Source organism: Myxocyprinus asiaticus, chromosome 25, assembly GCF_019703515.2.
Source record: "Myxocyprinus asiaticus isolate MX2 ecotype Aquarium Trade chromosome 25, UBuf_Myxa_2, whole genome shotgun sequence".
NCBI lineage: Eukaryota > Metazoa > Chordata > Actinopteri > Cypriniformes > Catostomidae > Myxocyprinus > Myxocyprinus asiaticus.
Window position 1 is genome coordinate 42944609 of NC_059368.1, and position 134836 is coordinate 43079444.

Consider the following 134836-nt stretch of genomic DNA (forward strand, 5'->3'; position numbering starts at 1 on the left):
TCATATATTACCAGTTCTCCAAGGGTATGCAAACTTTTGAGCACAACTGTATACGTCTATGACACGCTGTTTGAGGCGTGCAGTCTCGTGGAACACGCGCATCTAAAAGTTTCTCACTCTTTCTTTGTTTCTGTCTTCTGAATTAATTAATTTATTTATTTAATTTTTTTGCAAGAACAGTATCATCTATGAGTACTGCATATGACCTCGGACATCTCAGCTCAGGAGGTGCTTTGAGTTCAGTTCGCTTTATTTCCACAGAGCAGTTTATTGTGACCACAACTCTTCAGCCTATACATCTGTGATTAAAACATAAAATAATACAAAAACACGTTCACCTCGAACGTTTTTTTTAATTTTTTTTTTACATTACATATGTTAGCCAACAGGTGGTTGCAAAAGATCATTTTTGTGTGTAAAATGAGCCAGTTAGGTGACGTGAAGTGAATCCGTGTCAGCCAGTGTTTATATACAGCGCTTGTATTATTACACTACTAAAGCTAGGAAATAGCTTTAAACCGCTTTAAACGAACAACTTCAGCATTAAGGCTTATTACAGCTGAGAGACACAACAGACTGATCGATTACAGAACTCAAGGCACTTGCATGCTCAGAACTGACAAATCAGCAACATTGTTCAATATGAAATTGTTCATTCAGACAACTCTTTTAGGCTAGTTGGGACAACATTTGGGGGAATATTGTTGGGCTAACATGTGTTTTTATGTAGATGCAAAGTAATTTACATTTCATAGTATCTGGGACCATAAACTGGATAGAATTTAATTAAAACATTTTTACATTGCACTTTTGATTTCCAAATCCTATATCTGTTGTTTTTATCATTTCGAACTTAAACATATTTCTGTGAAATGTTTTGCTTGAATAGTGTGCTTGTGCTATTTTTCTTTCAGATGACACTTGATTTCATATTTTGTTGCCTAATATAATGACATTTGCCATAAATGTGCTGTAAGTTTCCAGGCTACATTGGACTTGTTTACCCTTACATAATGATTGTTAATAACTTATTAAAGTTATTATGTAAGACTTTACAATAAAGTTCTAACATTAAGTATGCAATAGATTAACATTACTCATGTACATACGCATGATTTAACATTGAACAATATGTTTGTTTTACAACATTTGTAATTCTTGGTTAATGTTATAAAGGCTTGTTGGGCTATATTATTGTTCATTGTTACTTTGTTAATTCATAGTTCATAAAACAAAGTTAAAGTGTAGAACTTTTAATAATATATACTAGTCTACAAATTAACATGAACCAAGATGAATGCTGTAAAAATATTGTAATGCATTAACTAATGGTAACATACAGAAACTTACTGTAAAGGGTTACTATGTGTTCCTCTTCCATTCGTTGAAGATGTGACGTCTTTAGATAAACTTTAGATAAAGATAAACAACCCTTTTCTTGCGAAACACCCTCGGTTTCCTGACCCCGCCTCCAGAGTCCATGCTAAAGGCGCGCTGAAGGCTTCGGATGCGCTCTTAGTACTGAAGAGAGAAGGATGCGGCGGCCCAACGCGTTTTTCTTGCTATGGATCCAGGTATGCAGCGCGGAGTTTGAGCTCACTTTACTCCACACTAATGATGTCCACGCACGGGTGGAAGAGACCAACAAAGACTCGGGCAAATGCACTAAAAGCCCGTGTTTCGCTGGAGTGTCGCGGAGATTCACAAAAATCCAAGAAGTTCGTAGCAAGGAGAAAAACGTCCTGCTGCTGGACGCGGGCGATCAGTTTCAGGGCACCGTCTGGTTTAACTTCTACAAGGGTGCAGAAGCGGCGTATTTCATGAATAAACTCGGATACGATGCAATGGTAAGAATATTGGGTCCAAATGGATAGGCCTACATTCTTCACGAAAAACAACATTTACATTGAAATAATTGGTTTGCATCGAGCTGCTTCGGAACGCGTTTATTGCGTTCAAAAACATATAGAATGTGACGGAATTGAAGTTAAACGTTGCTTTAAAGAGTTTTTAGCTTAACGCAACGCTTTAGATGCGTTTTTCATGGAAAACAAAGTAAATACATGTTAGCCTAGTTGTTGTTTTTTTTACCTTTTGGCACTATTTAGGCTAATCATTCACTTGAATAGAAATTAAAGAATTAAAAGTAGAATGCACGTACATGTATATTTATAGGAATGTTTTCTGGTTGATTCAGTCGAGATAGATTTTGTCTTACTGTACTGGCAGAGTTTTTATAGTCAAAACAAGTGAAAAAAATCTACCAGTGCTGAAGAAGTAATCCAAAGTATTTAGAATACGTTACTGACCTTGAGTAATCTAACGGAATACGTTACAAATTACATTTTACAGCATGTATTCTGTAATCTGTAGTGGAATACATTTCAAAAGTAACCCCCCCCCCCCCCCCCCAACTTTTGTATATAGATATATAAATGAAACCAGTTAATTTACAGCATATGGCACATTTTAAGGTTATCTAACAAAACATTTTTTTTTAAAGTTGAACTATTTTAACTTGAGGGAGGCATTCTGGTGTTCTGTCTTGCTATTTTTAAATTGTTAGTGTGCACGAGTTTTTAAGATGGCATGTCAAGTAAAAAAGAAAACAAAGTTCAACTCCTGCGTTGTGTTTTGTTCCATTCAAACGCGCTCCAGATGTTTTTGAGGCAATAATCTTTGTTGAAAGATTTCTTATAAACGCAACGCTCATGGTGCGGACAAAGTGTAACACCCTATCTACACCGGACGCGAGCGTCGCGTCGCGTCGCGTCAAAAACAAAAGAACCCCATTATAATCAATGATGCTGTCTACACTGGAGGCGTCCTTCGCACCGATAATAAACGGATGTCGCGTTCGATTGACGCTGCACGCGATGGCGCTACTACACAAATATAACGGTTTAGAATGTTCGGGTCGACGTGTCCAGTGTAGACAGCGTCAACGGACGCGCCCGGTGTAGGCAGTCGTCCATCTGACTCATGTGTACAGACCAACAATAATAAAAAAAATAAAAAAAGCGCAGACAGAATGCAAGAGCTTGACTTGTGTGAACTTGTGTCAGCTCGATGCAAATCAGGTATTTCAAAGCAAGTGGAAAAATACTGTAGATTTCTGAAGTAGAGAGTGGGAGATGTAAAGAGCTTCATACTGTGTTTACATACACTTATCAGTTTATTTTTTGCAAAAGGCACGTCTATGTTTGTACCTTTTATTTATATAATATTTGGGAAATGAAGTGCGTCTCGAAATATTTATAGACATTCTTGTATCCGGTTCATGCGTCCCAATGCATTAGCTTTTGAAAGAGTGTGTTGTATTCGTCTTCAAATGAGTCCAGTACAGTGTTGCTCAGCACACATTTAACAGATTATTGGTTGACCATTGACGACTGCACACACGTGCTTGGCACAGACAGTCTCCTGAGAAACTCACAACCCATTTAAAGGAATTGTTTATACAGAAACATTTACTATTTAAACATTTTCTTTCAGTTTATGGTCATTTCAAATAGTGTGTTAACTCTGTAAGTGAAATTACATGTTTAAAATGTAATTTGTTGTAACATGTCTCAACTATAAAATTAAGGTAGGCTCATATATGTTTTGACTGTTCTTTAAAAAAAAAAAAAAAAAAAAACATGTTTTGATTGTAAACAGAAATAACTGTTAGACCATTCATTAAAAAAACAAACATGTTTTTACTGTAATTACTGTGCCTCACCAACAAATACATTTAAGTTTTTTAACCCTAAGAGTTAAAGTAGGTTTACTACTGCATAGACTTATTATTTTAAAGCCTATAAACTTAAAATTTTAGGAGCTTGTAAGCTCAAGCTTGACTCTTCACCACAGTGGTAACCCCCAAAACTCCAACATTACAGAAACTCAAATAAATCTTAACAGAACATTAAATACTTAGAAATCCCCGCCTTTGTGGGGCCTGGTTAGCTCAGCGAATATTGACGCTGACTACCACACCTGGAGTCGCGAGTTCGAATCCAGGGTGTGCTGAGTGACTCCAGCCAGGTCTCCTAAGCAACCAAATAGTGTAGAGTCACATCGGGTAACCTCCTCGTGGTTGCGATAAGTGGATCTCGCTCTCAATGGGGGCGTGGTAAGTTGTGTGTGGATCGCAGAGAGTAGCATGAGCCTCCACGTGCTCGGAGTCTCCGCGGTGTCATGCACAACGACCCACGTGATAAGATGCGCAGATTGACTGTCTCAGAAGCGGAGGCAACTGAGACTTTTCCCCCGTCACCTGGATTGAGGTGAGTAACCGCACCACCACGAGGACCTACTAAGCAGTGGGAATTGGGCATTCCAAATTGGGAGAAAAGGGGATAAAAATAAAAAATAAATCCCCGCCTTTATTCGTCTTGCAAAGAACACATAAAATAGCTCTTAATTTCAACATTTACTCTCCCCATAGAGTCTCATGCAAAGCATGCTGGTGGATCTAAAAACATATATTTAACAGTATTTTACTGTCAAATTACATGTATTGTCTTAAAGATATTATCATTTTTACAGTTTGTTGTTGTAAAGTTATGTTGACCAGTTAGATTATTTTGATATATATTTCTTTGTTATTATGAGAACAGCAGCAAATGTATTGTCAAATTAAGTAAGGTTCAAATGTACATGTAAATTTAGTGTGAATTTTGTATTTTTTTATTTTAGGGGAATTTAACACTTACTAAGAAATGTGGAATGAATGTTAAATTATACTGTATTGTCTCTGTTCAAATACATTTAACCTATTTTTTAAAGTGAATGTAAATAATTACAGAATTCTAATTTTTGGTGAATTGTTCCTTTATGATTTTGTGAAAAGGAGAGCTAGACTTTCTGAAAGTTTCTTATCTCGGGGGGGGGGGTGCTCCATTCAGGTATCAGATGTGTTGACAGTTTTTCCATGATTACAGATACCAAAGGGACTCATTGCTCATTTTGTTATTGATGTAATGTAGAGCAGAAGTGGACAGAAGGTTCTGGACAAGTGCTCATGAGCCCCGGTGTCTTCATTACAGTGGACAATGCACCTGTTCAGGTGCTGTGGGATTTAAACTTGTGGAACATAAACAGAAAAGGTGTTTCCCAAATGCAGTGCAAGTTGTCCTCAATGCTAACCGTATTACCCACTTGTCAAAGACTGTTAAGACATGCATGGGTGAATTCTCCAAAACATTTAACACAAGTGCTTCAGCTGCAACAGACAGCAATAAGCAAATATACCGTATTGACATGAAATGCTTTGTTGGAGTTGACGTCCTGCGGTGTGACATGCTGTACTGCTAACTATTTTAAACAGCATTTTGATAATTATTTTATAATTATTCTATGTAACTGGTGGGTCCGTGTACTTTTGCGTCCATTTCTTTTTCTTTTTTAACCCAAAAATGAAAAACAAAAAATGTTTTTTTCTTGATTGGTTTTAACACTGATTAATATAAGCAGATTCAATTCAACAAATTTTCTACTGACCATTTAATTTTCTATTTAAAAAGGAATAAAGAGATTGGGAGAAAAGGCTAAAAAAAAAAAAAATCTCCTTCAGTGTTTAAAAATTAGTTTATGCCTTGAATATTTGATATGCACATGTGAGCGGCACTGAAACGCCCCTTTCATTTGATTGGCCAACTTGCCCCGTCGTCCTTAGCTTTCTGCCTTAATCCCATCAGCTAGAATTAGAGTTGGGATCGCTCTGCAAATTTGTCTCAATTTTCATACATTAAATATTGTCCCGAACCACCACTAACTGTAAACTATGCATGCCATATGTATTAGAATTTTGCTGCTTGGCACATCCTGGTGTTGTTGCGAGGTGCCTCTAATGGACGACGCGTGAGATATCGCAAGCCACATCACTTAGCCATATGCTGACTGGGAGTTGGTCTGTTATATATTATTTTTATTTTTAATAACATTGTATGATTTTGTAGTGACTGTAGTGCCGTGTCCCATTGATAATTGTAATTACAAAAGTTGTGTCACTTTGTATAAAAGCCCTACGAATTAATATGAGTTAACACAAGTTTATTTTTGACATTTAATAATATATTTACTAAATGTTCATCCAGGCTTAGGCAATTACGTTGGCAGCACACTCTATCAGCAATCTACGGCTTGCAGAAATTAACATTGCATTTATGGAGATAGGGTGACTAGACGTCCCAATAACAGGGACAGTCCTGATTTTTCCCGACGGACTTACAGTCGGGACGCCTTGTGTCCGAATGTTAGCTATTAGAATTTTATGTCCACTCCAATCCATGTTCATGATGCCTAAACATTAATTTAGCATTCGCTTTTATCCAAAGCAACGGAACTCTTTATTTACATTACATTTATAAATTTATCAAATACACAGGTACTACAAAATCATACAATGTTAAAAAAAATAGTATATAATAGACCAACTCGCAGTCAGCATAAGGCCAAGTGATGTGGCTTGTCTCATGCGTCGTCCATTAGAGGCAACACCTCGCAACAACACCATGATGTGCCAAGCAGCTATATTCTAATACCTATGGCATGCATAGTTTACAGTTAGTGGTGGTTCGGGACAATATTTAATGAAAATTGAGACAAATTTGCAGAGCAATCCCAATTCTGGCTGATAGGAATAAGGCAGTACAGAAGACGGGGTGGGTTCACCAATTAGATAAAAGGGGCGTTTCAGTGCCGCTCACATGTGCATATCAAATATTCAAGCCGTAAATAAATGTTTTAAACAATGAAAGAAAATGAAAATTGAGCCATTTCCCCCTTTCTCTTTATTCCTTTTTAAATAGAAAATTAAATAGTCAACAGAAAATGAGTTTGTATCTGCTTATTCTATTCATCAGTGTTAAAACCAATAAAGAAGAAACCACATTTTTGGTTTTTCATTTTTGGATTTAAAAAGTATGCTAAAGTACACGGACCCTGGTGTATTCTGCATTGTATGTTTGATTGAATTAGGAAGAGAATGGAAATCCATGCTTGGGTCAACTCGTGATTTATTCTCTCCTGATGGAACCTAATGGTCTTAAACTTGTATGCGAGTATGCCCTTTGTTGCTTTCTCTCCCATTCAGCAAACAAAGCCGAAAGGGCAGATAGAAAAGAGAGTTTAGAGTAACAAAATGATTTAATAACAATAAATAATAAAAATAGACAAAGTAACAATATACCTGATGGAATAATAATAAAACCAGTCTTTAACTGTGTGAGTTTCCCCCGAAAGGGAAGAGGAGGAGCTAAGAGGTGAGCACACAGTTGCAGTCAGAAAATTAAGGGGCAGAGAACCACATATACAAATAGGCACATCAGCTACACATTGAACATTTTGTGTAAAAATGTATGTAAAATATACTTTTATACCTATTAAATATACAGTATATGCAGTTTTTTTTTTTTTTACATCTTGTCAGCAGCGAGGACAGAGGAAGCTTCCTTAGTAGGCTTGAGCTAGAATCCACAGGTGCATCCTCTGCTGATTTTTTTTTTTTTTGCCGTAACACCCGACGCACACATCACACCTTTGCTGTTTAAACAAACCATAATTTTTGCATACATCATCAGTGCATCTTGAATGGCTTGATCAAAAGAAAGTTCATATTGTTCATCTTTATTTTTGTGTGTAATACTGTAGGCCTTAGGTAATCATGAGTTTGACAATGGAGTGGATGGTCTCGTGGAACCTTTTCTTCAAAATGTGACCTTCACTGTTCTCAGTGCAAATATTAAAGCCGATAACACAATCGCTCCTCGGATTAGTGGATACTATTTCCCATATAAGATCTTCACCTTCAACTCAGAGAAAGTAGGAGTTGTTGGGTACACATCAGTGGAAACGCCATCTTTATCTTTACCAGGTAAGAACATTCATTAAATTCATTATAGTATATGGCTGGGTTTCACACTCTTTAAGGGATAATTCACCCAGAAATTAAAATTCTGTCATAATTTACTCAGGCACCATTCTCTGTCGTTGTATGGAAAAAAAGATGCAATGAAAGTCAATGGTGACTGAGGGTTTGGGCCGCTATTGAGAAATTGTGTGACATTTACACGCTGAACGCCGGGTGTCGCCATAACACCGTCTACACCGGATGCAAGCAGCGTGTCGTCACATCAAAAGCAATAGAACCCCATTATAATAATGATGCTGTCTACACTGGAAGGACAATAAACAGGTGTCGCATTCCATTTAACGCTGCATGTGCTGGGGCTACTACACAAATTAAATTGATTAGAACGTCCGTGTCGATGCATCCCGCGTAGACAGCCTCAAACCATTGTGATGCGTCACGTCAATTGACGTGCCTGGAATAGACAGGGTGTTAGGCACAGCCAAATCTCACAGTACTCAACTGTGCATTCCCTTCACTGTCGCCACAGCTTTATCCACTGCCCAAGTTCAAATGGAGTTCAGAAGTCTCAAAATTTTCACGAATGAAATGCCATGCAAAAAAAAGAAAAGAAAAATGTAATTTATTTTAGGAATGCTCATGTACTCGTACTCGTGCTCGTTCTTACGAGCATCATGTCAAAGAGCCATTGGTGGGTATATAGTTTGGGGTAATGCCCAGCAGTGAAATTACCACATTTATATGGTCTTACAGGCCCACATCTTCAGTTTGAAGAGGAAGTGGCTGCTCTACAGACTCAGGTGGATAAACTAATTGCTCTGGGTGTGAATAAGATCATTGCCCTCGGACACTCTGGATTTGCAGTGGACCAAATGATTGCGAAGAAAGTTCGGGGAGTGGATGTTGTGATTGGAGGGCACACCAATACATTCTTGTACACAGGTATGTATCAAGTCATTGCCTCAATTAATGGAATTATATTGTATAACTAGAAAATTTCGGAAACTTTAAGGGGCAAATTCACTAAAAATTTGTGCCACTTTTGTGCATGGTATTTCTGCTGAAAAACCTGCTTCTTATTTACTAGCCACCTGCAGTTCAGCTAAACCAGGTGCTACAGTAGATCATTCTCATTCTTTTCAGCATGAACACGCCTGCTTTACAATGTTAGGCTCATTATAAATCGCACCTTATTCACAAAACTCAGCGCTGTTTGCGTAGTGCAATTGCCATCAAGTCATAACCACTTAGAGAAAGCGGTAATGTACAGTATATATGTCAGTATATAATTCGTTTTTATAGTGAATTTTTTTTATTGTAAGAATTATAAATTTTTTAATATAATATATCATAGAAGCCTATAAATTAGGGGTGTAACAGTTCAATTTTCAATTAGCCACATTTATTGAAATAAAGAAAACATATCAGTTCTGTTGTCATTTTCAAAGACAGTGCCAACATATAATCGTGCCGCCAAAACAGTGCCAACCTGCATCTCAGAATAGCATTCTGAGATGCTATTCTTCACACCACAATCGTACAGAGCGTTTTCTGAGTTACCATAGACTTCATCAGTTCAAACCAGTCTGGCCATTCTCTGTTGACCTCTCTCATCAACGAGGCATTTCCGTCCACAGAACTGCCGCTCACTGGATGTTTTTTGTTTTTGGCACCATTCGGAGTAAATTCTAGAGACTGTTGTGTGTGAAAATCCCAGGAGATCAGCAGTTACAGAAATACTCAAACCAGCCCATCTGGCACCAACAATCATCCATGCGATTATCTAATCAGCCAATCATGTGGCAGCAGTGCAGTGTGTAAAATCACTCAGATACAGGTCAGGAGCTTCAGTTAAAAACAAAAAACATCCAGTGAGCGGCAGTTCTGCGGATGGAAATGCCTTGTTGATTAGAGAGGTCAACAGAGAATGGCCAGACTGGTTCGAACTGACAAAGTCTACGGTAACACAGAAAACGCTCTGTACAATTGTGGTGTGAAGAATAACATCTCAGAATGCTATTCTGAGATGCGGGTTGGCGCTGTTTTGGCGGCACGAGAGGGACCTATACAATATTAGGCAGGTGGTTTTAATGTTGTTGCTGATCGGTGTGTGTGTGTATGTGTGTGTGTGTATGTGTGTGTGTGTGTGTGTGTGTGTGTGTGTATATATATATATATATATATATATATATATATATATATATATATATATATATATATATATATATATATAACTCAGCAAAAAAAGAAACGTCCCTTTTTCAGGGCACTGTATTTTAAAGATAATTTTTTTTAAAATCTAAATAACTTTACAGATCTTTATTGTAAAGGGTTTAAACAATGTTTTCCATGCTTGTTCAATAAACCATAAACAATTAATGAACAAGCACGTGTGTAACGGTCGTTAGGACACTAACAGCTTACATATGGTAGGCAATTAAGGTCACACTTATATAAACTTAGGACACTAAAGAGACCTTTCTACTGACTCTGAAAAACACCAAAAGAAAGATGCCCAGGGTCCCTGCTCATCTGAACGTGTGAACGTGCCTTAGGCATGCTGCATGGAGGCATGAGGACTGCAAATGTGGCCAGGGCAATAGATTGCAATGTCCGTACTGTGAGATGCCTAAGACAGCGCTACAGGGAGACAGGAAGGAAAGCTGATCGTCCTCGCAGTGGCAGACCACGTGTAACAACTCCTGCACAGGATCAGTACATCCGAATATCACACCTGCGGGACAGGTACAGGATGGCAACAACAACTGCCTGAGTTACACCAGGAATGCACAATCACTCCATCAGTGCTCAGACTGTCCGCAATAGGCTGAGAGAGGCTGGACTGAGGGCTTGTAGGCCTGTTGTAAGGCAGGTCCTTACCAGACATCACCGGCAACAATGTCGCCTATGGGCACAAACCTACCTTCACTGGACCAGACAGGACTGGCAAAAAGTGCTCTCAACTGACGTTGTGGTTTTGTCTCACCAGGGGTGATGGTCGGACTCACATTTATCGTCGAAGGAATGAGCGTTACACCGAGGCCTGTACTCTGGAGGGGGATCGATTTGGAGGTGGAGGGTCCATCATGGTCTGGGGCGGTGTGTCACAGCATCATCGGACTGAGCTTGTTGTCATTGCGGGCAATCTCAATGCTGTGCGTTACAGGGAAGACATCCTCCTCCCTCATGTGGTACCCTTCCTGCAGGCTCATCCTGACATGACCCTCCAGCATGACAATGCCACCAGCAATACTGCTCGTTCTGTGCGTGATTTCCTGCCAGACAGGAATGTCAGTGTTCTGCCATGGCCAGCAAAGAGCCTGGATCTCAATCCCATTGAGCACGTCTGGGACCTGTTGGATCAGAGGGTGAGGGCTAGGGCCATTCCCCCCAAAAATGTCTGGGAACTTGCAAGTTCCTTGGTGGAAGAGTGGGGTAACATCTCACAGCAAGAACTGGCAAATATGGTGCAGTCCATGAGGAGGAGATGCACTGCAGTATTAATGCAGCTGGTGGCCACACCAGATACTGACTGTTACTTTTGATTTTGACCCCCGCTTTGTTCAGGAACACATTATTCCATTTCTGTTATGTCTGTGAAACTTGTTCAGTTTTTGTCTTAGTTGTTGAATCTTTTTATGTTCATACAAATATTTACACATGTTAAGTTTGCTGAAAATAAAAGCAGATGAAAGTGAGAGGACGTTTCTTTTTTTGCTGACTTTTTTTTTTTTTTTTGACTCTTAGGACAATTGAGGGACTCAATACGCAACTGTTACACAAGGTGCAAACATAAATTGATGCTCAAGAAGGAAACACACTACTATATGCATATTATACTTTATGTAAATATCTGCTTATGCACAGTTGAAGTCAGAAGTTTACATACACTTAGGTTGAAGTCATTAAAACTTATTTTTTAACCACTCCACAGATTTTATATTAGCAAATTATAGTTTTGGCAAGTTATTTAGGACATCTACTTTGTGCATGACATAAGTCATTTTTCCAACAATTGTTTACAGACAGATTGTTTCACTTTTAATTGACTATATCACAGTTCCAGTGGGTCAGAAATGTACATGCACTAAGTTAACTGCACATTTAATCAGCTTGGAAAATTCCAGAAAATGGACAAGCCTATAGACAATTAGCCAATTAGCTTCTGATAGGAGGTGCACTGAATTGGAGGTGTACCTGTGGGTGTATTTTAAGGCCTAACCTTAAACTCAGAGCCTCTTTGTTTGACATCATGGGAAAATCAAAAGAAATCAGCCAAGACCTCAGAAAAAAAAGTCTGGTTCATCCATAGGAGCAATTTCCAAATGCCTGAAGGTATCACGTTCATCTGTATAAACAATAGTACGCAAGTATAAACACTATGGGACCATGCAGCCATCATACTGCTCAGGAAGGAGATGCATTCTGTCTCCTAGAGATGAACGTAGTTTGGTGCAAAAAGTGCAAATCAATCGCAGAACAACAGCAAAAGACCTTGTGAAGATGCTGGAGGAAACAGGTAGACAAGTATCTATATCCACAGTAAAATGAGTCCTATGTCGACATAATCTGAAAGGCTGCTCAGCCAGGAAGAAGCCACTGCTCCAAAACCACCATAAAAAAGCCAGACTACAGTGCACATAGGGACAAGGATCTTACTTTTTGGAGAAATGTCCTCTGGTCTGATGAAACAAAAATGGAACTTTTTGGCCATAATGACCATCATTATGTTTGGAGGAAAAAGGGTGAGGCTTGCAAGCCGAAGAACACCATACCAACCGTGAAGCATGGGGGTGACAGCATCATGTTGTGGGGGTGCTTTGCTGCAGGAGGGACTGGTGCACTTCACAAAATAGATTGCATCATGAGGAAGGAAAATCATGTGGATATATTGAAGCAAAATCTCAAGACATCAGCCAGGAAGTTAAAGCTCGGTCGCAAATGGGTCTTCCAAATGGACAGTGACCCCAAGCATACCTCCAAAGTTGTGGCAAAATGGCTTAAAGACAACAAAGTCAAGGTATTGGAGTGGCCATCACAAAGCCTTGACCTCAATCTGATAGAAAATTTGTGGACAGAGCTGAAAAAGCATGTGCGAGCAAGGAGGCCTACAAACCTGAATCAGTTACACCAGTTCTGTCTGGAGGAATGGGCCAAACTTCCAGCAACTTATTGTGAGAAGCTTGTGGAAAGCTACCCAAAACGTTTGACCCAAGTTAAAAAATTTAAAGGCAATGGTACCAAATACTAGCAAATTGTATGTACAATTCTGACTCACTGGGAATGTGATGAAAGAAATAAAAGTTGAAATAAATAATTCTCACTACTATTATTCTGACATTTTACATTCTTAAAATAAAGTAGTGATCCCAACTGACCTAAGACAGTGAATGTTTTCTACAATTAAATGTCAGGAATTGTGGAAAAACTGAGTTTAGATGTATTTGGCTAAGGTGTATGTACATTTCTGAATTCAACTGTAAATTCTGAAGGGCAGTACTAAATAATTTTTTTATCTCTTATATTTGTATAAATTATGAAAGGGGTGTGAACATTTATGAGACAAAAGGGAATGCAAACTTACCTTCTCAACTATATATACTGTTTATTAAACCTCCACTTAATGGGTTATCAGCTGTCTTCCTTTTCTTCTGCTTTCTATCTTGTTTCTGAACAACAATCTAAATCGAGCAATTATATGATTTGGCGACTAAAACAGCCATTTGGCTCCTTAATGTTTCAGTTAAGGAGCCAATGGCTCCTAAGTAATTTTTTTAGTCTGGAGCCCTGTACATCCATTTGCAGTTTATATCCCCCTCTAACTGTGCTGTGCTTCAGCAATACAGAGAGCTACCGTAAATACTCTGGAAAATGCACATTTGATAGGCTATTGATAAATATATTTTTTTTATGATGACATCATAATGCGGGTTGCAAAAGATGGCTCAAGGGCTGCATGCGGCACGGGGGCTGCGTGTTGAGTATCTCTGTGCTTACACTATACACTGTGCACTCATCCATCTAGTTTATGAATTTCCAGTTTAGTACTGTCCCAAATGGAAAACTAAACTGACATTTCAAACTCATGCAATGTGTTGCCAAAGTCTTTTTAGCAAGTCAGGTCATGGTTATGACTGTTATCAAACCAGTTTTCAAAGTTTGTTTACAAACTTTCCTTCATAGATTTTTATTTGCTAAATTTTTTAATATCTTCATGTTATAATCTGGTGAAATTTGATATACCCAGTTACACATTTGCTCTTTGAGGCAAAACATGGCAAAGAAATCAAAATCCTCAGGCTCTGGAGACATTAAAAGACACTTACGTGTTCAGGATGAAAGCCCCGACAGGCCTACAGACCGGGGACTCGATTTGGATGGTGCGGCGGGAGAGGAGATCCAGCGTCAGTTGTCCAACATGTCGGTGATGTTGACAAAGGTTCTTGCTGACTTGGAGGATCTCGCTGTAATACGTCGATCGATTACAGCGATGGAAATAAAATTCTCTGATTTAGTTACAAGAGTGTCTGATGTTGAGAGATGAATCGGTTGTCTGGAATCTTCGGAGAGGGAATTAACCGTTAATCTGCCCGCGACCAAAGTTGATTTGGAACATCTCCTTGAAAATCTTGAAGATCTTGAGAGTAGAAGCCGCAGGAATAATGTTCGAATTGCTGGAATTCCTGAGCATGAGGAGGGCAGAGATATGGTGAAATTCCTAGACGAGCTTTTCCCGAGTCTGCTCGATTTAACAGGCCACAAGCTGGAAATTGAGCGAGCTCACAGATTTGCTGAGGGAGATAGGCCCGATCAATTCTGGCCAGATTTCTGAGATCATCCGATAAAGATCTTGTGCTGCGCCAGGCGAGGAGCAAAGGGAAGCTTTCTTGGAAGAACCATAATATTTTCTTTTTCCCGGACTTTTCGAGTTCAACGAGAGAAACGCGATCGGTTCAAGGAATGTAAGAAACTCTTACATCAGCGAAAGATCACTTTTGCTCTGTTTCCGGCCAAACTGAGAATAGAAACGAAGGACGGTTGCAAAGTATTTACATGTCCCAATCAGGCAATGTCTTTTATTGAATCAGTGGGTGAGTAAACCATTGGATGTTTCTCATGTGAGTGGGTCAACTCGCTGTACTTTCTCTGGCTTTTGAGGAAGCTGGGCGTCATTTTGGTTTCTTTTTGCTTTTTGTGTTGGCTCCGCAGAGCGCCTGGAGTTTGTTTTATGAATAACACTTTTCCTTAAAGAAACTTTTGTATTGATGAAAGATTACTTTTGCATTGAAGTTCCCGGCCAGTTTGAGAGTGGACACTATGGATGACCGTAAAATATCTACATGCTCACACAAAGAATGTCTTTTATAAAGTTGACGGATTGTGCAAGTCATGGTATATACTTTTATGCGGCCTCCAAGTGAATTGACTCGACCATCCGGGGAAACGGGATGCCGGTTTTGTTTCTTTTTGTATTGGTTCCACCTAGCGGCTGGAGTTTGTTCTATTGAATAACACTCCTTTTGGAACAGCTGTGGATTAATCTGTTCGTTCTTCATGCTTATTCCTCCTGCTGGCTGGAGTTTGTTTTGTTGAGTATTTTTATGGGACATTGGAATGATTACGTCATCCGCTGAACTCAACAGCTGGCTCACTGAACATTTGTTTGTCTGTCCGAGGAATTTGAATGGTATTATATCAGCTGGAATTTGTTTTGTGGAAGATCACACCTTTGAGACAGTTCTGTGAATGAATCTACACATTCTTTGTGTTCATTCTTCCTATTAGCTGGGGTTTATTTTACAAAGTGTTTTCTGTTGAGCAATCCGATGGCAAAGTTGTCGTGGGGGCTCGTGGGTGTTCATGGACCTTTTGAGTTTAAAGGGATTGTCGCCGGTTGGCGCTGTTGTGCGCGGGGTAAATTTGCACGTTTTTCTTTTTTCTGTTTGTTTTGTTCGGGGGGAAATTCAGGGTTTGATTGTTTCACTCACCAAAGTGCCTCATTCACCAAAAAATTCAAAGCACAAGAACTTGTGGAGGTGGAGGGAAATATTAAAAGTGCAGAGGCAGAGCTGAAGCGCCGTATGTCATCTGATGGCCTCAGAGAATTGACCCAATTAAAATATAGATATAATACTATTTTGTCGTGGAAAGTGGAGGTTTGGTTATTGAGGGCAAGACAGTCATACTTTGAGTCGGGGGACAAAGCAGGAAAACTTTTGGCTAGATATATAAAGCAGAGAGAGTCTTTTTCTACCATTCCCTCAGTGAAATCTGCTGGTAGTGAAATATTTACCTCAGCCATAGATATTAATAATGCTTTTAAAGAATTATAACTTGATCTCTATAGTTCCATGTCTTCTTCTACTGATGAGGATATTAGAAACTTTGTGGAACCATTAGAACTTCCTAAACTGACGGCTGAGCAAAAAATATCTTGATTCTGAGATAACCTTGGAGGAGCTTTGCGAGGTAATTAAGGTCTTGCCTACAGGCAAGAGCCAGGATTCCAAGATACGGGGCCAGATGGCTTTGTCATAAGTTTTTTTAGATCTTATGCTACAGAATTGGCTCCACATTTGCTAGAAGTTTATACGAAGAATGGAAAGCTACCGCCAACCATGACACAAGCCCGGATCAGTCTGATACTTAAAAAGGACAAAGATTCAAGTGAGTGTAAAAGTTACCGTCCAATGTCCCTGATCCAGCTAAACCTTAAAATATTGTCAAAAATTCTGGCTAACCGATTGAGTAAAGTTATGACATCTCTTATACATACAGATCAGGTGGGGTTTATTCAGGGCTGCAGTTCTTCTGATAACATTAGGTATTTCATCAATATCATGTGGTCAGTGGCGAATGATCAGACTACGGTCGCTGCCATCTCACTTGATGCCGAAAAGGCATTTGATATGGTAGAATGGGATTATCTTTTTAAGATTTTGGAAATATATGGGTTCGGGAATACTTTTATTGGATGGATTAAGTTACTTTATAGACACCCGGTAGCAGCGGTACAAACAAATGGATTAATTTTTGATTATTTTAATCTGGATAGGGGCACCTGCCAGGGTTGCCCTCTTTCCTCATTATTGTTCTGTCTCGCCCTGGAACCATTAGCAGCTGCGAAAAGAAGGGAAGATGATTTTCCAGGGGTGGTGGCGGGAGGTGTGGCGCATAAGCTTTTGCTTTTCGCTGATATTTTATTATTCGTCTCCAACCCCACTAGATCTATGCCTTGCCTTCACAGAATTATTAATAATAAGTTCTCATGATACAGAGTTAATTGGTGTAAATCCAAAGCTTTGGCTCTGACAGCATACTGCCCAGTAACAGCTTTTCAGCCGGGCACCTTTCAGTGGCCCAAACAGGGCATTAAGTATTTGGACATTTTATTCCCAGCAAATTTGTCTGATTTTGACCCCTTAATAAAAAGGTTTTCGAGCAATGTGGGCAGGTGGGATTCATTACAGTTATCTATAATTGGGAAGGTTAATGTTATTAAAATGAATTGTATTCCAAAATGTAACTACCTGCTACAATCTCTCACTGTAGATGTAGAATTTGATAGCATAGCGAGGTCCTTCATTTGGAATGGTAATACATTTCAATAAGTTACATAGGCAGATTGACAAAGGTGGGCTAGGCCTACCCAAGATTTTGTTTTGTTTTTATGCACTCGGTCTCAGACATTTGGCTCATTGGTCTCTTCCACCTGTGAGAGCCCTTCCCTGGTTTTGTATTGAACAGGTAGTTCTTGGCCCTATTTTGCCATTGCAAAGCCTTTCTATCAAACTAATCGGAGAAGTTAAGTTAAACCGCATTGTCTCTCATTTGCACTCGGTGTGGACAAAAGTGTCTAGAGTGTTTATTTCGGACATTTATTTAAATGTTGCCTCGAGCATATGTCTGAACCCCAAATTATGTATCAACAAGTCCCCTTTTTGCTGGTCAGAGTGGATTGTGAGGGGGTTTACTACACTCGGTGACCTATATGAGAGTGGAGTGTTGAGATCCTTTAAAAATTTGGTTCAGTCTTTTAGGATTCCCAGATCTCAGTTCTGTAAGTATTTACAGCTGCGCCATCTGCTCTGTACTGTTTTTGGGAGTAGTTTACACCCCCCTAAAGCGGCAGATACTCTGGGAGTGGTGTTTACTGCTTTTGGAAAAGGCCATGAGGCATCAGTGTATTACTCCCTGCTAATTCAGAGTCTGGGGGACGGAACTTCAACTTCTCTTAAGAGATTATGGGAGAAAGATCTAAACTTGGTATCGGAGGAGGGAGTGTGGGCTAGGATTCTAAATAACATCAAGTCTGCTTCTAGAGATGCAAGGCTTCGCCTTATGCAATTCAGGATTTTACATAGAGTCTGTTGGACCCCCTCTAGATTGCATAGGCTTGGTCTTAAAGACACACCCACCTGCTGGCGATGTCAATCAGAAGATGGAGACACAACCCATGTCTTTTGGGGATGTGTTAAGATCCAAGAATTTTGGTTGAAGAGTCAGAGTTTTATGTGTGAGGTATTGGGCTCTCAAATTTTATTTTACCCCAGACTCTTAGGTGAGTATTTTAGGTGATGGGGCGTTCATTAATATGTAGAATAAGTACATAAAAAACTGGGTCCTAACTAGTATTATGATTGCCAGACAGATAATTTTAATGGGTTGGAAGTCAGCTGGAGCGCTCCCATTTCAGGAGTGGTGTTCGGAGATGGGCAGGGTGGCAGCTTTTGAGGAGGGGGCATCCAGAAGACTGGGGAGTTTAGACCTGTTTGTGGAGAAATGGGGCAAGTATCTGTCTTTTTTGGAGGGCTCTCGGGGATGGAAAGTGGAGAGAGAGGTGTAGTGGAAGTGTGGGTTTATTATATATATATATTTTTTATTTTATTTTATTTTTTATTTTTTTATTTTTTGTGTCTATGGTTGTGTGACCACTGGGGTGTTTTTGGGGGTTGGGGCTTTGTGAGGGTTAAATGTTGATTCTGTTTGTATGTGTTTTGTTTTTCATTGTTTAATAGTTGAATCAATAAAAAATTTTAATCACAAAAAAAAAAAAATAGGGGATAAACACATAAAAAATTGGGTCCTAACCAGTGTTATGACCGGCAGACAAATTGTTTTAAGTGGATGGAAGTCAGCTGGAGTGTCCTCATTTCAAGAGTGGTGCACAGAGATGGGGAGGGTGGTGGCTTTTGAGGAAGTGTCAGTGTAACAAAGGTTCAGGTTGGGCAGATAAAAGAGGAAGCGGGAACCAGTTCCCACAGTGCACATGAGTCTGTTTTATTCACAAATAACCAGCAATCGCTGTACAGCTTTACTCAAAACATAAGACGGCTTTTTAGCGTCACTCAAATAAACAGTCTTCACACAACACAAGACTCTCTCTCAGGGGTCAGACACGAAGACTCTGGTCTGTCTGTCTCTCTCTCCTCTCTCTGTGAACTGGCCGTCTTTTTATCTCACCTGACTCTCACTGTGAACATAGAGATGGTAATTAGTCACAATTCATCTCAGGTGAATGTCCTTACCGCTTTCTGTCTCCCCAGACGGGTGCTCGACCACGCCCTCACCTCCACAGTCATGTAGAAGGCTGGGGAACTGGGATTCGTTTGATGGGAAATGGGGCAGATATTTGGCGTTCTTTGAGGGCTCTCGGGGAGGGTCAGTGGAGAGAGAAGTATAGTTTTAAATGTGTTATTATTATTATTTTTGTGTGTGTATACTCATGTGTGACCACAGGGATGTTTGTTGAGGGTCAGGGTGGGCTTGGGGATTGGGAGGGGGAGGGGTAATAGTGGGGGATTAATGTTGATTCTGTGAATATATGTTTTGCTTTTCTTTGTTAATTGTATGAATCAATAAAACTGTTAATCAGAAAGAATGCACTAGTGTTGGGTTTGAGAAAAACTTAGTCAAATGCAAGTCAAGACCAAATTTTTAACCAATCAAGACCTAGTTGGACTTATCAGCCAAGACTGAGTCGAGACCAGAAAGTGAATCTGTTAGGGGTGTAAAGATGCATTGATGCGCCATTTCTGTGTACACGGCTCTTCACAGCAGGTGCTACCAAAGATAAAAATGTGGAATATTTTCATTAGCAACAGTGGCAGCCTTATCTGCCTTGTTCTTGCCATTGTTGGACTGCAGAAAACGTGGAGGATAATAATATTTATAATATTAAGTCAAAAATGTTACTTAATTGTCCTTCAAAAATGTCACAGATATAAATAAAGCATGTGTATTCGTTGACCAGTGGTATTGAAAAATAATATATATATATATATATATATATATACTGTATATATAAAGACTAAGTATAAATGTAAAAAAAAACAAAAAAACTTAACCAACTAAATTCAACTAGTTATATGAAGTTTTCATACACAACTTTCCCATTCGATTCTAAATGCATTTCACTGCCCAAAACATGGTTTAGTGTTGTGAATAGTGGAAATGTACTGGAAAACATTGTAACACACCACCATACCATGATAGACGCAGACTTTTGAACTTTGAATTGGTAACAATCCAGATGGTCCTCATTAGCCCTGAGAACACAACATCCATTAATTTCAAAAAACAATTTGAAAGGTGATCAGACCACAGCACAATTTTCCGCTTTGTGGCAGTCCATCTCAGATGCACTCCAGCTCAGAGAAGATGGTGCTGTTTCTGGATGTTAGTGAGCTGTAAAGTCATAACCTGCATTTGTAGATGCAGCGACAAACAGTTTACCGACAACAATCTTCCAAATTATTCCTGAGTCCATTTAGTTATGCTCAGTATAGAAGCATGTGGGTTTTTAAAGGCAGTGCCGAATGAGGACTTGAAGATCATGGACATTCAATATTGGTTTTGGACCTTGCCGTTAACGCAGATTTTTCCATATTCTCTGAATCTTTTATTAATATTATGGACTGTAGATGGTGAAATCTCTTAGTTCCTTGCAATCATACATTGAGAATTGTTATTCTCAAAATGTTGGGATGTGTGCTTGTGCCGTTTTTCTCAAATTGGTTAAGCTCAAACCAGCCTTGCTCGTAACCAACCATGTGTGAATGCTCATTTTATACCAAACCATGATAGCATCACCTGTTATTTACCAACCATGGTTTTTGAACATTCCTCAACTTTCCCAGTCTTACATTGCCTCTGTCCCATCTTTGAAATTAAGGTGTGCAGTTGTCTCTGCATATTAAACTAGGACAGGATAAAGTATTTCAACATAAAAAAGAAAAGAAAAAAAAGACACTTCATCTTGGTCTATTCATTTTGTGTGTAGGAACGCCACCGTCTACAGAGGTTCCTGCGGGTCTGTACCCATTTATGGTGCAATCAGAGGATGGCCGTAAGGTTCCAGTGGTGCAGGCGTATGCCTTTGGGAAATATCTGGGATTCCTAAAAGTGATGTTTGATTCAAACGGGGATGTGGTAAACTCATCAGGCAATCCAATTCTTCTGGATAGCTCTATAACACCAGGTGAGGATACTGGAAACATGCAAGTCAGTTGTTTAAAGCCCTTAGTAACCAAAAGCCCTTTAGTCAATATAGCGCAACTGTCGGTTTCTGGAAGTAAAATTCCTATTATTTTCTCCATAGACAAATACATTTTTAGTGATAATGAATAAAACTTTCAAAATGTGCAATGAGCTCTGAGGTTAAGTGATGATATATGCTTCATCCAGTGGCGCTATATGCCAGTGGCCACAAGCGTGATTTCTCTTACCATGGAAACTTGTCACGACAAAAGAGGTTGGCAGCGACCGCCCACTCCCATGAAACATTGCGAATGGTGAAATCGAAATGATGTAACAACTACTCGAATTCGACTCAGCTAATGGACTTGACTAGTTGACTGTTAAAAATCAGTGCAACCTCTAATCCATAATCCATTACACACCATAGTCTTTGTGAGTAACAGGACATTTGTATGTTACTACACCATACCTTAGTGATTACTCAACAAATTTAGTTGCTGTCAGAAAGGATTTATATTGTGCATCTACCTATCAACCTGTGAAATATCTTTGTCTAGATCCAGTCATTCAAGCTGATTTGGAGAACTGGAAAAAGAATCTGGCCAATTACTCTTCTCTGTATGTGGGACAGACTCTAGTGTATCTCAATGGAACTTTTGAGGAATGTCGATTTCGTGAATGTAATTTGGGAAACTTGATCTGTGATGCCATGGTAAGTGAATAGCTGTATGATTTTAAAGATACATTTACTGCTAAAGCTTGATGCAGATGTTTTAACAGCATTCTTGCCTATTGCTCTCTGTGGACTTGAGTTGTAGGGTTTACTTTATAAGGCAGAACACTCTGGATGGGACAATCAACCCCACAGAAACCCAACTCAAAGAACACCAATATTCAAATATCTTACAATAACAGCAACAAAAATAAAAGTTGCCTCTTGTAAACTGGTTCTGAAAGACTCAACTTGTCTACACTGCAAAGGCAAAACACAGTATTGTCAGAATTGACATATTGTCAAAATTTAGTTATGTATGAAATCTGGGGCCTGATGTATAAACGTTGTGTATGCAAGTTCCATCGCACACATTGGGATTTATAAAAAATAAACTTGCCATAAATACGTGCGCACCGTCCACACACTCTTGACTGTGCGTTCACACTTTTTTACTGGTTTGTGTCAATTGGCCACTCCAGCTGGACAAGTCATGAAATGAACAGACTGATTCTAAATTCTGATTTTCATTTAATGCAAAACATTTAAAATGAAAAGTATGGAGTTAAGCACTCAAATAATATTTAAATGTTATCCAGTGTTAATTTTACTAATTAAAAAGCCATTAAAATATAAACTGTAAAAAAGTGTGCTGCTTTTGGAAGACTTTCCTGTGGCATCATAAGGAGGGAATGTAATTTTAATGACAGTGAGGATTCCTTGGCTCATAATATTTTTGTATCCAAAAGGTCGTGCGCTTCAAATTGTGTTGTACAATCCAGAAATCACATTCTGTGGACAGGATTCAGATAAAGATAAATCTGTGATATGCACTTTACTGACGTGGAATGGCCTGGTAAAACAGATGGTATAAAACAGATAGGATACTGACAGACAGTTGGGTGTCTGGATAGTTCAGAAACACGGTACTGTACAGCCAAACACAGGTGGATGAAATGTGTTGCATGTAACACTTCAGAAAAACTTGCCCGTTTTACCAAGTTTTATACATGAGGCCCCTGGTCTCTATGACCGCTCCTGTGAAAGACAGGCTTCACTCAGCTGTGCCCAGATTCAGAGTAAACCGAGTGAGACTATTTTATTATCCACATTTTGGCTTTTTAGGGCAGTAGTGAGCACAAACCCACTAACAACTAGGGAAATCTTGGGGGAATAACCCAGTATCAGAGTCGCTCTACAGCTTTCATTGAGTGTAAATGAAATGCCACATCAGAGCCTCACCTGTGGATGTGCACATGAATAATCAGCTTTCGAGTGCATTAAACATTTTGTCCTGTGATTGTGATTCCTGCGTAAATACATTTATTCCTGTGACAAGTAGGAGGGTGTGGCTGGGCCGTGATGGTGCACGGCTGGGGCTGAATCAACTGATCAGTGGGAGAGCGAGATAAAGGGGAGCCAGTTTGAGAGAGAGAGAGAGACGCACGCGGCCGCGTTGCATGTGTGTCCTTATGTTTAGGTTAGTTTTAAGTTGAGTTTCTGATTCAACTTTACGTTGACTGTTTAGCCGGTTCCCGCCGCCTCCTTGCCCGTCCTTATACTGTTACAGTGGTGCTGAAACCCTGGAGGGTGGAGGGATGTGCTGTCACGGAGTCCTCGCTGCTGCCATCCGCCAGGGAAACAGCCGTGGCCGTCTGCCTGGGGGTCGGAGGGGTCACAGCTGGCCGGCGAGAGCCGGAGGAACTGCAGGTTTCCAAGAGGCAGGGTGGACCACTGGCGGACAGAACGGCTGGAAGGGCAGCGTCTCCCCTCCAGAGATTGGGGGGGGGGTGTTGAGTTAGTCAGACTAGTGGCGCCCCGGCCTGAATCGGGCGGGGGAGGAGTGTGACGAGGAGGAGGTTGTGGCCGGGCCGTGATGGTGCACGGCTGGCGCTGAATCAGCTGATCAGCGGGAGAGCGAGATAAAGGGGAGCCAGAGGCACCAGTTTGAGAGAGAGAGAGAGACGCACGCAGCCGCGTTGCATGTGTGACTGTGTTTGTGTTTGTTTTATGTTGTTTTAAGTTGGAGTTTTGACATTAAACTTACAGTGCATCCGGAAAGTATTCACAGCGCTTCACTTTTTCCACATTTTGTTATGTTACAGCCTTATTTCAAAATGGATTAAATTAATTATTTTCCTCAAAATTCTACAAACAATACCCCATAATGACAATGTGAAAGAAGTTTGTTTGAAATCTTTGCAAATGTATTAAAAATAAAAAATGAAAAAAAATCACATGTACATAAGTATTCACAGCCTTTGCCATGACACTCAAAATTGAGCTCAGGTGCATCCTGTTTCCACTGATCATCCTTGAGATGTATCTACAACTTGATTGGAGTCTACCTTTGGTAAATTCAGTTGATTGGACATGATTTGGAAAGGCACACACCTGTCTATATAAGGTCCCACAGTTAACAGTGCATGTCAGAGCACAAACCAAGCCATGAAGTCCAAGGAATTGTCTGTAGACCTCCGAGACAGGATTGTATCGAGGCACAGATCTGGGGAAGGGTACAGAAATATTTCTGCAGCATTGAAGGTCCCAATGAGCACAGTGGCCTCCATCATCCGTAATTGGAAGAAGTTTGGAACCACCAGGACTCTTCCTAGAGCTGGCCACCCGGCCAAACTGAGCGATCGGGGGAGAAGGGCCTTAGTCAGGGAGGTGACCAAGAACCCGATGGTCACTCTGACAGAGCTCCAGTGTTTCTCTGTGGAGAGAGGAGAACCTTCCAGAAGAACAACCATCTCTGCAGCACTCCACCAATCAGGCCCGTATGGTAGAGTGGCCAGACGGAAGCCCTCCTCAGTAAAAGGCACATAACAGCCCGCCTGGAGTTTGCCATAAGGCACCTGAAGGACTCTCAGACCATGAGAAACAAAATTCTCTGGTCTGATGAAACAAAGATTGAACTCTTTGGCCTGAATGGCAAGCGTCATGTCTGGAGGAAACCAGGCACCGCTCATCACCTGGCCAATACCATCCCTACAGTGAAGCATGGTGGTGGCAGCATTATGCTGTGGGGATGTTTTTCAGCGGCAGGAACTGGGAGACTAGTCAGGATCAAGGGAAAGATGAATGCAGCAATGTACAGAGACATCCTTGATGAAAACCTGCTCCAGAGCACTCTGGACCTTAGACTGGGGTGAAGGTTCATCTTCCAACAGGACAACGACCCTAAGCACACAGCCAAGATAACAAAGGAGTGGCTACGGGACAACTCTGTGAATGTCCTTGAGTGGCCCAGCCAGAGCCCAGACTTGAACCCGATTGAACATCTCTGGAGAGATCTGAAAATGGCTGTGCACCGATGCTCCCCATCCAACCTGATGGAGCTTGAGAGGTCCTGCAAAGAAGAATGGGAGAAACTGCCCAAAAATAGGTGTGCCAAGCTTGTAGCATCATACTCAAAAAGACTTGAGGCTGTAATTGGTGCCAAAAGGTGCTTCAACAAAGTATTGAGCAAAGGCTGTGAATACTTATGTACGTGTGATTTTTCAGTTTTTTATTTTTAATATATTGCAAAGATTTCAAACAAACTTCTTTCACGTTGTCATTATGGGGTATTGTTTGTAGAATTTTGAGGAAAATAATGAATTTAATCCATTGTGGAATAAGGCTGTAACATAACATAAAATGTGGAAAAAGTGAAGCGCTGTGAATACTTTCCGGATGCACTGTACGTTTACTGTTCAGCCGGTTCCCGCCTCCTTTTTGCCTGTCCTTTTACTGTTACAATTCCCTTTACATATGATACAGCCCACTGTTTGGTTATTTCCTTTAAAATATTGTAGAGTTTATTGTGTTTTTTCATCAAACTCATCTGAAGACTCCAGTATTCAATATGTTACTGTAGATTCACCCTCCATTCATTGTTGCATTTTGTATGGCACTTGGCATGGCATCTGTATCTGTAGTGTTTTGTCTTGTGCATGCTTTTCAATAACCAGAATTATGAATAATTTATTTAAAATTATGATTGAGATTTCATGGATCGATCCATAATTGTTTGAGATACACAAAGCAGCAGTGAATCGATTTTTTTCCCCCACCCTACGAACAGCTAACATCAGCCTTGGAGCAACACAGCCACATAAAATCAGAGTAAACCAAAATCAAAAATTGAAATTAAGAAGAAATGTATTTCTGAAAAATTGTGAAGGGGAAAATAGAAAGAGTTTTATGAATGAGTTTGTGAGGTAAAAGTCAAACTGGTATATTTGCCAAACTCAAAGGACTCCCTCTCTGTTGGTGTTTTAGGTCCATAATAATATTAAATATGCTGATGAAATACAGTGGAATCATGTAAGTTCTTGTATTCTCAACGGTGGAGCCATCCGATCACCTATTGATGAGCGCAACAGAAATGGTACGGCTTTATGTAAACACTCCAGTACAGGTTTTTTTGTGAAAAATTCACTAGTTTCTTTTTGTGTTTTAATTTTTAGTTAAGTTTTAGTTAAAGGTTCATAATTAGTTTTTATTTTGTTTTTATCTATGAAAAATGAAAAATGAATTTTTTTTATTACTTTTTATTGAAGTATGATGACAACTATGATTGGTTGTTTTACATGTGAATTAGGCGACAACTGCTTTTCCAATTGGGTGTTTGTTTTTTGACAAAGTACTAAATGTATAGTCTAAAGTCAGGCTTTGATTAATGAAATCAGCCATCAACATAAATTAATTAAATGAAAACTAAAGTTATTTCCTCTGTAATTTAAAGTTTTTGTTCGTATTGTCATGCAGATTTATAGTTTAATTTAGTTTTTGTTCATTTGCAAACTCCTGTTTTTATATTTTATTTTAGTAAAAAAATAATAATAAAAAATAGCTGTATTTGTAATAGTTTTTGTTAACAATAGTAACCCTGCTCCAGTGAACTTTTTAAAATGTGTACGGTTGGAAACTTAATGCACAATGATTAATAGTTTTTCAAATTCAGGTACTATTACAATGGAGGACCTGATCTCTGTGTTGCCATTTGGAGGCACGTCTGATCTGGTGCAGATGAACGGATCGACTCTGAGAGAGGTCTTTGAGCACTCCGTGCACAGATATGGAGGAAATACTGGAGAATTCTTGCAGGTGTCAGGTGAGTTTACCTGCATGTTCTTAGATGTGTCTATCTTTAAGTATACAGTCTACATTATGGCTCTTGTCTTAAGTCACTTGTTTCCCAGCAAGGCATGCGATTGTGTCTGACTTAAATTTGTATTGTTGTTCTTGGTAAATCCCTTTAACACAGAGGTTCCCAGACTTTTTTTGTCAGCCAAACCCCTTTGACTTTGAATTACTTGAAGTATCCCCTGATATTTTTTTTAATTATATTTTGAAATATAATTAATTTAACATATATGCATTTTTATTTTCATTTTTTCTTATTATTGTTATATTTTAATGAACATTTACTAACATACAGTATATTGTTCTTTTCTTATAATATTTATAATTTTATGTTATTTTATTTACCATTTGCATTTCTTTCCCAAACAGAGATTGCACTACAGTCACAGTAGTAAAATTGACAGCAAAAAAAAAAAAAACATAAACTAGATAGTAAAGTTTGAAGACAAACTTTATGTTGGCTTGACAAAGCCTTGTCTGAAAGTTTAAAATAGTTTGAAGAGTTGGAAGTTTGAAGGTCTTACAGTCAGACAGACAGAAGGAACATCATACAGGGAGACAGCCAGCTGCAAGAAGTCCTATGCAACCCTACACCTTGCTTGTTTTTCTGAATGGCAAATTGGTTGCTAGGTTAACCCCATTTGGTTGCTAGGCAGTTGCCAAGGTGATACTCAAAAGGCTCCTTGCCATCCTGAGTGAAATGAACAAAACCAGAAGTCTCTACGATGTTCTGGTTCAGAGATATATGATTTGTTACTTGGTTGCTAGGGTAACCCCATATGGTTGCTATGCAGTTACCAGGGTGATACTTATCAAGGCTCCTTTCCATTCTGAGTGAAATAAGTCAACCCAGAAGTCTCTACGATGTTCTGATGCAGAGATATGTGATTTGTTACTTGGTTGCTAGGGTAACCCCATTTTGTTGCTATGCAGTTACCAGGGTGATACTTATCAAGGCTCCTTTCCATCCTGAGTGAAATAAGTCAACCCGGAAGTCTCTACGATTTTCTGATGCAGAGATATGTGATTTGTTACTTGGTTGCTAGGGTAACCCCATCTGGTTGCTAAGCAGTTACCAGGGTGATACTTATCAAGGCTCCTTGCCATCCTGAGTGAAATAAATCAACCCGGAAGTCTATACGATGTTCTGGTGCAGAGATATGTGATTTGTTACTTGGTTGCTAGGGTAACCCCATCTGGTTGCTAGGCAGTTACCAGGGTGATACTTATTAAGGCTCCTTGCCATCCTGAGTGAAATAAGTCAACCCGGAAGTCTATACGATGTTCTGGTGCAGAGATATTTGATTTGTTATTTGGTTGCTAGGGTAAGCCCATGTGGTTGCTAGGCAGTTGCCACTGTGAAACCAAGAAGGCTGCTTGCTGTTCTGAGTCATACAAGCCAACAATGAAGTCTCTACGACATTCTGATCCTGAGATACCATCTAAGCAATTTTAAATGGAAGTCAATGGGGTTTGGTTGCGAGGGTGCTCTAAATGGTTGCTAGGGCATGGCTAAGTAGTTTCCATGATGATACTTGAAGACTGATTGCTCACCCAATTCAAACAAGCCAACTCTCATGTCTGTAGGACATTCTGATCTGTATGCAGTTGTTAGGGTGTTAAAGTGATGGAGTGAAAGAAAGAATAAAAAGAGTGGAGTGATGGAAAGATAGAAAAGAGAGTGATAGATAGAAAGTACGAGCGGTAGAGTGATAGTCAGTAGATTGAATCCTCTAAAGGAGTTATTACAGGGAAAAGTTTGACAAGCCAACATAATAAACCTAAATAACCAGGAGGTTAATGAAGGTTACTTTTAAAACACGATTACCTAATTATGTTAAGTTGTGCCGTTTAATAACAAGTGCATGGCTACATAAGCAGATACTGCGGGTGCTAGATTGTCCTTCCTGCAGTCCTGATCTGTCTCCTATTGAGAATGTGTGCTGCAATATGAAGTGTTCAACACAGCAACGAAGGCCCAGTACAATTGCAGTCTTGTGTATTCAGTGCCCAAAAGCTTAATAAGTGTTACTAGAAGAAATGGTGGTTACACAGTGGTAAGCACTCGACTGTCCCAACTTTTTTTGGAATTGGGGTTGTAAGCAGGCAGTTCAAATGATAGTTGACCCCAAAATGAAAATTCTGTCATGATTACCTTTTGTTGTTCCAAGCCCTTGTAAATTTCTCTCTTCTGTGGAACACAAAAGTAGATGTTAGGAAGATTTTTTGTCCCAGTCACCATTCACTTTCATTCATTTTTTTTTCCATACAATTAAAGTGGATGGTGACTGAGACTAACAGTTTGCCTAACATCTCCTTTTGAGTTCCACGGCTGAAAGAAAGGCAAATGGGTTTGCAAATACATAAAGGTGAGTAATAAGTGATGACAGAATTTTCATTTTTGGGTCAGTTATTTCTTTGAGTTCAAGTCAGTGACAACCAGTTTATAGTTATAAATGCACTGAAAATTAACAGATGACATCCTGAAAGTGGATCCTGAGGAAATCAGTTTATAAAATAGATATGTATATTTAAGATAAATAATATATTTTGAATATTATGTATATTAAGGATATTATATTATTTATATTATGTAAATCGGTACGTAGGCCTACTTATATTAAAACCGACTAATTCACAAGGCAGAGAAAATACCTGTACAGGTAAGATAGAGATGAGAGATGTAACAGGTGTTTATCAAGATGAAGAAGTCTCTTTTAAGTGTTTCTCTTCACTCACCAGCTGAGGAGAATTTTACACAAAGCATTTTGCTATTTCTTCCTTTCTACTTAAAGGTGATGCGATGTGAAGAAGCAACTAGATCGATCTACTGTCACACGCTTGAACTGTAATTATAAACAGTAGCGATAGTTTTATCACGTATCTCGCTTGCAGAGACGCAATATTACTTCATCTGTTTGTCGAATTAACATGTTTATACATCTTTAAGTTCAACAAATATGCGACAGTGCTCTTCCTTACCTCACTGTGCTCTCAGACTAAACTCAACAAGCGTTCAATAAGCTGCAGAATGCAGCATGTGCGCACGAGAGAGAAACACAGTAGAGCTAATTTACTCACGCTGATTGTGGAATTAAGAGAGAAAGACAACATTTCCAGCATTATGAACATGGAACTTCTGGGAATAAATAAAATGGTGCGCAATACCTGCAATCCTGCCCTGTCTGTGTTCCGCGACTGCGATCGGGTCCTTGAATAACGCATAACATGCGAGAAAGGGCAGCCGGTGGAGTTTCTAGTGCCCCCCTAGGGAGTTGGTGCCCTACGCAGACAGTGTAATATGCTTATAGGGAGTGGTGGTACTGAGTAAGTGTTAGAACAGAGCTGCGCACAAACGGTACGTGAAGTGAGCAGAGCATGTAAATTAATGAATTCAATTGCCTTTGCGGTTTGATAATCGCACTCGGTCACATCGCGATTTCATTTTAATTTTGATTAATTGTTCAGCCCTTGTTCAGCCCTAATTCAAGCACTTTCAGTGACCTAAGTCTATTTTCACCTACATTCCAGGCCTTGAATCTATATGTCTGAAATTCAAGGACTTTCAAGGAGTGTGGAAACTCTGCCACTGGGAATTAATGGTGGTGTAAAATGTCTCTGTATGACAGGTGGTTTAGAAATAAGAGGAATAAGTAAGAGAAATACTCACTCTTTTTGTCGTTCCAAGCCCATATTGCTTAAAAGAGATGCTTTAATGAATATCTCTGTCTCATATCCTAAGTGCAGTTGATATTGACTCACTTTAAAGCTTAAAGGAATAGTTCACCCAAAAATGAAAATTCTCTCATAATTTACTCACCCTCATGCCTTCCCAGATGTGTATGACTTTCTTTTTTCTGCAGAATACAAACAAAGATTTTTAGAAGAATATCTCAGCAAAATTTTGAAGCTCTAAAAGCACATAAAGGCAGCATAAAAGTAATCCATAAGACTCCAGTGGTTAAATCTATGTCTTCAAAAGCGATATTATAGGTGTGGTTGAGAAACATCTATATTTAAAAGTGCTGTAAGTGATTTTTGCCATTCTAGAATTTTCACGTGCTGAGCCGTTGAACTAGCCACGCCCCCTCTCTCCAAAACCCCTCACATCATAAACACCATTGTCACCAACACCAAGCAAAAAAAGCATCATTCCAGGGTTGTCAAGCACAACAGCAGCAAAATGGCGCCCTCAACTGACAATAGTTATGAAAAACATGGCATTAAAATGGAATTAAGACTCAATATTTCACTGCAACTACAACACTATGAGAACTCGCAAAATGATTGACAGGCAGAAATCGTCAGAGACCACAGCCTGCGGACACATTTTTGTTTGCTGTTTACAGAGTCTAGAGCTGTCACAGAGAACAGTGAGATATCTCAGGACACTTATTTCATTAATATCTTTCAGAGTAGGACATTTGTTTTGCATACCTTTCCATGAAACAAATCGCTTACAGCACCTTTAAGTAATTTTTTACTGTAAATTATCCTCCCTGTCAAGTAGGTAGCAATATGCATGAAGAATGCAAATTGCCAAAAACACAAGGATAAAGTGAAAGTGGAGATTTATAGTAAAAAAGGACTTAAATATTGTTCTGTTTCTCACCCACCTATTATGTTGCTTCTGAAGACATGGATTTAACCACTGGAGTCATATGGATTACCTTTATGATGCCTTTATGTGCTTTTGGATCTTCAAAATTTTAGTCAACATTCACTTGCATTGTATGGACCTACAGAGCTGAGATATCCTTCTACAAATCTTCGTTTGTGTTCTGCAGAAGAAAGAAAGTCATACACATCTGGGATGGCATGAGGTTGAGTAAATGATGAGGGAATTTTCACTTTTGGGTGAACTATTTCTTTAAAAATGACCTAATAATGTCATAAGTCCATGCTACACATTTTGGTGAAAAACAACCCAAAATTTAAGTCAATTGTTCAGTAAAAATTGTGATGTTTGTTGCACATTCATGAGTGCATGAGAGAAGCTTGTTTGTAGTGGCATGCGTGTTCACGCAAGAACTTGCATTGTTTTTAGTGCTAATGGCGCAACCGAACTGTTGAGTCAGTGTTTTGAACCGATTTATTGAAACAGACTGTTTGTGGATTCGTGGAAATGAGTCAAACTACATAACTCGGTTTCCTAAATCAGCATTCTTGCTACTGAAGTTTAATCAGAAATGCTATGAAAATGTCTCTTCTTTAAAGTTCATGGCAAAAAGAGTTGACAAGAAATCAGGGGGAGGTATAATGGGCAAATAAAAAGCATTTTAAATAGGGCTTTTGATTTAATGGTTAATTCAGTGTGATTTAATTATATTAAAAATAATAATGAGTTAAAAAATTAATGCAATTAATCATGCCCCCGGACCGTAATAAGGAACTTTCCTACCATCGGAGCAATTCAAGCTTAAAATACTGTATCACCATTATGTTTTTACGAGTATCATTCAGCAGTGGGCAGTAAGCGCAACTCCAGATGTACAGGCAACAAACACACTTACTGACAGCAGACACACAAGATGAGGACGCGTTCTTCCGGGCAAACACAGCTGTAAACTATGTTTAACTTGACACAGTGTCCTAAAAATGCTGTTAATGATGTGGCACAACCAAAGTGAGATGCTCCAAAAGCAAATAAATCTACCTCTGACAGATTGACAAATTCAATTGCAAAATGGATTGCTGTGGACTGTATGCCAGTGATAGGTTTATGTTCAATTAGAGCTGCACGATTAATCATTAAAAGATTGCGATCTCGATTCAGACACCCACGTGATCTTATTCCTAAATGACAATGATTCAGCTATGTATGTTAACGTTCCCATGGCATGCCTTTGTAAGGCGGTCAAATGTAATTTTGAAATTTGCTTCGAGACGCGTTTTTAAAGGTTGAAGTCCTTTTTAACTTGATATGGCATCTAAAAAACAGCGATCCTGCACAAGATGCTGAATAAACTAGGAAACGCAATGGCCAAAGATGTTAGTCTAGCGCAGTGGTTCCCAAACTGCAGGGTACCACCATGACTGGTTAATGGTGCCACAAAATCTCTGCTCAGTTCAGTATTTTAATAGCTACCTATGCTAAAAAATATGAGCAGTATCAAGCTCTGACTCAATTCGGTAGCCACGCGCTGTTTGATTTCAGCTGGCTACTTTCAAACGCTCACATGTGTATGTCTGCCCATGTGCTTGTGTCCTGTGATGAATGCAGCTGCGTGCGTGAACAGCCAAATGCTCTTTTTTTTTTTTTTGTCAAAATGTTAAATATGGCCAAAGAAGGCTGAGAAAAATATGTCCTTATTGTTTATCCTTTCGATCTTTCATTCAAAATATTCACAAAAATCTATCCTCTACTGGATATCACGAAATTGCAAACAAAACACAAGTTTCATAAAAATAAAAATAATCAAAAACAATTTTTGTCAAATGTATGTGTGGCACAATTATTAGCACCCTTTTATTCAATACTATTTCCAACCTCCCTTTGCAAAGATAATAGCTCTGAGTCTTCTCTTATAATGCCTAATGAGGTTGGAGAACACATGGCAAGTGATCTGAGACCATTCATCAATACAGAATCTCTCCAGATCCTTCAAATTCAGATGTCCATGTTGGTGGACTCTCATCTTCAGATCACCCCACAAATTTTCTATGGGGTTCAGGTCAGAGGACTGGGATGGCCATGGCAGAATCTTGATTTTGTGGTCAGTGGACCATTTTTATCATTGTCCTGCTGGAAGATCCAGCTAGGGCCAATTTTAAGCTTTCTGGCAGAGGCAGTCAGGTTTTGATTTTTTTTATCTGTTGGAGTTTGATAGAGTCCATGGTGCCATGTTTCTGAACAGGATATCCAGGACCTCTGGTTTAAAAACAGCCCCACAACATTAAAGATGCAGCACCACATTTAACCGTGGGCATTATCTCTGTGTGCGCCAATCCCATCTCTGGTGTTTGCTGCCAAAAAAGCTCTTTTTTTTGTTTCATCTGACCATAGAACCTGGTCGCATTTGAAGTTCCAGTAGTGTCTGGAAAACTGAAGATTCTTGAGTTTGTTGTTGGATGAGAGCAGAGGCTTTTTTCTTGAAACACTCCCAAACAACTTGTGGTGATGTAGGTGATGTCTGATATTTTCTGACCCCAAGACCCAACTAATTTCTGCAATTATCGAGCTGTCATCCTTGGAAATTCTTTGGCCACTCAAACCATCCTCCTCAGTGCGTGGAGACCATATAGACACACATCCTCTTACAGGCCGATTCTTGACATCTCCAGTTGATTGGAGCTTCTTAATTATTACCCTGATGGTGGAAATGGGTATTTTCAAAGCTATTTTCTTATAGCCGTTTCCCATTTTGTGAAGCTCAACAACCTTTTGCCACACATCAGAACTGTATTCTTTAGTCTAACCCACTGTGATTGATGATAAAGGGAATTTGGTTTGTGTGTAACCTCATATTTATATCGCTGTGAAATAGGAAGATATGGGTGAACAATTTCATGTTCCTAGTCACCCAGGTGTACTAAAAATGTCAAATATGAATAGGAATATACTTCAGATATATTTTACTCATAAGAATTTGTAGGGGTGCCACGTGTAACAACATGTGATGGAGCAGAACTGCGTACTGTTCCTTTAAGGATCCACCACCACTACCTAAAATGGCTGCTCGTTAGATTACCAGGTGTCAACAATAAAGGTAACAATAAAGGTAACTGTGAAGGACAGGGGAGAGGTTATTCACTGAAAGAAGAGAGATTTGAAACTGGGGTGAGGTGAAATTGAGGTGTGCCAAGCTGTGTAAGGAGAAAGAAAGTTTGTTTTTTTGTACTTTGATGTGGATTAGGAACACGATCGGAGGAGAGAGGAAGAAACAACAAAGCAACAAATTTGACAGTGCTTATCACCAGAGAGTGAGGCCTGGATTTTTCATAGCTGTTGATTGCACTTCTTGAGTGAAAGTGGAGTGGCATGAGTTCATAGGATCTTCAGTTGCCGAAGAGCTCCATGGTCAAGGTGTGATGGTAAATTAAAGGTCAAAAGTGGAAGCGTCAGGTGATTCCTTGATTCTTCTAACCTACCTTTATTCCCTTTTGTTGGACTCTCACTCTGCATCCTGCAGCATTGCCCACAGTCGTCATACAGGTACATGCAAACTCTCCGGGACCTAGCATGCACCATTTCAGAACTCTCCTACAGCCAGAACTCACTCTCACACATTTACATTCACCCACACTTTAGTAATTTTTGTTGTGTGTTTCGTTCTGTTGTAATTTATGTGCTAATGATTATATGCTGTTCTTTTTGTGTGAGTCTTAGACTCCTTGCTTTTTGCTTACTGTGAATCTTGTGCTACTTGAATAATACACTTTGGAAATTCAAACACTCTTTTTTTTTTTTTTTTTTTTTTTTTTTTTTTTTTTGTGAATTTATTTAAAATACATATAATGCATGTAATTGGTGGCTTTAAGAGCTATCTGGGTTAGAGGTATTAATTTTGACGGGCCCAAACCTGTCTGGCACCCGAATTTGATTTAAAATTATTTATTTAAATTTAGAACAGGGGCCGCCACCGTTACAAACACCTGCACAGGATCGGTACATCCAAATATCACACCTGCGGGACAGGTACAGGATGGCAACAACAACTGCCCGAGTTACACCTGGAACGCACAATCCCTCCATCAGTGCTCAGACTGTCTGCAATAGGCTGAGAGAGGCTGGACTGTGGGCTTGTAGGCCTGTTGTAAGGCAGGTCCTTACCAGACATCACTGGCAACAACGTCGCCTATGGGCACAAACCCACCTTCGCTGGACCAGACAGGACTGGCAAAAAGTGCTCTTCACTGACGAGTCACGGGGGTGATGGTCGGACTTGTGTTTATCGTCGAAGGAATGAGCGTTACACTGAGGCCTGTACTCTGGAGGGGGATCGATTTGGAGGTAGAGGGTCCTTCATGGTCTGGGGCAGTGTGTCACAGCATCATCGGACTTGAGCTTGTTGTCATTGCAGGCAATCTCAATGCTTTGCGTTACAGGGAAGACATCCTCCTCCCTCATGTGGTACCCTTCCTGCAGGCTCATCCTGACATGACCCTCCAGCATGACAATGCCACCAGCCATACTGCTCGTTCTGTGCGTGATTTCCTGCAAGACAGGAATGTCAGTGTTCTGCCATGGCCAGCGAAGAGCCCGGATCTCAATCCCATTGAGCACGTCTGGGACCTGTTGGATCGGAGGATGAGCGCTAGGGCCATTCTCCCCAGAAATGTCCGGGAACTTGCAAGTGCCATATGTCGTGGAGCGTGGAAAACGTTTCTTCCCCTCTCTGTAAGAAAACTCTCAAAGTTAGGAGTTCCAGGTGTCAAATGTTAGAGTTTATTGAACATACCAACAAACCCGAGATGTCAGCTGAGATCTGACTCTCTCTGTCAAAACCCTTAGTCCTTGTACAGTTTGTTATCTAGCATTACCTCATGCCTACGCCATCTTAATCTTTTGTATCCAATGGATTCTGTTTCCCACCATTATTTCACAGAGCCTCTAAACTCTTTTCAGTGGTGGGAACCTGGCTTTTATTTCAAAAAATAACATTTTAAATTCATTTAGCATGAAAATATACTTTGAGTGAATAATACATCACAATCTGAGCATATATAGTTACTTTGATTATTGGTTGTTAATTTTGAGCTTTGCTGTGCTTCCCAGAGTTTTCTCATGTCTCCGTACCATTGTTCTCTGCTACAGCTGAGGACACAGAGCAATTCTTGCAGCATCAGCACATTCAATAACCTCACATGCCCTCTTCTGGGTCACACACAGTTCAGGCTTTCTATGTTAGTTCTTTTCACATTTTTATGAAAATCTACTATACTTGCAAGTACCTTGGTGGAAGAGTGGGGTAATATCTCACAGCAAGAACTGGCAAATCTGGTGCAGTCCATGAGGAGGAGATGCACTGCAGTACTTAATGCAGCTGGTGTCCACACCAGATACTGACTGTTACTTTTGATTTTGACACATTATTCCATTTCTGTTAGTCACATGTCTGTGAATCTTGTTCAGTTTATGTATTAGTTGTTGAATCTTTTTATGTTCATACAAATATTTACAAATGTTAAGTTTGCTGAAAATAAAAGCAGTTGAAAGTGAGAGGATGGTACAACAATTGATAGAGTTTATAACAAGATAGAGATAATAAAAAAAATTGAATAAAAATTAAAAGCGAATAGAAAATATAAGTATATATAGAAATAACAATAAGACGTGTGTGTGTGTGATATATATATATACAGGTGCAGCTCAATAAATTAGAATGTCGTGGAAAAGTTCATTTATTTCAGTAATTCAACTCAAATTGTGAAACTCGTGTATTAAATAAATTCAGTGCACACAGACTGAAGTAGTTTAAGTCTTTGGTTCTTTTAATTGTGATGATTTTGGCTCACATTTAACAAAAACCCACCAATTCACTATCTCAACAAATTAGAATACATAAGACCAATAAAAAAAAAACATTTTTAATGAATTGTTGGCCTTCTGGAAAGTATGTTCATTTACTGTATATGTACTCAATACTTGGTAGGGGCTCCTTTTGCTTTAATTACTGCCTCAATTCGGCGTGGCATGGAGGTGATCAGTTTGTGGCACTGCTGAGGTGGTATGGAAGCCCAGGTTTCTTTGACAGTGGCCTTCAGCTCATCTGTATTTTTTGGTCTCTTGTTTCTCATTTTCCTCTTGACAATACCCCATAGATTCTCTATGGGGTTCAGGTCTGGTGAGTTTGCTGGCCAGTCAAGCACACCAACACCATGGTCATTTAACCAACTTTTGGTGCTTTTGGCAGTGTGGGCAGGTGCCAAATCCTGCTGGAAAATGAAATCAGCATCTTTAAAAAGCTGGTCAGCAGAAGGAAGCATGAAGTGCTCCAAAATGTCTTGGTAAAAGGGTGCAGTGACTTTGGTTTTCAAAAAACACAGTGGACCAACACCGGCAGATGACATTGCACCCCAAATCATCACAGACTGTGGAAACTTAACACTGGACTTCAAGCAACTTGGGCTATGAGCTTCTCCACCCTTCCTCCAGACTCTAGGACCTTGTTTTCCAAATGAAATACAAAACTTGCTCTCATCTGAAAAGAGGACTTTGGACCACTGGGCAACAGTCCAGTTCTTCTTAGCCCAGGTAAGACGCCTCTGACATTGTCTGTGGTTCAGGAGTGGCTTAACAAGAGGAATACGACAACTGTAGCCAAATTCCTTGACACGTCTGTGTGTGGTGGCTCTTGATGCCTTGACCCCAGCCTCAGTCCATTCCAGTCCACTTGTGAAGTTCATCCAAATTCTTGAATCGATTTTGCTTGACAATCCTCATAAGCATGCGGTTCTCTCGGTTGGTTGTGCATCTTTTTCTTCCACACTTTTTCCTTCCACTCAACTTTCTGTTAACATGCTTGGATACAGCACTCTGTGAACAGCCAGCTTCTTTGGCGATGAATGTTTGTGGCTTACCCTCCTTGTGAAGGGTGTCAATGATTGTCTTCTGGACAACTGTCAGATCAGCAGTCTTCCCCATGCTTGTGTAGCCTAGTGAACCAAACTGAGAGACCATTTTGAAGGCTCAGGAAAACTTTGCAGGTGTTTTGAGTTGATTAGCTGATTGGCATGTCACCATATTCTAATTTTTTGAGAAAGTGAATTGGTGGGTTTTTGTTAAATGTGAGCCAAAATCATCACAACTAAAAGAACCAAAGACTTAAACTACTTCAGTCTGTGTGCATTGAATTGAAATAATACACGAGTTTCACAATTTGAGTTGAATTACTGAAATAAATGAACTTTTCCACGACATTCTAATTTATTGAGATGCACCTGTATATACACTATATTGCCAAAAGTATTCGCTCACCCATCCAAATAATTGAATTCAGGTGTTCCAATCACTTCCATGGCCACAGGTGTATAAAATGAAGCACCTAGGCATGCAGACTGCTTCTACAAACATTTGTGAAAGAATGGGCTGCTCTCAGGAGCTCAGTGAATTCCAGCGTGGTACTGTGATAGGATGCAACCTGTGCAACAAGTCCAGTCTTGAAATTTCCTCGCTACTAAATATTCCACAGTCAACTGTCAGTGGTATTATAACAAAGTGGAAGTGATTGGGAATGACAGCAACTCAGCCACTAAGTGGTAGGCCATGTAAAATGACAGAGCGGGGTCAGCGGATGCTGAGGCGCATAGTGCGCAGAGGTCGCCAACTTTCTGCAGAGTCAATCGCTACAGACCTCCAAAGTTCATGTGGCCTTCAGATTAGCTCAAGAACAGTGCATAGAGAGCTTCATGGAATGGGTTTCCATGGCCGAGCAGCTGCATCCAAGCCATACATCACCAAGTGCAATGCAAAGCGTCGGATGCAGTGGTGTAAAGCACGCCGCCACTGGACTCTAGAGCAGTGGAGACGCGTTCTCTGGAGTGACAAATCACGCTTCTCCATCTGGCAATCTGATGGATGAGTCTGGGTTTGGCGGTTGCCAGGAGAACGGTACTTGTCTGACTGCATTGTGCCAACTGTGAAGTTTGGTGGAGGGGGATTATGGTGTGGGGTTGTTTTTCAGGAGCTGGGCTTGGCCCCTTAGTTCCAGTGAAAGGAACTCTGAATGCTTCAGCATACCAAGAGATTTTGGACAATTCCATGCTCCCAACTTTTTGGGAACAGTTTGGGGTTGGCCCCTTCCTGTTCCAACATGACTGCGCACCAGTGCACAAAGCAAGGTCCATAAAGACATGGATGAGTGAGTTTGGTGTGGAAGAACTTGACTGGCCTGCACAGAGTCCTGACCTCAACCCAATAGAGCACCTTTGGGATGAATTAGAGCGAAGACTGCAAGCCAGGACTTCTCGTCCAACATCAGTGTTTGACCTCACAAATGCGCTTCTGGAAGAATGGTCAAAAATTCCCATAAACACACTCCTAAACCTTGTGGAAAGCCTTCCCAGAAGAGTTGAAGCTGTTATAGCTGCAAAGGGTGGGCCGACGTCATATTAAACCCTATGGATTAAGAATGGGATGTCACTTAAGTTCATATGTGTTTAAAGGCAGATGAGCGAATACTTTTGGCAATATAGTGTATATGTGTGTGTGTGTATATACTGTATATATATATATATATATATATATATATATATATATATATATATAATGTATATATATATATATATAATGTATATATATATATATTCATGTATATGTATATATACAGTATGTGTGTGTGTGTGTGTGTGTGTGTGTATATATAATATATATATATATACGTATGTACAAATTAAAATCTGTTATATACAGATAGTGCAAGGAAATGTAATGGCAGAAGAGGTAGGATATGTTAGATAAATATAAATTGACTAAGCTGTGTATTGCACATAATTATTGCTCAATGGGGCAGTTTTAACTATTCATGAGAGGGAAAAAAGCTGTCCCTGTGCCTGACGTTCCTGGTGCTCAGAGCTATGTAGCGCCGGTGAGAAGGCAACAGTTCAAAAAGGAAGTGGGTTGGGTAAGTGAGGTCCAGAGTGATTTTTTTTTTTCCAGCCCATTTCCTCACTCTGGAAGTGTACAGTTCTTGAAGGGGGGCAGGGGGCAACCAATAATCCTCTCAGCAGTTCTGTCCTTTGTAGTTTTCTGATGTCTGATTTCGTAGCTTAACCACACCAGACAGTTATTGAAGTGCAGAGGACAGACTCAATGACCGCTGAGTAGAACTGTATCAGCAGCGCCTGTGACAGGTTGATCTTTCTCAACTGGCGAAGGAAGTACAACCTCTGCTGGGCCTTTTTCACAATGGAGTCAATGTGGGTCTCCCACTTCAGGTCCTGGTAGTGCCCAGGAACCTGAATGAGTCCACTGCTGCCACAGTGCTGTTTAGAATGGTGAGCGGGTCAATGTTGTGGTGTTCCTCCTAAAGTCCACTATCATCTCCACTGTTTTGAGCGTGTTCAGCTTCAGGTTGTTTTGACTGCACCAGATGGCCAGTTGTTCAACCTCCCTTCTGTATGTAGACTCATCGTCATCTCGGATGAGGCCAATGACAGTAGTATTGTCTGCAAACTTCAAGAGCTTGACAGAGGGGTCCTTGGCGGTGCAGTCATTTGTGTACAGGGAGAAGAGTAGTGGGGAGAGCACACATCCCTGGGGGGCACCTGTGATGATTGTACAGGTGCTGAAAGTGAATTTCCCCAGTTGCTAGCTGATGAAATTTAAGAGCTAAGACTCTTAGGGGAAAGTTCATCCAAAAGTAAAAATTCTGTCATCATTTACTCTCCCTCACATTATTTCAAATCCATGATTTTCTTTCTTCTATGGAACACAAAAGATGTTTTCAAGAATACATTGACCAGGGGTTGTCAAGCTCCACAAAGAGCAAAAATTACAACCATAAAGTAGTCCATATGACTTGAGTGTTATGAATAATTCAGACTAAACAATATTGCTTTTAATCCATTGATAATTGTGTTTCGTCTGCAGGTTTTCAGCTGGTATACGATTTATCAAAGCCCTCTGGGAAACGTGTTAAAAGTGTGAATGTGCTGTGTACTGAGTGTCGTGTGCCCCATTATGAACCACTAAACCCTAAGAAGGTATACAAGGTGGTGTTGCCCTCATATCTGGTGGACGGAGGAGACGGGTACTCTATGATCAAAGAGCAAAAACTCAAACATGACAGCGGTAAGTCATTAATTGTGTTTATATTACTGCACATTCAACTCAATATTTAGGGGCCAAGCACCACAGGAGTTTGCAGACTAAAATTAACCAATTCAGTGAGGTTTCAGTATGTGAGAAAACATACTTTTTCAAACTCGTCCTACATGTTCTGTCCTATCTTCACCAAATTTGGTGAATTTTGGACAATGGCAGTGAAACTTATTAAAAGCTTTTGGATAGACCAAACTGTTCATGTGTATCACATCAATGATTTGACAGTGAGGACACCATAGACGAAGTTAGGCCGTGTCCTCACAATGCTTCAACATATTGGCATGAAGCTGGTTGAGTATCATTGTTACCATGTTCTGACCATACAAGAGCAGTTTGGTGACTGAGCCACCTACTGGCAAAGTTGCCATCAAAAATGCACAAAATGTGTTTTGGAATAATAGCGCGCAACAGTCGGGTTCCGGAAGTAAAAATCCCATAAAGGTTTTCCATAGATGAATTGATTTTTAACAATAACTTATAAACCTTTAAAGACCTAACGTGAGCTCCAAGGATGTTAATGCTTGGTATATGCTTGTTGAAGCCATCCGTCTGCGTTATTTCAACTTCATTTTTTTAAAAATCCCGTTCAATAGAGGGACTCCAGGTGAACAACTACAGTACCTGTCAGTGTCGTAGTACTCGAGTCCGACTCCAGTCACGATATTGATGACTCGTGACTCGTCTCGGACTTGAACACTAATGCTTGGACTCGAGCACTGGGTGCATTCTGACTCGAAGGAGAGGACTCAACCATTAACTTTTGCGTTCTGCCCTTTTATGGCATGAGATCACATGCATGTCATGCCATGTACTGGTTGCGCAAACGTGAATCTCTGCGCTCGCACGCAGATTTCCTTTGCTTTCACTCAAAACTGGACGCGCACTTTCAAATCTCCCTGCTCTCATTCAGAGAGTGCGTGTGCCACTCAAAACATGTGTACTCGCAAATCTATTATAACGCAAAATAACGTCTGTTTATTCATACAAATATTCTGCCTCTGTAGACGTGGTATAGCAAGGGAGAATACTGGAGTTTGAGGAATCAACTCGCCATTTGGTCGTGGTGCATAATACATGGTTAAAGTCATACTGTAAGAATGAAATTCTGATGCTCACTGACAATGTAGGAACATGAGCAAATCAAATGACAGAAACTGTTAACAAAGAACACGTTGGTCCTCAAAACTTTCACCTCAGTAGAAAACGTACCCGCACAAGTTTGTCTAGAACGCATAAAGTCGAAATTCGAAAATACATGGAACAAAATCGTAAATCATTATTACGAGTTATAATTGTAATGGGAACGTAAGATTATGTTGATGTGTTAATGCAATTATGAGAGGTGCAGTTTGACATAGAGATGGAGACTGGCTCGTGTGATGTGAGTTTATCACAGATGTAGGCTAAAACAGTTAAGTAACCCCATTGTTAAAAGGACAAACATCCATCCATCCATGAAAAATCATGTGAATTGCTCCAAAGTCTGAATTATAATGAATTTTGATAATATAACACTAGAGGACAATACCTGAGAATAAATAAATAAACTTCAAATAAATGGCAAGGCAGCACTGTTGTTTACAGTGGAAAGTTGTTTTTCTGACATCTAATTTTTTTATTTTCTTGATTATTGTATAGACCTATATACAACATTGTGATACATAAATAAAATTATAATTATTATAATAAAATTCTATCACACATTATACATTTGCACATACAGTGAAAATCTTTTTTTTTTTTTTCACATATCCCAGCTAAGCTGGGGTCAGAGTGCAGGGTCAGCCATGATATGGTGCCCCTGGAGCAGATAGGGTCAAGGGCCCAACAGTGGCATGTTGGTGGTGCTGGGGCTTGAACCCCTGACCTTCTGATCAGTAACCCAGAGCCTTAACTGCTGAGCCACCACTGCCCAACTTATTAGTTCTCAAGTAATTATTCAAGACAAAAAACAGTTAGTATTAAAATAAGAACAAAGAAACAAATGAAGAAAACTGTGCTTAAAGTTTCTAAAAGCAATATCAAACATTAAGAAAAAAAAAACCCTACAGAGATTGTATTATTATTGACTTGTATGCAGTTATTGGTGACTTGACTTGGACTCAACTCGGACACAATATTGGTGACTTGGGCTTGAGCAGTAAGGACTTGGACTCGACTCGGACTCGAGATCTAGTGACTTGACTGCAACACTTGTACCCGTGGTACAGCAGTGAAAGATCCACCAATCAGAGAACTGTGGCCAAGAAAGCCCTCAAAATAAGACCAGAAGCGATCGCCCACTTCAATGACACACTCTGAATAACGCAAACGAGTCGGTTTCCCTGCACTTATATATTTGTGTATATCAGAATATTTTGCAATAAACTATATTGTTTCCATACTTATTATCAGTGACCTAAAATTCATAGTTTATACATTTCCATAGTTTTATATTCGATCGTGTCATTCGCAATGCTTCATGGGATTGTAGTTCGTGCCCTGGTGAAACACGGCAAGTACACAGACTTGTACCTTTGACTTTTTGTCGGATTTTCAAATAATGTTGTGATTTACCTCAAAGCTGGTTGGTTTGGTTCATGCTTTAGAACCCTTTAATGGAGGGTTTTTTTGTAAAGTCTATGGAGGAAATGAATAGGGAAAATACTTCTAGAACCCAGATGCTGAATTAATTGGTCGGGGCACTGTTGCAAAACAAAATGTTGGATGGAAACACCAAGATGCGAATAAAGTTTCTTAAATGCATATAAAAATGGTCAATAAATTTTTTTTTTTTGGTAAGAAAACATGCATGGAAACACCAAATACTGTATATCCTTATAGAATTTACATGGCAATGTCATGTGACTATGTAATTCACTTGAAGAAAATCATCAATATCATAGCATAGCATGTGAAATGTTGCTCTGGTTATTCTGAAACGCCAAAGCCTGTCATCAGAATGATTGGTTACTAGTACTACCCCCCAGAACTGCCTGACACGCTATTGCTCCCTGACGTAAGGCATCTGCTGCTGGTCGCAAGCAAACATGAGGTTCATGAGAGCATTTTGTCTGCACACTCAAGTAATTTTTTACATCCAATAAAAAAACCTTCAATTAAAGTGGCTTCACCCTCCATCTTCATTTCTATTTTGTGCCATTGTGTGAGTGACGAGTTTGTTCTCTTGAACTGTTGTATTTGCAAATTGTTTTTGAGATATTCTGATCTTTTGCATACATTAATAAATTCACAACTTGGATGGAAATATAGCTATTGCCACATTGCCTGATATGATGTAAATTTGGATGCATTGCCACCTATAGGTTAAAAAGTTCTAAATCTGTAAAGATTGTTTAATCTATTAATAGCCATTTAAATTATTTTCCTAAAATCACCCATGGGAGTGTTATGACCAAATAAATCTGCTCAATATACAGTTGGTGTGGCAATGGTGTGTTCAGCCCCATAATCGCTGCTTGCAGCTACAGTGTATTTCATCAAGTGCATAGTATTAATACATACTACATGTTCCATAGGTAACCTGGATATCTCAGTTGTTGCCAGCTACATCTCAGAGAGAAAGAGAGTTCATCCTGCTGTGGAAGGACGGATTCAATTATTAAACTCTTCTATTGGACAGCGAGGATATTTGCCCATCCTCCTACTGGTGGGGGTATTATGGGTCATGTTGGTTTAGCAAGTGAGATTAGAGATATTTAAAGCACTTGCAAAACATGGATGTGTAGCCATTTGTGTGTAACTCTACTGTAAGAGGGGAAAAACTTTGTCAAACCTTTAAAATGTAAGAATCTTTATGATGCTTTAAAAAAAAAAATGGTGAAGGACAAAAGACAGATATGAACTTTATTTCTTTTAACTGGACTGCATTTTATTCTATACCTCTTTATAGATTTATATCTACATCATTCTCAAACCTGAGTTTTAGTAAAATGCAAAGACATTTTAAAATATTTTGCAACATTTTTTTTTTCCAGACTGTATCCCATAACTGAGAAACCTGTTCCGCTCATATTTCTCCCCAAAATCAAAAGAAAAATACAAGAGATTATATTTTGCTTGGTGAAAATGAAGCTTGTTTTAGGACCATTCAATTTGTTTTTTGACATTATTTTAATTACAATTAAGCACATTTTAACACCAAATGCAATATAATGCAAAAAACATTGTTAAACTGCAGAGCACATTTTGAAGTAAAAAACAAAAAAACAATTGTAAGTAGTTGGACTGCTTTAATTTATGATGTTTTTAATAATAATAATAAAAGCACTGTGTCAGGACAGGGTGATTTTCATTAGTGTATTACAGTAATAAGAATTCGATTTTTATTTTTTCAATATGGTGAATAACGTGGTTAAATGTCATGAAAGTGTTACATAATTGTACTAAACATATCTCTTGGTTATGGATGATAGTTACCAGGTCATTTTTTTTCATGAGAGTCACATTATAATATAAAAAGGGTTAAGTAATTTTTGTCCCATTTGTTGATAATATCGATGATAAACTGCACAGTTACTGCCAGAGAAGATGGTGGTTAGTTTGGAGAGATAAAATTAACCCTACTTTGCCCAGGTAGCTACTGTACACCTGTTCTTAAACATTTATTTAAAATGAAATGTGAATAAATAAATTCATAGGTTTTGATTTACTACATATGAGCAGTGACAGAGGAGCTGGATATATTAAGACTTTTATTTACTTATTTCAAAGACAATAACATTGTTTTCAGGGCTTTTGAAGGACTTTTATTTTGCACTTGGTTCTTAAATGTTTTTCACTATATGACTCAATTATGTTAATGCATTTTTATATATATATATATATATATATATATGTATATATATATATATTTGTGTCTGTATCATGTCTGTTTAATCATAGCTGAAAATCTTTATCAGTGTAACCTTATATGACTTTTGTGTGTTTTTCTGATGTTATGTCATAATTCTGTTACAGTTAAGGGTTCAAATAAATGGTTAGATGCACCTCATTAGAGTGAATAAATAACTGTTTGAACAGTGTAATAAAATAACTTGTTAATATGTTAATGACTCTTCTGGGCATCTGAGACTGTTTCATAGCCATCTTGTAGAAAGACCAGCCTTCTACAAAAAACAAAACAACAAACAATTAGAGATAGTTCACCCCAAAATGAACATTTCGTCATTATTTAGCAAACTTCATGTCCTTCCAAACCTGCATGCTGTCATTTTTTCAATTGAACAAAAACAGAGAATTTTTAAAGAATGTTCACACAGCTCTTTTCCATAAAACAGTTCATAGTGACCGCTTCTGTTGAGCTTCAAAGGAGCACCATATAATATCATTTAAGTTGTAGATTTGACTTGTGTGCTACATTCCAAGTTTTCTGAAGCCGTACGATAGCTTTGTGATACAGATCAAAATGTAAGTCGTTATTTGCTGATAATCTTCACCTCAAGCTATCATATGACTTCAGAAGACTTGGAATACACCAGATGACTCTTTCTATACCTTTATGGTGTTTTTTTAGCCCTTTTTGGAGCTTGACAGATGTGGTCAGTATGAACTGACATTATATTTAAAAAGAAATATTGATTAAACTGTAGTTTGTCAAATAGGTTTGGAACAACATGAGGGTAAGTGATGATGGAATATTAATTTCTGGTTGAACGTTTCCTTTAATAAATGTCAAAGTGAACTGCTTTGCATGGTTGTGTGACTATGGGACAGTAGACAGCTACCTTGTTGATTTCTGGAAAGAGCTCCTGAACAGCGATGTCAAGCAAAACATATGTCATCTATTAGGAGTAACAAAAGAGAGAATGTACATTTAGCAGTGAACAAGAGCGTGTGGTACAGTAGAATAGCTATATTTTAGGCAAGTGTATGTCTTTAAACATCTGTACATACCTGTTTGTTGAGGAGGGGCTGCTGAATGGCATTGAAAAGCATCTTGACGCCCTCATAATTTGCTTCTTCACCAATGCATTTCCCCACTGCATCTGACAAAGACAACAAAAGTCCTTCACAAATACATTCATCAATATTTACATAAAATATCAACAATAGTGTTATTGCAAAAAGCAATATACACTGATCAGCCACAACATTAAAAGCACCTATTATTGTGTAGGTCCCCTTCGTGTCGCCAAAACAGCGCCAACCCGCATCTCAGAACAGCTTTCTGAGATGTTATTCTTCTCACCACAATTGTACAGAGCGGTTATCTGAGTTACCATAGCCTCTGTCAGTTCAAACCAGTCTGGCCATTCTCTGTTGACCTCTCTCATCAACAAGGCGTTTCCATCCGCAGAACTGCCGCTCACTGGATGTTTTTTGTTTTTGGCACCATTCGGAGTAAATTCTAGAGACTGTTGTGTGTGAAAATCCCAGGAGATCAGCAGTTACAGAAATACTCAAACCAGCCCGTCTGGCACTAACAGTCATCCATGCGATTATCTAATCAGCCAATCGTGTGGCTGCAGTGCATAAAATCATGCAGATATGGGTCAGGAGCTTCAGTTAATAATGTTCACATCAACCATCAGAATGGGGAAAAATGTGATCTCAGTGATTTGGACCGTGGTATGATTGTTGGTGCCAGATGGGCTGGTTTGAGTATCCTAGTGAATTTGCTCGGCCAATAGTTTTTAATATAGATTTACAGAATGTTACAAAAAATTATTTCCTTACTGTGACAGGCAAAGCAGTAGAGACTGAAATGAATAAAATCCCAGATATGGTTTATTGTTCAGATAAAATCCCAATAACAACCAGTAAAAAAAAAAATAATAAAAAATTGGTGCATAATGCAGGACTTTTAACTATCTACAAGTCCAAAACACACTGGGGACTCTTTTTGAAATGGAGACTTGGATCCGTTACACTACTCTATAGGTCAGTGGGCTATTTACCAAATTAAGCCTATATATTCACCAGATTAAGAGTTTTGTAAATGTACATATTTCACCAGGAATAAGGTTTATTATTATTCACAAGATATTAAGTTGGAGACACAATGTATGTGCTGACATTGGCACATTTCCATATACTCGCATTTTTCTTTGTATGCCCTTAATTAATTAATCAAAATAACAAAATATGCATTGAAGTGAGGATACAAATATGGATGAATATTGTCAATGATGATAGATTGGGATCCACACAAGGTGTAAGTGTTTTTTATTACATCTCTAGAGGTCGCTGTTGTACTGTAAAACCAGTGCTGGCCACAGAGGAATAAAACAAATCTATCTGCAACCACCATCGGCATAGAATTTTGCCGGTAACCTAGTTCCAAAAAGCAACTACAGGCACCGATTAATCGGCAAAACCGATTTAGAAGTCTACAGCTACTCAAAATGCTTCCCCACCCCTAGCTTCTTCTGATTAGTCCATCGGTTTAAAATGGCGTTTTCAAAATCTTTAAAAATGCGACAGTCATGGCACAAGATGCTGAAATCACGGTGAGATGCAATAGGACACGTGTGCAGAGACCAAAAATCTGAAGTGTAGAAGTGAACATTATTGCAGCAAAAGTGAGAATACTGAAGCATTAAAGGCAAATATTTTAAAGGAAAACTTCATTATTTCTCCCGATATGCTCTATAGCATTTAGATCAGTGATGACCCAACACCAGTGTTAATTTTTACACCGTTTTTTGACAAAAATATCCTTCAGTCAGTATTCCATCATGTCATATTCAATCATTTTAGTTCATTTTAATCTGACTAATATGGCATAAAATTTGAGCCATCAAAAATAACATTTTAGTTATTGATAACGTGCAAAATAATAAAATAACCTAAAATGTATAAACTACTTAAAATTATTTAAACATGTATCAAACATATTAAAAAGTTAAATATGTTTCATATGTAAGAATAAACAACATGAGAAAACTGAGCTCCTAAAATAATCGCATAGTACGAGCTACTTTTAGATGTGACGGTTGGGAATTCCTCACGTTTTGCAGTTTAGGATATTGCATTACGTGTAGCGTGTTTTTAAGGAAACTGCATATTCACAATGCAAGGTATGCATTCTGTGTAATTAACCCTTTATTAATGTAAACAAAAACAAAACAAAAAAATCCCCAACATACTATTACTGGGTAATTTAAATAAATTATTCTTAGGATTTTCTTTTTTTTAAATGAATATGAGTGTTATGTATAATGAGTGTTAGTGCATTGTTAATATCTTGCAGTATAATTAAAACCGTTTGATTATCGTCATGATGATCATGTTTGATTTTGTCTTCGTTACCGTTAGCGAAAAAAAAACCTTCTTGAACGAACATTTTCATCAGATTTTGTTGATGAGATTAACACTTCCCAACACAGTACTAAAAATGTATTTTCTATCACAAATACACAACCACATAATGATACGATTAGTTGCTTTTCATTATTTAGCATTGCTTTTTCCATGCTGTCAGTGACCCTATCAGATCAGAGCTGCAACCAACCAGTTAAGAGCCACTGCTTTACACATGACTGCCTGATGGAGTTTCTTTTTCCCAAAATTCATTATGGAATTCTACACTTTTTCAACCAAGACACTGCAATGAACTTTATTTATTTTTTCCTCCCCAATTTGAATTTCCCAATGTGCTCTAAGTCCTCGTTGGTGGCGTAGTGACTTGCCTCAATCCGGGTGGCAGAGGACGAATCTCAGTTGCCTCTGCGTCTGAGACTGTCAATCCGCACATCTTATCACGTGGCTTGTTGAGCGCATTACCGTGGAGACATAGCGCATGTGGAGGCTTCACACCATCCACCGCGGCATCCATGCACAACTCACCACACGCCCCACCGAGAGCGAGAACCACATTATAGCGACCACGAGGAGGTTACCCTATGTGACTCTACCCTCCCTAGCAACCGGGCCAATTTGGTTGCTTAGGAGACCTGGCTGGAGTGGAACTCACGACTCCAGTGGTGGTAGTCAGCGTCAATACTCGCTGAGCTACCCAGGCCCCCTTTATGGGTTTACTCCTTACTAAGGTTGCCACTTTTTACGTTTTAAAATAAGGGACACTTAAATGAGGGTGGGATCACGGCCCCTAACCACATCCTCCACAGTTTAGCAAAACATGCGTTGAGTTAATATGCGTTATTCATAAAAATTGTATATCTTTTCTTTTATGCTGAAATTAGAACTTCCCTGACCCCTGAATTATAAAACAAACAAAAAAAATACATCTTTTGTATGTATGTACGATTATGTCTCCTTTATCTTATGTATACATTTTGGTTGGTTTATGCGTATTTTCTTTTCTTCCTTCACCTGTGCTTTCTTTATGACTCAGTGATTGTATTCATACATTGTTTGATCTTATTGATTATTTATATATAAAAAAAATAAATCCACAGTTTTAGCACCATTTGTGGACTTTTCGGACGGTCCTTTACACACCATAGGCACATTTAACAACTTATGTCAATGTTAAATTCACGATCTGGAATGATTTCACCGTGACGCCATCTGACCAGCTTAAATACGGGACAAATCGCGTCCCGTATTGATTTGATACGGGACGCATCATTTTATATTTAAATATGGGACGATCCCGTATTTTACGGGACGGGTGGCAAAAGATTTACCTTCTAAAGGGCAAACAGAAAATAAATGCTCGTAACTTTGAGTTGGGTAAATTGCATGGATTCATTTTATAGAAAACCCTTAGAAATATTTAAGTTTTTATTTAGAACAATTCTGAGCTTTTCAGTTTTAGAAACTGCTGAGAAAACTCACCAAACAAGTAGTTGTTCTAAGTATATTTTTTGTTGTTTTTCTTTTTTTGACAAAATATCTAAGGATACAAATAAGAGAGGTCAGAAAAAACACTTTTGTGTTGTTCCTCAACATTTCAAGTGTACCTGGCAAAAATGTGTTTGTGGTGCTACAAAGGAATCAAAAGTTACAACATTTGGACACTAGTGGCCTTTCATTACTCTTAAGAATCCAAAAACCTTTCCAAACAAGTATTCAGGTGTTTTATTGAACATTAAAATGGAATAACTGAAAACTATGAATGCAAACATCTCAAAAAATATAAAAATGGTTAAACTTCCATTGAGCACCATATTCCATCACTCCATAAATCATGTTTATTTTTCATGAAGTAATAAACCAAAATGTGATGAATATTCAGTTTATCTGTTTATTATACATGTGGATTTCACACGTTATTACTCACTGTATTTTGATCTCAGAGTGAAACAAATTTGCTCATTAATCAAGACCTTACCAAAGATATATAACACATGGCTGTGTGAACTTTTTGATCTTTTTACTGGTTATAAATATGATTGTTGTGAATGCAAATTTGTGAATTATGAAAATAGAACAGTTCTAATTGGTCAGATCAGCTGTATTCATTGTAAAGAAAGGAGTCAAAGCTTTAAAACGACACCTACTATGTGCAGATCAAGCAAGTGGTTGTTGAACAATACCTTAATATTTTTCCCCATTATTAGCGACCCCTCTCTGCCAGGCCCCTCCGTGTTTAAGAGATTAAAACATGGCATAGACACAAACAAATGAGAGAATCTCTCAATTGTCATTGCTGATATGAGTAAAGCATGACTCAAGGTACCTGGCAGGTAGTTCATCATCTCTTGAAAGGTTTGTTTGGCTCGTCTTTGTTTGTCTTCAGGAGACCGTTCTTCTGTACTCTCACAGAACACTGCATCTGCACACAATTCACAGCCATGACCAGTTGAAGTGTTCATGACACATCCAGGCAATATTTGAGTTTATGAGTGTTTAACAAACATGATGTATTTAGAAGTTAAAGATCTGACTTTATAAAGGTGGACTGCAGCACACAAACCTCTCAGTAGTGTAATGAGGGAGACTAGGCGATGCTCTTGCATGATCTGATCTAGTTTGCACTGGAAATGGTGTCCTACGTATGCCTCTAGAGTCCTCTTCAAGAGTATACGACCTCCACTCAGGATGTGATGTAGCCAGTCAGGCATGTGGAACACCACACGACCTGGGACAAGTTGTTAAAAGGCACATCACCACATATTAAGGATAATGGAAATCTAGCAGGAAAGCTTACAGCACTTGCACACACACATCTAGACTGTATCTAGCATTCGGTTACAGTTAATGCTGTTTTCGTATCAATGCCGTGTCAGTGGAGGGGATGATTTGCAGAAAATAACAACCCAAATTTCAGTCTGTTCTTTACGCAATGCTATCATAGCACACAAGTTGTATAGACTACTTTTATCATATTGTTTGTCGCCCTTGGAGCTTGTAGAATGGAACAAAATATGAATTGTGCAAATTAATAAGAGTAAACTCAATGTGTTTGAATGAAATTCACTCACCTATGTACATCATGTAGTCATAAACTCCATCAACCTCCATGAGCTCCATGAAATAGTTCTGGTTGTGCTTTCTCTCCAGACCTTCAGGTAGATTGGCGTTGTTTTTGTACAGCTCATTAAACAGCTACATAACAGGACAGGAAATTGTATTTAGAATGTTATAGAAAAAATATACAAAGACTTAATATAATTGAATATTAGTTATTAGATTGTTTAAACATGTATCGGCCTCATCAACCTCAATAGTTTAACTCAGAGTGAAATATATGGTTCTTGGCACAATGTCCCAAAGTACAAGAATACTGACTGTAAATAATGTGTGATGCAATGTTGTTTGCAGGTTAAAGGCGTTATTAGACTTTTTATTTTCCAACCATGTAACATACAACCCTGAAACATTTGAAACGTAACAGGATTTAATGGTTGTTGCACAAAACATGTTTTGAAAGAGAAATATAATCAGCCATTAATTTTCAGTTATAATGTGTAACTTGTGTGTGTAGTAGCAGAATTGAATCTGTTATTAATAGAGAGCAACAGTGCCTGCCCACTTTTTCAGCCATCTGGGTTCCGGAAGTATTTTTCCCATTCATTTTTTAACTTAGAACTTTTTAATGAAGAATTTTATGAAATGCCTAAAAACCTTAAAAAAAAAAAAGAAGACCTTTTTCATGCTAGCGCCATCTTTGATTTTTAATGGGAATGACAACGAGGTTGTGAGGGATAGACTTACAGTCTCTTGGGCAGTGGCAGCTCAGCTGTTAAGGCTCTGGGTTCCTGATTAGAAGGTCAGGAGTTCAAGCCCCAGCACCGCCAAGATGCCCTTGAGCAAGATCCTATCTGCTCCAGGGGTGCCGTATCATGGCTGACCCTGCTCTGACCCCAGCTTAGCTGGGATATGTGAAAAAAGAATTTCACTGTATATATGCAAATGTATAATGTGTGACAAAAATAAAATAAAAAGCTTCTTCTTCTTCAGTGGCACGAATGGTATAAAGCTGTATAAAGCTCCTTGATCACATCTGATTTTCCACAACTCATGTTGTCTGGAGTTCTTTATAAACTGAATGTTTTCAAACAGATATTTTTTTCAATGTTTTGTCTGCGGAACAATCCAAAAACACTTTAAACTGCAGTACAGCCCATTGAAGAGACTGTAAGTCCATCCCTCACTGCCTCATTGTCATTGGAATTAAAATCAAAGGTGTTGCTAGCGTGAATAAGGTCTATGAACCAACCCAAGGTGACAAGTAACTCCCACAACACACCCACTCCAAATAACGCCCTAGAATCATAAAGCTATTCAGTTGGCTGTTAGAACTTATAAAACCTATACAATCGCTGTATAATTCAGGTTGTCTTAATGTAAATATGACAAAGAATAATTTTTAAAGTATGTCACATATCATATTATTAAACCGCAGATATAAATGGTTGAAATGTAACATTTTGACCTTTCTATTTTCTCAAGTTAGCTCACAAGCTAACCGGTTAGCCTATTGCCTTAGTATACCGCTAGCTGATTAGCCTGCTACTTTTAAACCTGTTGAGTATGAGAACAAAAACAAATACAGTATATTAAAAAAAATGTTTTTTGAAAAACATTCAGGTATACAAATATATTCATTTGAGAGTGTAGGAAGAAATCATTCAAAATGAATTGGCCTATGAAGAACTGTTGCATTCTATTCAAATGATAAGTTTAAGAATTCCAAACATACATGAAAGGATTTAAATAATGTAGCTCTTTAAGGTTATTATTAGGGTTAATAAATGTACTTTGGTACTTTGTCAGGCACAAATGACAGCATTTCCTGTGAATGATCCATATATTTCATACTAAAGGGATAGTTCACCTAAAAATTATAATTTTCTCATCATTTACTCACCCTCATGATATCCCAGATGTGTATGACTTTCTGTCTTCTACTGAACATAAATTAAGATTTTAAGAAGAATATCTCAGCTCAGTAGGTCCATACAATGCAAGTGAATGGTGATCAGACCTTTGTAGTTCCAAAAATCACATAAAGGAAACACAGAAGTAATCCATGACTTGAGAGGTTAAATCCATGTCTTCAGAAGTTTTATAATAGGTGTGGGTGAGAAACAGATCAATATTTAAGTCCTTTTTACTTTAAATCTCCACTGTAACTATCACTTTCAGATGTGAAAGTAAAACTAAACAGGCACCACATGTGACTTTCAGATGTAAAAGTGAAAGTTAAAGTTATATCATGAGGGTGAGTAAATGATGAGAGAATTTTCATTTTTGGGTGAACTATCCCTTTAATGGTACTTAAAACACTTTCAATGACGTTTAGAGTAGTTAACAACCTTCTTGTTATTTTCAGCTGTGGGGCTGAGGATGGTGAGTTCAGGTCTGCTGGGTTTGGGTTTGGGGGATTCACAGGAGCTAAAGAACGACTGGATAAATGGTTCCAGGTTCTGCCCTTTCTAGAAAAACAGACAAAAAAAAAAAAAAAACAGAGAAAAACCATATTGACATCACAGTCTTGAAATATTTCACCAGTGACAAAGATATTGTCAAGTCATTTCAAGTCAGGTCATTTTATTTGTGGTGCGCTTTTCACAACAGACATCATTTCAAAGCAGCTTTCCAGAACATGACACTGTTGTGTCTATAATGTCTTAAAGTCCTCACTGAGCACTTTAAACAAAAAATGTGATTGAAAATCATGCCTTAAAATTATTACATTAGCACATTTCAAACACCAAAACACCACTGACGTGCCACCTGCATCACCCAAACTGAAATTCATATTTAATGGCAATTAGATACGCACCAAACTCACACCATTGGTTGAGTCAATGTTGCTGGGTCAGGCTGGATGGGTCACTCAAATAAATAGAGCACTGGTCTGATAGAGTCACAGTGTTACACTTTTCAGGGGAATCAACCTACAAATCATTTATTTAAAGTTGACCCTGCATATTAACAGGGAGAAAAAAGGTTTCAATCCCCCCAAAAATAACACCCTTCACCTTTAAAACTGTTTAGAGTTATTACGATACTGAACTCGTACACGTAGGAAACTAGACAGTTGTTTTATAAGGACATCGCTCATCAAAGCAGTTTCACATAGTCTGGGCAGAACTCAATGGTACAGCTGCATTTAATAATAAATTGCAATCGCATCTGTAGAGGAACATCAAAGTCAAGCTACACAGCATTCCTGAAGAGGTGGGAATATTTGTCAGCTACAATGCAATGCTGAATCAACATCAGACATTCACAACTTCATGAGGTTGACTACCATAATAATAATAATTATGTTTTATTGTGAGCAGAGGTGTTAAACAACTGAAAAAGAAAGTTGTTTCATTTAAGATCAGTATCTTGGAGTGGAAAAACAAGTAGAAAATAAAATCCATATTCTCACCTCTTTCATAAGTTTTCCGGGAACGGACTTGAATATTTTCCCTGCAAAGCAATAGAGATTAAAATAATCATACCACTATATGTTTACACCAATATATATATACAGTTGAAGTCAGAAGTTTACATACACCTCAGCCAAATACATTAAACGTAGAAAACATTCCCTGTTTTAGGTCAGTTAGGATCACTACTTTAAGAATGTGAAATGTCAGAATAATAATAGAGAGAATTACAGTTGTGCTCAAAAGTTTGCATACCCTTGGAGAATTGGTCATATATGAACCATTTGTAAAGAAAACATGAGTGAGCAGGCAAAACACATTTCTTTTATTTCTTATGGGATTCATATTCAACTGTAGGTTATAACAGAATGGCACAATCATAAAACAAAACATGGCAACAATGAAAAAAATGAAATGACCCCTGTTCAAAAGTCTGCATACCCTTAGTTCTTAATACTGTGTATTGCCCCCTTTAGCATCAATGACAGCGTGCAGTCTTTTGTAATAGTTGTCTATGAGGCCCCAAATTCTTGCAGGTGGTTTAGCTGCCCATTTGTCTTGGCAAAATGCCTCCAGGTCATGCAAAGTCTTTGGTCGTCTTGCATGAACCGCGGGTTTGTGATCTCCCCAGAGTGGCTCGATGATATTAAGGTCAGGAGACTGTGATGGCCACTCCAGAACCTACACCTTTTTCTGCTGTAACCACTGGAGGGTCAACTTGGCCTTGTGCTTAGGGTCATTGTCATGCTGGAAAGTCCAAGAGCGTCCCATGTGCAGCTTTCGTGCAGAAGAATGCAAATTGTCTGCCAGTATTTTCTGATAACATGCTGCATTCATACCTTGACTTTGTTGTCCTTAAGCCATTTTGCCACAACTTTGGAGGTATGCTTGGGGTCATTGTCCATTTGGAAGACCCATTTGCAACCGAGCATTAACTTCCTGGCTGATGTCTTGAGATGTTGTTTCAATATATCCACATAAATTTCCTTCCTCATGATGCCGTCTATTTTGTGAAGTGCACCAGTCCCTCCTGCAGCAAAACACCCCCACAACATGATGCTACCACCCCCATGCTTCACGGTTGGGATGGTGTTCTTCAGCTTGCAAGCCTCACCCTTTTTCCTTAAAACATAACGATGGTCATTATGGCCAAACAGTTCAATTTTTATTTCATCAGACCAGAGGACATTTCTCCAAAAAGTAAGATCTTTGTCCCCATGTGCACTTGCAAACTGTAGTCTATATATATACAGTTGAGGTCAGAAGTTTACATACACTTAGGCTGAAGTCATTAAAACACATTTTTTAACCACTCCACAGATTAAATATTAGCAAACTATAGTTTTGCAAGTCTTATAGTCTATATAGTTGTGCATGATACAAGTAATTTTTCCAACAAATGTTTACAGACAGATTGTTTCACTTTTAACTGACTATATCATAATTCCAGTGGGTCAGAAGTTTACATACACTAAGTTAACTGTGCCTTTAAGCAGCTTGGAAAATTCCAGAAAATTATGTCATGTCTTTAGACAATTAGCTTCTGATAGGAGGTGTACCTGTGGATGCATTTTAAGGCCTACCTTCAAACTCAGTGCCTCTTTGCTTGACATCATGGTAAAATCAAAAGAAATCAGCCAAGACCTCAGAAAAAAAATTGTGGACCTCCACAAGTCTGGTTCATCCTTGGGAGCAATTTCCAAACACCTGAAGGTACCACGTTCATCTGTACAAACAATAGTACGCAAGTATAAACACCATGGGTCCACATAGCCATCAAACTGCTCAGGAAGGAGACACATTCTGTCTCCTAGAGATGAACGTAGTTTGGTGCGAAAAGTGCAAATCAATCCCAGATCAACAGCAAAGGATCTTGTGAAGATGCTGGAGGAAACATGTAGACAAGTATCTATATCCACAGTAAAATGAGTCCTATATCGACATAACCTGAAAGACTGCTCAGCAAGGAAGAAGCCACTGCTCCAAAAATGCCATAAAAAAGCCAGACTACAGTTTGCAAGTGCACATGAGGACAAAGATTTTACTTTTTGGAGAAATGATCTGAAATGATGAAACAAAAATGTAACAATTTGGCCATAATGACCATTGTCCAAAATGGCTAAAGGACAACAAAGTCAAGGTATTGGAGTGGCCATCACAAAGCCCTGACCACAGTCCGATAGAAAATTTGAGGGCAGAACTGAAAAAGCGTGTGCGAGCAAGGAGGCCTACAAACCTGACACAGTTACACCAGTTCTGTCTGGAGGAATGGGACAAAATTCCAGCAACTTATTGTGAGAAGTTTGTGGAAGGCTACCCAAAAGTTTGACCAACGTAAAAAAAAATTTAAAGGCAATGCTATCAAATACTAACAATGTGTATGTAAACTTCTGACCCACTGGGAATGTGATAAAAGAAATAAAAGCTGAAATAAATCATTCTCTCTACTATTTTTATGACATTTCAGATTCTTTTTTTTATTTTATTTTTTTGGGATTTTTCACCCAATTTGGAATGCCCAATTCCCAGTGCGCTTTTAAGTATTCGAACTAGCGAACTACAGGGGTGGTAGCCAGCATCTTTTACCACTGAGCTACCCCGGCCCCATGACATTTCACATTCTTAAAATAAAGTAGTGATCCTAACTGACCTAAAACAGGGAATATTTTCTACGATTAAATGTCAGGGATTGTGAAAAACTGAGTTTAAATGTATGTAAACTGCCATGTGACATGCAATAATTCATCTAAAACTATTTTTTTTTTTAAAGCATTTAGCTAATTCTTTTGAATTATCTCTTAATAATATGTAGTTTTTATGAGCTCAAATTAATTGACAGACTACATGGAACGTTTTTACTGTTTATTTGAAAATTCATTTGTCACACAGCAGGACTATTTTAAATGAACAAGAGAAGGCAAAAAACAGGAATTAAAAATTGTAATAAAAGAAACAGAGGCCAGTTACAGGACCCAAGACATACATTTTACCTTAACTGAAAAAATGAGAAAAAGCAGGTTATCCAATTTACTAAATCATATTATATGTGATTGACACCACAAATTTTGTTTATCTTCTAAACTTGTCTTCCTTGCTTTCAAAGAATGTAATTCTCTAAAATGTGTATTACATTTTGTAGGGTGAATGTGAACCAATCAAGTATGTTCAGCAACAATGCAAAAAAAATATAAAAAATTTTTTTTACATGGAATTTTACTTAATCCATTTGTGTTGGGAGTTGGGACTACAATAAATCATTTTGGCTGACAAAACTAAAACTTGGCAGAGAATTTGTAGAATGCATTTGCATGGGACTTGTATGGGAGGGTAAACATTTTTAAATTAAGTGTTATTTTATGTGTTTTTGAGCAAGGTGAGAAAAGCAGGAGACCTGATAGTGTTTAATGTTCAGATATTTTGGGATTTAGAACCAATTCTGTTATGTTGGGTTACCACTGTGTGAATGTGAAAAGAATGTGAAAGTGAAGATTTATAGAGAAAAAAAAAGAAAAAAAGAAAGGACTTGAATATTGATCTGTTTCACACCAACACCTATCATATCACTTCTGAAGACATGGATTAAACAACTGGAGTTTTATGGATTACTTTTAATCTGCCTTTTTGTGAATATTAGAGCTTCAAAATTTTGGTCACCATTCACTTGCATTGTATGGACCCACAGAGCTGAGATATTCTTCTAAAAATGATGGGAGAATTTTCATTTTTAGGTGAACTATCTTTGTTATAAAGATAGTTAATGTTATAAAGAATAAACTTCTAATTTTCACCCAGGTCATTTTTGACCTACACATGCATTCTAAGGGGTAAAGTCATTATGCATTTTAGGGTTAAATCACACTGTCAGAATGATTCACTGGTTGTTTTTTAGGACTGGCTTTTATTTAGAAACTCGACTACATAATTCTATCATATTGCTGAACTGCTGGACTGCACACTTTATATATATACCTTGAAAATCATGTTCATTGAGGTCCATTTACAGTCTAGAGTTCTAAAGGGATAAGGACAGAATCTCTTTGTTTAAAAACTGCTATGGAGGCAGCGTTCTTTTAGGCATCATGCTGTTGACATGCTCCCGACACGAAGGCTGTTCTAAAAGGCAGGCGGCATAATTAAGATTTTAAATATATTCACTTAATACAAAATAGTTTATTCTGATTAAATATAGCCTATTTGTCCCAATATTTATGTGTTATGTATTTTTATTAGAGCAGTCGAAATTAACGCATTAATGCAAGTGATAAATTCAAAAAGTTACTATTAAATATAATACATTTCTTTACCCGACAAATGCATTTACCAATTTGACATTAGATTCTGACATTTTATTCAGCTCTGTGTGAGCTCTTAACATTGGTTGGAGTATGGCGGAACCTTTACGATGTGTCTGCCTGGGGTCATTACACTGACGCACACATCACAAATACACACAACAGTGATTTCAAATCAATGATCAAGTGATGCACAAAAGAACTCTCCCCGACGTCGTGTTGCGCCTCTGTCTTACCGGACAATTCGGATGAAATATCATTACTACGCAGTGCCACTGCTCAGAGCAAAACAAGATGTTGACGTTCTCTGAAACGCTTTTAATGTGGAGTTTAAAACGTTGTGAATCATGTGATTGCGACTTCAGGACTGCTGTGGCAAAGTGGATACCCACGATACAAATTGTGGAGGATTGAAGTTTAAGAGATTTAATGCCTATTGCAACGAATACTCAACCTATGGGGACTAGTTTTTTCATTTAGTCAAACTCCCACTAAGACTTTGGAAAACATTTAATGCTACTAAAATAGGTGCTATTTTAGTGTAATTCTATATTTATACTCTGGAAAACTTAGTTTGGAAAATGTTAATAAAAAATTGTTGCTACATATTGTTTTTGTTTACTTTTGTAAGAAGTATATAGAGAGTCAAATTTAAACACTCAAAATCTGCAATTAATCATTTATAACTATGAAAAATCATGCGATTAATCATAAATAAATATTTCAATATCACAATTAAGAATCCCAATACTATCGGATCATGACCCAGATATAAAAACTCACAATTTTTCAGTTTTTGATTTCAGTTTTTCAAATAAGAGCATTTGTAAAATGCATTGTCATTTTCGTTATAGTGTGCTGAATGCATAAAATGACAATTCAATCCAATTTGAGCTGCTTTTACTACACTATAAATGAAATTAATTAAAGTCATCGGAGCAGATGATGTGTATGTGGTATTGTGGTTTAGTGAGGTTAACATACCCAGGTTAACATCTGGCAACCTTTTGTCTTGGAACTGTGACTCTATACTGTGAGGCGAGAGGAAGTCTGCAAGCAGTTGACTGTTACTCAACTCAGGGTGATGAAGCAGTTTCTGCACAAAAACACACACACACACACACACACACATACATTCATTTAAATTACATTATTTCATCATGGCCAACATTCTAAACAGATACCTGATCCTTTCAGGTCAAAGACTTTATTTTAAAATGTGTATGAGTAATCGATTAATCGAGTACTCATTCAACTTTAAATATTCAACTAGTAAAAACACTACTCGAATATTACAATTGGATTCTCCTTTGTGCCTTTGCCTGCTGCGGGAAACAATGAAACTGCTTATCTCACCTTAATCTTGCCGTTACAAGTCAATGCATTAGTTGGCACTGTGGATGCATGACGTTGTTCAACCAAACATTTTTTTTTAATGAATGTATCTATGTGTGAGTGCAATGTTTTTTTGTCATTTTTGAATCTAGATGTTGTTTATGAACAGTGCTCATTTTTTCAAAGGAAAACTTGAAAAGGTTGAACTTAAATTCTAAAGTACTTGACTACAAAATTATTCGAAATACCCAACCCTATTTTGAACAGATATTATTTTTTTCCTGAACAAAACTAAAAACTCTAAACAAAAACCAAACCAACACACACACACGCAAAAACTGCATCTACAGTGTAGTGTTAATAAAGTTAATAAAATATTTACCGTGAATGCATTGTAAGATGCTTTTGACAAAAGCCTCTGCCAAATGCATCAATAAAAATTACCTGCAAATATTCCTCAAAATCACCTCGTTTGGAGGACAAGAACTCATAATTCTTTGGTCCAATAATTCTTTTGGAAGGGAGTTGGGTGTCCTGGAATGGGCCTGCAAAATTAAATCAAGCTGAACAGATGAATTAACTATAAACAAAAAGACTTTATCATGAAGAGAGAAAGAGTCAATGATGAAGTTTACCATGAAATTCTGTGAGTTTGGACTCTAGCACGTAAAACTCCAGGTATCTTCTATAAACGGACCAGGTTTCAATCTCATGTCCCACTGCAGAAAAAATACCCATTTTAACAAAGAGTCCACTTCTGTTCTTGTGTTACATTTAAAGGAAAAGTTCACCCTCGCACTGGGGCTGGGTGATACAGCCGCAAACAATTAAATCTCAATATTTTGAAAAAGATTAACCAAGATGTTGAACATAGCTGCAGTGATTTGCTCACATGCAGACACAAGAGCATCAGTCAGAGGTCAGGCACTGGTGCCGGGTGATGGGCAGTGCTAATTTTAACATGTTTTTGTTTTAGTCTTTTGACGAAAATGTCCTTCAAAATTTGTCAGTATTTTGTCATGTCAAATTCATTCATTTTAGTCCATTTTACTAAAGTGGCATATCATTTTATTCAACGAAAATAATTTTGTTGATAATGATAATGTGCAAAATGACAAAAATGTGAGTCAAACTGTAACAGACCAAACTTGAATCAAATATTCAAATATGTAGAATTTTTTTTTTTTATTCTTAATTTAAACATGTATCAAACATATAAAATATAGGCTACATACAAAATACTGTACAGCTGTACTTGTTGTGAAAACCTTAGCTCCTGAAATGACAGATAATGAACAAACTGAAGTATTAGCTACTCTTTAGATGTTAGCTTACTGTGTTTGAATTCTTTATTCATTTGAGATTGTTCTTAATTTTTAGTGTTAAGCCAGTTATTGCATTGCGCATGGTGTGTTTGTTTTTATTAAGACTAGCATGTCATTTCGTTCAAATTTACCTGCTTATTTGCTTCATTGTCTGTGCAGATGTAAGTTATAATTACACATTAGTTGTGGATATAGTGATTAATCTCATGAATAAATAGGATGTGTTTTTCATGTACAAGAGTGTTCAGTGTTTTTTTAATATATATATATACACACTATATTGCCAAAAGTATTCGCTCATCTGCCTTTAGACGCATATGAATTTAAGTGACATCCCATTCTTAATCCATAGGGTTTAATATGACGTCGGCCCACCCTTTGCAGCTATAACAGCTTCAGCTCTTCTGGGAAGGCTTTCCACAAGGTTTAGGAGTGTGTTTATGGGAATTTTTGACCATTCTTCCAGAAGCGCATTTGTGAGGTCAGACACTGATGTTGGACGAGAAGGCCTGGCTCGCAGTCTTCGCTCTAATTCATCCCAAAGGTGCTCTATTGGGTTGAGGTCAGGACTCTGTGCAGGCCAGTCAAGTTCTTCCACACCAAACTCGCTCATCCATGTCTTATGGACCTTGCTTTGTGCACTGGTGCGCAGTCATGTTGGAACAGGAAGGGGCCATCCCCAAACTGTTCCCACAAAGTTGGGAGCATGGAATTGTCCAAAATCTCTTGGTATGCTGAAGCATTCAGAGTTCCTTTCACTGGAACTAAGAGGCCAAGCCCAGCTCCTGAAAAACAACCCCACACCATAATCCCCCCTCCACCAGACTTCACAGTTGGCACAATGCAGTCAGACAAGTACCGTTCTCCTGGCAACCACCAAACCCAGACTCGTCCATCAGATTGCCAGATGGAGAAGCGTGATTCGTCACTCCAGAGAACGCGTCTCCACTGCTCTAGAGTCCAGTGGTGGCGTGCTTTACACCACTGCATCTGACACTTTGCATTGCACTTGGTGATGTATGGCTTGGATGCAGCTGCTCGGCCATGGAAACCCATTCCATGAAGCTCTCTACGCACTGTTCTTGAGCTAATCTGAAGGCCACATGAACTTTGGAGGTCTGTAGCGATTGACTCTGCAGAAAGTTGGCGACCTCTGCGCACTATGCACCTCAGCATCCGCTGACCCCGCTCTGTCATTTTACGTGGCCTACCACTTCGTGGCTGGGTTGCTGTCATTCCCAATCGCTTCCACTTTGTTATAATACCACTGACAGTTGACTGTGGAATATTTAGTAGCGAGGAAATTTCACGACTGGACTTGTTGCACAGGTGGCATCCTATCACAGTACCACGCTGCAATTCACTGAGCTCCTGAGAGCAGCCCATTCTTTCACAAATGTTTGTAGAAGCAGTCTGCATGCCTAGGTGCTTCATTTTATACGCCTGTGGCCATGGAAGTGATTGGAACACCTGAATTCAATTATTTGGATGGGTGAGCGAATACTTTTGGCAATATAGTGTATATAAAAAAACACAATGAGACTTCTGTGAACATCTTTCAGTGATGATGCAAACAAATAGTAGGATCAGAGTTTTGAATTGATTCATTGTCTGAAGTGCTTTGTGGAAAGATTCCAATTTACCAAACTCTGAATCCACATTTGCAAATGTTTAAATCAGATTCACATAGCTGTCTTAACGCTCTCATTCTCACAAGTCGATGATCGCAAAACTGCTCGAATGATGTGGTCTCTGGAAATCAAATGGCTAAATAAAAAGTGTATTAAAATCATCGCAATGTTTACAGTGTTGTTTAATTTTGTTTCGCCAGTAAAATCAGAGTGATAGTATTATGATTATTCAACACACCACCCAGCTATAGTTCCAACACAGTATTGTTTTCTTTCTTCATTTAAACACAAAAAGTGATGTTTTGCAAAATGTCTATACATCTATACAATGAAAGTGGGTAGTGATTTTTACTGCCAAGCGCCAAAACGCACCACAAAAACATGATAAAAGTAGTCAGTAAAACTTTACAAGATTGCATTTGTTAACATTAATTCACTACATAAACTAACAATGAATGATCTTTTTACAGCATTCATTAATCTTGGTTCATATTCATTTCAACATACACAAAAACATTTTTAAAATCAAAAGCTGCATATGTTAACATTAGTTAATGCATTATGAATGCAACATGAACTAACAATAAACAACTGTATTTTAATAAATGTATATTAACCAATATTTATAAATGCTGTTAAACTATATTGTTCATTGTTAGTTCATGATGCGTAATACATTTACTTATGTTAACAAATGGAACCTTATTGTAAAATGTTATTGAGTAGTCTACAAATGACTCTCCAAATATATACTCTGAAGCCATATGTTCACTTTGTGTGATAGAAATACTTAAGTCAGTCAAAGGGAGTTCACATGACACTCAAGAACCAATGGCACTTGGCATAAATGCTGCCAAACCTCGCACAATGAGAAAAGCACAGTTTTATAATTGAAAATAAGAAAGAAAAAAAATGAGAGCTTCAGCCGAGAATAATGACTTGAACTTGGATCAGTTCCTCACACAAAACTATTGTATAACTTAAAAAGACTTGGGATACAGTACATGTCATATGGACCACATTAATGAAACTTTAATGGTGTTTTTTTATCCCTTTTAGAGCTTGACAGTATAAATCACCATATTGAGAACAGAAGCTTGGACATGTTGCACATCTCCTTTTGTATTCCATGGAAGAAAAAAAATAACTCACGTGTATTTGTAATGACATTAGGTTGAGTAAATTATGTCAGAAGGTAGTGTAGTTTGATGTGTAGTAGTGTAGTGTAGTGTAGTGGACAGATTTGGGGGAAATCATGACAGAAAACTCTGGTAAAGTGAAATGACTTTCTGACCGTTCTTTCTATCATGGCGCTCCACGTCGATACAGAAGACTGGAATGCGTTCTTTCTTCATGTCGTCCTCATAGAAATCCACAAAAGGCATGGAGATGGTCCAAGCAGAGAGGTTTCGCAATGTTCCTGGAGTTCCCACCACCTCCACAGGCCCTGGAGAGTCATCTTCAAAAACCATCACTGCCTCCTCGACCTAAACGGAAACACTTGACCGCTCAGCCAACGCTTTCAGTTCTTTCTTTCATTTCTTTATGAGTGCTAGCTTAAAATGTCAAAATGAGTATAAAAACATAGCTTTGAGCATTGCATGGCTTACAGAACAACAGCCTCTATTTACTCTAAAGTTTACCACTATACACAACCAGTCAAAAGTTCACACACCAACTCATTCATTATTAAGACTATTTTCACAAATCACAATAGTCGTTACAGTGTCGATTGTCGATTAATCAATTTCAGCACAAATGCATCCAGTAATCAAGCAAGCAGATGGTGAAAAGACAGTCTAAGCAGCCACTAGAGGGCGCACAGCCGCTTGCGCGCAGAGTGTCGTCACGACAGCGAAGCATGTCCTTCACTTCCTTGCTTGTAAAGATGAAGCGGACTCAAAGTAATTAGTAGAGGTCAACTGATATATCGGTTTTGCCGATTAATCGGCACCGATAACAGATTTCTGGAACTACCGGTTATTGGCAAAAATCCACATCGATAGTCTTTCCCTGTTGCGTCCGGTGCTGGAGCAGCTGGGAAGGGTCCGCTGTCGTTATACAGTATGAGTGCGGCCTCTAGAGGCGAAATAAAAACTATCACTTCACTGATGCCTTGTGGTGTTTGTTTTGACACGTGAGACTACACTCTGTATGGAGCGGAACACTTCAGATGCCGATTTAAAACATCAACAATGAAAAGGTATGTACACAGTACACTACAGTGCATGTTGTCATATCATTATAAAGTAATTAATTTGTTGACTAGATGCTGCATTAGTAGAGAATAGCAGTATGTATGCCGACAAGGCTGAGAGGATGCTAACATTAAAGCTAACCTCAAGCGGTTAGAACAATGTAACAAAAATACATGCATGTCCTACTCAAATGTTTAAATGTCACGATTGTTACCATCTATTACCATCTATTTGCATTAGTTTATATCCAGCTGGTTACGTTTATGCATTCGTTAGCCAGCTAAGTTGCATATTTAAAGCTAGTGATTTGAGAAAGCAAATTAATATCTTCATGTATCCAAGAGAAACGTATAAACAAATCAGAAACGCATCTGATTTCAATTAAATTTTTCTTTTTTTATCCTCACTGTAATACGATGACTTCAGATTGATCACATTCTTGCACTAAAAAGGCTAGACACAGCGCAACAAATACAGTTTAGCAAAAAGCAGGTGTCTCAAGATGCTTTTAAAGTTCTTTTTTAATTAGACACTTCATCTAAAAAAAACACTGCTCCTGCATGAGACATTGAATAAACAAAAACAAAGGAAAACAAAGACGTTCGTCTAGCGCGCATTTACATAGAAAAACAAATGGATGGTTGCAAAAGCGTTCGGTGTGAACAGCCCCTTACAGTTGGTGGAGGTCTTTGGCTGTTGCGTCTTGCTCTCTTATAAGCATTTCTCAGATTAAGCAATGAGTTGTTTAAATGCTTTGTCAGGAAAGATGTTCAACTTGGTATTATATAATATAATGGAGCTGAATGGTTTATGTATTTATTGCACCCTCTTGTGGACCAAGGAACAACGTCAATTTAAAAATCAGCTGACTTTAAAATTCGAATATTAGTTCATATATATTAATATTTATTTCATTTAAAAAAGTACAATACATTTACATGGTTCAGTCAGTACTGTTTACTGTAATCAAGTTCAGTACTATTTTACTTTGTGTTATTTTTTCATTCAGTATCAATTTTAAAAAAATCGGTTGATTAATCTGTTATCGGCAGGTACTGCCCAATTTAGTTATCGTATCGTAAAATCCACTATCATTCGACCTCTAGTAATTAGTGTTGGAGCGTTACTATGTAAATGAAACTAAACGATTACTGCATACACAGTGATAGTTTGTTAAAGTGCAACATGATATCAAGCACCAGTCTTCCTGTATTATCCACACTGACTATAACGTCAGTGCTTGCCGAGAGAGTACAAAGGTTTATTCTCCTGAAATCCCACCATGACCAGTGGAGTGGTGTGTTATGTCCTGTATTCCCACTGCGTGTTATTATTTTACTTAATTTAAAATAAAAAGGTCAGAAATACTCCAAGGTCCACAAAGTGAAGTTTTAATGAACTCGATTATGTATTCTTTATACAAGTTATTATTAAAAGTAATAAATAAACAGTAAATTAACAATTCACAAATTCATTCTAAACAGCCAGAATGTATTAAAATACACTGAACTAAAAATATATTAAGAGGAAAATACCATTACTCATATTTCTTACGTGTATTTATTTAAATCATATTTACATACACATATTTTTTGGAGTCCTCCACGTGCACTTTTCAGGATTAAGATAACCGATTAATCGATTGTCAATTTTCATGAAAATCGATTATGAAAACTTCTGAAAATTGACATACCTACTTCAAACGTGGCTCAACCAATAAGATTCGAGTCAATATGTATAAGATGTTTTATCAAATTCAGCAGCTATTGTGTCAGCCTTTATGGTATTTGTTTAAAATCGAACATTGTCTCACCGCATCTTCTTCTCCTTCAATCATGGTGTACTGTTGTGGCAGCAGTGCGCCCTCCATCGTACTGCTCTTAAACACACCCTTTATCTTGCTGCCAATGCGGCTAATCCCAAACGACTCGCCGCGCTTCGACGTACTCCTGCATTAAAAAACAAAAAGCTGTTGACTTGATGCACATTTGACAAAACAGATGTTACAAAAATATAAATACATTTTACACAAAATACAAACAGCACTTCATGCTGCATCAGTCACATGAGCAATGACAGGGTGCATACTACAATAAAGACATGACTTCAAAAAATAATAGGTACACCCAAGTGTCTTTCAATGAATAGGAGGGAAATAAACACAGGTCCAAACAGCGCAAGCCATCCAGTAAACCCATGCATCCATCCTGCTGCGTGTGCTGACATAGACCAGTTTTACCTCCGAAACACACTGTCAAGTCAACATGAAATATTAATCACAAACCATTTTACTTCTGTAATGTGAAACATGTACGAGTGAAACGAGATAATGAGTGGAAAAACATGTACAATGTTATACATCAGGAACTGATTAAATGGTCAAATTTACGACGTGTGACTTTTGAAACAGTGTGTATTTTAATGTATATGGACTGGCCCCATTCACTTTAATTTACTTTTATTTAAAATTATTTTAAATAAGGGATGAGTAGAAATTACTTTTGGTAATCAACGTAATTAAAATATCTTGCATTTGCCAACAAAAACGTGTAACAAGTCTTTTGGCACTGTGCTCAGGAAAATTAATGGCCAATTAAAAATGAACAACAATGGTAAGGATGTTTTTTTTCCAGTCAGCCCAGTACACTGAAAAAAATCATGTGTTGGATTAACTTAAAATATATACTGTATGTAGCATTTTTGCATCACGTTTTTAACCGGATCGGGTATCAGTCCGTCCCCATCCAAATTCAATACTGCGTGTTAGTCATGATAGTTACTTTCAAGACATAAAAGAACCAAATAAGCACCATTAAAGTAGCCCATCTCTTGAAGACATATGATAGTTTTGTGCCATTCACTTCTATTTAATTTACTTATTTTTTTATAAATGAGGAACAAGTAGAAATTATTATTATTATTAATCAACATTATTAACAAATCTAATCTCTTTGCATTTGTATTTGAGTTTGATTAATGAAAGTAAGGACATAGTGTGCTCTGCCATCTTTGTAGTGAGTGTACTGTGTCTTGTGTCTTACATTAGTGGAGTATGTATGGAGTTTGTAGTAATTTTAAAATGTTAGTTTAAGTTTAATTGTTGTGAAGCACTCTGGTCTGCTTTGTTAAATGTGCTTTATTGAGTAGAGACAGTTGAGTAGAAAATTACGCCACATATGTTGCTTTTTTCATTTATCATTCCTTTAATGATAAATTAATAATGCTGTTTAACATTAACCAATAACCCACACGGCCAAAGAGAAGTCAGCTGAAAAGAAAAGTCTTTGCAGATGTGGAGCAAGTTATATTTTGATGAAATATAATGAAGACAAAAGAAAATAATAATCTTTTGAATAACATGCACTGAATGAATCATGCACAATAAGACCAGCAGGAACATGTGTTGAATCATGTCAGATCTGATTTCATGTTGACTTTATGTAGATAAACTGGTCTAAAATGAGCAGCACCTCACACTTACTTCATAAAAAAGGTGAGGGATGGTAATACACTAGAACGAAGTGTTAAGATGCTTTTGGCTGAGGTGTGTGTGGCTCTGGGGTTGACCAATGTGGATCTGTGGCCATAAGGCCTGGCCAATGGCATGCTGTCAGATCTAAATGACACATACGAGCATGCCAGCACCAGGAATGCAACAAAAACAATGCAATAGATACACATCAGCACTACATTACGACTGGAGATGCAAGAGGATACATTCATTGATTCAAACACACATCAATGATTCGTCACTGTGTATTCCAGTAATTTCATTTAAAGCTGTTTGTTTGCAGTCCTAACACCCAGAAGAGAATAGGCATGGGTTCCCTCTGGAATTTCCAATCGGTTTTCAGAATATGGGTATTCAAAGGTCTGAGGCTAAGTTTAATCGAAGAGACTTTGACAATTTGACATGTCGTACATTTATCAACAATCAAACATGGCTGAGCAATATAGATAAATATATCTCAGTGTTTTACAGCCATTTGACAATTTTCAATATACATCGAGGTCCAAAAGACAATGCTGAAAATCTGGGATATTTCTTCCATTTCAACCTAAAAATAAACAAACTTTTGGGATTTTTTAACATTTAAAAACAAAGAAAATTTCAGATCCTGCACTATTTATAGATCACTAATCAAATGACCAATGTCACAAATTCTCCTACAGTCAGATTTTCTTGTTTATAAATATATATCACACACCCATAAAAAAAGAATTTATTGGCACTCGTTAGGCATGTTTTTTCCTATTCAAGGAAAATCAACAAGAAAATCTGACTGTAGGAGAAAAAATTAAGTGTTGGATTTACTTGAAATAAATATGCAGCATTTTTGCATCATGCTTTTGAAATAGTTTCAACTTATGGTCATTTCATGTCAGCATAACCAGAAAATGTTTGTTAGATATAAAAAATGTCAGTTCATTCAACTTTATTTACTTAAAAAGGTATGGAACATGAATACAATTTAACAACTAATAGCACGTTGTTTCAAAATAACATTTAGATTCTTTTTTCTACTTGATTTCATTGGCTTTATTTATTTATTTATTTATTTATTTTTTTAGTGTAGTTCAGAATTTTACTGGCCCAAATTTCATTTTTAGAAATGTATTTTTGTATTTTGTATATATATATATATATGTGCCAGAAATAATCTTTATGTTTTAGTAAATGTGAAGTTTTCTTTATATATATATATATATATATATATTACACACAAATACACACAAGTTATTAATTTGGAATAATAGCTCGAAATTTGACAGCTATAAACACACCTTTGCTGGAAAAAGATTGGTACGTAGACAGAAAGTCATACACATCTGGGATTGCATGAGGGTGAGTAAATTATGAGAGAATTTAAATTTTTGGGTGAACTATCCCTTTAAGTAAAGTCTATTTTGCCATGTGCGGCCCTTAAAAACCCATGCACATGCAAAAATGCACCTCCTACTACAGCACCGCCAACTTACAGTTGAAGTCAGAAGTTTACATACACTTAGGTTGAAGTCATTAAAACTCAATTTTTAACGACTCCAAAGATTTCATATTAGCAAACTATAGTTTTGGCAAGTTTAGGACATCTACTTTGTGCATGACACAAGTAATTTTTCCAACAACTGTTTACAGACAGACTGATTCACTTTTAACTGACTATATCACAATTCTAGTGGGTCAGAACTTAGCCTTTTTCAGAAGTACAAACACTAATTTAACTGTGCCTTTAAGCTGCTTGGAAGATTCCAGAAAATGATGTCAAGCCTTTAGGCAATTAGCAAATTAGCTTCTGATAGGCTAATTGGTGTCAATTGGAGATGTACCTGTGAATGTATTTTAAAGCCTACCTTCAAACTCAGTGCCTCTTTGCTTGACATCATGGGAAAATCTAAAGAAATCAAGACCTCAGAAAGAAATTGTGGACCTCCACAGGTCTGGTTCATCCTTGAGAGCAATTTCCAAATGCTTGAAGGTATCACTTTCATCTGTACAAACAACAGTATGCAAGTATAAACACCATGGGACCATGCAGCCATCATACTGCTCAGGAAGGAGACGCATTCTGTCTCCTAGTGATGAACGTAGTTTGGTGCAAATTAATCCCAGAACAACAGCAAAGGACCTTGTGAAATTGCTGGAGGAAACAGGTAGACAAGTATCTATATCCACAGTAAAATTAGTCCTATATCAACATAACCTGAAAGGCTGCTCAGCAAGGAAGAAACCACTGCTCCAAAACCGCCATAAAAAAGCTAGACTACAGTTTGCAAGTGCACATGGGGACAAAGACCTTACTTTTTGGAGAAATGTCCTCTGGTCTGATGAAATTTTTTTTAACTGTTTGGCCATAATGACCATCATTATGTTTGGAGGAAAGAGGGTGAGGCTTGCAAGCCAAAGAACACCATCCCAACTGTGAAGCATGGGGGTGGCAGTATCATGTTGTGGGGGTGTATTGCTGCAGGAGGGACTGGTGCACTTCACAAAATAGATGGCATCATGAGGAAGGAAAATTATGTGGATATATTGAAGAAACACCTCAAGACATCAACCAGGAAGTTAAAGGTCATCTCAAATAGGTCTTCCAAATGGACAATGACCCCAAGCATAGCTCCAAAGTTGTGGAAAAATGGCTTAAGGACAACAAAGTCAAGGTTTTGGAGTGGCCATCACAAAGCTCTGACCTCAATCTGATAGAAAATCTCTGGGCAGAACTGACAAAGCATGTGTGAGCAAGGAGGCCTACAAACCTGTCTCAGTTACACTAGTTCTATCTGGAGGAATGGGCCAAAATTCCAGCAACTTATTGCGAGACGCTTGTGGAAGGCTACCCAAAAAGTTTTCCCAAGTTAAACAATTTAAAGGCAATGCTACCAAATGCTAACAAAGTGTATGTAAACGTCTGACCCACTGGGAATGTGATGAAAGAAATAAAAGCTGAAATAAATAATTGTCTCTACTATTATTCTGACATTTCACATTCTTAAAATAAAGAAGTGATCCTAACTGACCTAAGACAGGGAATGTTTTCTACGATTAAATGTCAGGAATTGTGAAAAACTGAATTTAAATGTATTTGGCGTTAATTAAGGTGTATGTAAACTTCTGACTTAAACTGTAAATCATCTTCCCACGGCCCTGCCAAACTAACAATGTTTATTACTTCACAGAAATTCAAAAGTACAAGTCTGAAAGGCATAGACATATTTACAAGAGCAACGAATGTATGATTAAATGACAATGTAGTAAATGGCCCCATAGGGCAAGTGACAGTTTCATCAACTGGCTCGAAAATCTCTCACACTGGCCCAATATTTCATATTCTTTATGAAATAGAGCACCTCTAATAACTTTCAGGCAACTTTATCTGGCATGCAAAAAGAGCACTATACAACAGTCACTAAACCACAACGATACACTTACCTTAAATCTTCCAAACTCAAATTCCTGGAAAAACAGGCATAGAGGGATTACTCTCTGCCCTCCATATGTCTCACACTGCTACAGATGTACACTACCGATCAAAAGCTTTAGACCACTAGGACATTTATGTTCTTGATAGAAATGAATGATTCTGTTCACCAAGGTTGCATTAAAATTATTAAGAATTGTAGTAAAGACATTTCTAATGTTACAAATGATTCTATTTAAATAAATGCTGTAGTCTTCAAACTTTCTGTTCATCCAAGAATCCTCTACTTGCAGCAATGCAAGTGTTTGGCATGGACAGTTCACTAAAACTGCTATTTTAGGAGCTGTAAAGGCGCAGTCACTCATACCTTCGCACAGCGAAATTCTGTGGGCTAATTACACATCTCAATGGGAATCCCTGAGATCGTGAATTTTACACGATGGACTTCCGGTGGCAAAGAACTTCCCCTCACGGATTGCACGTGAAGTTCAAGTTTGGTGAACTCTGACAGGAAAATTTGCTGCGTTGACCAACAAAAAGTTACTTGGTTTGGCCTGACCTCTGTGTGGGCTGTGATTCAGACACAGCTACACTGAATATTCACGATGGACAAGGGTATCATTTTAGCGGGGAGTTTCTTTTGAACTTCACTCTAACAGAGTATAAAGAGCAACATTAAAAAGAGGCTGCTTGGCAGTTATTTTTTGCTTTTTTCACACAGGCTCAACATCCGCCCATGCCTTCTTCGTCCGCGGAATTTCGCTGTCCAAAGGTATGTGTGACCTTAAGGGGTCTGTTTCTCAAACTAGAGACTGATGGACTAGACTTCTTGTTGCTGTGCATGTGGGTTGTCCACTTCTCTCTCTGTCCTGGTTAGATCCAGTTTGCTTTCTCATTTCAATAAAGTAGTACATGGAATAGCATTCATCTCTCAAAAAAACCAGTCAATGATGAGTTCCAGAAGAAACTGGTTTCTTTGTGGCCATTTTTTAATGATTTCTGTGATGATTAAGTGACACAGAATATTCTTAGTAGACTGGACTGCTGAAGGTGGGTTTTTCAACTACAGTGGTTTAAGCTGAAGGAATGTCCAGGTGACTGAACTGAAGAAATGTTAAAAGCAAGATGGTACAAAACTGTGCATTTCTCATCTATTACCACCTTCTGCTACTTATACCATTGACGGAAATAAGCGCAGTTAGAATAGCTAAATACATGGGAGAGCATTGTTTATAACTGTCCTATGACTTTATTGTAATGCAATAAATGTATAGCACTTAAATGTTTAATTTTAATATTATTTACACAGTGATATGAAGCTACAAATGGATTAAAGATGAAATGTTTAATAACAGTTAAGTCTTACAAGGTTATATCAGATGGTTACAATTTAGATGTAATAGTTACAAATTTGAAATATGTAGATGAAACCAGTATGCATACTACCTGAGTGAGAGACAATGGAAGATAGAAAGAGAGAGAAAGGCTAGAGAGAGAAAGAGAAAAGAGCCAGGTGGTGAAAAAGAGAGGAAGAGGAAAAAGAGCCCCGAGCCTCAGTAACAATCATCTTTTATCCCTTCCTTGACCAGGTGACCATAAACAAACTAGATACATTTAAACTGACAATCAGCAGACCACCTGTAACCCACACTGTGTTCAACTTGTGACCATTTGCAGAGTCCCAATACACACACACCTCAGCCAATAGACTGATTGAACACTATCAGCACCCTCTGTATGTCTTGGAATGCAGTGAATAGTTTAGAGCAATCCTGCTGGAATCTCAGCCATTTTACACTTTTTGACTTTGAGTTGCTAACATGTGAGCTGGACTCAGTTGTGCAGCAATTAGTACTCAAGTAGTGAAACTCACTGTAGCGAGTCCACCAAGGAGCCATCCACTATGCTTACTTTTTTCCCATTTTCTATTCTTTTTCTTATACTACTTCTATTTCCTTGTTATGCTTGTAATACAGTATGTGTTTTCAGTACATTCCTGTTGTTAACTCTAAGTGAAAATCCACACGAATGCATTTGTAACAGACTTCATAGTAGGAGGGAAGGAGGACACAGGTAATGTTTAATTGTCAACTTCAGCACTTATAGCTTCACACAACTCAGCAGTTTTACAGGCATGTAGTCTCTCAGACTCTTTAGCTTCATGTACACAATAATCACATAAGCATCCTAGTTTCATGAACACAGCAGGCTTCCTTGTGCCAGTCTCTCTCTCTCTGCTGGTGGCGTGGCCACTTATATGCCGCTCTCCCCATGGATTTCTCTCCGGACGGATGTTCGACCATGCCCCCGCTGCCACAGTGCTGTTCACTGCACAGTCCAAAACACTAAGGTTGCTTAGTACAGCCTCACCACCATCCCTCTCTCCGTTGAACCATGGAACTGCCAGTCAGCTGCCAACAAAGCTGACTTTATCCTGGCCTTCACCAGTCAGTCAAAACTCAATGTTTTGGCTCTGACTGAGACATGGATCAGTGCAGAAATCACTGCTACTCCCTCAACTCTTTCTACCGACTTTCACCCACACTCCTTGCCTGACTGGCGGGTGGAGGGACTGGTTTGCACATTTCCATCTCATAAAAATTCACATCTCTCTGCAATAACATATATTTCGAATATCATGCCATTGCTGCAACTAATTCTGCTGAAATTCACTTTTTGGTTATCTATCGTCCTCCAGATCGGCAAATTTGTAGAAGAGTTAGATTTATTTCTGTCCTCATTCCCTGAGGATGGCACTCCGCTGGTTGTCCTTGGGGACTTCAACCTCCACCTGGTCAAACCTCAAGTGGCTGACTTTCTAGCTCTTCTGACTTTGTTTGACCTTACAAGAATGCACACCCCTGATCCTCCTCTACACATCTCTGACCATTTCTTCATTCAGTCTCTGTCACTCTCCCTTCTCCCTTACCTCTCACTCCACCTATGGTTTCCTTCCACCATAACCTCTGCTCTCTCTCTCCCCAACTCACTTCTCTTCCCTGGTCTCTGCATTGCTTCCCTCCACTAACCACTTTTCATCACTTGATGTAAATGAAGCTGCAAATGCTCTTCGCTCAACATTAACTTCTTAGCTTTGTAGTGTCTGTTCTCTTACCTCCAGGCCAGCACGTGCCACACCCTCAAGCCCCTGGCTGTCGGAGACACTTCGTGACCACTACACTGAGTTCAGGGCTGCGGAGAGGAAGTGGTGCAAGTCAAAAGACCCTGCTGACCTGAGCAAATATCAATCTCTTCTCTCCTCTTTCTCTTCTAGTATTTCTGATGCTAAGGTTGACTATTACCAGAATAAAATCAATAATACATCAAATTTCTGCAAACTGTTTGCAACTTTCTCTTCTCCACCTCCTTCCACTATTTCTCTGACTGCTGATGACTTTGCCACATTTGTTACTTAAAAAGTAGCAAATATCAACAGCAAGTTCTCTACACCACACACCCACAACCCCTCTCTACCCAATTCCACCCTGTTTTCTTTTTTCTCTCCTCTCTCTGAGACTGAGGTTTACAAATTGCTTTTTTCTTACCATCCTATCACTTGTCTGCATGACCCCATCTCCTCCCATCTTCTGCAAGCTGCCTGTACATCAATCATGCCTGCACTCACACACATCATCAACACATCCCTTACAACTGGAACATTCCCACCACATTTAAGCAGGCTTGAGTAACCCCACTGCCTAAAAAAACAACACACAACCCCACAGTAGTAGAAAACTACAGACTGATTTCTCTTCTACCTTTCCTGGATAAAACTCATGATTCATGAGGGTTTTATTCAACAAGTTGTCTGCTTTTCTTTCACAGAACAACCTCCTTGACATACATCAGTCTGCCTTCAAAAAAGGATACTCAACGGAGACTACCTTCCTCTCAGTCACTGAAACACTGCGACTTGAGAGAGCTAACTCCAAATCATCTGTCCTCATTCTCCTTGACCTTTCTGCTTCTTTTGACACAGTGAACCATCAGATCCTTGTGTCCACCCTCTCTGACCTGGCATCACAGTCACAAGGTCTCCTGGAGAGGAGAGGTGTCCAAATCACATTAGCTTACCACTGGTGTTCCTCAGGAATCAGTGCTTGGACCCCTCCTCCTCTTCTCGATCTACACTACATCACTTGGACGATCATTATGGTTTTTTCTACCACTGCTACACAGATGATATGCAGCTTTGTCTGTCATTCTAGCCAGATGGCCCTACTATCTCAGCTCATATCTCTGCCTGCCTCTTGGAAATCTCGGCCTGGATGTAGGAACGCCACCTTCAGCTCAACCTTGCCAAGAAAGAACTCGAGATCTCAGCCAATTTGTCTGTTGAACACAACCTCACCATTCATCTTGGTTCAACTACATTAAAGTCAACCAGGACAGCCCAGAACATCACATCAACCGCCCATTCTTGCAGGTTCTTGCTTTACAACATCAGGAAAATCAGACCTTTCCTGTCTAAATATGATGTCCAAGCTGTGGTAATTTTAATACTTGACTACCATTACACTCTGTTGGCCGGCCTCCCAGGTAGCAAGATTAAGCAGCTACAGATGGTCAAGAAAGCAGCAGTGCGTCTGGTCTTCAATCCACCAAAGAGGGCTCACGTCTCCCCCCCAGTTGATTTCACTCCACTGGCTACCTGTAGCTTTTGCCATTTGCTCTGTCCGGTGTGCATATTTATGTACTGTATAATAATTAGACAAGGTCAATGCCATTTGAATTTAAACCATTTAAATATCAAAGCACCCTGAAGAGGCTATTTAACCGCAGCAGTGTAACTCCACGCAAATGACAATACTTGCGTTCGCTGCCTCACAGAAATGTGACTGCTCAGGCAGAGCGCATATACAGGCAGTGACAGTTTAATTAATTTTGTTTGACTTTAATGTGAGATTTTATACTTTGAAGATCCATGTTTTGTGCTATATGCTCAAATCTCACTGTGCACTTTATTTGCTGCTATTTTGTGTAGTGTTTGAGAACATTTACTTGAAATAAACATTCTTTATTCCCATGTCCTGACTCCAGGTGAAAAACTGATTAACAGTTCACAAAACCTCGTGGTTAACCGAATGTTAAAAAACGGTAACCATGCACATTCCTAGAATAAACAATACTTACATCCCTAAAAAATAAATATAAACTAACTTCTTAAGCCACTTTTTGTACCATCTAATCAATGCTTTACTGCTACAATAATGTAATGTAACTGAAATGTCTGAATTATTATATTTATTAAATATATTATATTAATCATTTTAATTAGGGATGATGATTAATTGATGGTTGATTAATCAACATTAATAATTTAATTGATTATGCTTAGCGATTGTCAATTAATCAATATCATGACAAATGCATCCTGATCAAGCAAGCATACGGTGAAAAGATGGTCTATGCAGTCATCCGCTGCTAGAGGGCGCACAGCTGCTTGCGTGCTGACTGTCTTGTCATGACAGTGACAACGATGCGCATCCTTCACTTCCTTGCTTGTAAAGATGAAGCAGACACAACGTAATCAGTGTTAGAGCGTTTCTTTATAAATGAATATTACAATTACTGCATGCATCGCGATGGTAAGTGCATCATAACATTGTTGATCCGCCAATCTCCCTGTACCTTCCACAATGTCATTGCTTGCCGGGAGATCAAGCCACGTGGTAAGATGCGCGGGTTGACTGTCTCAGACGCGGAGGCAACTGGGATTCGTCCTCCGCCACCCGGACTGAGGTGAATCACTATGCGACCACAAGGCGCATTGGGAATTGGGCATTCCAAATTGGGAGAAAAAGGGGAAAAATCCCCCACCAAAAAAAAAGTACTGTATTCACACGGCGTGTTATTATTTGTCTTAATTTAAAATTTTTTTTAAAAAGTTTGAAATAACCCACAATATGTAGTTTTAATGAACTTGTATCTGAATCTTCTATACAAGTTATTATTAAGAGTAATACATTAATAGTAAATTAAACAATTCACAAATTCATACTAAACACAGCCTAAACGTATTGCAATACACCGACCTGAAAATATATTAAGAGGAAAATACCAATACTCACGTTTCTTAAGTGTATTTATTACAATTATATTTAAAAAGTAGGCTACATGCACATATTATTTGGCATCATCCATGTGCATTTTGCAGTACTAAAATGAACGATTAACCTGTTCGAATCTAGTGCATTTTTTGGCTGCTGCCTTCAAATTTTCACACCCAAATTCACAAGCTCACCTAACAGACATGCAGTGGACTAATTGCAAAAAATTGGTCTCAATTTACAGAAAATCCCCCAAATTTCATAAAAAGATTCCAATAATTCATAAATAATACTATATACTGTGTTTATATGTTTATATACTGTGTTTGCATTAATATGTTTACAATCTTGTTGTCCTAACTTTATAATCATGTCATTCTGGTTCCGTTTGCTCCCTCCACAAGATGACAGCAAGTAAGAAAAGGAAAAATAATTTTTCCATCACAGTATACAGATATGAAATGTAGGTGGCGCTATAACACAGCTAAACACTCACACATGTGCTCGTCCATAGACAACAAGTGTATATTTAGAGTGCATAGACATTCCTCCCTGTTTTGTTGAATATGTTGGCCGCTGAATTGACTAGAAGCTCAATCTAGGTGTCGCTGAACAGCTGAGATCCCCAGATGTTTAAAATTCCATCATCAATAGATGAGAAAATATTTTGCCAACAATTTGTTTATATTGCTTTTTCTACTGGACTGCATATTTCTTTTTAACTTCTGATACATTACATTGGATTATTTACCCAAGCAAGCTCACAGACAAATAAACAATATCTCATTTGAACGAAAAATTAAAAGAAAAATGTCTCTTAATTATCCAGCACATTATGTTATTAATTTGAATCGATTGAAAGCCCAAATAATACTATATAATTTAAATAATATAGCCTTTTTTGCATTACTGTAATAAGAAGGGGGAGGGGTGTGCTTCATTTTCATAAAATTGTCACAATGGAAAATATTTAATGGAAATATCAATAGGATTCTTTTTCTTTACGCAAAATATCTTTGTATACTGTATATATACAGTATGTTTTCTTTTTTTGGGGGGGTGAAATATGACCTGCACATATTCTTGACAGGTTTTGTGAGAGTCACCCAAGAGTTGCAGGAGTTTTCTTCACTTGCAGTTGTGACTCTCTCTCATAACCAAACTGTGTATGAACAGAAGTGTCCTTAACTTTTCAAATACAATGGACAATCGCATTCTGCTGCTGTGTACTGCCCTCTCACTCTCACTCTCTCTCTCTCACACACACGCACACACACTAACCTGATTAACTTTAAGTTTCTTGCAGGAGACTCAGCGCCCCACAGCAGGTGTCTAAAATACTGAGGTTGAAAACAGAGAGATGTTGTCATTTACAGTAAATCACAACATCTGCCTTAACCACATTTGAAGTCAACATGAAACAATGATCACAACCCATTTTATGAAATGTGATGAATTTCGGAGTGAAACAGGATATCCAATAAGGAAAAAAAACCTCCTAAATCACCACCTGAATAGCTCTTTGCCTATTGGTTAATATTAACCAATACACCCTTGGTGCTATCAGCTGAAAAGGAAAGTTGTTTTATGAGATTATGAAAACATTTTTTCTTTGGAATAACATGCAGTGATGATCCTGCATGAGTAAATGTGGTCAATTTTGATTTCATGTTGACTTTAAAAGCACATTTTCTATAGGTTACCTCATCACTGTGGCAAAACATGGGTGTGAAGACGTTCTCGAGTAGAGACAGCACGTGTTCATATGCCTCAAACAGACAGCGCATGGTCTGCAGCTTCACCACACCTGTATATGGCCCCTGAGCGACTACAACAAGAGACAGAGAGACAGCCAGTGAGAGGGAGACAGGCAGTGTCAGTTTTAGGGGTTGCACAACTCCTGATTTTTTATAGTCGACTAGTCGAGCCCATTAGTCGAACACCAGTTCTGAAGTGCATTCTGTGTGTGTGTCTTTTAAAGTGAGTCTGACAGAACATCACAGCCTATATTTGAGCCACTGCGGCTTCACACCTGCTGTATTTCCTACAGACGCATTTTTTAAATCACTTGGTGAGCGACTTCCGGCTGACAGTGTCGACTAAGTTAGTTGTCTGTGCAACCCCTAGTCAGTATGATGTAGATGATACAGCACGTTCATGACACTGACTGTTGTGTATCTCGTCTATGATGAAGGAGTCAAAGCTGATCTTGTCAATGCTCTCCTCCAGACAGTACGTGTGATAGATCTTCTGCACCTCTTCATGCAGACGCTGCATCTCAGAGTCACTCAAGTCAGGACACAAGATCCTATCATTAAGCTCCTCTACAAACAGATGGTCACAGAGAATACACATGCATTATACAGTACATGGGCAGCACAGGGCATAAAATCAGTTACTTTTCTGTGCACAAAAGCAGCATTTGTCTGTTCTAAAACCTACTGAGATTCCTGACACGAAGGCTGAATCACTGCCTCCTAAAATACATCATTTAGGCCAAATTCTAAAATAGCATCATATGTACTGTATCCTTCCCCAGGTAGGCAATTCCAGAATACACTGTGATGAGCTCAGTAAAACAATAATTCCAAGATGAAAGAAAGCGAGAGAAATTTTGATTATAAATAAATATTTTATATATATATATATATATATATTACGCGTTCATTTTTAGCAAATAATAGTTTTTGTTTAACATGTAAAAAAAAAAAAAAAATGTACGCAATTAATACAGTATCTGTTTTTTTGTTTTGTTTTTTACTTCCTGAAACTTCAAGCTATGGGAGAAAGGTGTCTCGAATTGTTTCTGGCAGGCTACTCAGGCTCTGCATGGTTAGGATTAGGGTGGGGGCGGGGTTAGGGCACCAAACTCAGGCACCATTGTACTATGACTGAAACGCAACTAATATTTTTCCCCACTTTCTGTGGCTAAAATTGTCATATATACATTTCCAGGAGGTACAAGCTCGACTGAACTGCACATTCTGCACAGAAACTAATTGTGTGGAGCAGTGCACGCTTATTCATTACTCACGACGCACGTCCCCGGCATAATAAAACAGTGGATTTACTGTACGGAGAATGGAGAGTTCACCCACAAGTGGTGAACTGGCAGTGTGAGAGATATAGGCAAGCTGCAAAATCCACTGATTTTAAGGCATGTATACATACAGTATACTTGTATCAAAGATTAATACCTGTAAAAATGTGTCTAGTTAACTTTATCTGCAAAAAAACTGAACAGATATATTTAAATAATTAAAATAAATGATACAGTGTACATTGTGAAATGCATGTGCTCTGCTCACCCACAGTCAGGCAGAACTGCAGCACATGTACAGCTCTTTCCTCCTTCAGAAAACTCATGAAGCGAAATAACAGATCCTGCTCTTCCCTGATCTCCTTCAAGTCCAACTTCAACACCTGACACAACCAAATTTTACACGATAATTTGGTTAAAAATTTTATAAAAATAACAAGATAAATGGATAACTCAAATTCACCATTCATGCCCCCTTACCTCAAAATAAATTCCATTATTCAATGATTTCAAAATAAAACAAACAATATACAGTTTTTACTTCTTAAAGGGATAGTTCCCCCCAAAAATGAAAATTCTCTAATCATTTACTCGCCCTCATGCCTTCCCAGATGTGTATGACTTTCTTTCTTCTGCTGACCACAAATGAAGATTTATAGAAGAATATTTCAGCTCTGTAGGTCCATACAGTGCAAGTGAATGGTGACCAAAATTTGGAGACTCCAAAAATCACATAAAGGGAGCATAAAAGTAATCCATACGACTTCAGTGTTTTAATCCATATCTTCAGAAGTAATATGAGAGTTGTAGGTGAAAAACAGATCAATATTTAAGTAATTTTTATCATAAATTCTCCTCTCTGCCCAATAGGGGGCGATATGCATGAAGACTGAATCACCAAAAACAGAAGAAGAATGTGAAAGTGAAACTGAAGTGGAGATTGACTGAGCAGGGCGGAGAATTTAGAGTAAAAAAGGACTTAATTATGTATCTGTTTCTCACCCACACCTATCATATTACTTCTGAAGACATTGATTTAAGCACTGGAGTCATATGGATTACTTTTAAGATGACTTATGTGGATTTTGGAGCTTCAAAATGTTTGATCACCATTCATTTGCATTGTACGAACCAAAACAGCTGAGAAATTCTTCCAAAAATCTTAATTTGAGTTCAGCAGAAGATAGAAAGTCATACACATCTGGGATGTCATGAGGGTGAGTAAATGATGAGAGAATTTTCATTTTTGGCTGAACTAATCCTTTAAGATACTTTCTGAAATGTCTATTACTATTAACGCTTTACTTGTCGGCCAAATTAACAAAATGTCTTTGAATCATCTTAATTTAGAGGCTTTTCTTAATAAATATTTATTAATTTAAATATTTAAATATCATCCTCAAAACTTACATATTCGCCTACATGACCCACGTAATTAATTATTTCAATTAAAATTATATTTTGGTAGGGCTGTCAAAGTTTCAATCTAAAATACGTCACTTTGTGGAAGTAAAATGGGTTTGAGGATGCTGCTTCATGTTGACTTGAGATGTTGCATAAAATGTTGCACTCACAGAGGTTTTCTTGTTGCGAGTGTCTGCAAACTTCTGCAAGAACGGCACCAGTGCAGATGGAGGGTCCGTCAACTGCTCAGGCTAACAGCACAAAACACATACAAATAAATTAAACACGTAATTAAACACTACAATGTAATTGCACATGACTGCTACATTATCTTCACATGACTGCAGTTTCTAACAGATACTGACTGTGATTAAACAGTTTTTGGGGTTATTTCATGTTAACTCACTGGAGTATCATCAATGAAGATGAGCACCATGTGATTTACTGTGTCCTGCACAAAAAACAATTCAGTTCATTACACAATTCAAAACAACAAGATCCGCACAGACAAACAACTACATTTATCTTCATTCTATTACATGTAGTGCCCCCAAGCAGTATCTGAACACTTACACCACACCTAAACATGCATTATATACAAAAGAGCAAAGCATGTGGCATCTGCATTCAAATGTTGCTACAGTTGTTCTTAGAGCCATTTTTGCAATGACTTTTAATCGACTGGTGTCAAGGTGATTTTAGTGTATGCATGAGGTCAGTTCAAGTCAACTTCACACAGGCGTCCTAACAGAGTAACCACAGGTGGACTTCCGCACACTAAGGTTTGACAACCACAAAATGTCAATAATTTTAATCTTCATTTTCAACAGTATATTTATCATTTTATTGTTTCAAAGCTAACAAACTTCTTTTTATGCAATGTTTGCTTGAAAAGTGTGTTTGTGCTGTTTTTCAAATAAATGTTACTTAGTTTGATATTTTGTAATATAATTCAAAGCCATTCATACATGATTAAGCGTGACTGAAGTGATCAAACAGTTCTCTGGGGTAACTGTATATGGCATGTGAAATGCTGCTATTGCTATATAAAAAAATAGAAGCACAGGCCTAACTATTTGGGCAAAACCGGTTAATGTCCTGATTTCACATGCTCCACTCACAGGGTCAGCTATGAAGTCCATGACTGGGAGAAATACAGAACCTGTCATGACCTCTCGAATCAGCAGAGCCAAAGATCTGAGAATAAACCACAGAGTTTCAATGACTATGGCAGAAAACATGACCTGATCCTCGTTACACTTTTAAACAGTAAGTTTTACACACTTAAATCTAACCCTGATACAAGGGGTGAGCGACTAAATGACATATATCACGGTATGAGGAATATTATGTCACAGTAAAATTATACATCAATATAGTTATTTTCGCTGGACATTCAACCAAAAAAAAAAAAAAAGGTTTGTATATTAAATGCCCCAAAATGGTTTATATTGAATGACCAAGTAGCAATGCATTTATTTTTTTTGCTAATTGAACACTTTACAAAAAAAAGATCATTCTTCTCTTTTGATTATTTTGTTTTTATTTGGAACTTGATAGAAACAAACCGAAAGTTAAGAAACCTAACTCAAAAAACAAAAAAATAACTTTCATCATTGCCAGTTTTACTGAATCCTCCCTTGTTTATATTACTCAAAAAATTGATGCAACCAAGTGAACTTAAATTAACTGAGTTGATTCAATGCTTTCAAGCTTTTCTTAATCTATTTGTGTTGGGACAACATTAATATTTTTGGTTTGGTTAACTGAAACTGGCCTGGGGATTTCTAATTCCCAGCATGCTTTGCATGGCACTCGATATTGAGAGAAAATGTTAAAATTAAGTGTTATATAATGTGTCTTTGTGCAAGATGATTGTAAAAGGGCAGACTTGTAGTGTTTAATGTTTTGTTGAGTTGAGATTTAGAAGAATTTCTGTAATGTTGGGAGTTTTGGGGGTTACCATCGTGGTGAAGAGTGGAGCTTTCGCTTAGTCTGAGGACAGGTACATGTTGAGAATGTTCTAGTTTGCTTTACTCATTGAGCAATTTCATAGCATTCCCCAATGCATGCATTTAGCATGCTAGCATTTACTGAACTAGCTAGTTAATCACGGAAAGAGATTCATTTGAGTTCATTTAATATGTCTAATTTAGTTGGGTCTCAATTATGTTCCCTCTACTTGAAATATTTAAGTTAAGATTACATGGTAGTTTTAATTTAAGAAAACTAATTTCAAATACGTGGAACCACTGTCCATGATTGAATCAAGTTCCGCCAAAGACATTTTTTTTTTGTGCTGGCATTAAGACTTAAGTTAAAGGGTTAGTTCACCCAAAAATGAAAATTCTCTAATCATTTACTCTCCCTCATGATATCCCAGGTGTGTATGACTTTCTTTCTTCACCAGAACACATTTGAAGAAACAAAGAAAAATATCTCGGCTCAGTAGGTTCTTAAAATGCAACTGGATGGTGATCAGACTTGTAAAGCTCCAAATATCACAGACAGTCAGCATAAACGTCATCCATACGACTCCAGCAGTTGAATTCAAGTCTTCTAAAGTTGCTGACTACCACCCCTGGAGTCACGAGTTCGAATCCAGGTTGTGCTGAGTGACTCCAGCCAGGTCTCTTAAGCAACCAAATTGGCCCGGTTGCTAGGGAGGGTAGAGTCACATGGGGTAACCTCACCGTGGTCGCGATTAAGCGGTTCTCGCCCTCAATGGGGTGTGTGGTAAGTTGTGCGTGGATTGTGGAGAGTAGCATAAGCCTCCACATGCTGTGAGTCTCCGCGGTGTCATGCACAGCAAGCCATGTGATAAGATGCGCATACTGATGGTCTCAGAAGCGGAGGCAACTGAGACTTGTCCTCCGCCACCCGGATTGAGGTGAGTAACCATGCCACCACGAAGACCTAGTAAGTAGTGTGAATTGGGCATTCCAAAATTGGGGAGAAAAGGGGATAAAAAAATTAAAATAAAAAAGTATTCTAAAGTGATACGATCCTTTTTGGTGTGAAAATATCAATATTTAAGTACTTTTAAACTATAAACCATCGCTTTGGGTAAGCATCATGAGAGCACAGAGTTCATGCCGTCTCTCATGTGACGAATTTGCGTTGCCATGTTACGGACGTGATCTCACTTTCTCCTCTCGGTTGAGACTTCCAGCGTAAGCACACACATGCACCATTGTGAGTAAAGAAAGAAACAAATACAGATCTAAACCAAAACCAAAGAAGCTTCTGTACAGTGTTCCTCCAACGCACTTGTAAACAGCATGGCGCTGCTTACCAGAAGCGATGATTTAGAGTTATTGATGATTTATTTTTATCGCACCAAAAGCGATCGTGTCGAAGACTTTAATTTAACAGCTGGTGTTGTATGGATGTCATTTATGCTGATTGTCTGTGATTTTTGGAGCTTCAAAAGGTCTGATCACCATCCACTTGCATTTTAAGGACCCACTGATCTAAGATATTTTTCTATTTTTCTTCAAATGTGTTCTGCTGAAGAAAAAAGTCAAACACACCTGGGATACCATGAGGGTGAATAAATGACGAGAGATTTTTCATTTTTGGGTGAACTATCCCTTTAAAAGTCTCAAAATGGTAAAACAAATTAAACTTACAGCTCTGACCATGAACGAGAAACATTTGAATCTGCTGTAAAACAGTCAATACACATCTGTGATCACAAATAAACTGAATTCTATATTAATACAGCAAGTTATGATGGTGTTTCACTACATTTGTTTTTGGTTGACTTTCAGGCAAAAATAACTATACAATGATATATAATGCCATAAAAGGCTAGTGGCATAAGATTTAGCCATCCGACCCATCATTAACCCCAGTGTTCTAGTCTCTGTTATAATAAAAACACCTTTTTATTGCTTATGACCTGACTATGTATTGTAGTTAATGTGAGTGTGTGATTTGCAGTCACCTGCAGTCTGTCGCTTTAGGAGGCATGACGTATTGAAACAGCAGCTCTGTGAGTTTCCTCAAGTAATGCAGCTCATCTTTACGGCCACGCAGAGCTACATGAAGATCTGCACCATACTCCACCAGTGCTGCTTGCTGAAGATCTTCTGCATTCTTTACTGTACGCACACACACATACATGTTGGTGCGGCTATCCTTATGATGACTCTCCATAGACATAATGATTTTTATACTGTATGAACTATAGATTCTATCCCCTAACCCCTAACCTAACCCTCACAAAAAACTTTCTGCATTTTTACATTAAAACAAATTAAAAAAAAAAACATTGTTTAGTATGTTTTTAAGTGATTTGGATTATATTGACACTAGAAATGTCCTCATAAACCACATTTATAGCATAATACCCTTGTAATTACCAGTTTGTAACCTAAAAAACAATTCCTTGTAAACCACCCAAACCCGCCCACAAACACACACACACACACACACACACACAATTAATTTACTAAGTCAAAAGTTTGGAAACAAAACACTGACTGAATTTATGTTTCTCATGATCTTAAAAACCTTTTTATCCAAGTTATTACAGGTGCATCTCAATAAATTAGAATGTCGTGGAAAAGTTCATTTATTTCAGTAATTCAACTCAAATTGTGAAACTTGTGTATTAAATAAATTCAATGCACACAGACTGAAGTAGTTTAAGTCTTTGGTTCTTTTAATTGTGATGATTTTGGCTCACATTTAACAAAAACCCACCAATTCACTATCTCAAAAAATTAGAATATGGTGACATGCCAATCAGCTAATCAACTCAAAACACCTGCAAAGGTTTCCTGAGCCTTCAAAATGGTCTCTCAGTTTGGTTCACTAGGCTACACAATCATGGGGAAGACTGCTGATCTGACAGTTGTCCAGAAGACAATCATTGGCACCCTTCACAAGGAGGGTAAGCCACAAACATTCATTGCCAAAGAAGCTGGCTGTTCACAAAGTGCTGTATCCAAGCATGTTAACAGAAAGTTGAGTGGAAGGAAAAAGTGTGGAAGAAAAAGATGCACAACCAACCGAGAGAACCGCAGCCTTATGAGGATTGTCAAGCAAAATCGATTCAAGAATTTGGGAGAACTTCACAAGGAATGGACTGAGGCTGGGGTCAAGGCATCAAGAGCCACCACACACAGACATGTCAAGGAATTTGGCTACAGTTGTCGTATTCCTCTTGCTAAGCCACTCCTGAACCACAGACAACGTCAGAGGCGTCTTACCTGGGCTAAGGAGAAGAAGAACTGGACTGTTGCCCAGTGTTCCAAAGTCCTCTTTTCAGATGAGAGCAAGTTTTGTATTTCATTTGGAAACCAAGGTCCTAGAGTCTGGAGGAAGGGTGGAGAAGCTCATAGCCCAAGTTGCTTGAAGTCCAGTGTTAAGTTTCCACAGTCTGTGATGATTTGGGGTGCAATGTCATCTGCTGGTGTTGGTCCATTGTGTTTTTTGAAAACCAAAGTCACTGCACCCTTTTACCAAGAAATTTTGGAGCACTTCATGCTTCCTTCTGCTGACCAGCTTTTTAAAGATGCTGATTTCATTTTCCAGCAGGATTTGGCACCTGCCCACACTGCCAAAAGCACCAAAAGTTGGTTAAATGACCATGGTGTTGGTGTGCTTGACTGGCCAGCAAACTCACCAGACCTGAACCCCATAGAGAATCTATGGGGTATTGTCAAGAGGAAAATGAGAAACACGAGACCAAAAAATGCAGATGAGCTGAAGGCCACTGTCAAAGAAACCTGGGCTTCCATACCACCTCAGCAGTGCCACAAACTGATCACCTCCATGCCACGCCGAATTGAGGCAGTAATTAAAGCAAAAGGAGCCCCTACCAAGTATTGAGTACATATACAGTAAATGAACATACTTTCCAGAAGGCCAACAATTCACTAAAAATGTTTTTTTTTATTGGTCTTATGATGTATTCTAATTTTTTGAGATAGTGAATTGATGGGTTTTTGTTAAATGTGAGCCAAAATCATCACAATTAAAAGAACCAAAGACTTAAAACTATTCCAGTCTGTGTGCATTGAATTTATTTAATACATGAGCGTCACAATTTGAGTTGAATTACTGAAATAAATGAACTTTTCCACGACATTCTAATTTATTGAGATGCACCTGTATACTTAAAGGCTTGAAATCAGTTTTGGAGACTAATAAAAACTGTGGCTTCACAAGTACAGTACAGAGCACTGTTGTATAAATCTACCTCTTTACATGCACATTTAATTTTATGAGTGTAATCAAACAGATTGCACCCTCTTGAAGCCTAATATTTTATTTGAAAGGAACTGAATGTGAATTCTTGTTCAAACATTTTTCATACTCTCAATCATTGTCATTTGTATTGCTTTATGAATTCTAAATACAATAAAATAATATTTTCACATTTTTTGTGTCATTTGGCAAAATAACAGCTTAACTGACTCCTCACAAGTGATTTCAACCTTGAATTTTCTTTGTTTTCTTCAAACATCACTTGTTTCATCTCTCATCTTGTTTAATAAGTACACTAACTTCTGAAAAACTTTATTAGGGGCAAAATTGTTAGTTGTGGTGGAAATTACACCAAAACTGTAGGACAGGCATAATTTTTTGACAAACTGAAATAATTTTCCCACAGTAAATATTGGTGGTTTGTTTATTTCACTCTTAGCTTTAAACATCTAATAATTTGTATTTTTAAAATGGATTTTCAACATTTTATATTTAAAGTCTGTGTCTGGAGACAAGGCTAAAACAATCAAATCTGTACATAAAAGGCATTTTAAAAATACCCAAAATAAATTATGAAGGCCTGGTAAAAAGTCTCCAAAACAGTTTTAATGAGACCTTTATATAACAAAAAGAAAAACGTTTAAATCGGTTCGCTTTGATGAAAACCAACCCATGGCACATGAAAGAGCCCAATACTGCATATGGGGTACATCAAGTGTGCAAATGATGAATGTTGAGTTACGGATGTATTAGGTTAATGAAAAAAAAAATCAAACAAATTCATCAATCTAATATTACATTATTTCCATGTAAAGATATGTATCTGATATATTTCCACACATTAGTGGCCCAGATGGGATTTGAAAATGTGAAATTCAATGTGAATTGTGCTGTTCACACCATCTTCCTAAATCCTAAAAACAGACCTGCATTACAAATGAAAAAAAAAAAAAAAAATCGGTTGAACTTTGCCTTCATTTTGAACACTCAATCTATTGTTTTATCATTTCAAACCTAACAAACGTCTTTTGATATTTTGTTATCTACCGACACTCAACAAGTTGTCATGACAATACGCACCTTTATGATGTGTTTTAGCAATGATCTCAATGTGCTTCATAGCAGCTTTCAGCATTTTATCCATCACAAGTGAAGGAACATCCACCTACAGAGACAATTTTTTGAAATTTAAAGAAACACTAATATGTGTGCATGCATTGTGCTGTGTGCATTAGTGTAAAAATAACCTTTTGTGCACGGTGAGCCAGAACTGCAGCAAAGAAACGAATCGTCTGTCTCAGTTCATCCACACACCCCTCATCATCTGTAATATCTCTGATCACAAAAACACCAAATATATAAAACGTAAAGTGAATATATGGCTTATATTTTCAGCAAATTTAGCACCGAAAGCAGACTTGTGTCATACCTGTACCACGGATACACAAAGTTCTCCAGAACTAACTCCAGAACCTGAAGATCAGTCAAGAGAAGCACTAAGTGTGATTTATTCATAATATATCAAATAAATCATTCCACTTATGGCTGGAAATATGGCTGTACCTCTGAAATACTGGCATCCACTTTGGATGGCACTTTAAGGTCCAGCCATGGCTGATAGTTTTCCAGGAGAAGTGTAGGTCTGTGCAATTAACACACAAATGCTTCATATGGAGTTTCATTCATGGATTTATTATTCAATCAAAACAGCAAATGTATAGTTTTTTAAGTTATAACTCTAAAAGTAGTGTTTAACATTATATCATGGACAATACAGTGCCAATGTCCAGAATCAAGTATTCCAGAAAGTTCTGTTAACCATTTCTCACTTCTTTTTTGATGTTGGAGTGAAATATGACCCAAACATAGTGAGACACACCCTGTAAGGGCGTGACATACCTGTGACGTGTGCACTGGTGTTTGCCACATACTGCACAGCTGTGAAACAGTGGAAATAATTCCTGCTGCTCCTGTGCCTGCACACATACAGCATATATGAATCATTCAATTTGTTATTAGTTCTTTAACATCAGGCCTGCATTTCCCAAAAGCATTATAAACCTAAGTAGATCATAGAAACGATCATCAAACAAATCATCTTAGAATTAGTACTTGAAAATTGTTGTAGATCTACAAGTGTCATAAGGACACAGACATATGCAGTCACCTACAGGACTATCACAAAAATGCACAATTTAATACAGTTAATGTTGAGATTCTTCACATTATGCAGTAGTATAAAATGTGGCCAAGACTCTTATTTTCAATTGTATTTATTGTTATTGAAATATAATTGTATTATAACCTATGGGTCTATTTATCATATCAATTATATATATATATATATATATATATATATATCTATATATATAAAATTAGGCTAATGTAAATAGATGTTTAATATACTGTATATATATATATATATAAACATATACATAGACATATTAGAGGTAGACCAATATATCGATTTCATCGCTTAATTGGTGCAGATAGTTGCTTTTTGGAACTATTGTTATCAGCAAAAATCTATGCCAATAGTTGCTGATTTTTCATTTATTTATTTTTTTATTATTTATCAATAAACCTCATCAGGTGAAATAGATCTACAAAACTTTTCAGTGATTATATAGGCTATAAAAAGCTTAATAAAATAAAATAAATACTTATAGAGCATACAGAGCATTGTAACAGGACCAAGTGTCTGTCATTTCAAAATAAGAGTCCCTGGTGTATTTTGGGCTTGTTTACAGTTAAAAGTCCCACGCTACGCATCAAATCTTAATTTTTCTGATTATTATTGGGATTTTGGTTGCACAATAAACACATTTTGGGATTTGTTTTTTTTAAACTCTTTCAGCCTCAATGTCTTTGCGCATCAAACTAAGGAAAGACTATGACATTTTTTTTCTTTTCAAGCATCTTAGTTATTGGTATCGGCAAAATCCACAAACGGTCGAACTCTAATATATATATATATATATATATATATATATATATATATATCAGTCAATAGTTTTGAAACACTTACTCATTCTTTATTATAATTTTTTTTTAACTATTATTAGAATAATAGTAAAGTCATCAAAACTAAGAAATAACATAAATGGAACTATGGGAATTATGTTGTGACTAAACAAAATCCAAAATAAATCAAAACTGTGTTATATTTTAGCATCTTCAGAGTAGTCATCCTTTGCCTAGAATTTGCAGACATGTACTCTTGACATTTTCTCAACCAGCTTCTTGAGGTATCACCCTGGGATGCTTTTTAAACAGTTTTGAAGGAGTTCCAATCTATGTTGGGCACTTATTGGCTGCTTTTCTTTATTATTTGGTCCAAGTCATCAATTTCAAAAACTTTTTTTTTTTTTATTAAATTTAAGTTTTATAATGAAATAAATTAATATGGTGGCACAATTATATTTTTTTCTACAAAACTAATTTCAAACATTTAAGAATACGCCTTCAGATCAAAAGATTTTTAAGATCATGAGAAACATTTCAGTCAAGTGTTTCAAAAATTTTGACTGGTAATGTACACACACACACATATATATATATATATATATATATATATATATATATATATATATATATATATATATATATATATATATATATATATGAACTCACCAAAAAAAGAAATGTCCTCTCACTTTCAACTGTTTTTATTTTCAGCAAACTTAACATGTAAATATTTGTATGAACATAAAAAAAAATAAATAAATAAAAAATTAATAAAATTAATTAATTAATTAATTAAAAAGATTCAACAACTAAGACATAAACTGAACAAGTTTCACAGACATGTGACTAACAGAACTGGAATAATGTGTCAAAATCAAAAGTAACAGTCAGTATCTGGTGTGGCCACCAGCTGCATTAAGTACTGCAGTGCATCTCCTCCTCATGGACTGCACCAGATTTGCCAGTTCTTGCTGTGAGATGTTACCCCACTCTTCCACCAAGGCACTTGCAAGTTCCCGGACATTTCTGGGGGGAATGGCCCTAGCCCACACCCTCTGATCCAACAGGTCCCAGACGTGCTCAATGGGATTGAGATCCGGGCTATTCGCTGGCCATGGCAGAACACTGACACTCCTGTCTTGCAGGAAATCACGCACAGAACGAGCAGTATGGCTGGTGGCATTGTCATGCTGGAGGGTCATGTCAGGATAAGCCTGCAGGAAGGTTCCACATGAGGGAGGAGGATGTCTTCCCTGTAATGCACAGCATTGAGATTGCCTGCAATGACAACAAGCTCAGTCCGATGATGCTGTGACACACCGCCCCAGACCATGACGGACCCTCCACCTCCAAATCGATCCCCCTCCAGAGTACAGGCCTCGGTGTAACACTCATTCCTTCGACGACAAACACGAGTCCGACCATCACCCCTGGTGAGACAAAACTGCGACTCGTCAGTGAAGATCACTTTTTGCCAGTCCTGTCTGGTCCAGTGAAGTTGGGTTTGTGCCCATAGGTGATGTTGTTGCCGGTGATGTCTGGTAAGGACCTGCCTTACAACAGGCCTACAAGCCCTCAGTCCAGCCTCTCTCAGCCTATTGCAGACAGTCTGAGCACTGATGGAGGGATTGTGCGTTCCTGGTGTAACTCGGGCAGTTGTTGTTGCCATCCTGTACCTGTCCCGCAGGTGTGATATTCGGATGTACCGATCCTGTGCAGGTGTTATTACACATGGTCTGCCACTGCGAGGACGATCAGCTGTCCTTCCTGTCTCCCTGTAGCGCTGTCTTAGGCGTTCACAGTACGGAAATTGCAATTTATTGCCCTGGCCACATCTGCAGTCCTCACGCCTCCATGCAGCATGCCTAAGGCACGTTCACGCAGATGAGCAGGGACCCTGGGCATCTTTCTTTTGGTGTTTTTCAGAGTCAGTAGAAAGGTCTCTTTAGTGTCCTAAGTTTTTATAACTGTGACCTTAATTGCCTACCGTCTGTAAGCTGTTAGTGTCTTAATGACCGTTCCACAGGTGCATGTTCATTAATTGTTTATGGTTCATTGAACAAGCATGGAAAACATTGTTTAAACCCTTTACTATAAAGATCTGTAAAGTTATTTGGATTTTTACAAAATTATCTTTAAAATACAGTATCCTGAAAAAGGGACATTAATGTTTTTGCTGGAATTATATATATATTTTTAAATAAAATGCATAAAATAGACAGATAAATGGAATGGATAAATAATTAGGCCTACATCAATAAATTACCCACACGGATTTTTGTGCGCAACCACGTAGTTGGTTTAATTATGTAGTTAATTTATAAAATACGTAATTATTAACAACATAATAATTAGGTATTTCTAAAGTTAAGTTCAAAGCTATAATGAAATTACAATGACGAGCAACACTATTCGGTCACTTTTCAGCACTTCATATCCAGACAGCGACTATTAAGTAGCACTTAAAGTGTGTCATCGCATGTTCATGTTAAGTGCAGTTTTGGGAAACACATTAAACAGGAAAGAATGTTTGTTCTTCTCACACAGAGAACGCTCTTAATGAATGAATAAATGTTACGCTTATATAGCACTTGTCTGACACTACACTCAAAGCATTTATATAGCGCTTAAGAGTTACGATCCATCGTTATCGGGAAATGAGGCCCAAGTCTGACGATAAACTTTAATATTATAATTGTCATTGTCTATTATTGTGTTGAAAACCAGAAATAAAATAATAATAATAAACAGTATCAGCCATAAAACAGTAAAAAAAAAAAACAAAAAAAAAAACACAACAATCTTTTAATCTCTAGTAATATACAGTAGTACTGTATATAGTTATACAGTTAGCCTAACTATTGTCTGTTGCCAAGAAAAATAACACGGATCATTTTATGAATAAATGATCGATCCATTAATATAGAATTCAGCTGATGTGATTTTGCCACTGAACACATGCAGGATGAACATATAGTTAATTACTTTTTAACTATAAACCATCACTTCCGGTCAGCAGCAGTACACGCATTCACAAGAGCACAGAGTTCACGCGTCTCTTGTGTAACGAATTTGCGTTGGCATGTTACGGATGTAATCTCACATTTTCCTCGGTTGAGACATCCAGCATAATCACACAAACACAAAATAGACATAAATTTAACTGCTGGAATCGTATGGATGACGTTTATGCTGACTGTCTGTAGTTTTGCAGCTTCAAAGGTCTGATCACCATCCACTTGCATTTTAAGGAACTACTGAGCTAAGATATTTTTCTATTTTTCTTCAAATGTGTTCTGCTGAAGAAAGAAAGTCATACACATCTGGGATGGCATGAGGGTGAGTAAATGACGAGAGAATTTTCATTTTTGGGTGAACTAACCCTTTTAAAACATGTTACACATAACACAATATCCTAAGCTGTCTAAACACGAGGAAATCACAACAGAGTAACTAAAAAGTAGCTAATACTTCAGTATATTTATTATACACTATTATTTCAGGAGCTCATCTTTTCAGGACAGTTTTCTCATGATGTTTAATCTTACATATTCAAAATAAATATATACTGTACATTTTTCAAAATATTTGAATATTTGGTTAAAGTTTGATTATAGTTTGACAAGTTTTTGTCATTTTGCACATTATATTAATCTAAAATATGTAATTTTACAATTATCAGCCATTTTAGTCAAATTAGTAAAATTGACTAAAATTAATGAATATGACATGATGAAATATTGACTAAATTTAAAGGACATTTTCATCAAAGGAAAAAATATTAAGACAAAAAAAAAAAAATGGCATGAAAATTAACACGTGTGGTCACAGACATGTGTACATCAGCTAACAGAACATATTTTACATCAGCTTCACCATGGCTCTTTCAATTAGAACTATCAGTTTTGTGACACTTACCTTCCTCTTGGTCCTTATAGAGATGAGAATATTAGGCAGCAGGTATTCCGGACTGAGCGAGCAGTAGAACGTGATCACTCCAGCCAAAAACGACCAGAATATCATCAGAATATGGAGATATCTGGAAGAAAGATAGAGATTACACACTGCTGTGACCAGCGGGACTCTGACCACTCTGAATGACCCTCATACTGAGATAACACCATCCACATGGAAAGCAGTTAAAGTTTTCAATATTCAGTATTAAGTAAATGTCTGTTCATTTCCAAACATAGCCATGGTCATTTAGTAGATGTGTCCACACAAAGTGTCTTACGAACAAGCCAATCATAACAGACGTGACAGTAGTAAAGACAGTTTGTTTAATTGTAAGGTCCAAAGAGATGGTGGATGTTCATGTGACTGTTTGAAGCGGATTTTATGAGGAAAATCTCATTTAAAGGGATAGTTCAACCCCAAAATGAAAAATCTCTCATCATTAACTCGCCCTCATGCCACCCCAGATGTGTATGACTTTCTTCTGCAGAACACAAATGAAGATTTTTAGAAGAATATCTCAGCTCCGTAGGTCCATATAATGCAAGTGAATGGTGACCAGAACTCAGAAGTTCCAAAAAGCACATAAAGGCAGCAAAAAAGCAATCCAGACTCCAGCGGTTAAATCCATATCTTCAGAAGTGATATGATAGGTGTGGATGAGAAACCCACATCAATATGTAAGTCATTTTTTACTGTAAATCTACACTTTCATTTTTCACTTCCACATTCAGCCACCTACTGGTAAAAAAAAAAAAAAAAAAAAAGGACTTAAATATTTATCTGTTTCTCACCCACACCACTCATATTGCTTCAGAAGTTATGGATTAAACCACTGGAGCTGTATGGATTACTTTTATGGTGCCTTTATGCTCTTTTTGGACACCATTCACTTGCATTGTATGGACCTACAGAGCAGAAATATTCTTCTAAAAATCTTCATTTGTGTTCAGCAGAAGAAAGAAAGTCATACACAACTTGGATAACATGAGGGTGAGTAAATGATGAGAGAATTTTCATTTTTGGGTGAACAATCCCTTTAAATCTGCTTGTGAAGATACTCACTGGTTGAGTATGATGGTGGAGGAGATCATAAATGTGAAGATACAGAAGATAACAGGATACTGATGGGCAACATCCTTAAAGGCATCCAAGCGCAGATGCCTCCTCACAGAGCCCACAAATGAGTCTGACATTATACCTATTAGACACAATATATCACAGAATATTACATCACAGAATCTACCCTTCCTAATCAGTACTGTGATATTACAGTGATGATACTGATTCACAAAAAAGTACCACAGTGTCCTATGGTACTGCCACGTTTTTGTTTTTTGGTGACATGTACCATGGTAATCTTGAAAGTACCATGGAGTACATGAATTTCAGTACTATGTTATACCACGGTATACCATCTGATACCATCACTGTACCATAGTACCACCACAGTACTATTTGTAGAGGAGAATAATTACCATATTCATATACCATCTTTTCATGGAATATCTAAAAACATGGTAATACCATGGTACTGTACCAAAATATACACCATTTTATATTTTATAAACCAAGCAGGGTATTAAATGATTACCACGTTCAAAAATCATGGTTTTTACATAGTACATGTCCAAAACAAACTGTACCACACTATTCTTAAGAGTACCTCGAAGAACCATGTAAATACCATGGAACATTAATTTGAAGACATTGGTATACCATGGTCAGATTTAAATGAGTCCTGCTGATGTAGTCGTGTTGTTGATCAGCTTGAAATGTCACTTTAAGTGCGCTATTATTGTTTACTCACCTGACATATGATGATCACAGGTCAGATATGAACTCTATAGACATGTGAACACATAATCACAATGCTGTATCGATCATCCTCTAAATTATTCACATGATCAGATTACTGATCAACAGCTCGAGTTTAGACACTTCCCTACCGGGTTTGTTATGACGACTGCAGCCGGAACACCTGTCAAAATAAAAGTCACCCATCATGCTACAGAATATTGGTGTATATTGCGCGTTGGACACATACCGTCATCTACTGTTTTCTTTGCATTCAGCATGGGTGATCTATCTATTCTACTTAAACCCTTGTTTGGGTATTTATTCAAGTGTTCAGCTCAGATGCCTAAACCACACCACTTGAATTCCTATCGTTACCAATGTGTGTGCAGTTATGTGTTAATAATTAAATTCCTATTATGCCTATCATAAAATCTGTTTATCTTACCCTGTGTCCATCAAAAATGTCATAATTACTCTCTGATTTACTATATTTTTTAAACTTGTCCCTAACCCCCATTTCTCGAAGCTTATACCTTCTACGTTACCTCGTAAGTTCTCGACCACATTTCTTTTTTCCATTTAATATTTCCTACATTTCAAAAGTATGTGCTCTGCTGTATCTATTTACCCACTAAAACCACACGTACCTGTATTGTTTACCTTTTAAAAATAACAGTGCATTAAGACAAGCCCTGGATGTCCAAACTGTAAATTTGATCAAACCACCTCCTCTTTCCTTCATCGAACCAAGTTGTACTGTACGTATCCTTTACTGATGGTATTATATTATAATAAAATCTTCCTGTTGGACATAAGTTCCATTTCATCTGACACTCTTTTTTAATTCCTGTTTTAATTGCTGATTTAAGTAATTAAAGTCTGTATTTACTGTAATTGAGAATACTGAGGTTTGTTTTGGGACTGCTCTATATGCCAAACATCCATAGTCATTAATGGGTCTTAACATTCCTCTGTAAATGCTCAGCACTGCCTTTTTATCTGCACTCCACCCACAACCTGATATGGCCCTCATCAAATTTATAACATCTTATTCACATGTGTTCTCCATGCACACTTGTTACCGAACCATAATCCCAGGTACATAAAAACTGACACTGTCTAGTGAAAAAGTCTGTTATTTTTAGGAATACATTTCTTTGAGAAGAACATGCAGCATGACTTCCAATAGTTGAGCAAAACTGTCTCCAATGTTCTCTTTTGGCTGTTTTAATGATTTGCCAATTTATTTATTTCAATCTCTGATATTCTAATAAATTATCCAAGTTCAGATTTTTCCCTTAATGTTTTAAATGAACGATTTCTCATTCGAATTGCTTTCGCACATTCTTCAGACCACCATGGCACAATCTTACCTTTTCTATTATCTGTACTTCTATGAATACTTCCCTCAGCAGCATTGCATATACATGCTTCAATACTATCAGCATGTTCATCTATAGAGCCATTTATATTTATGATATTACTATTTGTCATACATAATGAGTAAAACATCTTCCAGTTTGCTTTTGGAACGTCTGAAAGGAGGTCACGAGAGCAGGATCCAAGTGCAGCAAGTTAAATGATAAATGAATAAATCACAATACAAAAATAGGGTAAAACTGGGGACCATAAAGCAAGAACCAAAACAAAGCAAGAACCAAAACAAAGCAAGAACCAAAACAAAGCAAGAACCAAAACAAAGCAAGAACCAAAACAAAGCAAGAACCAAAACAAAGCAAGAACCAAAACAAAGCAAGAACCAAAACAAAGCAAGAACCAAAACAAAGCAAGAACCAAAACAAAGCAAGAACCAAAACAAAGCAAGAACCATGAACTTGAGAAACACATGCATAAACATAACTCACAAGGATGGAACAGAAATCAGGGCATTATATACACAAGGGATAATGAGTTAATAAAACACAGGTGAGGACAATGGAGGACAGCTGGCAGTGATGAGGGCAGGGATTTATGGGAAGTGTAGTCTGGGAGGAACAGATGACGGGGAGGAACACAAAGCAAACAACAGTGAATCGTGACAGCTTTATTAAAATTGATCCATTTAGAAGCAGTCACTTCTAGACTGATCACTACCCATTGCATTTTCTAATGTATTCCATTCACATCTATTTGCTAAAGAGACAGACATTACTGTCAGATCAAGACTTGACATCTTAGCTGTGGTTATATTTCTTCTTGTGCCAGTTCATCATTTAAACATACTAATGTGCAATCTTCATTCAAGTCCTCAACTACTACCACATTTGTGTCAGTGTTAGTACTACCCCATAGTCTATTGTGTGCATTAAAATCCACATCACACTTCAATACCTTTAGATGTACTAATCTGCTCATAATATGTGTTTGATATAGAAATACATGGATTATATTGGTTGATGACAATGATACTTCCTCCATCCATATAAATCTCTTCAGCAACCCACTTTATGTCCTTAGATACTTTTTCTTCTCCATAGTACAAATTACTTCTAATAAGTTATCACTCCTCCTCCTCTACCCTGACTTCTCTCCTTTCTGACACATAAACTGAACTGACTGACAACACTTACATAGTAAAAAAGTACATTCTTTAGGTATGCAGTTGAGTATTATGAACATGGTGCAAATTATGGGTATCTAGGGGGGTCTGTTTAGCTTCTTTGGAAAGACTGTTTAGCTTCTTTGGTCCACTTCAACTGATTAGGTAGGGTCTTCCAGGTCAGATCATTTAGGGGTGCTGCTATAGAGGCATAGTAAGGAACTGCCGATAAATAGTTCAATAATCAACAAACCACAGAAATGTTCTCACCTATTACTTGGTTTGTGGCTGTTGCCATGTTGCAATAGCATCAATCTTCCTGAGTTGAGGCTTCACATCTCCCTTACCTACCGTGTACCCTAGGTAACTGGTTTTCCCCTGGGTCAGTGAGCACTTGTGGAGATTTGCTGTAAGGCCTGTTCTCCACAGGACCTACAGGACTTCTTCTAGATGGAATAAATTATCTTCCCAGCTCTTGCTGTGGATCACAATATCATCAAGGTATGCAGCAGCATACTCACTGTGAGGTCATGGTACTTTGCCCATGAGCCTCTGGAAGGTGGCAGGGGCCCCATGGACCCCAGTAGGACCCTATACTTGATGGCCCCATCTGGGGTGGAGAAGGCTGTCGTTACCTTTACCTGTGTGGTTAGGGGCACCAGCCAAGATCCCTTAATCAGGTCAAGCATTGATATCTGGCAGGACCCAGTTGCTCAATTAATTTATCTACCCTGGGCATGGGGTAGACTTAATTACATTATTTATAATCATCGCAAAATATTATGCTACCATCTGGCTTTGGCACAAGCATAACTGGACTGGACTATATGCTTTGGGACTCTTCTATAACCCATAACTTGAAAATGTTATGCACATCTTCCCTTACTTTCTTTCCTGGCTCTGTAACAATGTCATGGGCTATCACTGACGTCCGCCTTGGAATTTCTGAGAAGACACCCAGATTTCATCAGAGAAGTTCTTCTGTTGGATCTGTTGAGAGGAGAGCTAATTACCCATCTTCACATCTGGGGTGACAGGGGAGGAGACTTCAGCTGAAAAGACACTGGCCAGTGGCGTTATGGGTATGTGCCAAGGTTTCAAGGGGTTTATGTAATAGATCTATTGACTCTTTCTACACCCAGGTTGCTGTACCTTATAATTAACTGGTTCTATCCAATCTACCACTTTATAGGGTCCATGCCACTTTGCTAAAAACTTGCACTCACTTGTAGGGATTAAGACTATGGTTTGTATTCTCTGATTAGAGCACCCTGGTTGTATACTTGGGCCTTTCACAGTAGGGCCTGTTGCATGTTTTCTTGCACCATTGCCCAGACCCTTGTCATCCTGTCATGCATCTGCTCTGCATCATTGTTGAGCATGTTTTGTCGAGACAGTTGTTGTTCCCAATGCTCCTCGTCCAGGTCAAGCATTCTCCTGGGTCTTCAGCCGTAGAGGAGTTCAAAGGGGGAGAACCAGTGGAACTCTGGGGAAGATCATGTACAGAGAACAGGACATAAGGTAGTTTTGGTCCCAATTTTCCCATCAATATTAAACATTTTCTTTAATATTTGTTTGAGTGTCTTATTAATGACAGTGACTTTCCACTAGGCCATTGGTTCCCAAACGTTTTACAATGGCATACCCCTCCAAACAATAAACACCTAACTAAGTAACCAAACAATAAGTACCCCTCTCTCGGTCTAGACTGAAAGTATCCTACACCAGTCAGCCACAACATGAAAGCCACCTGCCTAATATTGTGTAGGTCCCCCTCGTGCTGCCAAAACAGCGCCAACCTGCATCCCAGAATAACATTCAGAGATGATATTCTTCAGAGTGGTTATCTGAGTTACTGTAGACTTTGTCAGTTCAAACCAGTCTGGCCATTCTCTGTTGACCTCTCTCATCAACAAGGCATTTCCGTCCGCAGAACTGCCCCTCACTGGATATTTTTTGTTTTTGGCACCATTCTGAGTAATTTCTAGAGATTGTTGTGTGTTAAAATCCCAGGAGATCAGCAGTTACAGAAATACTCAAATCAGCCTGTCTGGCACCATCAATCATCCAAATCAATCAAATCAAATCAAATCACTTTATTGTCACACAGCCATATACACAAGTGCAATGGTGTGTGAAATTCTTGGGTGCAGTTCCAATCAACATAGCATTCGTGACAGTGATGAGACATATACCAATTTACAATAACATCAAATTAACACAACACAATTTAAACATCTGTTATACACATAATTACACTCAACAATATACAAATAATAACATACACTGTACAGTATACAATACGCTGCGATTATCTAATCACCCAATGATGATGGCAGCAGTGCAGTGCATAAAATCATGCAGATATGGATCAGGAGCTTCAGTTAATGTTCACATTAACCATCAGAATGGGGAAAAAATGTGATCTCAATGATTTGGACCGTGGCATGATTGTTGCTGCCAGATGGGCTGGTTAGACAAAGTCTCACATGGACGGCAGCCGTTCCCCGCATCCGGGCGGTCGAGCTACTCCCCTGGGTGGACGGCAGTGTCGAGGACTCTACGACGGGCATCCCTCCTCCCTCCCGGGTTGCGGCACCAATGTAAAGGGGTTCAAAGGGAAAGGAGGAGGCGAGAACCGGCTTGACAATATAAATAAAGTTTAATGATAAACAAACAAAAACACACAAACATAAACACATACATGGCTGCTACCCTTAGTTCTCTCTCTCTCGAACTGCCGTGTCCCGTCGCCTTTATCCCTTGCTCGACTCATCAGGCTGATTGGGGTCTGGGCGTGTGTCACTCCGGCCCGGCCCCGCCCTCCTCCACGCCACAAGCATACTGTACATAATACACTGTAATATTATAAAAAGTACATAAAAACATGCAAATCCAACACATTTAAATTTGTACAGTTTTAACACCCAATAACAACTTTATATCAAACAGGTTATTGCACAAAATAATATAACTTAACAATATGGATGTGCTAGATGTGACTCGCACAACTTTGCAATATTTGATTGTATTGAAGAAAGTTTGAGTTTTAAGATGTGTTTTACACACAGTCTATGTCTGTATTTATTCTTCATACTAGTAAGCACTGAGAACCCTCTTTCACAAAAGTACATAGTCACGAAGGGCAGTAATGTCTTTATAGCATGGTTTCCAAGGCAGGATGCTCGGCATGCAATGCAAATGAGAAATTTGGAAGTGACGTTTGAATGAAGTAAATTAAGAGAATGAAGAGATTAAGAAGACTCTCTCCCTCAGAAATCTGCTAGTGCAGTGCAGGGTTGGCAGAGAATGGATAGTTATTTGTGTTGTCCGTCTCGGGGAAGTATCTGCGCAATTGCACGGCCAGCTGTGTAAGGTGCTCCTGAATATCACAATTGATAGTGTCAACAAGGTTGCACTCATTTGCTGTTAAAATAAAAAAAGTCATGCAATGCCAAAAAACCTCAGTGTTTTTCTCATTGATGCAGTCAGACCAGAGAGTTAACTTCTTAATCATGGCCTCAATTTTGTCCTGCACATTGACTATAGTTGTAGAAAGCCCTTGCAATCCGAGATTCAGCTCATTCAGATGAGAAAAAAATATCCCAGATAGGCCATTCTTGTGAGCCACTCTGCAAGCGGTGACATAATTAAAAAGGATGGTCCATTAAAAAAAAAAACTAAGTTCATCCCACAATTCAAACAGTAGCATCAGCACCTTTCCCCTAGACAACCACAGCATGTCTGCATGGAGTAACAGCAAGTCATGGTCGCTGCCCATTTTATTGCACGATGTAGAGAAGAGATGTGAATTTAAACCCTTGTTATAACCAGGGTTGGGAGCAGGCCCAGTTCCAGATCAAAATCACTGAGGGTGCTTCTGAAAATAGTGGGGATGCTCTGTATAAAGTGGAGCTGTATCATAATTACACATTTTTCAATAGATTAAATCAAGAGATTTAAATGCTACTTAACGTAAAGAAAAGTGTGTTTTTTTTTAATGTACAAAACATTTATTGCTTCGGGGGGTTTTTCTCCATGATCTGTCACTGAAAATGACAGCAAAATTCTGCGCCTGCAGATTAGGACATACTGATTTGCAAAATCACACATGTTTATAAGTTTTGATGCAGCATTTTGTGCATTCACAAAATGCAAGGATTTTTGTGTGTTTGCTGGTATTCAACAAAATCTGCTTGCCAATTTACAGTATTAGTCTTACATATTCAATTGAGCAGGGGTGTGCAGTTATTTTGGTACTGGGGCCACATCAGCCGTTAAGTAGAACATGGAACAGAGAAAAAGTTCTGCATAGTTTTATCTTTTAAGCCCAGACATGCACTCAATGAATGATGCACAATTTTCTGAAGTGTATACTGATGGGACCGTTCTGCGACTGATTGAAGTTTCGCTGCTATACTTTCTATCATGTGGTAGTAAAACTGAATAAAGGCTGAATAAAATTATTAATTGATTATTTTACCATACTTCAATGCAATGGTAATTTAGTATTCAATTTAACACTCTATATCAGAAGTCTGGTTTAAAAGTAAAATAAAATATTTGGGAAAGAGATTCTAAAAGCTTATTTTAATGTTGTCCTCAAAGTGGATCCATTTACTTGTTTTATTCTCAGAACATTATCGACCTGTTTACATGCTCATGTGTCATGATGTGGGTCTTGTCAGTGTTTGGCACCCCATTCAGCACACCACTGAATAAAACAGGCTGCATGACACTGATAAATGATTACTGCCAGAGTAACATTCACATACAGGTGTGAGGGACTTCAGCATTTTACAAATAACACAAAGAATAAATATATTCCTCTCCCACTTGGTTTTACTCACGTGTCCCCTCCGTGCACTATTGAGTGCTAAATTGTTGTTTGTTTGTTTTTTGCTGAGAGAAAGTGCGTGCACTCGCATGTATGGTTGCCAGATTGCATAAATTAAGTGTGACATAAGGCGAAATATTTCCTATTTGTGCAAGTATAAATCTCTGACTGGGGTGTTGCATATATTATCTGGCAACCCTGAGCATATTAAAAGCTTGTGGATGCGCTATAGGTCCCAAAGCCAGATATATGAAAGATCTAATAAAAAACGTTCATGATAAATCCACCTGCGGGCAGTAGTTTGCCCTGGTCTGCAATTGAGGGTGATCTAAGTTTCGTTTAAGGGTGCTTAGCACCCTCAAGCACCCCCGTAGAACTGGGACTGGTTGGGAGGGTTACTTTTGAAATGTATTCCACTACAGATCACAGAATACGTGCTCTAAAATGTCATTTGTAACGTATTTCGTTAGATTACTCAAGGTCAGTAACGTATTCCAAATACTTTGGATTACTTCTTCAGCACTGGTAGATTTTTTCACTTGTGTTGACTATAAAAACTCTGTCAGTACAGTAAGACAAAATACACGTTAAAAATACATTCTCTGAAAAATATAAATATCTTATGCAATGTTGTTTCGAAAACAAGATAAAGCTAATTGATCTTGTTTTAAGGATTTTTAGATATTTTTACAGGAAAACGATACAAAAAATTATTATCAAGAATACGATTTTTGCCCTAATATCAAAGATCTTACTAGAAAAAAGAAATTATGATCTAAAGTGAATTTTCTTGATAAAAAAATATGATCGTGTCTGGTAACGTGCATGTAAAATGGCTAGAAATAGCATTTTAGCTTAGCGTAAAGCTGACAATTTACACAAGGATTATTTCTATTTCTGCTGCTCCAAACTTACCTCAAACTTACTTCTCTGTTTGCTCATATGAATGTAACACATCATAAGAAAGTGTTTCACTGCTGTTCAGATGCACTTTGGATCACATCATTTATATGTATAAATGTTTTCCATCTGAAAGGACTAAATTTTAAATGAAACAAATGACAATTAAAGGCAAAGTAATCTCTTTAGTAATCAAAATACTTTTTGAATGTAACTGTATTCTAATTACCAACGATTTAAATTGTAACTGTAGTGGAATACAGTTACTTATATTTTGTATTTTAAATACATAATTCCGTTACATGTATTCCGTTACTTCCCAGCCCTGGTTATAACAAAGTTCACAGTTCTCACTGCATTGTCCAATTTCTTGGCAGCAAGCGCCTATCTATGGATGCTGTAATGCACCCAAAATGCACTGGAGGAAACTGCCTGCACGTGCGTTATCACTCCACTCAGTGAACTTCCCCCAGCATTTCTCCACCAATATCAGCCACAGTTTGCCAGTCTTAGCTACTCTGTATCTAGCCATATAGGATGCTGCTAGCCCACTCTTATTAAGGGTGCCTGATGCTATTAAACATACCTTACTACTCCTGAGTTGTCTTAAATGTCTTTCAGAAACCTTTTGAGGTTTATTTTTCAAATTAGCATACTTTGTTTCAAGATGCCTGTGCAAAAAGGCTGGTTTCAAGCATTTATTAGCGAGTACTTTTGTACAAATTACACACTGTGGCTGGGGATTTTCTTCCCTACCAATGTATGTAAAACCAAAATTAACATTTTTCTCTTTATATCTACGCCCTTTCTGCTTTGTGCTTTTCTGGGAGGTAAAGGTGAGGTGGCTCTTCAAGAAGTATCACTGTCAGTATCAGCATTAGCTGAGAAGGGAGCAACAGTGGGCTCACTAACGCTTGTTTCTGATGTGTATGAGGGGCCTGGTGTGCTGCTGTCGAAGGACTGTGGATAAGCATTGCTGCTGGGAGAGGACCTTCTGTCTGTAGTTGCCTTTATAGATGCTGGCAGAGTTCTTTTCAGCCATTTATACATTTTTATCCAATTAGCGATCACTCTACGTTACCTAGCCGAGTGCTGGAGACAAATGAACGACGTATGATACACACTCACATTTAAACGCAAAAGATAAATTGGCTGTGTAATTTCATTGGACTGTTTTTTTTTTACCTTGACACTAACATTGTGCTGTTTGCACATTAGAGGGTGCACATGTTATTTTATTTTTTCCTGTGAGGAAAACATAAACTCTGTTTGAATGCTATTTTTTTGTGGATTGAAATTAAACAATCTATAAATCTCAAAAAGTTTGCATACCCCCATATCCATGTGTACGTGTACCCCAGTTTGGGAACCACTGCTCTAGGCCACAAGTCTGTTTGTGAAATACAGAGGTTCTGAGCTGTCCTACCTTCAGGTTTTTACACATCCCTTTTATCACAGATACATTTAAACAAAACCCCTGTTCTGTGAGAATTTACTCTGCAAATCCCACCTCTCTGAATAGTTGGAAAAGCTGCTTTAAAACGATGTGTATTGTGAAAAAATATTTCGATGTCCCCTTCTGCATATCGTGGCACCTTTTCACACCCCCCTTGATCATATCACAGCCCACTTTGGCATATCAAGGCTCCGTTTTGGGCCTCCATCTCTCCCTGAGCCCCAGTGTGGCTGCACACTCTGTACTGCCGGAAGTTACGCCACTGGTTTCGGTACCTTTGTACAGTTGATCTGACATTTAGCACACTGTCAGCAGTAATCCTCTACTGCCCACTTCACTCTGGGCCAGTAGAAATGAGAGAAGATCTGTTCACAAGTTTTATCCACCCCAAGGTGAGCTCCCAGCTGGTAGGTGTGGGAAAGGTACAACACCTTTGAAACATAGGGCTTTGGACCAGTGATTGCTTTTTTTTTTTTTTTTTTTTTTTTTTTTTTTTATCCAACCATACTGTTGTGTTCCTCTTTGGATCTTGTATGTGATAAATTGTATGCCATAACTGACAAATCAAAATAAAGGCTAAAAAAAGAACTTTGGTGTTATGTTTGATATCAATCTTTTAAAAATCACAGTTCCGATGTTTATATAACAGCATTTTTCCAACTCTAAGTTAGGACACATGCTCTCTGTTCCTGACTCTGAAAAAGCGAATTAATTCGTTCATGACCTCAAGACTAGCTTACTGTAATGCAATACTGAAATGATGACCTGCAGGTTCCATAAATAAACTTCAATTGGTTCAAAACACAACAGCTAGAGTGCTGAATATAACCAAGAAATATGATCATATCAGCCCCATTTTATCGTCACAATATTGGCAATTTTTACATCCAATTTTGTTTTGTGGATTTTTGCTCTGCTCTTACTCCTTCTGTCTGGGTGTTTTGTTTGTGCTCTTTGTGTCTGTTCTAGGTGCCGCCGATTTGCTAATTGTTTGCTCCACTTTAATGATGGCGATTGGTGGTTCCTGATGGAGTGCTTTATAAAACACCTGTGCTGCCTCAGATGCGAGCTGTCACGACTCTGGGCCGGTTGTGCTGTTCCGGACACTTCGCATACAGCCAGACCAAACCCAGCGTGTTCTTCTCTGCCATGTTAGTTCTGAAAGCAGTAAATACATATGTAGTCTGTGATTTAACACTTGAAACCACGACTACTGTTCCCTATCTGTCACTCACTTGACGTTGTGTCGATGTAGTGACACTAGGTGTCACTCTTGGGAGCCCCAAACACCTGCTTTTTTTTAAAAAGGCCAATGAGAATTGGCGAGTGGAATTTGCATGCCACTCCCCCGGACATACAGGTATAAAAAGAGAAGGTATGCAACCACTCATTCTGATTTTCTCTTCGGAGCCGAGCAGTTGTATTCAGTGCACTGAATTCAATTCCCTCCAAAGACACACCTCAAAACTGCTGGATTTACGGCGCATTTCAGCGGCTTCTCCCCCTCTGCACCCGTGTAATGCAGAGAATGCCCCTGGGCACTTCAACAGAGTGAAAATAAGAGAGTATATTCTGAAAGAGTATATTTTCATTCACAAAAAGAGCGGCACACACGGAACGTCTTTTTAAAGATGCCTTTCCGTTTGTGTGTTATTCCTGGTTGCGGTCGTTATCTCTCCGCTTCTGAAGGCCACTATCGCTGTCTTACGTGTCTGGGCACTGCCCACGTGGAGACATCATTCATGGATGAGTCATTGCGAGAACATGACCATGGCAACGTTGCGGTCGCGGCTTGCTTTCGTAAGGGTTTGAGGCCGCGTCGGTTAGCACTGGGGGCGATTTGGGGACATCAATGGGACCACCTCCGCCGGGTATCCCCCCATGGACCTCCCATTCCCCAGCACGCTCGCTTGCCCCGATCGGGATCTCGCACGAGACCGCCGGCTCGTCTCAGCGCAAGTTCGACTTCTCGTTCGGAGCTTGGGAAGACGATGAGTTATCGAGTGCAGCATCGGAGAGCGGGCTCGCCCAGTCTGACGCAGAGGCTTTGGCTGGACTTCCTCCTTCGGGAACGGTCCCCAGTCTCACGCCGATTCGGAAATGACGGACATGCTTTCCCGGGCAGCCGTAAGCGTCGGGCTAGAGTGGAACCCTCCATTCTCCCCTGAACCCTTGCGGCTCGATGATTGGTTCCTGGGCTCAGGGCGCTGCCCACGGCCATGCTCCGCCCCCGTTCCTTTCTTCCCGGAAGTGCATGAGGAGCTGACAAGATCGTGGGAGGCACCTTTTACTGCCTGGTCCCGGTCTTTCAGCTCCCCCGCTCTCACTACCCTCGATGGTGGAGCGGCCAGGGGGTATTCGGTGATCCCCCAGGTGGATAAGGCTCTTGCGGTGCACTTGCGTCCGCAGAGCGCCGCCACCTAGCGTGGGCGCTCGAAGCTCCCGTCCAGGGCCTGTAGGTTTATGTCTTCCCTGATGACTGTGGCCTGCAATGGAGCAGGTCATCCTAGTAGCAACCTACTGGCCCACCCAGATGCGGTTCTCAGATCTCACGCTCTTCGCGACAGCCCCCCCTGATGAATTCCCCTGAGGAAGGACCTTCTTTCTCAGGGACGGGGCACCATCTGGCACCCGTGACCAGACCTCTGGAATCTCCACGTCTGGCCCCTGGATGGGACACGGAAGACCTAAGTGGCCTACCACCCTCAGTGGTAGACACGATCACTCAGGCTAGGGCTCCCTCTACGAGGCGCCTGTATGCCTTGAAGTGGTGTCTGTTCACTAAGTGGTGTTCTTCCCGATGCGAAGACCCCCAGAGATGTTCAGTTGGATCAGTGCTTTCCTTCCTGCAGGAGAGGCTGGAGGGGCGGCTGTCCCCCTCCACCTTGAAGGTGTATGTAGCCGCTATTTCGGCTCATCACGATGCAGTAGATGGTAAGTATTTGGGGAAGCATGACTTGATCATCAGGTTCCTGAGAGGCGCTAGGAGATTGAATCCCTCCAGACCGTGCCTTGTCCCCTTGTGGGACATCTCTGTAGTCCTTTGGGGTCTACAGGGAGCTCCCTTTGAGCCCTTGGAGTCAGCTGAGCTTAAGGCACTCTCTTTGAAGTCTGCCCTCCTGACTGCACTCACTTCCATCAAAAGGGTAGGGGACCTGCAGGCGTTCTCTGTCAGCGAATCGTGCCTGGAGTTCGGTCCGGGTTACTCTCATTTGATCCTAAGACCCCGGCCAGGCTATGTGCCCAAGGTTCCCACGACCCCTTTTAGGGATCAGGTGGTGAACCTGCAAGCGCTACCCCAGGAGGAGGAAGACCCAGCCTTGGTGTTGCTGTGTCTGGTGCGAGCTTTACGCATATATTTGGATCGCACGCAGAGCCTTAGAAGCTCGGAACAACTCTTTGTCTGCTTTGGTGGACATTGGAAAGGAAGCGCTGTCTCCAAACAGAGGATCGCCCACTGGGACATTGACGCCATCGCAATGGCATATCAAGCTCAGGATATGCCACCCCCTGCGGGGTTACGAGCCCACTCCACCAGAAGTGTGGCAGCCTCCTGGGCCCTGGCCAGTGGCGCCTCTTTGGCAGACATCTACAGAGCAGCAGGCTGGGCAACACCCAACACCTTTGCGAGGTTCTACAATCACCGAGTTGAGCCGGTCTCGTCCCATGTATTGGCAGGCACGAGCAGGTAAGTTCTGGGACAGCTGGCCGGGTGTACTGCTTGTGCATATTGCCTTTCCCCTCCCTTGAGGTGAAGACGTGCGCTCTTGACTCCCAGTCGTGTTCACAGACTGTGATCCCTGGATGACTTTCCTTTACCTCACTAACCTCTGCCTGCATCATCTTGGTCACTGAATCACAAATGGATGTCAACTAAAGACTTCTTCAGCCAAATAAAAAAATTGTGCAGTCAATTCGGGATGGACTTGAAAGACACTTAATCATTAATCTTACAGTTCTATCAATCTCCCTTTATTTTAAACATTGCACACCAACATCTACTCAGTTCACTCAAAAAATACAGGACTTGTATTACACATTAGAGGTCTGCAACCCAACCCGGACCCAACGGCACCCGAGAACCCGACGGGTTTTGTGCCGGGTTCGGGTCGGGTTTGTAATTAATGAAAAATTAAACAGGCCCACCGAACTTGATTCAGGCACATGCTCTCACTCACAGATGTGCGAAAAGACAAGTTAGGGGCCATTCACACTGAACGTGTTTTTGCGCGCATCTGTTCTGTTTTCCCCTTGTAAACACATGCTGGATGAATGTCTTTGACTGTTTGCACCACGTCTCGCTGTTTCTTCAGCGTCTCGCGCAGGACCGGCACTTTTTAAACACCGTGTCAAGTTATAAAAAACTTCAAATTGACTCCATTGCAAAAAAGGCCCAGCAGAGGTTGTACTTCCTTCGCCAGTTGAGGAAGTTCAACCTGCCACAGGTGCTGCTGATACAGTTCTACTCAGCGGTCATTGAGTCTGTCCTCTGCACTTCAATAACTGTCACGAAATTTCAGCTACGAAATCAGACATCAGAAGACTACAAAGGACAGTTCGGACTGCTGAGAGGATTATTGGTTGAACCCCTGCCCCCCCTTCAAGAACTATACACTTCCAGAGTGAGGAAAAAGGCTGGAAAAATCACTCTGGACCCCACTCACCCTGCCCACTACCTTTTTGAACTGTTGCCTTCTGGCCGACACTTCGGAGCTCTGAGCACCAGAACTGTCAGGCACAGGAACAATTTTCTCTCAGGCTATCCATCTCATGAACAGTTAAAACTGCCCCTTTGAGCAATAATTAATGTGCAATACACAGCGTAGTCTTTTTATATTATCCAACACATCCTACCTCTTCTGCCATTACATTCACTTGCACTGTACATAACCGATTTGTATTTAGATTTGCACTACGTATGTGTATGTATGTGTATATGTATGTATATATATACTGTATATTCATATATGTGTATATATGTGTGTGTGTGTGTGTTGTAGGGCTTTATTGGTTGTTTAGATCAGTGTTACTATCAGAAATAATTAATAATTATTTCTTTAGTTATTAATTAATATTTAAATTAATTAATTGAATCTAACTCAATAAAACCTCATATGGGGCTCCAGTAAATGTAGTGTGCTACGTTTAGGAGCAAGTTTGGTTATTAGCAATAATTAATAATTATCAAAGATAATTATTAATTAATAAAATCAATAGAACATTGATGAGAATCAATGTTAGCTTTTTTTAATCCTTTAAATCAACAATTATCAAAGATAATCGTCAATTGTTAACATCGATGAAACATTAATTAAAATTAACACTAGCTTATTGAGCATTCAAATTCAACAATCATCAAAGATAATTATCAATTATCAAAAATCAATAGAATATTAATTAGGATTAACATTGATGGGGCACCACCCTGGAATTAGGGGCTAATAACCAGATAGTAAAACAGTCTCAATATTAGATTGTTTTCTTTGAAGAATATTGATTTTCGGGAAAAAAACAATGAATGAAGGTTTGAATCCGAGCACTGACATCCCATCAGCATGACACAGGCGTATGCAAAACAAACCAAAACACTTCTCTTTGTAATATAAACAAAGTTTATTTATGCAGTAATATCATTTAATAATTAATACAATGCAGTCAATAAACTTCCCACTTACAACTACAAATTAAACAGTGATATGATTAGATATGGAAATAAAAATAATCCTATAACACATAAGGTGTGTGTGACAGTGTGTGTGTGTGTGTAAGGAGGGACGCGCACAAAATGGTGGACGTTACTCTCGTGGAGAGTATGTCATGCGAGACTTCCGGTCAGGGAATATGACCACGAATGGGGGCGGAGTGAAACCAGTCAATGGAGACTGGCGTCTACCAGTTACCGTGTGTATCCGCTTGTACGATAGCTTAGGGACAAAGCTGGGCTTTAGCATTTAAGCTATCTACGAGCCAAAATGTGTGCCAGAATGTTTGTGAGGGGTCACGTGCCTGTGTGTGTGTGTGTGTGGTTAGTACGAGAGAGAGATAGAAGTGACAGCCCTAAAGCCGATTTCATGATCGTGGGAGAGAAAGCAGCTGTTAGTTCATCGCTCAGAGACGCGGTGGATGGCTCGTAAACAGTCCCGCGTACTTTGACTATTTAATGGATGAACTCAGTTTACCTGTCTCACCCGTGATGGTGAAATTGCACAACAGTCCAATTTGGTTGGACCACAATACAGCAAAACAAAATCGTGATAATTAATACCCTGAGTATTAATAATGAGCGGACATGGCGGTCCGTAAACTGTACAAGCAAAAACCTTGAAACACAAGAATAACACACTATAATATTCTATCTCTGCCCAGATGTAAACCTCTTACTTGAATCACATGAGGACACAGGTAGAATGTGTTTTCCTCCGTCCTTTAACTCTGACCCGGTTCCTTGAGGCTTGGGTGATGACAGGAGGCCGTTTCCTCGCTCTGTCGGCCGGCGGTACGGCTGTTGATTCTCGGCGGGCTGGCGGAGAACTCAGAAATGTCGACTTGATTGAAGATGGAAGAAAAATCTTTAATCTCTTCACTTCTGTAGGCAAACGGATGAAGATGCGAATTGCTCGGCAGTCTCCTTCGGATCCGTTAGAGTGTTCGGTTGAACACAGCGTAATCTCAACTCGTTCAGCGAGATGGAGATTGTATGACCACAGTTTCAAGTCAGACGTTACTTCCTTGTGCCACGAGGTTGCACCTGAGAGCAGCGAAGAGCTGCGTCCACACGCTGCAAACAAAGTTGCTGGAAGCAAATCCCGGAAGCATTTCAGAGGTATTTCAACTCCTGATGATGTCATGGTTTGAGGTGCGTTCTGTTGTGTGCCTCATCCAATAGGAGTTGAGAGTTCGATCCTTTAGTGAGCAAAGCTTCATGGGATTTGTAGTCTGTTTTGGACTCCCTTTGTTTGAATTTGGCGCGATTTTTATCAGTAAGATTTATGACTTGGTATGTGGGGCTTGAGTTAGGGGAATTCGCCAGGGGGGAGCTGTCGCGAGGAGCGTGAGGTCCGAGAACGCATCAACCTTGGAACACAAACTTTTTCCCCCAAAATTAGTGGTCATACAAACTGCCTGTAAGTAAGGTGAAAGACAAAGCACAATAATTAATTAATCAAAATGTTTACCTTACATTTTCCCATTATCAAAAATTTTCAGTGAATAACAAAAAGTTATTAAAAGCTATTGATTGACTTCAAATGGTGCAGAAATTCAGTCAGTATTTAGGCCCCATCATAGTACAGAGACTGCGCTTGTCAGAGTTACAAATGACTTACTTTAATCATCTGACCATGTCTGAATTTCTCTTCCTGTGCTGGCATCTGTGGACTTATCTAATCAATACCACTTTGTGTATACAAAGAAATGTTAGAAAAAACATTATGGTGTACCAGCTTTAAATCAGTCCCCCGCAGTGAAGCAGAGGAACCTTCAGCACCATGGGGAGCACCTCCAGGGTAGGCTACATAGAGGTGTTTAGGACCATGGAGAGCTCCATTCAGACAGGTGTGCTGCATCAGGTAGTAATCAACTACACACACTAAAGCAGGAGAGAGGAGCCTCAGTGTGTGTGTGTGTGTGTGTGTGTGTGTGTGTGTGTGTGTGTGTGTGTGTGTGTGTGTGTGTGTGTGTGTGTGTGTGTGTGTGTGTGTGTGTGTGTGTGTGTGTGTGTGTGTGTGTGTGTGTGTGTGTGTGTGTGTGTGTGTGTGTGTGTGTGTGTGTGTGTGTGTGTGTGTGTGTGTGTGTGTGTGTGTGTGTGTGTGTGTGGTGTAGTGGACTAAAGCACTGAACTGGTAAGTAGAAGGTTGTTGGTTCAATCCCCACAGCCACCACCATTGTGTCTTTGAGCAAGGCACTTAACTCCAGGTTGCTCCAGGGGGATTGTCCCTGTAATCAGGGCACTGTAAGTCGCTTTGGATGAAAGTATCTGCCAAATGTATGTATATATATGTAGTGTATTCAATATATACTTTTTTTTTCTTTTCAATATTTATTTTTTATTCAATTTTAATTATTTTTTAAAAGTCTTGTTGCTGTTTTTGTATTGTTATGTACTGGAAGCTCCTGTCACCAAGACAAATTCCTTGTATGTGTAAGAATATTTGGCAATAAAGCTCATTCTGATTCTGAAATTGTCAAAGACGCTTGTCGAAACACCTGTGCTCTGGTAGTGCAGTAAAGTTAGTTTTATATTTGACATTCGTGAAAATACCCATTCAATTTTCAAGCCAAACCAACTCGGAAATGCATGAATAGGCTGAATTTTGCAGGAAATGGCTGAATTTTAAAAAAGGACAATTTTTTTCATTTCAATTTTATCAGCCCTATAAATCAATTAAACAATTTAACCACTTGACATTATGACATCACAACAAATATGAAATGTTGTTAAAAATATCCCTTGCATGACACAAGGCTCTGTTTGTGGAATTTACATTACTATATTTATTTGAAAACATATAGAATGTAAATGTTTGTAATAATATAATTCCATTAAACTCAATGACCGTTTGACCTAGAGACATGAAACCAACTGAAAAACACTCAGAGTATTATTCTTCATATAGCACAAGACTTGTTTTTAGGAGTAAATGTTCAGTACTTTTTATACAGATTCAATTATCCCTATAAATCTATTAAACTCAATGACCTAGAGGACTCAAAACCAATGGCAAAGCATTATTATTACAAGAAGGTTCAAGATAGTGAAGATCTTTTATTTTTAATAAAAGTGTTAAACAGCAAACAATTAATAAAAAAACATAATAAACCAAAACTCCAATAAATATACTTTAGGAGAAAAAATATATGTCCTTTAATAATTAAAAAATCATTTGTTTTATTTACTATTGTAATACACAGGACATAATACCATGTAGATTGTTTGTCTGGAACACTATGATTTCAGGCAACAGTCATGAAACCAGTCTTCACAGCTTTCACACTGAAACTGAAACAAAACACATAGAAAACAAGGGACAATATTTAATAGATGCAAAGAGAGACTATAGCACACAGGTAAACTAAAAGTCTAAGAATTCCAAAACTAAAATTGTACTTGAAATGATCAAAACAGTATCACAACGGGGTTCACGTGATACCATGCGAGAAGCAGACGTGTGAGACACGAGCTCTGCGAACTTTGCTAGTTTTTTAATTATTTTCATGTTATAAACCGGTGAGATTCGATATACCCAGTTACATACTTGCTCTTTGAGGTAAACATGGCAAATAAGTCATTAAAAGACACTTACGTGTTCAGGCTGAGGCCTCTGACGGGCACGTCGAGAGAAGAAATTCAGCGTCAACTGTCCAACATGTCGGTAATGCTGATGAAGGTTGTTGCTGACTTGGAGGATCTCGCTGTAATACGTCGATCGATTACGGCGATGGAAACAAAATTCTCTGAGTTGTTTACAAGAGTGACAGAAGTAGAAAGACAGATCGATTATCTTGAGTCATCGGAAAGGGAATTATCCGCTAATCCAAAACAGATTTGGAATTAATTTCGGAAAAATTGGAATATTTCGAAAATATGAGCCGAAGGAATAACATACGAATTGTTGGAATTCCTGAGCATGAAGAGGGCAGAGATATGGTGAAATTCCTGGACGAGCTCTTCCCACGTCTGCTCGACATAACAGGCCATAAACTGGAAATCGAGCGAACTCACAGAGTCCCGGCTCGAAGATCTGCTGAGGGAGACAGACCCCGATCGATTCTAGACAGATTTCTGAGATCATCTGATAAAGATCTTGTGTTGCGCCAGGCGAGGAGCAAAGGGAAGCTTTCTTGGAAGAACCATAATATTTTCTTGCTCCCAGACTTTGCGAATTCGACAAGAGAGAAACGCGATCGGTTCAGGGAATCCAAGAAACTCTTACACCAACAGAAGATCGCTTTTGCACTGATGTTCCCGGCCAAACTGAGAATAGAAACAAAGAATGGTCGCAAAGTATTTACAGTGTCCAAAACAGGCACTCTTCTTCATAAATACACTGGAGTAAGCCATTTGATGTTTCTTATATTAGTGGACTGTTCAGGAACTTTATTATCTGAGGAAGCTGGGTGCCATTTTTGTTTCTTTTTGCGTTGGCTCCGCCTAGCGGCTGGAGTTTGTTTTATAGCATGACTCCAAGAAACTTTTGCATTGACGGAAGATTTTCTTTACACTGAAGTTTCCGGCCAGATCGAGAATGGACACCATGGATGGATGACCGCAAAATATCTACATGCTCACATAAAGGATGTCTTTTATAAAGTTGACGGGCTGAGTCAGTTATGGTGGGTTTTTTTTTTGGTTTTTTTTTCACGTGGCCTCCGAGTTAGTTTGGCTCTTGATCATCCGAGGAAACGGTATGTTTTTCGTGCTGGCTCCGCCTAGCGGCTGGAGCTTATTTTGTGGAATTACACTACTTCGGGACAGTTGTGGATAAATCTGTTCGTTCTTTGTGATAATGCCTCCTGTTGGCTGGAGTTTTTGTGGAGTATTTTTAAAGGACAGTAGAATGATTACGTCATCTACTGCACTCATAACAGCCAGCTCACTGAACAATTGTTTGTCTGTCCGAGGAAAATTAATGGCTTTATATCAGCTGGAGTTTATTTTGTGGAGGAACACACCTTCGAGACAGTTCTGTGAATGAGTCTACATGTTTTTTCTGTTATTCTGCCTGTTGGCTGGGGTCTGTTTTACAAAGTATTTTCTGTTATGTAATTTTGCCTCACAAAATTTGTGCAGGAACATCAGACTTGAATAATCCGATGGCAAAGTTGTCGCGGGGGTTCTTGTAGGCGTACATACATGGACTCTTTGAGTTTTGAGGGATTGACACCGGTTGGCATTGTCATGCGCGGGGTTAATGCGCACGTTTTTCTTTTTTCTGTTTGTTTTGTTCGGGGGGAAGTTTGGGGTTTGATTGTTGCATTAATGGGGAATGTGGTCTGTGTAATCTTGTTTTTGACACACAATTTTTTTATATTTTTTTATATCAATATGTCAAATGTTAATATGAATAAGTTGTCTCTCTCCACATGGAATGTGAATGGGTTGGGGCACCCCATAAAAAGAAGGAAGGTTATTTCTGTTCTTAAGCGCAAGAAATATGATATTGTGTTTCTTCAATAAACACATCTTTCCCCACAGGAAGCTGAAAAATTTGGTAAGATATGGGGTGGACATGTTTTCTTTAGTGCTGGTTCAAGTAAGAGGAGGAGAGTCATTACAATGATAAATAAGCATCTACAATTCAAATGTCTCAAACATATTAAAGATAAATTAGGAAGAGTCATTGTTGTTTTAGGAGAAATTCAGGGGAAAAGGTTGATTTTGGCTAATATTTACGCACCTATCGTTGATGATCAGGGCTTTTTTATAGATCTTGATGGGATGTTGCAAGCTGCTGGCACCCCTCATGACATAATATTGGGAGGAGACTTTAATCTTTTGATGGACTCAGTCCTTGATCATAGTGAAGCATAAGTGTGCATGCCCCCTAGAGCAACACTGACACTTCACAGGATGTGCAAAAATCTTGGTCTTGCAGATATCTGGTGACTTTTGAACCCATCTGGTAGGGATTATAAATTTTTTTCATCAGTTCATAAGATTTACTCTAGAATAGATTTTTTTTTTTTTTTTTTTGATATCCAAGTTCCTCATTTCATCTGTTGTGGATTGCTCAATTGGAAACATTTTAGTCTCTGATCATGCCCTGGTGAACTTAGAGATGTTGCCACATACAGAGAAAAAGAAATCATATATTTGGCGCTTTAATTATCCCTTTTGCAAAATCCTGATTTCCAACAAATGATAAAGACTGAAATCAATGTTTATATGGAGACCAACTGGTCCTCAGTATCTTCTGTGGGCGTGGCTTGGGAGGCACTTAAGGCTGTTCTTAGGGGTAGGATCATACAGTACGCCTCATTCATCAAAAAATCCAAAGCACGAGAACTCGTGGAGTTGGAAGGAAATATTAAAAGTGCAGAGGCAGAGCTGAAGCACTGAATGTCGTCTGATGGCCTCTGAGAATTGATCCGATTGAAATACAGATATAATACTATTTTGTTGCGGAAAGTGGAGTTTTGGTTGTTCAGGGCAAGATAGTCATACTTTGAGTCAGGGGACAAAGCAGGGAAGCTTTTGGCTAGATATATAAAGCAGAGAGAGTCTTTTTCTACCATTCCATCAGTGAAATCTGCTGGTGGTGAAATTTTTACCTCAGCCATTGATATTAATAATTCCTTTGAAGAATTCTATCTTGATCTCTATAGTTCCACTTCTTCGTTCACTGATGAAGATATTAGGAACTTTGTGGAACAATTAGAACTCCCTAAACTGACGAATGAGCAAAAAAACTCTCTTAATTCTGAGATAACCCTGGAGGAACTTGACGAGGTAATTAAGTCCTTACCTACAGGCAAGGCTCCGGGGCCAGATGGTTTTGCCACTGAGTTTTTCAAATCTTATACTACAGAACTGGCTCCACTTTTGTTAGAAGTTTATATGGAATCATTAAAGAATGGGAAGCTTCCGCCAACCATGACACAAGCCCAGATCAGTCTGATTCTTAAAAAAGACAAAGATCCAAGTGAGTGTAAGAGTTACCGTCCAATTTCCCTGATCCAGCTAGATGTAAAAATTTTGGCTAAAATTTTGGCTAACTGATTAAGTTATGACATCTCTAATACATATAGATCAGGTGGGGTTTATTCGGGGTCATAGCTCTTCTGATAATATTAGGTGTTTCATCAATATCATGTGGTCAGTGGCGAATGATCAGACTCTGGTCGCTGCCATCTCACTTGATGCCGAAAAGGCGTTTGATATGGTAGAATGGGATTATCTTTTTAAGATTTTGGAAATGTATGGGTTCAGGTGTACATTTATTGGTTGGACACCCTGTAGCAGCGGTACAAACATATTGATTAATTTCAGATTATTTTACTTTGGATAGGGCACCCGTCAGGGTTGCCCTCTTTCCCCATTATTGTTCTGTCTTGCCCTGGAACCATTAGCAGCCACGATAAGAAAGGAGGATGATTTTCCAGGGGTGACGGCGGGAGGCGTGGCACATAAGCTTCTGCTTTATGCAGATGATATTTTATTATTTGTCTCTGACCCCACTAGATCTATGCCTTGCCTCCACACAATTATTAATTCCTTTTCCAAGTTCTCAGGATACAAAGTCAACTGGTCAAAATCCGAAGCTTTGGCTTTTACAGCGTACTGTCCAGTAACGGCCTTCCAGCCAGGCGCCTTCCAGTGGCCCAAACAGGGCATTAAGTATTTGGCCATTTTATTCCCAACAAATTTGTCTGATTTAGTCAGAGTTAATTTTGACCCTTTAATAAAAAGGTTTTCGAGCGATGTAGACAGGTAGGCTCCATTACACTTATTGATGATTGGGAAGGTTAATGTTATTAAAATGAACTGTTCCAAAATGTAACTACTTGCTACAGTCTCTCCCGGTAGATGTCCACCTCTCTTATTTCAAGCAATTTGATAGCATAGCCAAGTCTTTCATTTGGAGTGGTAAGTGCCCCAGACTACATTTCAATAAGTTACATAGGCCGATTGACAAAGGTGGGCTAGGCCTACCCAAGATTTTGTTTTATTATTATGCATTCGGTCTCAGACATTTGGCTCATTGGTCGCTTCCACCTGAAAGAGCCCCTCCCTGGTTCTGCATTGAACAAGAACTTCTTGCCCCTATTTTGCCATTGCAAAGCCATTCCATCAAACTAAATAGAGAAGTTAAATCACACGTTATTTCACATTTGCACTCAGTATGGACAAAAGTGTCCAGAGTGTTTAATTCAGATATTTATCTAAATGTTGCCTCGAGCCTATGGCTAAACCCCAAACTATGCATTAATAAGTCCCCTTTTTGTTGGTCAGAGTGGATTGTGAGGGGGGTTAATTCACTCGGTGATCTTTATGAGAGCGGTGTGATGAGAACCTTTGAAAATTTGGTTCAATATTTTGGGATCCCCAGATGAGTTTTTTAGGTATCTTCAGTTATGCCATTTGCTCTGTACTATTTTTGGGAATAGCATACACCCCCCTAAAGTAGCAGATCAAATCAAATCAAATCAAATCATTTTATTGTCACACAGCCATATACGCAAGTGCAATGGTGTGTGAAATTCTTGGGTGCAGTTCCGATCAACATAGCAGTCGTGACAGTGATGAGACATATACCAATTTACAATAACATCAAATTAACACAACACAATTTAAACATCTGTTATACACATAATTACACTCAACAATATACAAATAATAACATACACTGTACAGTATACAATACGTTTTTTGTTTTTTTTACTATATAGATACACATTATTCAATGAAAATTAAAAATAAAAATATATAAAAAATGTATATACAGTGGTGTGAAAAAGTGTTTACCCCCTTCCTGATTTCTTATTTTTTTGCATGTTTGTCACACTTAAATGTTTCAGATCATCAAACAAGTTTCAATATTAGTCAAAGATAACACAAGTAAACACAAAATGCAGTTTTTAAATGAAGGTTGTTATTATTAAGGGAAAACAAAATCCAAACCTACATGGCCCTGTGTGAAAAAGTGATTGCCCCCTAAACCTAATAACTGGTTGGGCCACACTTAGCAGCAACAACTGCAATCAAGCGTTTGCGATAACTTGCAATGAGTCTTTTACAGTGCTGTGGAGGAATTTTGGCCCACTCATCTTTGCAGAATTGTTGTAATTCAGCTACATTGGAGGGTTTTCGAGCATGAACTGCCTTTTTAAGGTCATGCCACAGCATCTCAGTAGGATTCAGGTCAGGACTTTGACTAGGCCACTCCAAAGTCTTCATTTTGTTTTTCTACAGCCATTCAGAGGTGGACTTGCTGGTGTGTTTTGGATCATTGTCCTGCTGCAGAACCCAAGTTCACTTCAGCTTGAGGTCACGAACAGATGGCCGGACATTCTCCTTCAGGATATTTTGGTAGACAGCGAATTCATGGTTCCATTTATCACAGCAAGTCTTCCAGGTCCTGAAGCAGCAAAACAGCCCCAGACCATCACACTACCACCACCATATTTTACTGTTGGTATGATGTTCTTTTTCTGAAATGCGGTGTTACTTTTATGCCAGATGTAATGGGATACACACCTTCCAAAAAGTTCAACTTTTGTTTCGTCAGTCCACAGAGTATTTTCCCAAAAGTCTTGGGGATCATCAAGATGTTTTCTGGCAAAAATGAGACGAGCCTTAATGTTCTTTTTGCTCAGCAGTGGTTTTTGTCTTGGAACTCTGCCATGCAGGCCATTTTTGCCTAGTGTCTTTCTTATGGTGGAGTCATGAACACTGACCTTAACTGAGGCAAGTGAGGCCTGCAGTTCTTTGGATGTTGTTGTGGGGTCTTTTGTGACCTCTTGGATGAGTCGTCGCTGTGCTCTTGGGGTAATTTTGGTCGACCGGCCACTCCTGGGAAGGTTCACCACTGTTCCGTGTTTTCGCCATTTGTAGATAATGGCTCTCACTCTGGTTCTCTGGAGTCCCAAAGCTTTATAAATGGCTTTATAACCTTTTCCAGACTGATAGATCTCAATTACTTTCTTTCTCATTTGTTCCTGAATTTCATTGGATCTCGGCATGATGTCTAGCTTTTGACGATCTTTTGGTCTACTTCACTTTGTCAGGCAGGTCCTATTTAAGTGATTTCTTGATTGAGAACAGGTGTGGCAGTAATCAGGCCTGGGTGTAGCTAGAGAAATTGAACTCAGGTGTGATAAACCACAGTTAAGTTATGTTTTAACAGGTGGGGCAAACACTTTTTCACACAGGGCCATGTAGGTTTGGATTTTGTTTTCCCTTAATAATAACAACCTTCATTTAAAAACTGCATTTTGTGTTTACTTGTGTTATCTTTGATTAATATTTAAACTTGTTTGATGATCTGAAACATTTAAGTGTGACAAACATGCAAAAAAATAAGAAATCAGGAAGGGGGCAAACACTTTTTCACACCACTGTATATATATATAGAATGTACAGTATTGTACTGTATTGACATTCAGGCTGTCGGTTGATAGTCAGTTGTTAAGAGAGAACATAATATAATAATAATAATATAATTTATGACAGTCCGGTGTGAGATATAAGAGTAAGGGTAATAAAGTGCAGTGCTGATGTATTTTGATCGTGGGAGATCAAAAGTTCAGAAGTCTGATTGCTTGGGGGGAGAAGCTATCATGGAGTCGGCTGGTGCGGGTCCTGATGCTGCGATACCGCCTACCTGATGGTAGCAGTGAGAACAGCCCATGGCTCGGGTGGCTGGAGTCTCTGATGATCCTCCGAGCTTTTTTCACACACCGCCTTGTATATATTTCCTGGAGGGAGGGAAGCTCACCTCCGATGATGTGTCTGGCAGTTCGCACCACCCTTTGCAGTGCTTTGCGGTTGTGGGCGGTGCTATTGCCGTACCAGGCGGAGATACAGCCAGTCAGGATGCTTTCCACAGTGCAGGTGTAGAACCGTGTGAGGATATGGCGGTTCATTCCAAACTTCCTCAGCCGTCTCAGGAAGAAGAGGCACTGATGAGCCTTCTTCACAACGACTTCAGTGTGGACGGACCATGTGAGTTCCTCAGTGATGTGGACACCCAGGAACTTGAAGCTGTTGACTCTCTCCACCAGTGCTCCATTGATGGTGATGGGACTGTGTTCTCTGTCTTTTCTTCTGAAGTCCACCACAAGCTCCTTTGTCTTACTGACGTTGAGGGAGAGGTTGTGCTCCTGACATCAGTGTGTCAGGGTGTGCACCTCCTCTCTGTAGGCTGTTTCATCATTGTCAGTGATCAGACCTACCACCGTCGTGTCATCAGCAAACTTAATGATGGCATTGGAGCTATGTGTTGCCACACAGTCATGTGTGTACAAGGAATACAGTAGTGGGCTGAGAACACAGCCCTGTGGGGCTCCAGTGTTGAGGGTTAGTGATGAGGAGATGTTGCTGCCTATTCTAACCACCTGGCGTCTGCTTGACAGGAAGTCCAGGATCCAGCTGCACAGCGAGCTGTTTAAGCCCAGAGCCCGGAGTTTCTCATCTAGCTTGGAGGACACTATGGTGTTGAATGCTGAGCTGTAGTCTACAAACAGCATTCTCACATAAGTGTTCTTTTTTTCCAGGTGGGAGAGAGGAGTGTGTATTGTAGATGCAATGGCATCATCAGTGGAGCGGTTGTTGCGGTAAGCAAACTGCAGCGGGTCAAGATTGAGTGGCAATACAGAGCAGATGTAATCTCTGATTAGTCTCTCAAAACATTTGCTGATGATGGGAGTCAGAGCAACAGGACGCCAGTCATTTAAACACGTTATTTTTGATTGTTTTGGTACAGGCACAATGGTGGATGTTTTAAAGCATGTGGGGACTACAGATAAAGAGAGGGAAAGGTTGAAAATGTCCGTAAAAACACCAGCCAGCTGGTTCGCGCACGCTCTGATGACACGACCCGGAATGCCGTCTGGGCCCGCGGCTTTGCGGATATTCACCCGTCGGAAGGATCGGGTTACATCCGCTACAGAGGCTTGTTTATGCTCCTCCGCGTTCCCGGAATTAAAAGCGGAGGTCCGCACATTAAGTGCCACGCAAACATCGCTATTGATCCATGGTTTCTGATTCGGATAGATCCGTATTGTCCTGGTCGGAATCACTTCCTCTACACACGTTCTGATGAAACACATTACGCTATCAGCGTAAAGCTCGATGTCGTCATCAGAGGCGGACCGGAACATCTCCCAGTCCGTGTGATCAAAACAGTCCTGTAGCGTAGAGTCTGATTGGTCTGACCAGCACTGGATCGTTCTGAGGGTGGGTGCTTCCTGTTTCAATTTCTGCCTGTAAGCGGGCAGAAGCAGAATGGAAGAGTGGTCCGATTTGCCAAATGGTGGGCGGGGAAGGGATTTGTAGCCATCCCGGAACGGAGAGTAGCAGTGGTCCAAAACCCGGTCCCCTCGTGTGTTGAAACTAATGTGCTGGTGATATTTTGGTGCGACTGATTTTAAACTGGCTTTATTAAAGTCCCCGGTCACAATGAACGCGGCCTCAGGGTGCGCGGTTTCCTGCTCACTTATACTCCCATACAGTTCCTTGAGTGCCCAGTCTGTGTCGGCTTGTAGGGGGATGTACACAGCAGTGATAATGACCGCTGTGAATTCCCTCGGTAGCCAGAATGGTCGACACAGAAGCATAAGAAATTCCAGATCAGGAGAACAGAAAGACTTGATAGAATGTATGTTCCTCTGATCACACCAGGATTTGTTGATCATAAAACATACACCACCTCCTCTAGTTTTACCTGAGAGGTCTTTCGCTCTGTCCGCTTGGTGCACGGAGAACCCCGCGGGTTCAATGGCTGAGTCTGGAATCTCCGCAGACATCCAAGTTTCTGTTAGGCAGATAATGCAGCAGTCCCTCGTCTCTCGTTGGAAAGAGATCCGCGCTTTCAGCTCGCAGAGCTTGTTATCCAGAGACTGAACATTTGCCAGTAGAATAGTGGGTAGCGGGGGTCGATTTGCGCGGCGTCTTACTCTGATGAGAACGCCGGCTCTGTTTCCCCTTTTCCTCCTGCATTTCCGTGGCCATGCTGCCCAGACAAAGGGCTCCGCTTGCGTGTTTGTAAACAGCGGGTCGGCATTGAGGAATGTGAAGTCCGGTTTTCGGTGTGAGATCGCTGAACCAATGTCCAAAAGTGTTTGTCTGTCGTAGACAATAAGGCAGACAACATCCAAAACAAAAAACATAAGAATTGTGAACAAAACAAACAAAACATTGCTATGTTGTGTCGGAGCTCGCTACGCAGCAGCCATACTCGGCGCCATCTTGAGTCCAAACATCTATACTCTAGGAGAGGTGATTTCTGCTTTTGGAAAGGGCCATGAGGCATCAGTGTATTACTCCTTATTAATTCAGAGTCTGGGGGACGGAGTCTCAATCACTCTCAAGAGATTATGGGAGAAAGATTTAAACCTGGAATTGGAGGAGGGAGAATGGGCTAGGATTTTTTAAAACATAAAAACTGCATCAAGAGATGCAAGGGTGCGCCTTATACAATTCAAGATTTTACACTGGTTCTATTGGACTCCCTCTAAATTGTATAGGCTTGGTCTTAAAGACACACCCACCTGCTGGCTATGCCAGTCAGAGGAAGGAGACATGGCCCATGTTTTTTGGTGGTGCGCAGAGATTAAGGAACTTTGGTTGAAGGTACAGAGTGTTGTGTGTGACGTGTTGGGCATTCAGATTTCGTTTTGCCCCAGACTCTGTGTTTTCGGTGATAACGGTGACAAATATGTAAACAATTGGGTCCTCACCAGTGCAATGATAGGCAGGCAGATTTTTTTAAGGGGTTGGAAGTCAGTGGGAGCACCCTCAATTCGGGAGTGGTGCGAGGAGATGGGAAGGGTGGCAGCCTTCGAAGAGGTAATGTGTAGATGGCTGGGGATATGGGATTCTTTTATTGGGAAATGGGGTAGATATTTGATGTTTTTGGGGGGCTCTCGGAGTGGGTCTGTGGAGAGAGAGGTATAGTTTAGAGTTGTATGTTTATTATATGTGTATATGTATGTATATATATATATACACTATATTGCCAAAAGTATTCGCTCACCCATCCAAATAATTGAATTCAGGTGTTCCAGTCACTTCCATGGCCACAGGTGTATAAAATGAAGCACCTAGGCATGCAGACTGCTTCTGCAAACATTTGTGAAAGAATGGGCCGCTCTCAGGAGCTCAGTGAATTCCAGCGTGGTACTGTGATAGGATGCCACCTGAGCAACAAGTCCAGTCATGAAATTTCCTCGCTACTAAATATTCCACAGTCAACTGTCAGTGGTATTATAACAAAGTGGAAACGATTGGGAATGACAGCAACTCAGCCACGAAGTGGTTGGCCACGTAAAATGACAGAGCGGGGTCAGCGGATGCTGAGGCGCATAGTGCTCAGAGGTCGCCAACTTTCTTCAGAGTCAATCACTACAGACCTCCAAAGTTCAGATTAGCTCAAGAACAGTGCGTAGAGAGCTTCATGGAATGGGTTTCCATGGCCGAGCAGCTGCATCCAAGCCATACATCACCAAGTGCAATGCAAAGCGTCGGATGCAGTGGTGTAAAGCACGCCGCCACTGGACTCTAGAGCAGTGGAGACGCGTTCTCTGGAGTGACGAATCACGCTTCTCCATCTGGCAATCTGATGGACTGTCTGGGTTTGGCGGTTGCCAGGAGAACGGTATTTGTCTGACTGCATTGTGCCAACTGTGAAGTTTGGTGGAGGGGGGATTATGGTGTGGGGTTGTTTTCAGGAGCTGGGCTTGGCCCCTTAGTTCCAGTGAAAGGAACTCTGAATGCTTCAGCATACCAAGAGATTTTGGACAATTCCATGCTCCCAACTTTGTGGGAACAGTTTGGGGATGGCCCCTTCCTGTTCCAACATGACTGCGCACCAGTGCACAAAACAAGGTCCATAAAGACATGGATGAGCGAGTTTGGTGTGGAAGAACTTGACTGGCCTGCACAGAGTCCTGACCTCAACCCGATAGAGCACCTTTGGGATGAATTAGAGCGAAGACTGCGAGCCAGGCCTTCTCGTCCAACATCAGTGTCTGACCTCACAAATGCGCTTCTGGAAGAATGGTCAAACATTCCCATAAACACACTCCTAAACCTTGTGGAAAGCCTTCCCAGAAGAGTTGAAGCTGTTATAGCTGCAAAGGGTGGGCCGACGTCATATTAAACCCTATGGATTAAGAATGGGATGTCACTTAAGTTCATATGCGTCTAAAGGCAGATGAGTGAATACTTTTGGCAATATAGTGTATATATATATATATATATATATATATATATATATATATATATATTTATTTATTTATTTATTTTTATTATTTTATTCTCTGTATATGTGTGTACTTATGTAAGACCACTGGGATGTTCGTTTGGGGTTGGGTGGGGTTCTTGATTGGGGAGGGGAAGTAGTGGGAGTTAATGTTGGGTCATTGTATATATGTTTTGTTTTATTTTTGTTTTGAAAAATCAATAAAAATGTTAATCACAAAAAAAAAAACAACAACAACAAAAAAACAGTATCACAACAATTTTTCACTCCTTAACAACAGTGATGCCAAGAGCTCATTAACATTTACGTTAAGTAGTTATTTTTCAAGTAATCAAAATCAGATGCTTTTATCAGTTAGTGTACATTTACTGGAGGAACAGTCCCATTGCAGCAACAATAAGTTATTTGTCTAGCTCAAGACCAGAATGGTGATGGCTCATAACTCACTCATTATGTGACTTTGAACCAGCAACCTTATGGTTACCAGTGCTGAGCTTTAGACACTGTCACATTAACACCCTGAAATTTACCCAGACAATGACTGCTGCTCCTCTCCCCCTGCTTCGAGGAAGTTCTTGTAGTCCACAAAGAGCACAGTATTCCTCTTTCGAATCTAACAAGAAAATGGTACAAATGTACTATTTTGGGGCATATTTCATTGCGGTTGTTTGAAAAAAAAAAATCTACATTTTATCATCACATAACCCAAGCAAGAGAACAAACTCTGAGCCATTTCTGTCTGGAGCTTCGAAATGTATTTTGAGAGATTTATGCAAAAGCCTCAGGAATATGTGGAAATTGAGCAATTGTTTTTTTTTTTTTTTTTTTTTTTGCCATCTGAAGGATATTAATAGATTTATAAGGACAATTGAATCTGTATAAAAAGTACTGAACATTACCCAAACAAGTCTTGTGCTATATGAAGAATAATACTCTGAGTGTTTTACAGTTGGTTTCATGTCTCTAGGTCAAACGGTCATTGCGTTTAATGGAATTATAATATTACAAATATTTACATTACTATATTTATTTGAAAACATATAGAATGTAAATTCCACTAACAGAGCCTTGTGTCATGCAAGGGGTATTTTTAACAACATTTCATATTTGTTGTGATGTCAATGTCAATTGTTTAATTGATTTATAGGGCTAATAAAATTTGTCCTTTTTTAAAATTTAGCCATTTCCTGCATTTCCAAGTTGGTTTGGCTTGGAAATGTAAGTTTAATGGGTATTGTCGTGAATGTCAAACGAATGTCAAATATAAAACTAACTTTACTGTACTCGCTCTGTTTCATTATTTGTGTGCTGCGTCTAGATTGTTTTTAGCACAGGTGTCACAAAGATTCAAAATTCTGAACAAGTTCAGGTCTCATAGAGGGGACTTTTGCATTGTTTCGTATTATTATTATTCCAGATTGTCCTGCACCAAGCAAATTTTCAGCACATAAACGGTAATGTTTTTTCCCTTCTGCTCTAGTGTAATGAGGGGCTGTCATGCCTTGTTAAAACTGTATGTTTACTGTTTCAATATGGTTACGAATGTTACCTATATGCTTGCATTAAAATAATAGCCTATTGCAACAGTACTTGCTAGTAGAAGAAATTATAAAGATAGTGAGCGATTTCGGGTCAGGTTCGGGCTAATAATCTGACGGTATTGTTTGGGCCGGGTAGGGTCGGGTCACATGGTCTCGGGTAAAATGGGTTTCATTTTAAGGCTCATGCAGACCTCTATTACACATATTGTAGATAACCAATATTGGAATTCTATTCATGCTGTATAGCCAGAGGGGAACTTACTCCCCCAGCTGAGCCTGGTTTCTCCCAGAGTTTTTTTTTTTTTTTTATGTTCCTTGCCATAGTCTTCTTTGGCTTGTTCACCAGGGACCTAAAGACAAATAATGTTTAAGGCATGATTTTCAAATCACGTTTTTCATTTAACTGCTCAATGAGCACTTTAAGACATTACAGCATAATTTTCTGTAACAATAATTTTCTGTAAAGCTGCTTTGAAACTATGCATGTTATCAAATTTATACAAACAAAAATGACTTCACTCTTCAGTCACTAGCACATTTCTCCAGGCTTGACCTAGGTTTGGATCCTGCAGCTGTGCACAGCCAAACCCACTTGGCCTCTCCTCTTGGGTGGGGTCTTCAGTGGTGTCAGCGATAGAAAGGTTGCTGTAGACCATCTGAGCTTCCACATTCAGGTATGGCAGTAGACAGTGTTTGCCCAGTTGGCTCTGGGCCATTTCTCTCTTCAGGCTGTTTTCTAAAAAAAAAAAAAAAAAAAATCCCCCCTTCTTTGATCATTTTGGAAAATCCCCCAGTCTCCTCTCCTGGGCATCAATTCTCTTGCACAGCTTTGCTATAGCAGTGTCATTTTATTTATACTTCACTTGCATTTTATACTTTACTTACTATTAAGTTATAAGGTGTAGCAGAGTGAAGATGTACAAACTGAACTCAGGTCTTCATCTCTATGCGTAACCTTCACTGTACCCGGTCCTAGGAAGGAAAGAGAAGACAATGGTGAGACAGGTTGATAGTAACTCACTACTTCTCTCACTCACTCACTCACTCACTCACTCTCTCACTCACTCACTCACTCTCACACACACACACACACACACACACACACACACACACACACACACACACACACACACACACACACACACACACACACACACACACACTGAGGCTCCTCTCTCCTGCTTTAGTGTGTGTAGTTGATTACTACCTGATGCAGCACACCTGTCTGAATGGAGCTCTCCATGGTCCTAAACACCTCTATGTAGCCTACCCTGGAGGTGCTCCCCATGGTGCTGAAGGTTCCTCTGCTTCACTGCGGGGGACTGATTTAAAGCTGGTACACCATAATGTTTTTTCTAACATTTCTTTGTATACACAAAGTGGTATTGATTAGATAAGTCCACAGATGCCAGCACAGGAAGAGAAATTCAGACATGGTCAGATGATTAAAGTAAGTCATTTGTAACTCTGACAAGCGCAGTCTCTGTACTATGATGGGGCCTAAATACTGACTGAATTTCTGCACCATTTGAAGTCAATCAATAGCTTTTAATAACTTTTTGTTATTCACTGAAAATTTTTGATAATGGGAAAATGTAAGGTAAACATTTTGATTAATTAATTATTGTGCTTTGTCTTTCACCTTACTTACAGGCAGTTTGTATGACCACTAATTTTGGGGGAAAAAGTTTGTGTTCCAAGGTTGATGCGTTCTCGGACCTCACGCTCCTCGCGACAGCTCCCCCCTGGCGAATTCCCCTGAGGAAGGACCTTCTTTCTCAGGAACAGGGCACCCTCTGGCACCTGGGACCAGACCTCTGGAATCTCCATGTCTGGCCCCTGGACGGGACGCAGAAGACCTAAGCGGTCTACCACCTGCATTGGTAGACACGATCACTCAGGCTAGGGCCCCCTCTACGAGGCACCTGTATGCCTTTAAGTGGTGTCTCTTCGCTAAGTGGTGTTCTTCCTGACGGGAAGACCCCCAGAGATGCGCAGTTGGATCAGTGCTTTCCTTCCTGCAGGAGAGGTTGGAAGGGAGTTTGTCCCCTTCCACCTTGAAGGTGTGCATTGCCGCCATAGCAGCACACCACAACGCAGTCGACGGTAAGTCCTTAGGGAAGTTCGGTCCGGGTTACTCTCACGTGATCCTGAGACCCCGACCAGGCTATGTGCCCAAGGTTCCCACCACCCCTTTTAGGGACCAGGTGGTGAACCTGCAAGCGCTGTCCCAGGAGGAGGCAGACCCAGCCCTGTCGTTGCTGTGTCCGGTGCGTGCTTTACACATCTATTTGGATCACATGCAGAGCTTTAGAATCTCTGAGCAGCTCTTTGTTTGCTTTGGTGCACAGCAGAAAGGAAGCGCTGTCTCCAAGCAGAGGATCGCCCACTGGCTCTTTGACGCCATAACTATGGCATATCACGCCCAGGATATGCCGCCCCGGTAGGGCTACAAGCCCATTCTACCAGGGGTGTAGCGGCCTCCTGGTCCCTGGCCAGGGGTGCCTCTCTAACAGACATTTGCAGAGCAGCGGGCTGGGCAACACCCAACACCTTTGCAAGGTTCTACAACCTCTGGGTGGAACTGGTTTCATCCCAGGGAGTGGCACGCAACACAAGCGGATAAGCCCGGGATAGCCAGCCGGGTGTATCGCTTGCACATAGCGCCTTCCACCTCCTTTTGAGTTGAAGACGTGCGCCATTAATTCCCAGTAGTGTTCACAAGTTTGTTCCCTGGTTGACTTCCGACGAGCCCTGTGGCAGTCGAGTTTTCGGAGAGATTCGCTGCTGGCCCAGTACACGTGCTAACTAAGAGTCCTGTTC

The 134836-nt window shown here is 39.1% G+C and overlaps 2 protein-coding genes across 6 annotated transcripts; one reads left to right on the forward strand and one right to left on the reverse strand.

Annotated features, from left to right (window-relative positions):
• Positions 1-1470: 1470 nt before the first annotated feature.
• nt5e (5'-nucleotidase, ecto (CD73)) lies at positions 1471-46942 on the forward strand. 4 transcript variants are annotated; one of them, XM_051654785.1, is made up of 10 exons: positions 1474-1847; positions 4979-5053; positions 7639-7861; positions 8612-8800; positions 21141-21338; positions 21895-22049; positions 26316-26424; positions 27001-27150; positions 41716-41916; positions 45468-46942. In XM_051654785.1, exons 1-10 carry the CDS (start codon positions 1536-1538, stop codon positions 45626-45628), a joined length of 1773 nt encoding a protein of 590 aa, XP_051510745.1. In that variant the 5' UTR covers positions 1474-1535; the 3' UTR covers positions 45629-46942. The 4 variants fall into 4 exon arrangements, with proteins under 4 accessions (XP_051510747.1, XP_051510745.1, XP_051510746.1 ...); XM_051654788.1 differs by having other exon boundaries at positions 1723-1847; positions 4929-5053; XM_051654787.1 differs by lacking the exon at positions 41716-41916 and having other exon boundaries at positions 1471-1847.
• snx14 (sorting nexin 14) lies at positions 46755-99975 on the reverse strand. 2 transcript variants are annotated; one of them, XM_051654725.1, is made up of 30 exons: positions 99830-99975; positions 99085-99220; positions 97984-98104; positions 92998-93074; positions 92662-92740; positions 92528-92571; positions 92346-92433; positions 92179-92263; positions 88829-88985; positions 86001-86076; positions 85286-85330; positions 85050-85130; positions 83744-83858; positions 82604-82759; positions 82139-82263; positions 81717-81775; positions 74397-74420; positions 69282-69417; positions 66565-66757; positions 62950-63033; positions 62759-62859; positions 61964-62075; positions 56687-56727; positions 55620-55739; positions 53283-53406; positions 52775-52939; positions 52538-52633; positions 47845-47936; positions 47676-47732; positions 46755-47057 (listed from the first exon to the last, which is right to left on the reverse strand). In XM_051654725.1, exons 1-30 carry the CDS (start codon positions 99834-99836, stop codon positions 47028-47030), a joined length of 2826 nt encoding a protein of 941 aa, XP_051510685.1. In that variant the 5' UTR covers positions 99837-99975; the 3' UTR covers positions 46755-47027. The 2 variants fall into 2 exon arrangements, with proteins under 2 accessions (XP_051510685.1, XP_051510686.1); XM_051654726.1 differs by lacking the exon at positions 74397-74420.
• Between the last annotated feature and the right edge of the window lie 34861 nt (positions 99976-134836).

Coding starts and splice junctions, on each gene's coding strand:
- snx14 (XM_051654725.1), bottom strand. Junction 85,131..85,285: donor TCTTCATTGATGATACTCCA/GTGAGTTAACAT, acceptor TTGTGCTGTTAG/CCTGAGCAGTTGACGGACCC. Junction 47,733..47,844: donor AGCCCCTCCTCAACAAACAG/GTATGTACAGAT, acceptor TACTCCTAATAG/ATGACATATGTTTTGCTTGA.
- nt5e (XM_051654785.1), top strand. CDS start 1,536: ATGCGGCGGCCCAACGCGTTTTTCTTGCTATGGATCCAGGTATGCAGC. Junction 8,801..21,140: donor CAATACATTCTTGTACACAG/GTATGTATCAAG, acceptor TTTTGTGTGTAG/GAACGCCACCGTCTACAGAG. Junction 21,339..21,894: donor GGATAGCTCTATAACACCAG/GTGAGGATACTG, acceptor ATCTTTGTCTAG/ATCCAGTCATTCAAGCTGAT.